This window comes from Diadema antillarum, unplaced genomic scaffold (assembly GCF_040938485.1).
Source record: "Diadema antillarum isolate AM-2024a unplaced genomic scaffold, OU_Dant_1.0 seq00001213_RagTag, whole genome shotgun sequence".
Lineage (NCBI taxonomy): Eukaryota > Metazoa > Echinodermata > Echinoidea > Diadematoida > Diadematidae > Diadema > Diadema antillarum.
Window position 1 is genome coordinate 1 of NW_027272005.1, and position 108,681 is coordinate 108,681.

The 108,681-nt window shown below is 38.9% G+C and overlaps 1 protein-coding gene across 1 annotated transcript; it reads right to left on the reverse strand.

Annotated features, from left to right (window-relative positions):
* Positions 1-13,156: 13,156 nt before the first annotated feature.
* Positions 13,157-90,864, reverse strand: LOC139744813 (poly [ADP-ribose] polymerase 2-like). The gene is made up of 15 exons (XM_071655228.1): positions 90,755-90,864; positions 67,486-67,758; positions 59,466-59,672; positions 55,934-56,134; positions 48,560-48,684; positions 47,994-48,090; positions 47,186-47,358; positions 43,636-43,710; positions 40,268-40,491; positions 38,906-39,104; positions 34,815-34,939; positions 30,514-30,613; positions 28,338-28,436; positions 16,538-16,662; positions 13,157-14,611 (listed from the first exon to the last, which is right to left on the reverse strand). The coding sequence occupies exons 1-15, from the start codon at positions 90,786-90,788 to the stop codon at positions 14,458-14,460; spliced, it is 2,211 nt and encodes a 736-aa protein (XP_071511329.1). The 5' UTR covers positions 90,789-90,864; the 3' UTR covers positions 13,157-14,457.
* Positions 90,865-108,681: the final 17,817 nt, after the last annotated feature.

The following is a 108,681-nucleotide window of genomic DNA, read 5'->3' on the forward strand; positions in this document are numbered from 1 at the left end:
ACAATTTATTGGTCTATAGGTGGCGCTGTTCATCCTGTCGGTCTCGTGGCCCTTCTTTGCTTAGTGTCGGTCTCGTGAACCTCTTTTGCGTAATGTCGGTCTCGTGAGCCTTTTGTGCGTAGTGTCGGTCTCGTGAGCCGTATATCTCCTGGGCTCATTTTACTTGATGTCGAACTCGTAGGCTTTATTTACTCAGTGTCGAACTCGTGGGCTGTATAACTGGAGGGCTGTATGACTTGTGAGCTGTATGACTCGTGGGCTGTATGACTTGTGAGCTGTATAACTTGTGGGCTGTATGACTCGTGGGTGTCGGTCTCGTGACGTGCACCCCTACTTCCATTGCACAAGAAATCAGCCGTGACGCTTTTCAGCTGAATAAAATCAATGTGTGTGTGTGTGTATGTAGGGGGTGGGGCACTTTGGGGCTACTGTCTGGGGTCCCGTACAGGATAAAATAGCTGGCATTGGTGTTTTGGATATCTCTGATGGGTACTACTTCCATTGCAAAAGAAATTAGCCGTGACCCTTTTCAGCTGAATAACACCATATGGGTGGGGTCCTTTGGGGCTACTGTCTGGGGCCCCGTACAGGATGAAATAGCTGGCATTGCTGTTTTCATGATAAGTACACCCAAAGGAACAATATCCACCAACTTTTGTCCGTGACCCCCTTCGGCTGAATAAATGCATTTTGGGGGACCCCTTTTTGTGGCCCCTAGGCTTACGGTACAGGATGTGACTTGCCAGCAATTCATTTTATTGACCCTTGGTCACATCCTAATATGATAAGACCATCAGAAAGTGTGACCCTTTTCAGCTGAATAAATCTTCTGGGCCCCCGGTCTAAACGGTCCAAAACCTCCCCACGAATCCAGTAACAGCATTATCCTGACACCATGTTTTGTTATTATCCTTCTTCTAAACCCTACTGTAACTGATAACTACATTACACAACAATCAATTGCAAGGCTTTCCAATCTTGAGTTACTTTGGGTTCAGCCATTTACTGGATTCTTGTGCACTGCACTGCTTCGCCACAGATGGAGCTATTCCATAACAGTGGACACTTGTGGACGCGCATGTAACGTTGCTTAATGATAAGGCATACATGTCATCTACCATTACTGTGCATGTTTACTCTGAAACAATGTGCGGAAAATGGAAAAATCAGATTACAAATTACAACCAACCTGCGGAAATTCTAGCTTTCGTTGTAAAGTACGTTACGCACTTTGCAAATGAAATTAACTGAGTGATGATTTCCCAATGTATACTGCAACTGCACATGCATTTTTCTTGATTTAAGAGAGTTATCTTTTGCGCATGTAGTTTTTAGATATCTCAAAGCGCCACCTTGATTTTACTCCAGCCCGACTGTCGGTGATGATGCACGATGAGATCAAAGCAGGAAAGCATATTTAGAATGTTATTGTGACGCGCTTTTGACAGAAACAGGTGTTTGAATTAATTAACGAGTGATGAATGTCCATGTGTAGTAGGTCCATGGTTCAGGTGAGCTAAAAATATGTCTTGCACATTCTACACCCCAATATCATCATGTACCCAAAGTCTCATCTGAATTGCTTAAAAACTGTAAGAGTTTGCGACGCAAGATTTGCAACTGCCCGACCAACCAACCGCCTGACTGACCACATGCTCACCCTATATACCCCCTTATACACGTTGTGTAACCTCTTTCTAGTGGCAATGTCAAGGGGCTTGTGCCGAAAGGGTGGGTTGGGTGGTGGAGCGTCACGTTAATGGGAACACCACCCTTCGTCCAAAGCCACCCCCCCCCCCCCCCCCCCCCCGTTTGGCCGAAAGGGTGCGTTAATTGGGAGCGTTGGGTCGCGTCGCGTTGACTGGAACCCCACCCTTCGTCCAAAGCCCCCCCCTCGGTTTTGCCGAAACAACCATTTCAAAGAGGCTATTGTCCGGATCGGTTTACACTCTATTACCACTTGGTCTACAGCCAGTTGGTCTAATAGACTGTTTAATATCACTGCAAAAAGTCCGGTGTTAAATAGTGAACACCGAGCTGGTGTTAAATTTTCGGTGCTCATTTATGGTGTTAAATCAACACCCCCGGGTGTCATTTCCAAATTTCAAACTGTTTTTTGAAGAGTTTCTTAGTAACTGCACTTCTTGTTGATTTTTAATTTAAACAAGACGATCAAGAATTTTACATTAAAATACTAGATTTTTGAAAAAATGTGAAAGTAAATTTACACCAAAGTAACACCAGTTGGTGTGGTCTCTTATTGAAGCTGGACGGGTGTTAAACCATTGATATTAACACCAACAAATATCAAATTAACACCATGTGGTGTCATTTTTGAATCAACACCAGTACAGTGTCAAAATAACATCAGGTACAGTGTCAAATTAACACCACGAAGTGTCAGGTGAACACTTTTCAACACCATCACAGTGCATCTTTAACACCTGTGGGTGTGGTCCTTTATTGAAGTTTGATCGGTGTTAGATTTAACACCCGTGGTGTTAAATCTAACACCGATGTTTTTACAGTGTATTTGGTCTACAGTCAATTCGTCTAATAATAGCCATTTGGTCTATTTTCGGTCTAACACCAATTTATATCATAAAATACCGATTTGGTCTATTACGAGTTGGTCTAATTCCATTTCGTCTAATCATCAAATGGTCTAAAATAAAACCAAATTTGTCCAATATAAATTTGGTGTACACATCATTAATTTTGGTCCATTGCCCATTTGGTCTAGCCTCTGTCTATCATCATTTAGTCTACACCAATTTAGTCTAATAACCATTGATTAGACTAATGGGTGTAGACAAGCCATGTCAAGGACGCTGAATACCGGAAGAAAGCTGGTCATATGCCTCCCCCTAGTCTCATTAAAGGAGACCTGCGGCTGATTTTTAGACTTTTACATTTGAACAACTACTACTTGGTTATACTGGGTAGAGTTTCAAAATTTAAAGTGATTGGGATAAGGAATATGAATGTTTTCACAATTTATCACAATGAACAAGGATGATGACATACCAGTTTCACCATAAGAATGTATGAGTGGGGGCTAAAGGAAGCAGAACAAAAGAAGAAAGCACGCAAAAATTCTACACAGGTGACCTCGTTAAGCAAGCGGTATTGCAATAGAGCGCATTGCTGCATTTCTGAATATGTGAGCCTCCCACTCATGCATTCTTACGGTGAACCCCTACTCACGCATTCCAGTGTTCCGTGTAATTTGTTTTGGGTTTTTCAGAGTAATTGGTTTCTCTGCTCAAGTACCACAATTAATTTTACAAATCCAAACATAGAGCTGTTGATTTATGTACTACATGATGTGAAATTATGAAAATTGCCTGGACTACCCCTTCATGTGACAACATACGCACTTGTATTAAAGCTCATGTGTACAGTTGTAATTGTTGAGTGTGCGCGGCAAATTATTATCTGTGACATCAGAGCTGTGCAATGGCACAAAAACTTTGAGTGAATATATACATTAGCATATTCACTTCTGGTCAATTTCCATCTGTTTGCGTTTGAATATACAAATGCCGCACAAGACAGAGTGGATCGGTGAGAATTGGATGCGCAAGTCCAACTTTCCATGAGCACAGCAAGTTGATTTTAGATGGTTTCCAAAGTTTAACAAGAGCATCCAGTTCTCATCGATCCACGAAATAGGCCTGTGCATCATTCGTTTTATAAAATGGGCTGTAAATTAATGAAATTCAACCTTTTCTCCATCATGCATACAGTATTACATCTACAAGGCTTAACCCTAAAAAGACTGAGCTATTTCGATGCCTCGTAGGACGGGGGGGGGGGGGGGGGGGGGGGGGGGGGGGGCTCATTGCCCCCCCAAGATCTTGGCCATTGACCGCATGATCCCAAGGAAATTTTAGCACGCGCCTCATCCACAAGGTAATCTACAAAACTGAAAAGGTAATAATTTCAAAGTTATTCAAATTTATTTAAAAGAAATTAATTATGCTAATTTATGCATGAAATAAAAAAAAATTGGCTGTAAATCTGTAATTAAAGGTCCAAAACTGCTAATTTTTGGTCTCGGTACTCTTTGAAGGATTCTCATTTTTGTACATAAAAAAACCGGCGGTATCAAAAATTTTTTCTTATGTATTATATTGTTTTTAACATTTCTTATGTATTTCATTTTTTTTCTTTTTGTTTGTTTTTTTCGATGGAAATCATAGGTGACACTTTTCCGATCATAAACAACATGAAATTAATTGATTTTGATCAGTTAAAGTAAAAATAATGATACATTTATGAATTTGGGTCAGAAACGGAATTTGCATTGGATTTGTCCATGAAATCACGTTTTTGAGCAATTTCGGGTCTGACATGCACCTACAAAATATTGTGTAACTTCAGAACCGCATACCCGGGCGTCGCGAATTTGGTCTCAAAAGTTGCGCAAGACTCAAAAGAAAAAAGTCTTAAAACGTCGTGGCGCGAGATTTTTGCGTTACAGATTTATCTTGAAAAATGTCGAGGGGGGGCCCAAAAAGCCCCCGCCCCCAGTCATTTCAGGGTTAAGCCATGTGTTCGGATTTTAACAGACGCATGGCTCAGTGTGGATCAGTGAAAATCAATGCGTGATAATTGACCAATCAGACTGCAGCAATTCTACAGCCCATGTTAAAATTGCGAATTTAACACAGGAGTCGATGGAAATTGGTAACATCAGCCATGCTATATCAATTTTTGCTCACACAAAAATGCAGGGCTGACATAGACTCACACGATGGTACTTCTAACTGAATGTCACATGATGGGCAATCAACTAATCGGACAGCTATAGTCTTTTTTGGAGTTGGATATGTACTTTGTTACAATATATATACATTTTTATGCAAAATCTACAGTAGTATTAAAATGCTCTGCCCTTTTTCGGAGCTAGGGTCTTTTTAACTCGATTATGAAGCTATTTGTAGCAACTCTATGCCAATTTCCAGAGTTATACTAGAATGTTGTACTTGTCTCTTTTCATTAAGATCTGTATTTTGAAATCTTTTTTCTTTGTTCACAGCTAAGCAAAATCACTGTACAGTAGATACGTCCTTTCAAAAATGAATTCCTTTCACATAATATTGTCTGTTTTGGATGGTAGAATTACATGATACATGTAGAGTCTAACTATATGCATAAGGTAGATAATTGACGAGAACACAGAATGTCGATTTTCATTTAGACAGCTTACATTTTCTCAGGGGACTTTTCAGGTGGGGGAAAGATGCAAGCTCCAGCTGCCACCAACAGAACTGAACATATCATTAATAAAAATTTTGCTCACTTACAATCAACTTGATCTTCTCAGCCTGCCTACTTGCATTTAGAGCGATTTCACACAAGGCAGTATCATGGGAGAAGTCTTGAAATGGTAGGACTGCTTTTTCCCCCTATCTTTAAGGCTTTTGTCATTCATTTGCAAATACAATGTATCCATAATATCACTTTATCATGTTCAAATCAAATGCTGTAGACACAACAAATCTGAAGATTACACTAAGTTTACAAAATTTGTTAGGTGATCCAAGTATCCTCTCGGATCACCTTCTGTATCTGTATGGATTCTTTCTCTTCTTCTTCTTCTTCTTTTTCTTCTTTCTTTATTTCTCCCCCAAAGTTGTGCAGATATAGCTCAGAAAGTGCTATGCCTATCAAGTTCAGACTTATACCATGTATGTATCGTGTCCCAAAGACGACAGATCTAGTAAAATCATAGTGATCAGTCGACCATGACGTCACTATGACGTCATTATATGAAAACACATTCTCAATCATATCTCATTAATGGAATGGAATTTTTCAATGAAATTTACATCACATATATTTCAAGTCAAGCGCATTCTACTCATATTCTCAAAATTCATCTATACCTTAAAACGTGCGCGTACGCGCGCGTTGAAATATTTGTATGCTCCAATCGAGCTCAGAATTTTTTTTGCACACGTTTCAGACCATTTGGAGCATTTTTTGAAAAATTGAAAAAATTGGACAGACGCGTACGCGCGTGCGCTTATATGCACGCACAGCTCATATGCAATAGAAATTTCCTGTTTTTTTTCACATGGATCGGATGTCTGAAATGTCAAGGAATATTTCTACCAAGTTTCAAGTCAATCCGACTCAATATGACGTCATACGGGGCCGTCAAAGTGGAAATTCCGCGCGCGCGTCAATGGCGATAGACAGTGCAACTATGCCAAAAAAACCGCCAATTTTAAATCCGATTTTACTCGTCAGGATGGACGGTGTCCCCCCATTTTCTTTACATATTCTGGAAGCTGATGAGTTGTACATGTCATTTCATGGGTTGGCGATGCTGAAAAAATGATTAAAAGATATCAAATTTCTTAATAAAGTAAAAAAAGTAAATTTTCAAAATGACGTCATCAAATTTCAAGTTCATTCGAGCGTATGTATCTCGCTAATCCTTTGCCAATTTTCACCGAGATTTCAGTATGTTGTAGCTTATTTAATGTTCTTTCAAAAGTATCATAACACTATTTTGATTGAATGACATCACCTCGTAAAAGTGGATTAAAAATCATCTTGTCAAATTTTTCCAGTTTACGTGTTATCTCTTAGGGAGTGCAGTTTTTCTGGAAATGAAAATTGACATGACTATCTTTATCGAGCACTAGCTCACTTACACTACGGTGAATTTCTCCAAGATTTTGATATGTTGTAGCTGAGACTTTGGGCTATTGTTAGTGTGCCCTCCATTTTTTCATACCATGTCGGGATCACGTTAAAAAACTTGGTTGAAATTAAAGCTTGTCTTCGATGTATTGAGATGTTTCTTTCTTACTGCAACTTTCTTTGCAATAACTCAAGAAAAACGGCCTCTATCACCCCCAAATTTTGCACATGTTTAGTTCATGTCACATACATTATTTCATAAAATAACAACTACTTGATCGGACACCATCTTGGGTATGTAAATTAGGGTCAAAGGTCATAAATGTTTCATCCTGTATCTTAGTGAATACATGTCCTATCTCTCCCATATTTTGCACACGCAAAGACCATGTTACAAGAATCATTTCACAAAATAACTACTTTTTGCTCAGATGCATCATGTCTGTGCAAAGTGGGGTCAAAGGTCATATGTACTTCTTTCTGTATCTTCGTTATGACGTGTTATCTCTATGGGAGTGCAGTTTTTCTGCAAATGAAAATTGACATGACTATTTTTTTCGAGCACTAGCTCACTTATGCTCTGGTGAATTTCTCCCAGATTTTAATATGTTGTAGCTGAGACTTCGGGCTATCGTTACTGTCCCCTTCGTTTTTTCATACGATGTCGGGATCACATTAAAAAACTTGGTTGAATTTAAAGCTTATCTTCAATGTATTGAGATGTTTCTTTTCTTTCTGCAACTTTCTTTGCAATAACTCAAGAAAAACAGCCTCTATCACCCTCAAATTTTGCACATGTTTAGTTCATGTCACGTACATTATTTCATAAAATAACAACTTCTTGATCAGACACCATCTTGGGTATGTAAATTAGGGTCAAAGGTCATAAATGTTTCATCCTGTATCTTAGTGAATACATGTCCTATTTCTTCCATATTTTGCACACGCAAAGACCATGTTACAAGAATCATTTTACAAAATAACCACTTTTTGCTCAGATGCCATCCTGGCTGTGCAAAGTGGGGTCAATGGTGAAATATACTTCATTCTGTATCTTCGTTATAGTGTATACGGAATTTGGTACCAAAGATGGCAGGTCTGACTCGCTTTTCTAAATGAGATTCCAAACATCACACGGCGAATGTCCCTAAACACAGATGAAACCTGTATGGTCATGCCTATATTATGTATTTGTTGCTGTATCTTCGTTATCTAGTGTATACAGAATTTGGTACCAAAGATGGCAGATATGACTCCCTTTTCTAAATGAGAATCCAAACATCGCACGGCCAATGTCTCTAAACACAGATGAAACCTGTATGGTCATGCCTATTGCGATCAGGACTTGAATCATTGACTAAAAAAAAAATCGGATCACCTTAATTTGTCAGTAGTGACAAATTACAATCTCTAGTTTTGATTATTGTTCTTTTTTCATCAATTCAGTTGAGTATAAAAAACACACTTACATGACAAGTGTTTGTTTTCTCATGATTAGTGTGATTAGCTTACATAAATTGGAGTGTTCTCAGTCTTTCAAGGGACAAATTAAAGCAGGTTCTTGCAAAAGTGTCACAGGTAAAAATGCCAGATGCAAAAAAAAAAAAAAAAAAAATGTCAGAGTTGGCCTACATTGTCTGAAGCAAAATTGTAGGATGTAAGAATGCCACAGACAAATACGAAATTTGGACCTGTAGTCACCTTCAATTTCCTTTGACTTTTTACCTCTGTTTTTTAAACCTGCATTATACCATTTTTTTTCCCGGCGTTAAACATACAGAATTTACACCACTACAAACCTATAAGCCCAAGATGCATCGGTTTAAGAAGAAGAAGGAAAAAAAAACTAGAAATGTCGCTACAGCGACTGGTTATACCCCCGCCAAACAACATTTCATAAGCTTTGGTCAAAACAACATTTCTTAAGCTTTGGTCAAAAAACTGAGGAAGTAGTTAAATCCGCAAGATCTTTCCTTGATCTTCTGCCATTAATATGCCGTTACCATGGCAACGTACTTTCGGGTACTGTCGAAAAATGCGTCTTGCACATCTACAACCAAAGGCACACATCTGTACCAAGTTTCATTGAAATTGGGCAAAAACTGAGGAAGTAGTTTGCAACACAAAATTTTCCATCATTTTGGCTCATAATATGTGAGCTGTTACCATAGCAACATACTTTTTGTCACTGTCAAGAATGTGTCATGCTGACCTATATCCTAAGACAAACATTCAATATGAATTCCATGAGAATTGGAAGAACACTGATGAAGCAGTTTTGCCATGAAGCATTTTGCCCTATATTTTACCAATAACATGCCGTTACCATGGCAACGCACTTTTTGCCACTGCAGAAATATGTGTCTTGCACATTAACATATTCAGATGAACATCTGTACCTAATTTCATAAAAATTGATCAAAAACTGTGGGAGGAGTTCGCGACGCAAGATTTTTACCCATTTTTGCCCATAATATGCCGTTACCATGGCAACGTACTTTTGGGTACTGTCAAAAAATACGTCTCGCACATCTACAACCCAAGGCACACATCTGTGCCAAGTTTGATGGGAATCGGTTGAAAACTGAGGAAGTAGTTCGCGACGCAAGATTTGCAACGGACCGACCGCCCGACCGCCCGACCGACCGCCCGACCGACCGTCCGCTGATTCCTATATACCCCCTTCAAACTTCGTTTGGCGGGGGTATAAAAAAAAGCCCTCATTTTTCTTCTCTTTTCATGCCTCAACTAAGAAAGGTTCTTTATGCATGGTGTTTTGGGGCTATCTGTCCTCTGTCCAACCCACATCCCATTTTCAAGAACAAATTTCATTCACCCTCGGCTCTTCACGCCTGTATAATACACATGTACGAATGAAAATACAAACACAAAAATGCACAAATAAAACAACCTCTGACCAAAACAAACTGACCACACTCAAAACTCATGAACCAATTCAGACTTTACTTACAACATAATACAATGTGCACATTTCGTATGGATGCACTAAGAGAACAATGAATGTCAAGTCATTACTCAAGCTATCATCATTGTGCTTGCTTTTATCCTTTATTCATCATGAGTTCGGCATTCTCAATAAACATGCAACATTTTGGAAAAAAATAAACAAACACGTCTGTTACAATAATGCAACCACTTGAAATAAGCTTTCATAGGCTTTCATACATTCTGAAATTTACTGGACAAAGCTACTGCTAACTGCTATTGAAGCACAGACACGAGACTTAAGAGCTCTGACAGACAAGTGTTAACTCCGGTTTCAGTGCTAAATTCACATTTTATGCACTTTACGCAATTAAAGGTCAAGTGCAGTTTATGCTAAAAAAAATATATATATACATGTATCCTCTTGAATTGAAACAGGTAAATTAGTCTTACAACAATTTGTAAGTGGTTGGCTGAGGATATCTATATCATCCATTTTACATGGATAAAAGAAAAAATACATGAAGAGAAAACTTACAAGAAATTACAAGAACTTACTATTGACATAATACACTATATACGTTTACAAACATATTGGTCCCAATTTTAATCACTTTCTCTCCAAGCACAAGTGTACCCATGTATAAATAAGAAATGAAGTTCTGCATCCTCCCTCTAGTTCACTGGGAATTGTACCTTGGCTCAGATTTTCTTAAAGTTCATATTCAACCACAAATATGCAGCAATGCTCAGAGGCTTCTCCTCACACAATGATTCGTATGAAAACTTTGGCAACAAACTCTAACACAGGAAAAAGAATACACTCTTGCTTAAAATGACCAAACACAGCAAAGTCTTCATAAACAGGTTCAGGAATATAGCCAATTAGACGTGCTGAAGTTTTGTGCAAAAAGTGTGCAACGAGAAAGTCTATCAGCATGGGTGTAATTCTATGGCACATTACTGACTTCTTGGTATAGTTCATGGTGCAGCTACTAGCAATGTTAGCCATCTGCGTAGGTACAGCTGTGCATTGTGCGAGTATGTATGTGCCTGCAACACAAACCCAAACAATTTCTTTATGGCCATCTGTGAGGCCGATCAAAGAATGGCCAAATTGTATTGAAATACAAAGTTGATATCATATTAAAGCTATTTTTTAGTTGATAGAAAGACAGATTTCATAACCAAATAATGCACAGGTTTAAAGTTCATGTTTGTGAGGATGCAGCATTTTTCACCATCGCAAATACTAAATTAATGTACTCTCGAGTGCACTGCATTTCCAGTGAGTGCACTCTCACCTGTGCATTATAATTTGTATAATAACAGTAAGAGCATCACAGTTCTTTTTCCTCACAACTTTGTTGTTTCATCATTACAGCAACGATTTCCTGAAAGACTCATATTACGGTGATACCAGGAGGAGAATATTCCACAAAAATGCTTACATTAACAGTAACGTAAGAGGCATATCGACTCTCTGAACCCTTTCAAAAGTGAAGAAAATGTGAACAAAAATATAGAGTTACTAAATTACTACTGTGTGTGATGAAAACACACTTGTCATTGGTCTCCTCATGCAAGAACATCAAGCAAGCTGCTCAAATATAATTGTGTATTGGTTATCCTTATTAAGCCCAAACTATTTGGACCCTTCCCAGGCACCCTATGTAACTTTTTTATTATTTCATGTATCATCGTAATATTTGGCACATGGGTAGAGCAACTCATACTCAACATGACCGTACATTTGAATTTTCTCAAGGTCACCCATGGAGGGCGCTATTTACCAAAATAAAAAGAAATAGGTACATGTATAGTTATCACACTTCATATTTGCAGAATATTGGAATTTTGAGTTTGCAAATTGATATGATAAATTAATGACATTACAGGCATAACTTTGTTGAAGGAATCAAACTGACACAAAATAGCAGGACAATCTTTGGAAAATACTGTTTTTACTATCTCTATTATATCTATCGTTTTATGCCTTTGTCACATTAAAACCAAAGGAAATAATAAGCAAAACATTTCAGGACCATAATTACTTCACATTATGCTTCTTCAGCAAATTTCAGCAAAGAAACGCCCATATCATACACTGTAATATTGTTAACTGAAATTGGAACGAAAAAAGCTGCACAATCTGACTGACGTAATGTCAGTTTATGGTTGCCATGGCAACCAGCAATATCAAATATCGCTAAATTATATATCAAAATGTTTGCAATAAGATTTTAGGAAAAGTCACCAAATTTGGTTGAAATTGGATTAAGGGCGAAGGAGTCGCAAATGAAAATCTGGTAGGGGGCACAATGTGCCCCCTCCCCCCCCCCCCCAATCCCTCTTGGGCTTTATAGCGTTAAGCATATTGACTAGAAGCATAAGCAAACAAAAACAAAACCCCAAAAGGCAGAGATGATCAACCTCATGCCACCTTTAGAATGATGTACACAACATTGATTTTACCATTTCAGTCAAACCCTGGTATCTCAGTGCTGTTGGAACACTCATGCCCAGTAGTGCCCTTGCAAAAGGTCGATATGTGTGAGGTGAATCATTTCTTGAATGTCCAATGTAACTTTTTTGAATCGCATCATTTGCAAGATCAATCTTATGATCAATCTATGTGAAACAGGTTTCTGGTATTAGAGAAATTGTTCAAGATTCTTTGATTTTAGGGGCTTTGGGGACCCCTGGGGGGATTGTACCCATTTGAACAAATGAAGATCCTATCACCCTAGAGATAGGTACCTGCCAAGTTTGGTGAACATTCATCAAGGGGCTTTCAAGAAGGCACTGAACATGTAAAAAGTGTACCCCTGATCAAGCCCGCTGATATGGTGCAATTAACTCCGCGATAAGAGGCCAAAGCTTTTGAATTCGTAACGGTCATCGAAGTACAGTACTCTCCGCATAATCGGGTAGGCTCGGACAGAGTGTTTCTTACCCAATTAAGCGGAGTACCTGATTAACAGAAAAACACGTCTCATTCACATTTGACAGACAAATGTGTATGTACATACATTGTACACTGCACCAAACACCTACACTGTATGCTAAACACACGTGTTTGCATGGCACATTATACATACCTTACACTCGGTCAGTCACGAGCAATAATTTACACTTTTTTATGGACAAATATGTCTTCAGAAAACTTTGTCGTTTGACTATAGACTCCTCGCTAACACACAGGCGTTTTCCGAAATGAACACGTCTCTTTGTGTGCACTAGTCACGTAGAATGTGGGGTTACTTTTCGAGAAGTGACTGGGGAAAAGCAAAATTATGGAGCTGGTGCATGGCCTGATTTTCGTTGCAAACTTCTCGTATTGTTAAGGTTGTTGCGGAGCAAGGGAGGAGCGCAAGTGTGTTCAACTCCTGTCTGTCTATGCAGTTGTGAGTGCCAGCTACATGTGTATTCATGTTTAATCATTCCCCAAATAATCGGTCTTCTTTGCAAATTAAGCAGAAAATGCGATTACCCGTGGAAAATATGACATTCATGATTTTTTAAAATGTTATATGAGTTATATAAGTCTGCTACAGCATGAATATGCATTTGATTAACATATTGCTAGTCTGTACACACCAGACTCACTACCTGCAAAGTTTCATGTTAGCGCAATTAGTAGTTAGGTGAAAATCAGAGCAAAAAGACAACCAAATTTAAGAAAAATACTGGACATGCACAGCTAAATCATCCTCCTGCACATGCGTTCTCTACTGGTCAGTGCACGCTTAGCCAATCAGCAGTGTCAGGTTCTGCGCACGGCGACAGAATTCGGTTTCAGTCCACAGGGTGGTGAGTGGGCGAGAGACAAACCTTGCAATGTGCTTTAACTGTTTCATGCGGCACGAATACCAATACATTGGACTGCGTACTGCTTACACTATAGATTTTACATGGGTCACAAATGAAAGTACACTTTTTTTTCGTCACATAACTGTGCAACAAATGATACAGAAAAGATATTTGGAACACAGTATGGACATACTACCACAAGTCATATAACGAAGTTTCATTTTTGGGCAATGAAGGAAAATGTGAGAAAATAACACTTGTTTAGAGATCAAATTTTCTTTTTTGGAAGCAAAGTTTTGACATTAATTTCACAGGTTTTATCCTCAATAAAACCCAAAATAATGAACATTGTGAGTTAGAGAATACTGTAAAACATGATATATTCGCGAATTGGAGCCGACAGCCTTTTTCGTGGCATGAAATTTTCGCGAATTGCTACTGGCATTCAATGCATGTAGTGTAGAAAAAAGCTTTCGCGTGCATTTTAATTTCGCGAATTTTGGCGCTCGCGAAATTAAAGTGCACGCGAAAATTCCTCGTTTTACAGTAGTTTCTCCTTCAACATTTCCCCAGCAGTTTTGTGTACAAAAGCTGTTTACTTTATGCAAATGAGGCTTCCAGGTCATATGCATTTAGCGAGTTAACTGCACCATATCGCCGCGCCTGTAATGCACAACAGTGAGCTAAAAACAACCAAAAACCAATAGGGCAATTCACTGTCCCTTTCTTTACTGACTACAACATTTGTCTCATTCTGAAAAGCAATGAAATGCTTCTACATCCATATTGAATTTATTATCTGTCTATAACATAATGCATTCAACAAAATGTTGGAAGAGTCCTAACATACTGCATTATCTAACAGAGAAGTTGATAATATGGTTGTTCTAAACCAAACTCCCAAAATAAGGTCTACTGATGCTCACTAGGATAGATCCTCACAATGGCAGAATGGTTGTTGAAACCCATCCCACTTCAGTGTGGCACTTCAAGTTCAAGTGTATTTGCAACATTAACTCTGGCAAGTGAATGACAAACTTACTTGAAATTAAATTTAATCTTCACTAGATACTTCATGCGAACCTGATTGGTCTTGTACACAACAAACTCATTGTAGTTGAGTGTGTATCCATTGGGGTTGACAACCCCTGTACCGACACCTTTTCCGGTGGGAACTACTGTTCCATTCTCCCTAGAGAAAGAAATATGAGATATAAGGTTTGATTTCAGAAGAATTTGATATTCAATGAGGCATAAGGTTATTGACAACACTGTCCACATCATAATACCAACACTTTGCTGACATTATCATAACTACAGCCATCACCACTCATTGTTGTCAAGATCAATATTTTCATAGATATCACTATCACAATTACCACCTATATTTACCAAAATGATTACCAAAGTCATTACCACCATCAATTTTATCATTGCATTCACAATCAAGATCATCATTATCATCAATGACATCATCAATGACACCTTAACATTACAACAGTCCACACCATTTCCATCATCACTCATTACTGCAAGTTAACAAAGTTTGGGTCATTCTACATAAAACGTTATATATTTTAGGCGAGAGTGGTCCTTTGGTTTTGCCCAAATTGATTAGAACATCACACATGCATAGAAGTCCAACAAAATATGCATTTTGGTGTTTCTTGAGAAAGTGATAATATATCTATAATTTTATATGGGTTTGAGCCAATACATTTAATTATTTACATTTAATAATAAAACATACATTTAATTAAAAAACAAGAGACTTGAAACTATGGTCATTGATGTACTTGTCCAGTGATGACATTATGTGGTCAGGACAGTTATGCAGAGAGTCACATGAACTGATGGGTAGTTCAAAGGTCAGGGTCTAAGATCTAAATCTGGCTACAGTGTCCTTCTATATCCACAAATATCTACTAACAAAGGAAGTGCTTCAGTGATGGTAATTTTTTTTTTTAATGGATAGTAATAGATCTGAAAACATTTCTCTTACACAGTAGCATGAAAGCTCAATCCTTTGTCAAGTGGTCAAGATCAATGCACTTTATAACTAGAAATGTCTTATGGCGACTGCTATGCCTCCACTTTATCAATTGGTTCTCGCAATAGGTTTACAGTACGTCTTGACAATGTGAGTTGACAATTTAACAAAATATTTTCGCAAAAAAAAAAAAATTGAAATGACATGTTTGTCACAAATGTGTTGAGTGTTTACTTTCCTTGAACTAGGATTCATTTGGATGGATGGCTAACTTGTTTGACAGAGCAAGTATTTGGGAATTTGAGCATATTCACTTGACCTCAGATGCTTGCCCTTTGACCCCATACATACAAATATATAATGCCATGTTTCATGAAGATATCTTGAGTCATTTCTGAGATGTGGAAAAAAAAGTTATATCTTAGCATTTTCACTTGACCTTTGACCTTATGACCCAAAACCTTTCCTAGAGAATCTTTATCTGGTAATGCATGTTTACACTAAGTTTCAAGAAAAAAACATTGCGGCATTGCATAGATATGGGTAAAATAGTGAAAGTTTAAGAATTTGAACATGACCTTTGCCCTCAAGCATGTGCAACCCAAAGTTGATAGGCACATTTTCGTCCACTCACACGTACATTTACATATGCCAAGTTTCATTTGGATACCTCAAATTGTTCGTAAACTATGCTGTCCAAAAGATTAATTATGGACAGAATGATGGACAAACGGACAACCCGAAAACATAATGCCTCCGGCGACACTTCATGGCGGAGGCATAAAAACTTTAATAAATGAAGGGAGATGTACATGGTAATAAAGCAATTAAGAGTGATTATTACAAAGAGAGAAGTGGAGGCATTACAGTTGCTCTAGTTCATCTGTCTGTACCATTCTTTGGAAACATTGGGTTGATAAAACCAATTCACCACTCCTTATTTCAGCTTTACTACATAGTCCTGGCATATATTTGTCATCAACATCAATTGTTCCATTATTTTGTGGCAATTACCCTACTGATGACTTTCCTGACGTAAACTTAATGAAATATCACAGAAATTTCTGAAAGGTTTCATGTTCCAAACACAAGGAAACTACTTCTACACTTCTTTGAATTTGCACTTACATTGTGAAGTTGTCCTTTGGTTCTGGAGCTATCCTCCCAAGCCCCATCACACTGTGCTTGCCACTGGGCAGTTTGTCAGCATTATAATCAGCAGCCAGCAGCTCATTGGGTTGGCCTAAAGCAACCTGGCAAACCAACAATGGTGACAACAATTAGTAGCACTTTTCACCCGTCTGTCTTCAAATTTATTACAAATGTCTGAGTTCAGTCAAACCTGCCATACAGACATCTGTCTGTGAAAGGAATTGGCTTATGGTGGCCAACACAGATCAAAATAAGCGGCTTTTGATTGTGTCATGGAAATTAGTCCATGCATCATGAGAGAGGTGGTACGCATGTTCCGTTGACTGAGTTGAAAACCTTTTCTATTTGGCATAGCACTAATGTGTAAATGTACAAGTTCATCCTCAAAAGAATTGCTCATACATGCCACTATGAATCGCTATGGACACAGAAGATCACCAACGATTGTCGTCCACTGTTACTGTTTCTTAACCCTTACTGAATTCTGAAATCTCCATAGACTTAATACACAAGCCACCAGGTTCCCATGTGGAACAGGTTAAATACAGGGGAATTCCGTTATAACGAGATTGTCGGTTCCAGGTGATTTTTCTCGTTATATCCAGATTCTCGTTGTATCCGCACACTTGTGGAGTGCACACTTTATATAAACATGCTCTGTTAAAATTAAGTTACACGCATTAAATAATATGACGACGTCGTATTGATGAACAAAAAAACAAGAAATGCGACAGGAAAATACGAGAGCATTCTCACGATAATTACAATCATTTTTTTTTTCTCGACGCTTGTTATCGAATATTTCAGATTTGACAAATCATATAATAATGTCGTAGATGGGGCCTGCCTTTCGTGTTCCCCACGCTGATCAATCTGCACATCTGAGAAGAGAGAGAGACGAAGCAAAATTTATGCAACTAAAGGTAAGGTAATCGCGCTATCAATGCTGCATTTAGCGTAACTTGCATGGATGAAAGCTGTGAGTAAAATCCACATTTATCTTTCACTCTATGACAAATTATTGATATACACCACGTGTATTATGGTGAAAGTTTACACCACAATTTATACTCTCATTTTTTTTTTTTATTTCCTCCAGGGAAACTGTGCCCTACATCCTATTTATTCGCTTGCTATTACTGTACAGTGCGATGAGCGAAACGCGTGCTACTTTTACTGCAAGAGCGCCATGTGCTTCCAGCTTGTTGCGATGCATCATGTTGAAGGCGTGCTTTGCGTGAATGTTTTACCCAACGAGATTGATGGGTGAATGCCGTTTACGAAAATAAAACCAGTATCGGGTAACTGTGGATTGCAAAATCGACTGAAATAGTACTTGTATTTCGATAAGCTAGAGTTGAGTTAATTAAGATTTTAGCATATGACCCCATCGTATTTTATTTTTGACATCTAATTCAATTTATCTTATAATCAAAGTTACGTAAATGGGTATCTAACTGAGCGGCTAATGTTTGTGAAAGCAGTGAATAATAGCAGATTCTAACTTTCGTCAGGGCTCGGTAACAGTTGCGATCAAACTCAAAAACAGTTTTCATTTTTACAACCAGTTTTTCTTATCGCAAAGGATTTTTTGAACATGTTCAAAATTTTTCCCAAAATGTACAATTCAGTGTGTTCGCCGCTCACAGTTTGATGCTCCCGTTACGTATCTTTGGAAACATTTCGGATACGTATGTACACCATTTTTTCTTGTTTAAGCCATTAAAGAACGTTAATTCGAATTGTAGCGTTTGTGATAACATTTTGGCATTAATAGCGAAAGCTTCTAAATATTCCGATGCTGTTCCATCAAGGCCCTCAAAAAGAGACTTGCGGTGCGTCACCTTGATTGCGTTCTGTTCCATCACGGCCCTCAGAAAAAACTTGCAGCGCGTCACCTTGATTGCGTTCTGTTTGGCACTGGCAGATGTTAGTCTCTGCTTGCACGCAATGATAATAGAGACAATTCATGGAGAACTAACCTTTTCTGGTTTTGAAATAAAGCGCGATTTTGCCCGTTGTTTCCATGAAGGAAACTGAGTGTCTGTGTGCAGTGTTCATGTATCAAACTATGGAATAAAATTCGTATGAAAAAGAGCTTGCACGTTTGTGTTTTCATTCACACACGCTTGCTGTACAATAGCAGAGAATCGTGCTGCATGAGATAGAACTATGATTTTGATCATTGTGTGATGTTATGATGCGTGCAGGACAGGTTATTGAAATGTAGTGGCCAGGGCGGCTCTACGAAGCAACTTGTTCGCGCTGTGCTTAGTCTCCAAAAAATCGGCAGGGGAAACAAAAGCGGTTACCTGGTACTAGAATTAGGTGATGACAACAACAGCAAAAAAAAGTTGTCAATTGATTTTGCAGAACATAGCGTTTGTTGCGACATGGATTGTCGCCCCCGGCTCGGGGCGACAATCCGTGACGGAGTTGGCGGCACAGATTGTCGCCCCCGTCACAGATTGTTGTCTGGCGACAATCCGTGACGCTTGTGCAGTTCCCAGTTTTTGACCTCAAAGCCGACAATCCATGATGGCAAAAAATTTGTTGCGACACGGATTGTCGCCCCGTCAAGGATTGTCGCCCCGGGCTCGGGGTGTTCCTCCGGTGTTAAGCTTTGGTGGGATGGGTATGACTGGTAAGTTATGCGTATGTGTGTGTGTGTCTGTGTGTGTGTATTTGTTGTGAGCTGCATGATATGTGATATGTATGATTTGCAGGTGCGTACAATAAGTGACTTGTATTGTTGTGTGTGTGTGTGTGTGTGTTTGGAGTATAATAATACAATATGGAGAACTGTGCATGTGTGGTGGTTGTATAGTGGTAGTGGTTTATTTGTCTGTGTGTATTCGTGTGTCTGTATGCGCACGTGTGTATGTGGTATATAGTGGCGTATGTGTATATCAAAGGGTACATGTATGTGATGGTGCATGTTTGTGGGCGCAGTTTTGTGCCTGCATGAGTATCTGAGGGGTTTGGTGTTCGTGGGCTACGTAGGCCCTACGTATGTGTGTTGTGTGTGAGCGTTCGTGTGTCTACGTAAGGCCCCACCCACATAATGCTCTGCGTCCGGCGTTACATCCAAATAAGTCATTTTTTTTTCTGCGGACACCCGGGGATCTCTTGCTGTCACCAGAGCATTTTTACAAAACATACGGGAAAAAATATGTGAATATGTGGGCGATACGGAGAGATACAACCAAATGCGGATACTTGCGTCCACTTGCGGATATTCTTACAAATTGGCACGTAATTTTGTTCTTTCAACTTGCATAACTTCCGAATAGTTCGGAACACTTGCGGAGAGTTGCGACTATTTACGGAGAGTTGCGGATATTTTCGGATAGTTACAAATTGTTATAGATAATTATGTACAATATGACGATCCCTGCCAAGTCAATGTTTTATGACAGCAAATTTATCACATATTGGACTGTCTTACATTGTACACTGGGGAAAACTGAAATTGAATTTACATACAAGTTGTGAAAAGTTTTCGCATTTCTTTAATATGCTTTACAGTAATGAAAGATATGAAATTTTGAACTTGAAGTTTGAATTTTATTTGTGCAGCTCAAATATGGATAAACATCATAAATGTAAAGACTACATAACATAATTATACCACAAATAGAATACTATCTAGAGTAAGAAAATATTACTTACAGTCATGGAATAGACAAACTGTGGTTACGCTGTCATTGTGCAGCGATATTCATGACTTTCTGGGTTATGTTAAGGAGATTGTTATAATAAAGCAAAGCCTATTACATTTCCAGAAAAAAAAGTCATTAAAACATTCGGACACCCCTCCCACACCCAAATACAATTAAAAAAAAAAGATGTAATATCCATGGAGCGTAAAGTGGGTAAGACTATAGGGAAATACTAAATTCGTTCTCATTTTATATTGTTTATCGCTGTCCCACACCTTCCCGGCCAGAAAAGTGAAAAAAATGTTGTCACCTCATCCCCAACCCAAAAATTGCTTTCCGAGTTTCGAAAAATATACATTCAAATAGTACAAGGAAAAAATGTTCAGCACCAATGGTCAAGCGATGTCATGCGCATATGGGTGCCACCTAAAATGACCATATGTGGGAGAAATTTAGTAACTTGACTTTGCGGTTCTGCCTCTCCACCGCTCCGAGTGTGTTGTAGCATTCCTTCAGGGAAATGCGCTGCAGCTTGGCAACACGAGTTGTGTGGCTTCCCACGCGTCTCTGCGCTCCCATGCGAGTGGAAAACAGAAAACGTCTCAGGACGTAATCGTGTACAGCATCCGTAACTCTCCGCAAATATCCGTAAGCGGACGAAAGTGTTGTGATACGTTAACTTGCGGTTGATTTCGAATACTTACAGTGGACGTAAACGAATGCAAACGGAAGGGAGGTAAAATGTTTTTCGGATGGTCTGCGTTCAAGCTATGGAGAGTTACGTTCAGTTACGGGTAGTTACGTTTGGTTACGGTTACCTTACGTAAGTCTGCGTCCGTGAAGTCCCTCTGCGAAATTTGAACATTTCAAAATTTCGCAGGTTTGCAGCCTTCAGTTTACGTTTCTTTACAGACGAGTTATGGACAGTTACGTCTACATACATCCCTGCGGATGCCTGCGTCCACGCTGCGTCCCCCTGCGTCCACTCATCCGCATCTATCCGCGGCGTACGTAACCCATCGTAAAGCACTGTGTGACTGTTGCATTAGCACGCAGGAGATAATAGGAACGAAACATTCAAGCGACACAATTCCCACAACACGCGCAGCGCTCCATCACACACACACACACACACACACACACACGCACGCACACACACACACACACACGCACAAATGGACACTAAATTATCATGTGCACGCGCACATACACACTTCCTTGAAACCTCACCATGACTTTTTACATGGCATGTTTGCATGGATGTAGCCATGTAAGTTATGTGTTAGTATTTCAATGACTATGTCCAGAACGATATTACCCAGCAAAATGTGCTTCGAGGGCGGGCGACAATCCTCGTCACGGATTGTCGCCAGACGACAATCCGTGACGGGAGCGACAATCCGTGCCGCCAATGCTCGTCACGGATTGTCGCCCTGAGCAGGAGGCGACAATCCGTGTAGGGGCGACAATCCGCGTCGCAACAGCGTTGTTTATAAGATTGACTGATTCATTACATGACATCGAGTTGCTCTTGGCACATTGCATAGTCCCATACATGATTACATGTGTTGATTCAGCTGCTTATTTGCCAAGTTGAACACGCCATGATTTGGTTGTGCTAGCATATAGGCCGCATCCTGCAGCTCACCAAGAACAGTGACTTCATTGACATCTCCAGCTGTACGTCCAGAGAAAACATGCACATCTAGAGCTACAGGGAACGATGGCAATGTCGCACTGCTACGCACCGGTCTTCCGTGTGTCTACCAGCAGCACTCACATTGCCTATGTTGTAGCTAACTATGCTGTATTGGCGAGATGAACACGTGGTTATATGGATGAGAAACTGACGCAATAAACATGTGTAGAGAACGGCAACGCACTGTGCACATGGTGAACATCATACAGTGTATGTGTATGTGTATATGCATGATTTGGAGAATAATGGTCGCATGGAGGGTGACTCACGGCCGACAGTACAAAGCAAATTTACAATCGAGTGTGAAAAGATTTGTGACAGGTCTTCACAATCCAGGCACGCGTAATCGGGGGGAAATGCTGAGTGACGTTTGAATTTCTCTTCGAGCAACATACTGGGGAAAAACAATAAGTTAACTAGAAGCACTCGCAATCGAGCACATGTATCCCCCGAACCCGTCTCCAATACTCCATCTGGATTACTTTTTAGGCCAGAATTTTATATGATATGGCAACTGTTGCAGGATACAATAAAATCCAAATAGGTGTAGGTGTACAGATTTGACTATGATTCATGTACATACCAAATTTGAAAAAAATCGGTAAAGAAACAAGGCAGGGTCGCACACACAAGCACACCCTGTAAAATTTACCTTTTCATGTATAAAGACGGAACAAGCCAGGGCGCCACCAGCAAAAACAATATGGGTATCTTAATTTCACTATAATGCACCTTTTTGCCAAATTTGAAGAAAATCTGATAAGAAATGTGGCTGATAGAGCACACATAAGAAATGAGCACTGGCATCCAAAGTCGGAACACTGAGGGTGCCGTCACCACAAACTGTTGTGTCCTTCATGTAGAATGATCACCCATACTCCTCCCTAGCAAGTCTGAATAAAATCTGCTGGGTAACAATCAAGTTATTGCGTAAACAAGCACTTTTGCAAATTTTGACATGATCAAGATGACCTTTGACCCTGTAAAAGGTGGAACAGTACGTTGTGAGGGCAGCATTATCAATAGATATAGATGTATAGATTTGACTATGATACATTTACATACTATATTTGAAAAAAATTGGTCAAGAAACAAGGCCAGCGTCACACACACAAGCAGACCCTTTAAAAGTTACCTTTTCATGTGTAAAGACGGAACAAGCAAGGACGCCATCACCAAAAACAATAGCCATCTTCGTCTTACCATAATACACCTTCATACCAAATTTGAAGATGATCGAAGAAGAACTGAAGCCAGTAGAGCGCTCACAAGCAGACCCTATTGAATTTACCTTTTTCATGTATAAAGACGGAACAAGCGAGGGCGCCATCACCAAAAACAATAGGTATCTTCGTCTAACCATAATACACCTTCATGCCAAATTTGAAGATGATCAAAAAGAAACGGCGGATGCGGCGCGACGAGGCCAAATCCATAGTATCCTCCGAACTCTGTTCGGGGGATACAATTAAGATTGGGACATTAGATTTCCCTTTGAGGTAACCAAACTTCCAGTAAGTTTTTCGAGCTACACAAGTTTTAACACATGGAAACTCCAAAGGAAAAATCGGGACTTTCATTTTGCCTCCGAGGTAAGTGATATGCGGCTAATCCGACGTCAAGGTAAGCGAGGTTGACTGTATTTGTTTTATACAACACACGAGATGGGCCTGGTCGAGGCCAAAATAGATCCAAAGTTATGCCTATCTAGGAGATGTACTAACAGTTAGGCCTAGATCTGGCTCTACATTGTAGGTCTTGCTGAAAGTGCAAATGGGTGCACGTAGGCATCAATGCTTCATGAAAGACAAGTTCAGCATGTCCTAGGATCTATTGCACGGCTGGCTAGCTTGATTTACTGTTCAATAAACGTCTACTGCACCGCCATTAAGAGTGAGCGTGGGATAGCTGATTCTTCTGAATGTCACGTGACCCGCATTCATGCAATCCGATGGCAAGGATCTATACATGTGTTGTATAAATTAGAATGTGACATTGCAAATCATATGTTATTATTTTGGAACAGACTCATCCATGGGAAAGAGGGGAAATTATCCCATTTATTATATTCTTTTAACTATTCATTGTTGGTTAACAGTACTAGCATTTAAAAGATTAAAGGACTTTATGATAGTTTGGGTTTCTCTGATATCTTGCAAAATCAAGGAAGGGACATGATGACACAGTTAAAATTTAAGTAGACTGTAATTCAGAGTTTTGTTGGATGTTAAGAAACAAGGCTGGCATGATAAAGTGGTAAATTATCACTTGGGCTTTTACCACTTGGTTTATAAATCATCAGTTGTGCTAACACCATTTGGGCTAAACCCACTTGGTCTACATAAATTTGCATGTGGTGAGAGTTACAACCAAAGATAAAATGGTCTCCATAATATTGTGTACCCTATGGGGTGTAGGTGTGCGCAAAAAGTTGTGCATGTGTGCATAACCTAGGACAATGGTATGCGCAGGCAAAGAGAGTGCAAGATAAAACACAATTACAACAGAAGTTATAACAGAGTTAAAACGGTGTTCAGAATACTGATTTGTTACAACAGACTTAAAACAGTCTCAAAATACCACGCCAGTATTTTACATGTATTTACTTCATATAAACATCAAGTATAATGCAATACTTCAGTCTATCAAACAGTATGATGCATGCCTTGGTGTGTGTATTTTCCCCACATCAGTGTATTTGCACTCTATGCAGTACGTGACACCATAAAATTTTGTTAGGGGGTGGGGGACTAGATGAAGTATTTCCAGAAATGAGGAGTTGTCAAAGGTGCCAATGTTAACAGAACATGAAATCAAAGTAAAGGCTCTCAAACTGCATGTTAAAGTTAAATAAAGCTAACATTCCATTACCCTTTGAGGACAGACTGATTTTGCTACAACATGCATTTCCCAAAGACACCTTCCCAAGTATACTCAGGACTCGTCCTCAACGGGTTAAGCTGGTAATCTGATGCTTCAACTTTGTGTATACTGGCCAGGGTTAATGGGAATTTAATCATAAACATGCACTGTTTGCAGTATGTGACACTGGAAGTTGAGTTTTGTTTGTGTGGGACTTGGTCATAGAAATAATACACCTGTCAATTGTAAGACCCACTATGTGACCCCCGGGAGAAGTGCGTCATGGGTGAGTACTTGCGCCAAAATTATGGACTCAGGGCACCGTCAAGGACACCTTTGGTGAGTCGCGCCAGAGACGTTATGGTGGGGCAATGTCAGTCTCTTTACTGGGTGGGTCCCGATGTGAGTACGGGGTGCATCCAATGTAGTCCACTGCTGGCACTACTTTCAGCACCGAACGCGCGTTGTATATATGCACGTACGCACAGGACCGGTACCGTATACCGTGGACGCGTCGATCAACGCATGTAACATGAATGTAGAATCAGTGAATGCATGTGAACGAGAACTCTTCAAAACAAGCAGTAAATACTATTGCAGTTCAAATATTTGACAAATGCAATAATACAATTCAAAGAAACATCAGTTTTTCAAAGCCAATTGAAAATGAATGTACATGTAGGCCTACCTATTCACGATTGCTATCTTTGAAAGTACATGTATTTCGTGTGGCAGTGCCGTGCGGTTGCGATTGCTGCTGGTTTGGCATTGAAAACGCACGGTGTTCAATACAACATGTGGGCATTAATAACGGTGCATGCAGTACAGTCGGGTGCAGTGGTATACGTACGATACTACTGCCAGCACCACTCGACTACAAAAAAATAGTCCCGCTACAGCGCAACGTACAATATGCATGCGCATGCACATTATTTGTAACCGTGCAGCAGCACATATTCACGCGCATGCACTGCACGATCCGTATGTACTCGAACGATGAATTTGAATTTGGAGGGGGAAAATGTTCAACAATAAATATTTACGAGGGATATTTTTCCATATCAAAACTACTGTTATAATTTTGTTATATTTTAAGGTCAAAATTTTCTGTTGATAGATTTTAATTAGTAGCAAGTGAAAATAAAGAAGACACGAGTTACAGACATCAAGAAACCTCCAAAACCCGATGTGCGTAAGATGGAAAGTCAAATTCTGTGGAGGTAAGTCCAAATTGCAACGGAGGGTGTGTACATGGTAATAAGAAGTGGACTCTCCTTTGACCATGACTGACACCTCCCGCGGGTCACCTAGTGGGTCTTACAATTGATAGGTGCATAAGAAGTTGAAAAAAGTGCTGATATAAAGAGAACATAAGATATCACATCACAGTAAATGCTCTCAGCCTGCTTCCTAACGTTGTAAGAAAACTAGCATTGTACTGTGAAGCTGGTTATCTGATGTTTCAAGGAAGTTTATAAAATGGGTTCAAGAATGTAGCCAATAGGAAGCGCTGAAATGAGTCACGTGTGTGCTTTGGTTATTCTAGTCCCATCGCACTGCGTGTTAAATCCTATTGCCGATCGTCTGTGCGCGCGGCGGCTCCTTTGAATTGCATGCAATTGCATGCATACGCGCTGTCAATCCTGTAAACAACTTCTAGTTCGGGCTGTCTTTCTTCCCTTGTGCATAACATGTGTGAGTGGCGTACGTATACTCTTATACGTACAGTACAGTAGACCAAGCGTTGTGGGACCGGACGCGTACATGGAGTCACTTTGAAGGGCAAATCCAACGATTTAGCAGGTTAATTCTCACGCCGTTTTCAGAGTATGTTGTCTAGTAGGCCTATATGAGGAGTCTATATCAAGTCTTTAAAGGTAAAGGGTGCATATTCTATGTAAAATAAGTAAGTTTTCATGCGGGAACTTAAGTGTCCGGAAACCCAACCCCCCATCATACTTATACTGTACGTGCAGGATTTCCGAGTGCGACGTGCGTAAATGTTTGGGACGAACATCTTCGGACGTCTTGACCCACAAAGGTACGTGAAAAACGCTGAAAAATACTGTTAGTTTTCGAATTTTCGACCCATTTTATAAAACAAATGATGCACAGGATTATTTCGTGGCGTTAGTGGAGGTGCAGCTCACTCTCGGGTATTTACAATGTAGTGCAACATGCACTCGGCTTCGCCTCGTGCATGTTTCACAATTGTAAATACCGTCGAGTGCGCTATACGCCTCCACTAACGCACTCTATCCTGTGCATCATTTGTATATCAGCGATACATGTACACAATAACCTTCATATGAGGATGATCTGTCAAATACTATGAGTTGACATGCACTAGTGAGTGTGAAAATCAATGTATATAATTTCTGAAAACATTTTTTTTTTCTTCTTGTAAATGTAATGCAGTTTACATGTACTCCGACTTGGAATACAATAGAGTTACGTGAAGGAAACGTGAGCATGAATGCTATAATCCTTGCCTATTTTATATATGATATTGAAAGGGTGTTCATCATCAGCAAAACTTAACCCTAACTAGGCCGGGCTATTTAGGTAGTTGAAAGAGCCGGGGGGGGGGGCCTCCCAGGCCCCCCCTCCAGATCTCGGCCGTCGACCGCGCGATCGCGGCGAAAATTGGCACACACATTGCCTATGATGTAATCTAAAATACCATGAAGTTAATTTTTAAAAAAATCATCACTTACGCTAAATTATGCTAATTTATGCATGATAATGCATAAAATCAGACTAATTGGTATAAATCACAAAATAAAGCTCAAAACAGGCACATTTTTTGTGTAAATATTCTTTTTAGTGTCCTTAGCAAATGTAATAAAAAAAATTGTGATATCAGAAAAAATTCTTAAGTATTTTATTGTTTTTTTGAATTTCTTATGTATTTCTTTGTTTCTTCGACTTTATGTTTTTCATTGTTTTTTCGATGAAATTTGTCTGCGACATCGCTCCGAACAAGAAAATATGTTATTCATTGATTTTAATCAATAAAACACCAAAATGATCATGCTTTTATGAAATTTGCCAGTAAGCACAGTTTGCATTGAAATTGTACACGAATTAACGTTTTTGAGCAATTTTTGGTCTGACATGCATGTACATATTTACGCGTAACTTCGCAACCGCGCGCCTGGGCGTCGCAAATTTGGTGTCAAAAGATGCGGGAGACTCGAAAGAAAAAAGTAATGAAATGTCGCGGCGATAGCTTTTTGCGATTGCGATACATCGCGCGGAACGTCGAGGGGGGGCCTCGGAGGCCCCCCCCCCCCCCCCCCCCCGGCCTAGTTAGGGTTAAGACGACTATTACTATATTGGAATATACCACACACATAAAGATCTCATTAGTGTAATTTGCTTTTACTTGTTGGGAACAGACTGCCAAATATCTTCTAATTGGTTCTGGTATGGGTACACTACAATTTGCACTTGTAATACAGGTGGTTCAATATGTGGGTTGGCTGTAATACAGTTTTAGTCAAATACACATGATGAACAGTTTAAAAAAAAAAATAAATGCTCTACAAACCTCACAGAGTGTGAGAAGCCCATATGGGTTGGTCCTTGTGGCAAAGCAGTAGTTTGCAGATTTGGAGGACATGTCAGCAAAGTAGATGCCCTTTCCAAACTAGTAAAGAACATAAAGACAAAGAACAAACATGAAAATTTAAATTCTAATGAATATGTGGTAGGAGTATACATGTATATGCTTGACATAAAACAAGAAAAACATAAACTGTATGTACAACAGCCAAAAATGAACGTTGATACACTGTGATACTGAGCAGCATATACGTACGATTTCCAACATGCCACTTCCTATAACCGTGCTATGTCTTTTTCTATTCTACTCTGTGGCTACTTGATGACAGACTGCACAGAAGTTTTAAAAAGATAAGCTCAGCCATAATGCATGATTCTCCTAACAGGTCTAGATAGTACATGTGGACAATGTGTGATAATTACATTTTCACAAAATTGGCAAAATATTGAAATGACAAGTTTGTCACAAATGTGTTGAATGTTCACCTTCCTTGACCTAGGTTTAATTGGATGAATAGAAGAGCATGTATTTGGGGATTTAAGGACTTTAACTTGACTTTGACCCATTCATACATTTATGCATTGAGTAATTTTCAAGGTACCGGTATGGAGAAAAAGTGCAATTTCTGTATTGAATAGTAAATTGTTACCATTTTCATCTGGCCTTTGACCCTAAAATTCATAAGATAATCACTTTCAGGTAGAACATGCATAAATATGAAGTAAGTTTCAAGATAACTTGAGCCACTTCCGAGATAGAGAGGAAAAAGTTAGTTCAGCACTTTCACTTGATCTTTGACCTTTTGACCTTTCAGGCAAAAAGAAAAAAGAAAAAGAAAAAAAAAAACTTTCCAGAGAATTTCTATTAGGTTACACATGCATACACCAAGTGTAAAAAAAAAAAAAAATCCTGCTGGCATTGCATAAACATGAGGGAAATAGTAAAATTTTGAAGTGTTGCACTTGACCTTTGACCCCATGAACCCTACATTCTCTAGATAATCACTGCCAGTCAGTACATGTATATACTATGTTCCATGAAGATACCTTGAACAATTTTCCAAGGTACGGAGAAAAAAAGAAGTTTTAATATTTTCACTTGACCTTTTGACCTTTGCCCTCATGACCCAAACTTTCACCAGAGAATCTTAATTGGGTAATACATGTATACACTAAGTTTCAAGAAAATTTCTTCCGGCATTGCGTAGATATGGTGGAAATAGTGAAATTTTATGTATTTGACCTTGACTGTTTGACCTTTGACCTTGAACATGTGCACCCAAAAGTTAATAGGCACAACTTCACCCCCTAATACACATACATGCCAAGTTTCATTAGGATACCTCAACAGATTTTGATAGTTACCTTGTCCACAAAATTCATTACGGACGGACGGGCGGACGTACGGGCGGACGGACGGACGCTACGACCGACGGACGGACGGACGCTACTACGTACAACCTCACGGTGATATACTTGTGTGTCTACCCCTTAGTTCTCCCTTTTGTTAAAATAGACACACAAGCAAAAATTTTAGCCACACAAGCCTGACGGAATAAAGGCCATCTATTGTGCACTATTGTTCTCCTAGCCACACAAGCATACTCTCGTTAGCACGGACGGACGGACGGACGGACGGACGGACAACCCGAAAACATAATGCCTCCGGCACCACTTCGTGGAGGAGGCATAAAAAAATGCTGCTGCCATGCAATAAAATAAAACTGTGAAAAATAATTCTCAATTCTCTTCAATATTGCCCATGTAAAAAAGAATGACCATCTTGAAATGATTTGATACATCATACACCATCTCAAAAGATTTTTGCTACTTGGCTGGGTGACTGCTCATCACATGACATACAGCTGTATGCTAAAAAGAACCACTGCATTTGCTAATGAGTAGTGAGCAGCTTTTGATGGTGTGTTATGACGTCACCAACCATGCACATTACTCTCAAAGGCTCTTCACTGAACTCCCAGTTTTGCAACATCAATGTCATCGTGGTTATGTTCAGCCTTTTGGCTTGGAGCACGATTGTGTTGTACGAGGCGAATAGTATAGTCTTCAAAGGTGTAGTGGAACAAGCTTTGCATTCAGTGAGAGTGCTATTAAGCATGATATATTGATTGGACACTTCAAGGGCCACTGATTTCCCTCACCATGTAACCTGTGACTGGAGCCTCTGGAGGGGCAATGCGCAAGCCTTGACCAAGAATGCCAGCCCAGTTAGTCAGACGAGATCCATGCCAAAGTAGCATCCTAGAAAATGTCAACATTGGGACAAAATGAAATGATAAAATTTCACAAATGAGAAGAGTTAACAAAAATGTTTCAGGCCGTGAATGAGAATTTCTCTCTCTTGGTGCCGTATCCAAAGACATAGGTGATCATGGCGTGCTACAAATCATATCAAGAGTTTCTAAGTGAATAAGGTGCCCCTCTTAAAACCTAGCAAATTAAATTGTGGATATCGAGGAAAAACCGTTTGTCTATGATTCAAAATAAAAAATAAAACAGAGAACCGGGGGTCTCGTGCTCACCTGAGTATTGCAGGATCACCATCCACATATTCTTGCATAATATTATTTATAAAGAACACACAACTGTAGCACACTGGGGGGGGGGGGGGGGGGGGGGGGGGGGGGGGGGGAAGGGGGGTGATTTTAGGGCTTTCAGGGGGTATGGTGTCCATTTGTATATTCTTTCACACTGGCAAAAAATACTTGCCAAGTATGTCAAAAATCTAGCTTTGCATTTTCAAAAAAAAAAAGAAGAAGGATATATCCAAATGTAAAAACTGACCCCTAGTGCAGTCCCAGCCTGGCCCTGGACAAATAAGCTTGAAAAGGATATTCACTAATGTATTTACTTGGAGCAATTCTGAAGAAGACTTTTTTTTGGGGGGGGGGGGGTGGGGGTTCTGGGGTCCGCTGGGGATCCCCACGTGGTAGGAGCATAGTGTCCAATTGTATGAACTACATATACATACATGTATATTGTCACCCTAGTGACAATGCCTTCCAAGTTTGGTGACGAATTTGACCATGAAGATGAAATAGATTTTTGGCATGTAAAGGACTGTGGAGAAGAGGGCAAGTTCTTCTGAACCTTATTAAGTAGTTGTATGTATGTATGTATGTACAATTGATTTTGTTATGATGATATGTTTATGTAGTGTATACGCAAGGGTGTTTTTATACTTGGGAGGGAGATGCTTTATCTACATCTCTCTATTCCATCACTATAGTCATACATTTAAAGCATAAACGAGTTTGCCCTCTTCCCCTCTCTCTGTGGCGAATCGCAATCAGCACTTTTGTTGTTGTGAACTACTGCCTATCTTATTATTCCTGACTGAATAGCTTTAGAATATAAAGAATGATCAGTAAGATATAGAAGCATTTGAAACAAGGGCATATTGTATTTGATTGAAAGAAAATGGAAATTTCATTTTATGTTTATACTGTATGGCAAATTGTGAGGGGATGACATCATAAATTCACTATTTTCATATTCATATTGACTGTTCAAGAACTGTTTCATGAAAATTTGTGAAAGTTCACAATGTGATAACTTCCTTTAATTTTCATTCAATTTAACTTTCATTGTCGTGCCGGTAAGATTTTACTCTTTTTTTTTAGACAAACTTTTATTTGTCCCTGTCAAATGGTAACGACCATGTTCATAAGAATGATTAATAAGAAAATTGATAGTAAACACCAACTACATAGCATAGGCAATAATTTTAACAAAACGTTAAGGCCGTGTCACACCTTTCCGGGCAAGCCTTGCGTGCGACTTGCGAAGAACAATTTTTACTACCCGGAGGTCCCCGCAGATGACCCGCACATGACAGTACCTAGCACGTATCCACCTGTAGTCGCCCGAAGGTGCACACACAAATCTTTTTTACCCGCAACCATGTTTCCGGGCAAGCTATGCGGGCTTGTTGTGTGTGGGGATTTTCCAGCATACCGGACAATTTCTGAGGGTGGACAGGGATTTGGGCGAGTTTTGCATGTGTCTTACTTCCTGGACGCGTTCGACTAAAGTTCTACTTGCGGGTATTCTGTGTGACCTGCGTGCCAGCACGTGGGGGCTGACGACTCAGTGAAGGGATTCCTCTGAAGGAATGGCAGAAGTCGCAAAGAATGTCATTATCTTGGCTGCATACGGGGACTGCAGAGTACCTGCGTTACAGCTGCGAAGTATATACCTCCATGGGAATTGCCTGCGAGGTGCTGCCGCCAAGGGCCTCCTACTGGCGTTGCTGCGTGGACATCTGCGGGCAATCCCCGTGACTCTCCCGGAAAAAGTTTTGGTCATGCTCAAAACTTGGCTGCGGGTAAATCGGACTTGCGTGCATACAGTTGTACCTCCGGGCAACTACGGGCGAGATACGTGCTAGGTACTGTCAGGTGCGGACCAACTGCTGGGAGATAAGGGTACCAAAAAATTTTCCCCGCAAGTCAATCTGCAAAGCTTCCCCAGACACGGTGTGACAAGGCCTTCAGCATGCTCAAAACTTGTTCCGGGTGAGTCACGGGGGTCTGTCCGCAAAGGTACACGCAGAACACCAGTAGGAGGCCCTTAGCGGCAGCATCTCGCAGGCAACTCCCTCGCAGCTGTAACGCAGGTACTTTGCAGTCCCTGTATGTCGCTCATAGCTGAAAATGGATCGGTTTCAAAGTTCTCACGCAGGTCACACGGAATACACGCAAGTAGCAGGTAAATAGCATGCTTCTAGCAGTAAGATGCCAGTACGGAACTCGCCAACATCCTTGTTCGCCCGCAGAAAATTCTCCCGTGTGCTGGAAAATCCCTACTCGCAACAAGCCCGCATAGCTTACTCGAAAAGTTGTGACAGGGCCTTCAAGCACCAGACACACTGAGGTTAGGAGAACATCCAAGAAGAAAAAATGCCCCACACATTCGAGTTCTAAACAGCATGTAAACAAGAAGTGCGATTGCTTCATGAACTCTCTCTGCATGGGGAAAAAACAATCATGAAATGTCAAGAAACTGAACAGCAGTAGTCTCAAATACAGGTGTTAAAAACTGTTGGAATTACTGCAAACTTCATGATTCAATAATTGTTTCTCTTGGCTGACTTAGAAAAAAATTGGACGGTCGATTTATGAGTCTTAGTCACTCACTGAAGTCTGCAAAAGCAAATTAATCTCTTACACAGGGCTAGACACTAATGGTGGCCCGGTGGCCCGGGGCCACCAAAAACGCATGTCGGGCCACCAAAATTTCAGAAATGAAGAATTTGGTAGCCTGATCTGGCCACCAAAAGAGGTCGGATGTTTGCCTTTGGGCCACCAAAAATAAAAGTTAGTGTGAAGCCCTGTCTTACATCATGGGAAAATCATATCATTTGCACATACTTTTTGTAGAAAAATATAAAGACGTATCCTACTGCAAATATTGCTATGCAACTCTGCAGCCAAATGCCTGGGCTAACTGGGTTTACAGTGTACATTGTACACGCGTTTATGCCAGGTGCATGTGATTCATTCAGGGCACATTTTACGTGCAGGGAATGTTGAGTGAGAGCCTGGCAATGAGGGATCTCCTTGGTGAGACCCAGCTAGCTACTTGGTATGATCATAGTAAAAAAAACCCGAATCATGCGATCTCATGCGCGCTTGACATAGCTGCCTGTTACCACTAGAATTCAAAGGTACTTAAAACTTGAACTGGGAAGTTACTCTGAATACTACTTGAGGATCAACAGTGACTGGGTTGGGTAATTGTTCTGCTCGTAAATAACACATGATTTCTTTTATTGAACGCAAGCATTATATTTTATTTTAAACGAACAACGTTCATACTGCAACTCAGCCTGAAGAAGCACATGGTGGACTTTATGTCGGAATACTGCAGTATTGGATATGCAAGAACACAGCAACATAGACAGAAAAATCTGTCTGTCCAGAGAAGTTTTGTAACATTTTAAAACTTTTATGGTTCTCCTCCTTCCATGAAGCCAGCATGGTCTCTGTGGAATACATCCCTGACGATAAACACAGAATGACTTTTCGGTCAAACAGCGACAGTGATTTGAGAACCTGCTTATGATTACCATTGTGTCAGATTCAGTACAGGGTATTACTAAAGGAAGAATGGACTATTTACAAGTGATATTAATGAATAAAAAACAGCAACAAATGATCAATGCTACTGATAGTCAAGTTTTGCTGGTCTTTTCAAGCTACAGGGTGTAGACATTCGTGCAGCGTCCCCTACAATTATCGTGTAAGCTGTCACGAAGATTTAACGATGGTACTGTATTTATGTATACTTTCAAAAGCATGTGGCCAGGTGTCATAAACTTGGTCTGAAAAGATGTGGGAGACTTTGAAGAAAAGTCATGAAACATCATGGCGAATGAATTTTGCAATGGCGACATATTGCAATGTCAAACAAGGTGTCAGTAGTTGTGTTTGATACTTACTTGTTTCCAACATCATTGAAGTTCTCGCTCTCTCCCTGCTTGTCAAGGTCAAATACCTCATCAACCGTCATGGTGTACTGATTGTGTGTCACAGCATGTGTATTCTGGACGTATATGTTGATCAGCTATTAAAAGGTGGAAAAGATGAAAATTTTCATGTTCAGTCTTGATAAAAACTACGAACACAACAAATGCATAAATCTGAATGATTTGAGTCATAGAGAGGTAAAGTGAGGAGTTAAGGGAAAATGTCATGCAGACCAGTACAAGTACTTATACAAAGAGGGTCAAGGAGGAAGAAGACATTAAACAGGGGGAGGCAGGCAGTACAGTGAAACCCCGTTATAACGAGGTCAGTGGGACCGGCCATATTACCTCGTTATAACCGGTACCTCGTTATAACCGTATGCATCAAAAACAAAGAAAAACATAAGCATGACATCATATACCCGTCAATCAAAATTAAGAACATCCTTTGCATTGTTATTACACAATTATGGATCGTTATTATTGAGACAATGAAGGGAAATGATTTGTGAATCGATACATGAAAAAGATGGAAAAACGTAGGGGTTGAAATGCGTTAATTCTTTATTTTTCTTCGAAAAATCTCTTCGCATAATAGTTGCATATTATGTTCTTGAGAAGTAGGCCTACTCGGCAGGATCATATTTGTGATTCTTTCTACACCTATCTCTTCCTCTTACATCGAACCATTCTGAAAGAATTTTTTTTTTCCCCGTTTGTGAAATACAGTGTAAAATGACAATGAACAAAATCCGATTGTATAGAATGCATTTGTTAAGTTTTTCTAAACACCAGTGCAAATAGAGTAACATACTTGTGTTGTTTATCGTAACTTATGAGGTTTGTTACTCTGTTGGTGCCCAGCGGGAATGCGATGATTTCATGAATCATTTCGGCTGTAATCCTATACAATGTATGATCATTGCGCCCGAAGGGATTTAAAAAAGCATTCTTTATTTTCTTTCGAAAATCTCTTCGTGTTTTGTACACCCATTCTTGAAAATATGCGACAGTGTTGAATTTGGATGGTTGTGATCCTTTTTACGCAAATCTGTACCTCATAGACCATTCTGAAAGAAAGAAAAATCTTCATTGTGAAATGCAGTGTTAAATGATAATGAACAAACCCAGATCTATTGAAACTGTTAAATAAAGAACACCAACTCAATTAAGTACATTAACATGCGCTATTCAACTAATTACACTACTGTCACCTGGCGGGATGGCGATGATTTCATAAATCATTTTGGCTTTAATCATACACACTCATATCTATATTAGCATTTGTTACATGATAAAGAACAATCCCAGATCTATTTAAACTGTTAACTGTGTTTGTTTCTTTTTCTAAACACCGACTCAATTAAGTAGATAAACATGCATTATTCAACTATTTTTACGCTACTGTCACCGGGCGGGATCGCTATGATTTCATTAATTATTTTGGCTTTAATCATACACTCATAGTTACTAGCCAGCAAAACAACTGGAAGTCAGAACTAAAAATGCAAAGGATATAATGATGAGCTGCACACACATTCCAATATTATTGTCCATTTTGGCCACGAGTGTCGCTACATGAAAAGTTTTTGAATGCGTTATATTTTTTTTTCTCTCGTTGCGGTGTGGTCTGACCTAATATCACGCACGCGTATCTCGCGAAAAAGAAAAACGAATGATTTTATTTAATATCTTAGGAGGAACATCGGAAGGTATTTCTGTGTCTTATCGCGTGGTTTAAAAGAAAACATGAACTCTGCTAAACGGGAAAGAGACATGGATAGCGTGAATTCAGTTTTCAATGTTCTGTTTGTCACGTGTTTGAAAGTGGTAAGTCAAGAAATGGAACCTCGCGAAAAAGAAAATGGAATGATTATGATTATGTTATGTAGCTTAGAAGGAACATGGAAGGAACTGTACTCGGATATTCGTCACTGATAATGGGCGGTAAAGAAGGATTATGGCGGGACTGAAACATATTTGTTTCTGAGTCTTCCCGCTTGAGATAGTACATGCAGAGATCGAGATGGGACGGGCACTTGTGCAGTCTGTTACTGTGTTCAACACAGACTATGTAAAACGGGGATGCTAGCGTGAATTCATTTTTAGATGTTTCGTTCGTCGCGTGTTTGAAAGCGCCAGGTCACGAAATGGAACCTCGTTGTATCCGATCAAATTGCTTATGTTTTTCTTTATCATGATGCACCGAAAATGTCCTCGTTATATAACCAGAATCTCGTTACAACCAAACTCGTTATAACCGATTTGTTCTGCCATAGGTTTACACGCAAAGGAAAATGGGACCGACGCGATCACCTCGTTATAAGCGGTTCCTCAATATGACCGAACTCGTTATAACGGGGCTTCACTGTATTAGTTGGATTAGAGTTGATGATAGTGTTTGCAAAGAAAAGAATTTGAACAGACACTACTACAGTTCGACCTCGATTATCCGGCCATGTCGGGACTGGCGATCATCCGGATAAGCGAATTGGCCGGATATGGGAGACACAACGTTAATGTATATACAGTGTAGCTGCCGTCCAAGCTGCCGTCACAGTGCACTGGCAGCTAGGCAGGTAGCGTACCCCACTACGGTGGTGTAATCTATGCTAGCCTGCGCAAAATTGTAGTCCCGATAGATCATGACTGCTTACTTTTACGATGATAATGTGGTGTGAATTTATGTTAGTTCTGTCGGGAATATTGTAGGTAAACTAAATCGTGTGAGTTTTGTAGAAATTTTAATTGAGTTTAAAGTCACTGTTTTTCTCAATTTTTGGATGAAAAAAAAAAGTCCTTCACTGCATGAACGCGTCCGGATAATAGAGATTTTCGGATAAAAGGAGGCCGGATAATCGAGGTCGAACTGTAGTTCTATTAAGTGTTGAAAGGTGCAGTACAGTACTAAAGTTTGCATCCCTACACAATACAAGAAAAAGGCTACAATAATCATACAGTGATATTTCATGATGATGGTACCTGGAAAATTTATGAAAATGGCGATGACAAGTGTGATTTCGATTTCAATAAATATCGAGAAATGTCACTTCGGTGATTGGTATGCCTCTGCTATTTTGCATTATTCTCCCAATAGGTCTACAGAACATCTTGGCAATGTGAGACAATGGCGTCATACGATTGGCAAATAATCACTATTGGTACACATCAATTTTCATGACTATACTTTGAGTCATTTTCAAAATATAAACAAAACAGGGAAATTCCAGGATTTTTTCTTGACCATTGACCCAACGGCGTAAATCTTTCTGTACATAACTATTGTCCAGTATACACAAGTTTGACTAAGTGTGTACATTATTTGTCATTTCTTAGGTACATCTTTATATGGAGAAAACAGTGTAATTTCACCATTAAATGCCAGCATATTTTTCACATTTTAATCTACCTAACCTTTCACCTTTGACCTTCAACCTCATGACCTAAAAAATCTCCCAAGAGAATCATTGTCAAGTAGTATGCTGTACATGTATATGTATTGAGTTTCATGGAGATACCTAAGAGCAATTTCTGAAATAAGGAAAAAAAAAGTGAAATCTGATCATTTTCACTTTACCTTTGACCAAATGGCCTAAACTTGTGTGGAAAATCTTTACCTGGTGATACATACACTAAGTTTCATGAAAATACCTTCAGACATTGTAGAGATATGAGGTTAAATGGTGAAATTTTAGTATTTGACCTTGACCTTGAGCACGTGAGCCCAAAAGTTGATAAGGCACAGCTTTGTTGACTCATAAATACATAATATTATGCCAAGTTTCATTTGGATACCTCAAACGGTGCCTAAGCTATGCTGTCCACAAAATCAATGACTGACAGACAGACAACCCGAAAACAGAATACCTCTGGCGACACTCTGTGGCGAAGGCATAGAAACAAGTATTGCTGATGACAATGATAAGACAGTGAAGATGATGACACAAGTATCATCATGTTTGACAGCTAAATTTCTTAACTTTCATAGTTCCATTATTTAAAGGTATGAACTTCCAGGTTTCAGATTCAACACAGACTGGTAAAGCAGGACTATGAAGTGTTACCTCAAAAGTCTCGCTTGACTTGTCAAGTGGCTCCATCTTGCATTTGAGAGCATGGTACTGTTGGTCAATGGGATGTTCATCAGATGTCTTGTCCGTCTCCAGCACCTTGAGGGCTATCTGGATGTCACCAAGAGCTTCAAGAAGCATCAACTTGGCCTTGAACTCCTGTTTTGTGCGGATCACAGGTGGCCGTTGCATACTGGAAGAATCCAAGGGAACATATTTGTATCAATGCAATTTTTTTCTGCTTGTCTTTAAGTAAAATCTAAATGTGATATTGTACAGAGTAGATGCATGTATGTCTACTACAATTCATTGAATACTCTGCATACTCTTCAAAATGAATAGCCGGGGGAGGGGGGGGGGGGGGGGGGGCCATGTTTGAAAAAAAAATTTGGGTCTGGTTGCAGAGATATTGCATATATTCATGACAAGCCTCACAAAAGTATGGTGGTTCCAATGATATTTGTGTGTAGGACGGGAGAAGAAATGGTAAAAGAATGTTTGTTTTTTCCCCTTCAGATAACATCCCTTTTGGCTATTACAAACTTATCTAGAAAACAAAAATGAAATTCAGAATTGAGAAAAATTGACATATTTTCATGATTAATCATGATTACAAATACTAAACTTTAATAATATTGACTAAGCTTTCTTTTAGGTAATATAACACGCTACAAACACACCAAATTCGACTAAATTTTTCCATAAATGGAGAGGGGGCTGGAAAAAGAGAATTTCTTGGGCAAAGATTAATATCTGCATAATCAATTATAAGAATTAAGAACAACAATGATGATGACAATGATAATGATGATGATAATAATAATAATAATAATAATAATAATAATAATAATAATACAGTGTTTATGTAGTGTATATAGTGCATATCACTACCATAGTGTCTCTATGCTCTTTAAAGGAGAGGATTGAAAATGGAAAAAAGGGAATAGATATCATATACATGTACGTGATTATGCATTTTTGTAAAATATACCACTGAGATGGCAAGTTTGGTTATAATTACAATTGGTTGACAAATAGCCAAGATGGGGGGGGGGGGGGGGGGGCAATTCCTCTCTCCCCCAGCTGTGCAGTTTCAAAATAGCCAGGGCTCTATAAGATTATGAGTGTGGAAGAATGTGTGTCAAGAGTAGGATCTCAAGTGGGACTTATTAGATAAAGTGACCACTGCATTTATTTGTATTTACAATTCCACAACATGCAAAGCTGCCTGCAATGTAACTAAGATGCAACATCACAGATTACTGAAGTACTCAACAGGCAAATTCCTTGAATTTGAAGTTTATTCTCATGAGACATCTGGTGAATTCTCATGTTTGATGCAAAACTGACCCTTACCCAAAGTTGTGTGGAATTCTGGTGTAGAACTCATCGCAGGCTTGGATGAGGCGGTCTCCAATGATATTACCCTCAATGCACTTCTCGATCTTCTTGAGGGCAAGGTAACCAGCTTTGATCTGATCTACTGTCAGCTTGCCAAGCGGAGCCTTCTGTGTATCATATTTCATCTCGATCACCATTTCCTCCATGGCTTTGACATTGCAAATCATGCTGACCAGTGCCTGTGAGATCATGCATAACCACATAACAGTGTACTTGCACAAAGAACTATAACGTTATTTCCTCCTGTTAGCATAGAGAAAAACATTTGACTGCAATAACACTCTTCAATTCTATAGCCTATATGTGACCCTGCATCACTAAATCAACAAAAAGTTACCGGACACAGATTTTCTGCTTAAGAGCAGATTCTGAAAGAGCAGATTTTAAGCTTTAAAATGATGTATAACTCAATTCAAATAGACTCTCCTAACTTATCTGAATATTTGAAAGAAATCATACACTCTTGAAAAGCATGTACTGAGAAAAAAAGGCTTTGTTTATTTGTTTTATTTTCCATCTAAAAAGATGGCTGGATAGTCCATAGTCAGCTGTAATAGCTGGTCTTCCATGGAGTCCAGTTGGATGTAAGGCAGCACCACTTCACTGGGTTAAACACCCTGAAGTATAGGTTTATTCAAAAGCTTAATCTGACTGAGCTGTGCTCTGTGCAAGTGAACGGGACCAAAAACAGGATGTCAAACGTCAAAGCAGCAACAACTAGAACTATCACTCAATGTGATTAATACCCCCACCTAACACTGAGGGAGTTAGCTCAACCAGCAATAACTTTGTATGCTTTTTATTGAAAAAAAAAAAGAAACCATGGCAATGTATTGTTCAACATTGAACAAATGTCCATTTTGCTTACTGATAGTCACATGTGCCATACTCAAGTCAAGTGCTCAAAACCTGATGGAGTAAGATAAGTAAATTGGCAATTTCTATGATTTTCATAAAAAAATGTTGTTACCATGGCAACACAATGTTTGACATAACAAAAAATGAAGTTTGCACAACTACATATCACAGCTGTCACATGTGCCAAATTTCAAATCAAATGCTCAAAAGCCGAGGGTGTTAGCTGAATTCATATCATTGCATAAGTTTCATTCAAAATATGCAGTGACCATGGCAACACATTTTCTAACAACGGCAAAAGATAAATTTTGCACATCTAGGTTATACCGTGATCACATGTGCCAAATTTGAAGCCAAATGCTCAAAAACTGAAAGAGTTAGCTGAACCACAACTTTCATATGATTTTAATTCAAAATCTACTGTTACCATGGCAACACATTGTTCAACAATGACGAAAGATGAAGTTTGCACATCTTCGTGCTATAACAGTCACATGTGCCAAATTTCAAGCTAAGTGCTCAAAGACTGACAGAGTTAACTGAATCCATAGTATCTTTTGTATGATTTTCATTCAAAATATACTGTTACCATGGCAACACATTGTTCAACAATGACGAAAGATGAAGTATGCATATCTTCGTGCTGTAACAGTCACAAAGGGGTTTTTGATAAATGAAAATGGGACTGTAAGACACACCTAATCACACTTATTCTACAAAAAAGTGATCTAGAAAAACTGCTAGAAACACAATTTCCTGTTCATTTTATGATCCCAAACTTTAGAATGATGTAGAAGAATTGCTCTTTCAGAAAATGTGAAAAACTTGATTGACTAGGTTGACCCGTTTTACCCATTTTAAGTCCTTACACAAAATCAGTGCATGCAACTTTTTTGTTGGTTTGTGATACATGGTCACATATCAAGAATTTGCTTTTCCTGAGAGGGTTGATTGCAACCATACAGATAAAGACATTACCTCAACAATCTTTTCTTTCCTATCCTCTCCCCAACTCTTAATCCTGCCTTAAATGTTTGTATTACCAAGTTTTTGGCTTTCCAATTGTGTGCTGTCATTTTTTTCCCCCCAGCATTAAATGATATCTAGATTGAGCTGATATTACAAGCTATAATACCAACTTCTTAATCAATGCACACATTTTGAAGCATTTGACACCAGAAGCATTTAGTAGATGCACAGAGCTCTCACCACTTCTTGCTAAATTTTGCATTTCACCTTATGCTCTTGTGAACGTTAGTAAAAAGTACACACAAGTTGAATTTTGTTGCCTTCTTTGCATATGCAGATGTTCACATGTTAGTGTCATTCATCATGGGTAACACAATGCTGCACACTGGCACTGGTCCGACGTTTTCTGACCAGTAAAAAATACTGTCAGACCAGTAACTTTTTCAGGAATGGACCAGTAAAAAAATGGAAAAACTGGGTACCTTCCGGTCCATCATACAGATCGGATCAGTAGAAAAAATGGGTTAGTTGTGCAGCCCTGGGTAACATATCCATTTATGTCAAGGAAAAAACAAAAAAAGACAATAACCATCCAGGATACTTGTTTAGATGTCATGAATTCCCTCTACACATTTCATTGGAGTCCAAAGATGGAGTCCAAAGTCTTATTGTGGAAATAGGACCAATATAATAATAATACGACCAATATAATGATAACTACTAGCTATGATTCCAAACAATGATTATTGCTAAACTCTGTGTACATGGCACACTCGTTTATAAGGCACACCCCGACTTTAGGACTTGTCAAAAAAAAAAAAAAAACCCAACAACAACAACAAATAGTGATGACGATTTGCTGGTGTCAAAGACAACTTTTCTGAGCAGACTTCCTTCTTTCGATTTCCCTCTCCCTGGCCGCGATCCCATGAATGATTGGGGGGGGGGGGGGGGGGAACACTGCAACAAACAACCAACCACTTGCTGGCAGCCAGGTGTCTCTTGCGAGTTAAAGCAAAATGTTCAAAATGAATAATATGAAAAACAACAATAGCAGATATATGACAAATGATTCTTTTATCGAATGCAAAATCGCTTTCACTGTAACCAAGCCAAAACACAGTGCATGCATTTCTCACATCAGCATCATGCACAACTGGTATGTATGGATTATCATTGTGGCAGACTGACTGATCAATTATGGCACATGGGAAGGGAAACTGGAATACATTTTACAAATGATGTTTATGAACCCACAGAAAATCAACTCACATGTGCATATAGCCCCAGTTTGACGTTATAAAATTGGGTGTACATTTGCATGTATGGCAGAGCTTTTGCTGCGTTTTTGTTGTATACTGTCCTTGTATATATTAAGGTGTATCTCCAACTTTTCATATTTCCCAACGTAAAAAATAAAAGTACGCCATAAACACAGAGTTTTTACGGTACAAGCAGGAAAAAAAAACAAACAAACAAACAAACCCAAAACCAACCTGGATCTTGGCATCAAGCTTGGAATCCACTTTTGATTTCTCCTGATTTTCTTTGATGTCATCTCCATTCTCCTTCTGTGACCAGAAAATACAGAATGAAGTCAGCACACTGTGCAAAGAATTGAAAGATTGTTAAAACGAGAACTTACCAGTTTTAAGTTTTATTTCATGAGGGAATTGGAGAAAGAATTCACAGCTTGAGAGCCCATTAAACATGTGCCCAGTCATACTTCATATCGCTATAGGATATGATTTCAAGTTTCTTTTTTTCCAACTCAAATATAATCAACAGCAAATACGAACAATGTGAATATACAGTTGTAAGGAAAGAAATATCACCTGAAGTAACTATGAAGCAGGGTATATTGTACTTTTGATGAGAATTAAAGAAGTGAAACAGATGAGTGTTACATTGCTTTTGGGATGAGAGATGAGGGGACCCACCCAAACGTGAAGCCTGTAGATAGGTGGTCCCACCACTTATAATACACATACAAAAAAAAAATGAAATGTGTGGTCATCAATGCAGTACATATTGTGTTCAACTCACTGATGGAGCCAACCTATGAAAATAAGACAAAAAATTATACAATACATACATATCACTTAATCATTTGACTAAATCCAACATATATTCCTTGGTACGTCATACTATTTAGGGGGTTGATAAACTGAATGAAGTGTCTAAATCCAGCAAAGATGAGACTATCACACAGTATAAAATAAGACAGGTACATGAACTTAGACACACCCACATTTGTACGAGTGTCAAACACACAAACAAAATAATACAAAGAAGATTGGAAATAAAATGAACTTGAAGATTGGAAAACCATATTGGAAAAAAAAAAAAAAAATTGTTTTTCTTTCACAAATGAGGCTGTCCTACTGAAAATGATTTTGTTTTCCCTAAAAGTTTGGAGATCAAAAGAAGATAACAGAAAGATTAAATGAGAACTAACAAATTTAACATGCTCAAAATTCGATCTTTATTTTTAAGAGTAAGATGAGGAGGAGAGACAACGCAGTACTGCGTATGAGAATATGCGAGATCCTGCCCATGCACAGTCTGATCTGTTTGATTACATGACCCAGGTTAACCTCAATTGATGATATTGTTCTTTTCATGTTGTCAATCTGAATTTGATGCAGTGATTGGATTCTTTGTGCAGAAATGAGTGCTGTCGCAGTCCCTGTATGTCGCTCGGAACTGAAAACAGATCAGTTTCGAAGCTCTCACACAGGTCACATGGAATACACGCAAGTAGCAAGTAAGTAGCACGCGTCCAGCAGGTAAGACGCAAGTGTGAAACTTGCCAACATCCTTGTCCGCCCACAGAAAATTATCCTGCGTGCTGGAAAATCTCTACTTGTAAAAGCCCGTGTAGCTTGTCCGGAAAGGTGTGACAGGGCCTTTTAGCTGCTGGAGGTTCAGTGCCTTGGCTGGAGAAAGTTTGCGCAAATGACCCAATATGATTTTGACATTCCAGATAGATCAGTAGCCAGGGGCTGGAGGGCGTAGATTAAAAACACCTCACATAAATCTGGATACCACTGGATGTGATCCTAAGTTGTCATTGCTACCTTCCAAAACAATGAATGAACTAAGAGCACTTCCTGCTGTATGTAGACTATTACCTGGTGTAAATGGCTTTATCTTCGTAGTACATCATGCCTAAAAATGCTCACACAGTCTGAACAGTCAGTAGGATGTAAAGAACTGAGATGATTCTGCTCACAAAAATTTGTCTGCTCCTTGATATTTATGCATTGTACTGTGACTTAGTTGAATTTCTCCAGGATGCTGCTATATTTATAGTTTCGCTTGGGAGAGATTGCAGCATAAAAGAGGGAGATGATTCGATGTGGTTCTCCCGACACCAGTTAAGTGAGAAGTTTCTTATGGTCTTTGATTAGCATTTCATGATCATTCACTTGTATTGTCTTGCAAATGCCATATAAATAAATGAATATACAAGTGAACAATTATGATGTTGATGATAATAATAATAATAACAACAACAACATCATCAACAATAACAACAACAACAAAGAAGGTTCCTCTAACAGCTTACTTTTCAAAGAGCAAGCCATGCCCGAGTTGGCCAGTTTGGTACAAATAGTAGTCCCACTGCTTGGTCTGTATGACCTTTTGCAAGCAACGTGGAACAAGACAGAATGGAGGTGTAGCATTGTAGAAGTTCAGTGACCTCCAGCATATTGTAACTGCATCTAACATCCAGATCCAGCTTCCTACGAGACATAGCTCTATACTTGTTTGTTCAATATGGATGCAAAAACATTGCTGTATGGGTTTCCAAATCTATGTATAATGCTCTGGAATTTGTCTTTACTATCCATTCTGTCTTGACAGAGAACACACAAGACATTTTTGATAAATGTCTCGTGTGTCTTGTGTAGCCTACCCTTTTACCATGGTAATGGCAACACCATTTTCTTGTTTGAAACCTTTTACAGGTTGTCACAGGTTGTTTGAGAAGAGAAAAACATGCCTGTGGTGCTGGCCCCCTCAACAGACTTTAATAGCCATATTATGTGGGATGCTTATACTTGTGTCGCCCATGACACACTGTATGATTGTGGGATGAATGAAATGGCACTGTCCATCAAGCAACCAGTGGGGAAAATGGTAAAAACCACTGAAGTTCTCTGGAGAACCAAAAGGAAAAAAAATAGCTCTAACTCAGCAGTAATCCCAAAGGTGATGAAAAAAAAGTACTATGATGCAAAAGAAAAGATGAATTTGACGGATACTAAAACTACTTGAATAGAGGGAACTTATTTCCTCTCCAAATGTGTGAAGAAGAGATATGACTATAGAATCATGAAATGAAATATGTTAGTTTCTGGCTCCTTTTCCCCCACCATTTTCTAGTGTAAACTTTTTTCTTCCCAAACTTCTTCAAAAAAATTTCCTTCACTCATTTTGCATATATGTTTGTCAATTATGGGCATTTGCGTCTCTGAAATACGCCTTTTCAGCTAACGTGCTACAGTGTATTCAAGTATTTGAGAATGTTAACACTGTATCCTCTTTTTCTTCATTGCCAGCAGGCCAATAAGCCCAAACACCCTATAACACCATGACTGAAATGATTGAGACCTAGGCTTAATAGAGAGACAGAGGAGATGTAAAATGATGAAAAAAGAGAAGCTTTCATAAAGGAATACAAATATTGTAAAAGTAAAAATTTTCAGAGTGTTGAAATTTTCGCGCATTTCGCGCATAGAAAAACTAGCACGAAAATAAAAACCTGTGAATATTTTTGCTTGCCGTATGTTACAGTAGTTGACATCTTAATTCTGCAAAATCAAAAAACACACAAAACTCTTCTTACCCGGCTGAGCGCGAAAAATTAGTCACCCAAAATATCCACTTTTACAGTACATTTAAATAAATATAGCTCATTACAGAACTTATCCTACTTAATGTAAGGATTACAACTAACAACAAAAACAAGAAAAATACTGAAAACTTTCTGAAAGGCATTTCGAAAGTATTATTTAAAGATAAACCTTAATTTCTCACCTTGGTAGTGTAGTCCATCTTGAGGAGATCATACTTTCCAGCTACCTTGACAAAGTTGTCCCTTGCTGACCATTCATTCCTTGTCTTGTCCCAAAACTTCTGCTCAAATGTGCTCAGTGCCTTCTCCAAGTCAGTGCCACAGTTAATAAGATTGTTTTGCCCCTTGTGACCCACTGTTCACATGCAGAACGCATTTAAAAAAAGATGTGATGATTATGTGCTGAAATCCTCCAAACTGGAGAACTTGTTTCATTCTCATGAGAGTAAATTTCTGTTAACTCACATAATTTTCATTAAAAAAAAAAAAAACCCAAAAAACCTTATCCTCCTTCTGTTTACATTTAAATGTGTGTATTCAATTGTTGTTTAGACATTTTCTTCCTGTATGTCGCCACTAACTAACCATAAATGATTTCCACTTATTCAACCAATTCAACTTATCCATAATATTCATCCATAGGAATGCATGAGGAAAATCAGACTTTTTCAAGCTTCTAGTTCTGCTTTCAGTTCATGAGAGAGCTTGACTCACACAGAGTTTATTATAGGTGCAAAATACATTAAACACAGTTGCATGACTCTTTCCCTCCCCTCCCCCCCCCCAAAAAAAAAAGAAAAGAAAAGAAAAGAAAATTGGTTACACCAGCATTCATTTGGAATACATGATTCAAAACACAAATGAAGACATTACACATTCTGATAACGTAAATCCTTTGGGGTTTTTTTTTTTCAAATTGCATTTAGTCAAATCACCCTCAGCCTAGTTTCTTTATGTTTTACATGTCCCAACTCCATCGTAACATCTTACCTCTCCCCCATCTGAACCAGACATGGTACCATTTTCTGGCATTTTCTTCCAGCAACTGGATCACATAGTACTTATTATTGTTGTTCTTGAGATTGGTCTAATAGGGGGAAATAGATATGGAATAATGTTAGAATATAACTTACAATGAACCTCTGCATAAACCTAGATTCTTGACTAATCTGTCATACAAATATTACCAGTCATGACAATGAAATTGCACTGATGGACAGTCACTATTTTCACATTTCTACAGATTCTGCTGTCAACATTTGAATCATATTTGAATCACATCAGCTTAAAATATCAGGGGCAGTCTTGCTTGTTTTTAAAGGGGAATTCCTTATTACAGTTAAATGTTAGTCTGATAAGAAAGAGTAAATTCACAATGTCAGTACTTCCTCAACAATGATCTGATTCTAATCAAGTTTCCCCTGTTGTGCTTATATTTTTTTTTTCTCTCTTTCTTCTAAAATTAATGGAATTCCCCTTTAATATATGTGGACCTCCATTCAGATTATAACTTCCTAAATATGTTCAGTCTGTCCAGTATTACAGAAGTTTCATACCTGATTGAGCATAGCATCAAATGCAGCACCTGCTCCATCCATATACACCTGAGCTTTGCTTGTCATCATCTCACATTCTGGATCTATTGGTGGCCTGTTCCCAGAGATCCTCACAGTTTTTACCCCTGCATGCAGTTCAGCCAGTGAATGCAAAGAGTGTCACAACATTTTGGGTTCCATTTGCAAGATTATCAAATATATCACATGGAAAGAGAATAATCTCAAACAATGAGAAATATCAGGCTTTTTAGATTTATAGCTACAGTCAACATGTCCTACATCAACCTCTCACAAATACAGGTTTTCCCACTTAATTTCAATGTTTTGTCATTCAATTTCATTTTAGAAGCATACGTTAATGCATCAAAATATTGTCATTCATATAATACGTTTGTGGTTCAAATTAACTAATGCTGCAACTGATTTTGCATCTGCACATTCTAATTCATTGAATATGCATGCAGTTTTTGGGCAATTGTTATTCAATTTTGACTCACCCTGTCGTTAGCTCATTCCGAATATTCAAATTTGTATAAAGCCAAACAAGCTCACACTCAAATTAAGTCCGCAAAGGTGTCCTTGAAAAAGTACATTACTTGTGGTGTATTTCATATTTATTGAATGTAAAGAACATCTATATATGTGGAATACACATGATGATAAAGATGAATAGATAAAATGAAGACCACGAAAACAGTGTGATGATCATAATGAAAATAAATACGTTAATTTTTTTTTTTTTTACACAATGTCGTGACCCTGATAAAAATTGGGCCTAAAGATGTATATTCAAGATCAATAAAAACAATATGATGATCACATAAAGAAGGATTTACAATGTATATTGAAGCTTACACACACTGTTGGGCAAAAGAAAGATGTTCAGATTTTTTTTAAAAATCTGATGATCATGATTATGAAATCAAACCGTATGAGGGCATTTACCCCCGAGGATCCCCCCCCTTTCCTGGCTAAATACTGGTTAGTAATAAGATTAGAGTAAAGATTAGGATTAGGGTTAGGTTTAGATTTAAGGTTAGAGTTTGGGTTAGGGTTAGGATTAGGTTCAGGTTTACGATTAGGGTTAGGGTAAGGGGAAGAGTCTTGGATAATTGCCCAGGGGGTACAGTAATTGCCTTAAACCAAAAATCAAATATGAAAAATAACACTCATATTCAATGATAAATGGACAAAATCACACTTGTTTCTATGAATGTTTATGTACAACAGTGCTCACCGCTTAACCCTATTAAGCCCAAGCTATTTTGACCCCTCGCAGGCCCAAGGGGGGGCACATTGTGCCCCCCAACTTTTTTATTATTTTATGTATCATCGTCATATTTGGCACGTGGGTAGAGTAACTCATACTCTACATGACCGTACATTTGAATTTTCACAAGGTCACCCATGGAGGGCGCTATTGACCAAAATATAAAGAAATACATAGGAAATATGCTAAAAACATGATTTTTCTGTATAATTTCTTTATACCCATTATATATATGTCTTATTATGGACCAATCGTTTTCATATTTGCCTCAAATGATAAGCAAGTGGAATTTTATTATTTGTTATGGTTGAAATTTCTCAAGGTCACTACATGGGGGCGCTATTCATATCAACATAGTGATACATTATGAGACCAGAGATGAAAATTTTGAGATTGCAAATTGATATGATAAACTAATGATATTAGAGGCATAACTTGGGTGAAGGAATCAAAACAACTCAAAATATAAGGGCAATCTTTTGAAAATATTATTGTTTTCAATTATCTCTATTATATCTATTGTTTTATGCCTTTGTCACATAAAAACAAAGGAAATAATAAGAAAAACTTTCCAGGACCATAATTACTTCAAATTTTGCTCCTTCAACAAATTTCAGCCAGAAATACCCATTTCATACACTGTAATGCTGTTAAATGAAATGGGAACAGAGAAAAGATGCAAAATCTGACTGACATGGTTGTCAGTTTATGGTTGCCATGGCAACTAGCAACATCAAATATAGCTAAATTATCTATCAAAATGTTCGCAATAAGATTTTAGGGAAAGTCACCAAATTTGGTTGAAATCGGATTAAGGGCGAAGGAGTGGCAAACGAAAATCTGGTATGCCCCCCTTGGGCTTTATAGGGTTAATGGGGAGGGGTCGGGAGACAAGTTTTTCTCCTGTTTAAGCGGTGATTCCGCCTAATTGGCTGGTATTGGCCCGTGCAAACCACATGACATGAAGCCCAGTAAGCCTATGTGGGCTACAGTTCTCAAATCCATGGATAACCACAGCAACAAGTGCACATGTGCACACATGCACACAAAATGGTGATAAAAAAGACACAACATTCTCATAATTGTGCAAATTCACTATCAGAATAAACCTTCATTCATCTGATCCACAAAATATCCCTTTCTAGAGTTCACAGTTTACAGTGTACATATATCAAGTCATGTTGCCTTATGACTCCATCTATGGAGAGAAAGGGGCAGCAACATGCACATTACATGATGACACTACAACTGTAACTACGCGTATGCGATGAACACGCTTTTCATATCGTCGGCTTCCCGCAAGAAGGGACTTGGGGCAATTTTTTTCGATTTTGAACATTTCAAATATTGAAAGAGTACATCGTAAGTGAAACTCAAAATATCAGCAAATGAAAAAGGGCATATTAAGAGCTTAAGCACAATTAAGTTCCTGCAATAAGATCGCTACACACTAACTAGCTTTCTTGTGGTCTTTGCTCTGTTTGGACTTTGCCCGGAAGAAGGTCACAAAGCTCAGAGACACTTACGGCTGCGATAAACAAAATGCAGACGAAAATTGACTTGTTGATTTGTCACAATAATTGATAGGTATTTTTTGAAAGTAAAGGGGCTAGTGTTTATTTGTTTATTTTAAAGATTTGTGGGCTTCTCGATCTGTATAAGAATAAACAGAAACTGAAAGTAAAGTGAAAATTTCGTCGTGCCAGTGTAAGTGTCTAATTGTACAGACCTGAACACTGAGTTTTGTGTTACCGGTACTAGTAATGGGTAATTCTCGTAGACTAGACTAGATCTAACTCTATTTGGGCTAACTACAATTTTTAATGTACAAAAGATGAGTGGTCAATCATTGTGATAGCTTAGTAAAGACTAGATGAATTGGGGCCTGGCTTAATTTATGATTGATTTTCATAGGACTAGGTATAAGAATATTTAGGAGGAATTTCACATCTACACTAGATCTAGACTCTACTCTAGAGTATCAAAGATCTAGGTCGAGAAAACTGTCTTCATTTCTGTTTTAGGCCATGCAGGTACACTCGGTGTAATAATATAGACCCTCCAGACCCTCCCTTAGTTGCCTAGTTCACGCTTTGAGTTCTTTATAGACTTCTACTAAAGTCTATGCTTGACGAATCAGAATTATCTCAATTATCTCAATCAATGAGGCCAGGGGGTTGGGAGATGAATATAATTTGGATTTCGGTGCAGGGAATGGCAGAGACCACGAGTGTGTACTACTAATAATAATCTAGACTGATATGATCTGTTTCCTATGTGTTCAGCAGTGTTAACATTAAAAAAAAGGATGTGCGAAAAAAAGCCCCCCCAAAAAATTGTAAAATTGTATTCATAAAAATCAAAGTGATTTTTAGATGTTGCAGTGACCTACCGATCTCTGCAGTCTTAAGCAAATTCGAAGGAACTGAAAAATGAAAGCTTCACCTGCACCAGAATCCAGATCATCTCAAGAGTCAATTGCTTGTTTCTAGGCAAAGCAATTACCAGTGTTTTTAGCACTATAAAATTGTAATTAAAATACAGCCTAAAGTATGAAACTAAAAAGACTAAGAAGTAACTTGCCGAATTCCTGGGCTGAATTATGGTCGAGAAGAAATCAAGGAATGTCACATGATACAAGATCGACCAATAACAATTTATCTTATACATTATTTACTAGTTTGCTTTATACAGAATGTTATGTCATATGACATTGAAGTTGAAGGTGCTTTAAATACAGAAACTCAAATGTTTATAGAAAGCTAAAGTCACTTTAGAATGTATTATACTCATATTCTTATTCATTTTCTTATTTCTATTTTTCATCAACAAGCTTCAGAATCTGGTCTCAGATGCCACAATGGACTCTGTAGCATGTGATCTACTCGTGCAATGGAAGAAAGACAAATCATTGAACTGGGTCAGTTCTGACGATGTTCAGAGATTAGGTAAAAAAAAAAAAAATCAAAATTCAAGAGAGGGGCTGGAGTTTAGGATGCTTGGTGCAAGGGATGCTTGGTTGAAAGGAGTGGTACGTGATGTGAAGCCAATTGCAAGCACATCACAAGATGACAGGAGGCTGGATGTTAATTCATCAGACAATAATGGCATAGACATTCCTTTGTCATCTGATGAAAGTGACATTGATGTACCTCTGTCATTACTTGGTGAGTTTTAAAATTGCTTTGTTTTGTTATGTAGATATTATTAAAAACAGTCCTTAGCCTCTTGTAATAATCTTCAATAGAAAACATGATACTTGATAGACATTAAAATTTGACTTGATTTGATCAAATGCATTATAATCTTGAATTGATGTATATAATTTCATTATTTTCGTCAATTCATTTTTTTTTCATATACATGATATTCATATATTGCTAATCCTTTAAATGGTTTTTAGTAATTTTTCCAGCTGTAGAAAATCTGAGATATGTGGTCCTATGCTATCAGTAGATCTCATATAGTGGAAAAATTAAGCCTTCAAAACAATTGCAGTTCAAAACGATTGAACAGCCCTGAAAAAAGTGCATAGGTTATGTAATAAGCCCACCTCGCCATGGTTAAGTCATTATTCATAGATATCTTCATAACAAAGGCATAGTTTTCAAAACTTTCGCATTCTTGGGGGATTATTCACCAATTGAATATAATTATACAGCTTAGATGTCACAGTTCTACAATTTTTTTAATCACTCCACTGCAACAAATGTTACCACAGATTAAAGGGACTGTACAGTACTGGTTGAGGTGGGGATTCATGTTTTGAACATTCCTAAGTGAGATAATAAGAAACCTCTTATGAAATATGAAAGAGCACGTTATTTTAAGAAGGATTCAACGTTTATTTGATGAAAATTGGTTTTCAAATGGCTGAGATATCCAAAAATGTGATAATAATAAAAGGCGACAGGCCACGCCTTTTATTAGGATCTCTTTGTTTCACCTTGTTTTTGGATATCTGGGCCATTTAAAAACAGTTTTTCATCAAATAAACTTCTGATACCCTCAGAATTGCATGCTCTTTGACATCTCATAGAGTGGTTTCTGAATATCTCGCAAAACGTTAAAAGCTAAATCCTCACCCCGACCAGAACTGTACACACCCTTTAAGATGCCTATTCTTTTATTTTATCACTTATAACATTCAGCAAATCCAGTCCATCAGAAACAACAGGTCCCCCTTTCTGAGCTCCAGCCGGCTTAGGTCCCACCTTCACATCATGAGCTCCAGCTGGCCAAGGTACCACTTTCTCATCATGAGGTCCCACCAGCCCAGGTACCACTTTCTCATCATGACTTTTTCGTCATGAGGTCCAGCCAGCCCAGGTACCACTTTCTCATCATGACTTTTTCGTCATGAGGTCCAGCCAGCCCAGGTACCACTTTCTCATCATGACTTTCTCATCATGAGGTCCAGCCAGCCCAGGTACCACTTTCTCATCATGACTTTCTCATCATGAGGTCCAGCCAGCCCAGGTACCACTTTCTCATCATGACTTTCTCGTCATGAGGTCCAGCCAGCCCAGGTACCACTTTCTCATCATGACTTTTTCGTCATGAGGTCCAGCCAGCCCAGGTACCACTTTCTCATCATGACTTTCTCATCATGAGGTCCAGCCAGCCCAGGTACCACTTTCTCATCATGAGGTCCAGCCAGCCCAGGTACCACTTTCTGATCATGACTTTCTCATCATGAGGTCCAGCCAGCCCAGGTATCACTTTCTCATGAGGTCCAGCCAGCCCAGGTACCACCTTCTCATCATGAGGTCCCACCAGCCCAGGTACCACTTTCTCATCATGAGCTCCAGCCAGCCCAGGTACCACTTTCTCATCATGAGCTCCAGAAAGAAGAAAGAAACCCAGCAAGGTGACAAAGCCTTGTCACCATGACTCCCTAGATCTGAAAGGACTCTCTTATGCCAGCTCCCAAGAAGGACACTTCTGGGCGTCCGACAAATTGGCTGTAGATCATACATCTTCGTTACTCGAAGACTTCCAGAACTATCCAAATCGGGGAGTTAAAGGTGGCAGGAAGCCGAAATGTGCAGGACGCTATTTTACACAAACTCTACACTGCCCCCCTCAGTGTCAGCCAAGCCAAGAAAACATATCTTGTGGACCTTTGCAAGCCCAATATCATACCTGCTGCTCATCATGAGTTCTACATGACACTCAAGGCAATCAACCCTCACGAGCATGTTTCAAATTCATCTAGCAGTGAGGAAGATGACATTCCAATTAAAAGACGGAATTTCTCTGAGTACTTGCTCAAAAAATGAGAGAGTAGTTTTATCCACAAGATTTTGCAATGGACCGACCGCCCGACCATCCGACCTCAGACTAGGCGCGGTCAGACTGACAAAAGTTCAAGAAGTTTTAAGATCGCGATCTTTAAGATCTAAAAGTTTTGCCAGTGTGACTGCTAACTTCCCACGAAACTTCCTGGGAAACATCTCACGAAACTTCCCACTCCAACTAGGGATATTTCTCCAACCCCTGCCAAACTTCTTGACCTATTGCCAGTGTGACTGCTGGAAACTGAAACTTCGTGATCTTTGTAACATGACCAGTCCATCACCTGTTTCTGGGCCGTGCCCAAAGAGATTCAGCCGTGCCTCAGAAGTGCATGGCTGGTGTGTTGTACATATGCTTATTGTTACATAACAACCACTAAGCATCAGACGACGCCCTCTTTTCTTCCTTGCATGCGCGCACTTATGACCCAAACTTCTTGATCTTTGGATCGAGAAGTTTGGCTGCCAGTGTGACCGCATGGAAGAATTTGCAATCTTAAACTAGTTGATCTTTTGCCAGTCTGACCGCGCCTACCGATTCCTATACAATCCTTATGCACTCTAGATGTGGGTGGGGGTATAATTAGATCGGAAGCCGTTACCTCCGATTTTGGTGAGGAAGCGCTTTCTGAAATGCTATGTTATTTCTTCATAATTACGTATATACAATTGTATAGTGGAAGACAAATGTTTTATACTAGAGGGTGAGAGTTTATCTTTCTAAAAATTGAAACAGTTTGATATTTCATTTGTACTTGCAATCCCTCTTTAAAAGTTGTAATATAAGTAGCAAAAAAGTGAGCATACCTTCATTCCACCGGCCCGACTTGGTTTTAGGTTTGGCTGTTGATGTGCTTGCTTGTGCCTCTTCCGCCTCCTTCTCCTCCTCCTCCAATTCTTCTTTTACTTCCTGTTTTGGTTTCATTCTATTTCTTGACTGTCGTGGCTCTGATTCTTCTTCTGATTTGGCCATCAAAATCTTCACAGCTGAATCAGACTCAGTGTACTCTGAGAGCAAAATCGAACAGGTAAGAAAATCAGTGTTCATATTCCATGGTGCATTTGTCATCTTTTTTGAGACAAAACATCATGGCTATTTCACATATATTCATGCTGTTCATGCTGTAAAGATTAAATGCCTTTATGCATTTTGAGGATTGTTTAAGCAACTGAGATTTTAGGCAAAGCTTCTGAGAGCTGATTCCATTTTTTTAACCTACTAAAGTACAGCATCTTCATAACTGTGAGATTAACATTTCATTATGCTGATATTGCATGCATGCAGTTAGTGCTTACAAATTAAAACCCATGAACTGTGCAACATAGCTGGGACATGGAAATATTTGACATGGTCCATTGCATGTACTTCCACAATCTCTTCAGAGCCTGTAAGTAGGCTTACAAAGAACAAATGAAGGGGATATCGTGGCATTTTGTAGTACAAATGTCCCACTTGGCAAACATGCTCCTTGGGGCAAATGTTTTTTTTTTCCATCCAAAGTATTTAATATACCATCGCTGGGGTGACAAGACCTTGTATCTGAAATATTGGTGAAAATGTCTTTTTGGAATTAATGGTCAGAAGTCATGTCCTGTACAAATCCTAGCTGTCTTACCTAAAAATGAGGTCACCATGGCATGTCAAAGGAATGTCTATCCCGAGAGATACAGTGCTTTGGCTGCCATGTTTTGTTTTTTTTGCTCTCCTGAATATTTGACATTTTGTAGATACGGGGTCTTGTCGACAATATATACTGTACGTATAATGACGAAATAAACTGGTAAATTATGCATTTTTGGCCAATAAAGAATGAGTTTATTCTACTCGAATTTTCAGCAGCCTCCGCCTTCTTCAGTATATGTTATCACATGAAAATTATTCATGACATATCACCAACATGTACATGTACTATTCACATGATAGTTTTGGCATATTGCCTTAGCACAGTGTCATTGGGTGCATAAACTCATGTACACACAAGTCCAATCCATAGGTGCTCTTAGATACTGAGGACATTCTTTCTTTCTTTATTTATTTAATAGACAACCTTTCCACCCCAAACTTCTCAGTTCTTTGTATGAATGCAGATCTACCCTTGCATCCACACTGTGCTGAACATGTTTCTTATCAGTTTAATGTAACAAGCCTCCAATTTGCAGGGTTGCCCGAGGAATATAAAAATCAGAATTTACACATTCCCTCGGGAATGACTGTTTGGTATTGACTGGGCACTCTATCATAACCTCAACTAAATGTCACTTGGAAGAAAGAAAATTCACTCTAAATTTGTTTCAATCTGCATTTTGTGTACTTATTAACATAATTTATGCAAAAAATGTCTCATTAATGTAAATACTACAATAAAAATTGAAAAACTGAAGAGTCTTGTTTGTTGCACGAATATTTGCTATTAAGTTCAAAGCGATTAATACATTTACTCATTTTTGCTCCTGATTTAGATGGACAGTGTACAATTGTATAAAATATGTAGATATACAAAAAAATGTTATTTGCATAGAGACACTTTGTCTCTCTAATCATTCTCTGTTGACCCAAGGGATATTCATCCCAGGTGAGAACTTTGTACTATAAAATGCAGTGCTTGAACTAAAAATGTCACTATGGCAACTGGTATGACTCCGCCATAATGTATGATTCTCCTATAGGTCTATAGTACGTCTTGACAATGTGTGATGACAGTTTCATCTAATTGGCAAAATATTAAAATGACATGTTATAATGTGTTGAGTGTTCACTTTCCTTGAACTAGGTTTAATCGGATAAATGGCTACATTTTCTGAGAGAATGTAATTGGGGATTTGAGGACTCTTACTTAACTTTTGACCCTTTTATCATTCTATGCATTGAGTAATTTTCATGGTATAGAGAAAAAGTGGAATTTCTGTATCAAATAGTAAATTGTTAGCATTTTGACCTGGCTTTTGACCCTATGACCTTAAAGGGATCGTACAGTTTTGGTTGAGACCTAATTTCAGGTTTCTAACATTTGTTGGTGAAATAAGGAGAAACCTCTTATGAAATATGACAGAGCTCGTAATTCTATGAGGAATTCAACGTTTATTTGATGAAAATTGGTTTTGAAATGGCTGAGATATTCAAAATAGAGCGATTCTAACAAAGTGTGGGACCCACACTTTATTACAATCGCTTTCTTTAACTTTGTTTTTGGATGTTTCAGTCATTCCAAACCCGATTTTCATCAAATAAATTTTGAATTCCTCTTAAAATGGTATGCTCTGTATTATAAGTGTTTTCTTGGTATCTCGCAAAAGGTAAAAGCCCAATTCTCATCTCCACCAATACTGTATCATCCCTTTAAAATTCCCAAGAGAATCACTGTCAGGCAGAATATTAGTTTCATGATGATGCCTTGAGCCACTTCCGAGATATGAAGGAAGAAGTGAAATTTAGCACTTTCACTTGACCTTTGACCTTTTTGGCTAAAAACTTCCTAGAGAATCTCTATTGGGTACGGTAATACATGTATACATCAAGTTTCAAGAAAAATCCTACAGGTATTGCATAACTATGATGGAAAAAGTGAAATTTAATGAGTTGAACTTGACCTTTGACCCCCTGATCTTTGACCTCATGACCCCCAAATTCCCTAGATAATCACTGCCAGTCAGTACATGCATATGTACTATGTTCCATGAAGATACCTTGAACCATATCTGAGATATGAAGAAAAAAGTGAAATTTTAAGTTTTTCATTTGACCTTTGACCTTTGAGAACTTTGACCTCATGACCCAAAACTCTCACTAGAGAATCTTTATTGGGTAATACATGTTTACACTTAGTTTCAAGAAAATACCTTCCAATGGACGGACGGACGGACGGAAGGACGGACAACCTAAAAACATAATGCCTCCGGCAACACTTCCTAGCGAAGGCATAAAAAGTAGAATTGTTTCCAAATACAAATTTTTACATACTATCATGCATAGTTATGCAAATTTCATGTTTACCTGGATAGACATAAAATCAAAATTTGTAAGATTTTTTTTTCAACATGATCCATATAACATTTCTACCAAATTAGACATTTCTATGGGATGCATATATATTTTTAGATATTTTAGACATATCATTTTATAATGAATACTATACTAGACTTATCTGCATCTATAGAAGAAGAGTGTCTCTTTAGATAAAAATTTGTCAATTGCCCCAAGAAACATCTGTGCCACGTGGGACATTTGTACTAAAAGAATGCAGCATTTACCCCTTCAGCAAGCCGAATGACTATGTATCTTGAGGCTGATAAAATAATACAGTAAAGAACCATTAGCATAACAGTAGGGCATCGCTCTCACCTGTTTTGTCTCGTCTTATCTGCCTGACCACTTGGGTATCATCATTACTCTGCTCCATCTTGTTTAGGTCCATAGTATAGTTGCGTCTGGCAATGTTGAGACTCACAGCATCATCATTATTCTGCCTCCCATTCTCCAGTGCTATGGCATGTTCTGGACAGTAAGCATTCCAATGCTTCTTTTCGTCCTGCCACTCCCACACAAAATCTGCATAGGCAAACAGTTACATTAATATTGTTGGAACCTATCACACATTACGACTCAGAAATTTTGTCTAAAACTAGAAGAACTAGGACAATTATAAGTGAAAACAAATGGTCAAACACGGCAAAAGTCAAGTGATGTCTTGCCTGTGTATTGCAATTTGTGATTATAGTATTTTTCAATGTAAGTTCATTGAGCTTTTGACCTTGCTGTATCAAAGCTGTGGAAAATTATTGACAGCACACAATATACAGTGCTTATCAGGAAAAAATTCAAGACATTTTGACCTCTGACATTGTTGGGAGGAGAAACATGAAACAGAAAGGGGGGGGGGGGGGCAGGAAGAAGTTGAAGATTGGGAAATGATGGAGAGATGAGAGAAAAGTGAAGTAGAAATGAAATTCTGAGGATGTTTCACAAGACCACAGGAGAGAAACAAAGTCAGAAAACGATGTGGACTATGGAATGTGGAATCACCATGACAAGAGGAGGAATTCATAAATCAGGAAGGTGAGAGGTGAGTCAAGGAGAGATGAGACTATATAGTGTATTTAAAGAGAAAGAACAGAAAAGGAGGAATGAAAGCTATCAACGTGAAGTGGATCCTACAAACTGTACGAAGAATTGCTGTGGGAGAGAGAGAGAGAAAAAAAAAAAGCGATTTGTTTCATCTTTCTCCTTTACCTGACTTTCACTCTGTTCTTCTCTGCCCTGTTTTCTTCCTTTAAGTTTGGGGGCTTTCTCACCTTTCAGGGAATTGTACCCCTTGGAGCACCCCAGAAGGGAATATGGTGCCCATTTACACAGAAACATATTCGATCACCCTAGTGATAATCCTTGACAAGTTTGGTGAAAATCTGACAATGCATTTTCAACAAGAAGATAAAATTTTCAGATTGGCCCCAGTTTGGTTCCCCCTCCCCCATCCCCTGACCCACCACAAACTTGAAATGACAGTCACTAATCTAACCTACTAATATCACTAATTTAACTTATCACTTAAGGTTTAAGGTTAAACAGAAGATTTGGAACTTTTAGATTCCTTAATCTTGGGGGGGGGGGGGGGGTTGTCTGTCTCCCCATACCCCCCCCCCCCCCCATTCCAGGGCACTGTGCCACAGGGGGACCCCCAGGTCAGGAATTGTGTCAACTTGTACAAATTCTATTACCCTTGTGATAATACCACCTTGGTAGTTTGGTGAAAATTTGACCATGTATTTTGAAGAAGAACATTTACAAAATAGGCCACAATTTGGACCCCCACAGGGCCTCAAGGTGGGCACTTCTGAATTTGCCATGAACGAACTTGATACTACAGTCATCAATGTATATATACTTGCTCATTGTATTAACTTAACTCTATCACTTCCAAATCTAAAGAAGAAGATTTTTAAAGATTCCTTAATTTTGGGTGATCTGGGCTCCCATGGGGACCCCCAGGGGAGATATTTTCTCCTGCAGAAACTGGGAGAGTTGGCAGCTCTGTGTACTAATACATTACAGAAACAGTCAATCGGAAGTCCTGATGACTGTAAGAATTATTTCATTGAAATATGTATAGGTATAGACACCACACAGCTGGGCAATTAGAATGCATGCTCGCGGTTGAAAATGCGGGCTAAAATATTCCCCTAAAACAAACCCAACAGCAAGAAATGCTGCTATGGCGACTGATACGCCTCCACCATAATGCATGGTTCTTCCCATAGGTCTATGACTATGGTACATCTTGACAATGTGTGATGACGGTTTCATACATATATTTTGGAAAAATATATTTAAAAAAATTGCATGCTCGTCAAAAATGCCTCTGGCACCACTTCGTGGTGGAGGCATAAAAATGTGTTGTATACGTTCACTTTCCTTGAACTAGGCCAAAATAAATAATATGTTGGTTTCCAGTAACATGACCTCGAGAACAGTGGGTCGGAAAGTAGGGGAAAAATTCTATTTTTCGAAAAAATTTTACCCTTTCTATGGAAAAATTTGGTTTCTGGTAACCAAACCCCTAGAATAGTGGGTCGGGAGGTAGGGGAAAAATTTTATTTTCCAAAAAAATTTTACCCTATATTTTATTTTGTCTGGACATATCATTTTAGATATGTCTTTTTGATCTCCCAATGTTCTTATTTATTTTTAAAAATTGTTTTGGATAATACAAAGATTGAAATAAAAGGAAGACACATATTGGCTTAAGGTCTGCGATGTCTGTATCATTTGCTGATGTGTTTTGTGAGTTGAGAGTGACTATGATGGGAGTGATATTCAGGGTTTTGCTGTGGTTGAGATGATAGTGATGATGATGATAATGATTCTGGTGACGTTGATGTACGAACCCTTATGATGATGCAATTTTTTTTGTGTGACCATGACGTTGATGGCGAGTACGACACGAGTAGCCTAGGCCAATGACGAGAGTGACACTGAAACGGGGGCTGATGCTCACTCGATCATGCACAGGAGTGGTCTAGAGACCTGCATTTTATCATTTTTTTTTCCTTTTGCTTGTTCACTCGGGTTTAATGCTACCAAAATTTGTGTCTCTGAAGAAACTCAACCAAAAGCTTGACAATAAGTTTGCATCAGGTCTATTCTGCAGTAAATATTAGATCTAAATGGCTATGCTAATTTAGTTTTCATTTAGAACTCGATGAAATCCATCTTCTTTTCTCATTTTTCAACTAATGAATTATTTAGAACTGTACTTAAATTCTGATGTACTGCATTCACCATTGTATTAAATCAATAAAAAAAGAGCCTGCTGAGCAGGTGTTTCATTCTATCCTTTTCATTTCCTCCCTATCCTTTTTGTTTCCTTCCTGTCACTTTCTTCTTTGACCCTGGATGGAAAAAAAAATCCCATCTTGCCAAGTACAGACATGCCATCATGAAATATTATGACATTAAACTAATAAAAAAATATGTAAGCGATAAGAATTCTTGTTTGTGAAAATAAATAATAAATCAAAGATGATTTCTTATGAAGCAGTTCTTTCAAATGTCCAACAGCTTCGATAATGAAGCATGTGACATCTGAAAACTATCGTGGCAACAAGCGATATTGTCACACCATTTGATGTTTGAATTTGTCTTTTTTTTATTGGATAGGGTTATAAAACTAAAAACGCCACCAATAAAATTACAATCGCTGTCAATTACAATCTAACACTAACAGGAGCAGCTAGCAGTAGGGGAGGTACGACTCTGTAAACAGCTGATTACTTACGCATCGTATCCATGGGCAACTGCTGGGTAACTGCAAGAAGGCGCATGGAATTTAGACTTGAGTCAAGAACTATTATTTATTATTTATTACTTTTTTATTCAAAATATTGTTTTTTCTTAGACTGAAAAAACAAGGAAAAGTAGAAATTACGCGGTGCGTAATATATGTCCCCGCCGGAAGTAGCATTTAGTAGCAAAATGTACAATATAGGTAAAAAATCAAGGTCAAAGGTCAAAGAAGTCAAAGGTCAAAATTCTGTGTAGAAGTTTTGAAGCCCTCACCTAGTGCCATCACATAAAGCAAACAGAATCGAAATCGGGTTAGAAATGGCGAAGGAGTAGCATTTTGTAGCCAATGTACAATATAGGTCAAAAAATCAAGGTCAGAGGTCAAAGAAGTCAGAGGTCAAAATTCTGTGTAAAAGTTTTGAAGCCCTCACCTAGTGCCATCACATAAAGCAAACGAAAGTGAAATTGGGTTAGAATTGGCGAAGGAGTAGCATTTTGTTGCAAAATGTACAATACAGGTCAAAAAACAAGGTCAAAGGTCAAAGAAGTCAAAGGTCAAAATTCTGTGTAAAAGTTTTGAAGCCCTCACCTAGTGCCATCACATAAAGCAAACGGAATCGAAATCGGGTTAGAAATGGCGAAAGAGTAGCATTTTGTAGCAAAATGTACAATATAGGTCAAAAATCAAGGTCAAAGGTCAAAGAAGTCAGAGGTCAAAATTCTGTGTACAAGTTTTGAAGCACTCACCTAGTGCCATCACATAAAGCAAACGGAATCGAAATCGGGTTAGAAATGGCAAAGGAGTAGCATTTTGTAGCAAAATGTACAATATACGCTGTAGGTCAAAAATCAAGGTCAAAGGTCAAAGAAGTCAAAGGTCAAAATTCTGTGTAAAAGTTTTGAAGCCCTCACCTAGTGCCATCACATAAAGTAAACGGAATCGAAATCGGGTTAGAAATGGCGAAGGAGTAGTATTTTGTAGCCAATGTACAATATAGGTCAAAAATCAAGGTCAAAGGTCAAAGAAGTCAAAGGTCAAAATTCTGTGTACAAGTTTTGAAGCCCTCACCTAGCGTCATCACACAAAGCAAACGGAATCGAAATTGGGTTAGAAATGGCGTAGGAGTAGCATTTTGAAGCAAAATGTACAATATAGGTCAAAGGTCAAGGTCAAAGGTCACAACTGAAATTTTGTGTAGAAGTTTCAAAGCTCCCATGTAGTGCTATCATATAAAGCAAACAGAATCAAAATTGGCTCATAAATGACAGAGAAGTAGCAAATTGAACATTTTGATCACACACGGACGCACGGACGGACGGACAGATCTAGATGGACGGACACACACATGTACGGAGCCCGGACGGACACACACACGTACGTTTCATAGTCCCCTGCTCGAACTCGTTCGGCGGGGAACAAAATAGCCAAAATATTTCATATTACGCTTCTAAAATATATAATGAATATATGAAGTATCTTTACCATGATTTTATGAAGAATTAGAATTATTATACAAATATAAAATGACGGGCTGAACAGTGAAGGCTAATTTCGCCCAAAGAATTTGCAGCACACCGTACCTGGTGCATTCCTAGCGTTCTTGCCGCACTCTCACATCCACGTAGTGCAAGCATGTATGCAGTCACATTTTCTATACATACATCATACGTTGTATGAGTAGTTAGTTCATCAATCTCAATCCTGATCTCGTGCGAGGAAAACCTTCAAAGTGTAGAAAATCCTCTCAAAACTAAGCCAAAAATGATTTTGGAACATACATTACAGTGTCAAGACCTTTTCAGTGGACTTTGATTTCGCTATTCGTCTGTTTTTAGCTCTTGAATGTACGACTTCTTACGTCCGATTCGTTTGTACCAAGCCATGTGTTGCGTGTTTTTTCAGCCCCATGCTTCCCCACACGTACACACAAGCAATCGCGGTCGAAATTTGAGCGATAGCAATAACACGTGCGGAGCAGACATGCGGATTTCAGCACAGGGTAAATGAGTAGTTGAACGTATCACGATTGTAAAACAAATCTTTTTCTACGTCTCTGCAAATTTGAATTAGGCAATCTAAGCATATAGATAGATTATGATACATTATAAAATAGATTAGCCACAGGGAATAATTTTCCTGGTATTGCATCACAATATGCTATAGCATTTTTACACCACTGCTACACAAACTATATTTTGTGTAGCAGTTTTCTTCCATAGAAGTGTACAGGTTATCATTTGAAGCATTGTTCACCAGCCGAAACTGCTAATCAAATTTGAGTTGGAAAATTATTCCCTGAGCCATAGCAAGAATTTGCTCAATAAGAGTTATCTGATAACATTGCAAAATAAACCCCCATCAATGAATGGAATGTCCCAGAGCTATCGGGGGGGGGGGGGGGGGGGGGGGGGGGGCTCAAGGAAGTTATGGACACGTCAATTTGCAAGTGGGTAAGATGTGATTACAATTGGGTTAAAATGAAGAGGATTTATGAATGAAATACACGTAAACATAATATTTTTTCATAAGTCATTCACAGTTTATTATTTTCTTTCATAAAATTCACATAAAATAGTGCTGTACTGAGTCAAGTAAGTGCACATTCGCACCAGTGTACACGCATCAACCCTCCTGCCTAGTGGGAATGACACAGTTTTTCAATGACGTATGAATGCCCTTCGTGTGTAGATCGCGCCGTAGGGAAGATAGCGCCCAAGTTCACGGCCAACTTACTGGGCAGGCACGAAATTACAGATTACACAGAGGCCCATACGTGGATGGGTTAAGTAGACCTAGCTCTGCAGCATACGTTACAGGAACATATGCAAGTCGCACAATATTGCAATACATACACAGTCATCTAAATGCATTTTATACTGTACACACATGCATTGCATTGTGTAAAAAATGTATCGGGTACGCTTTACGGTACTTCGCAGTAAATTGCACGCACTACAATGTTGTACGGTGCGCGCTGGTGCAATTTCTTCTGTCATTCTTCGTATGAATCATAACATTTCTGTTGAAAATCTTGGAGATAGATTTCTTACACGGACGGACTACTGAAAATTTTATTTTTTCTCTATGAGGATTTCTTACACGGACGGACTACTGAAAATTTTATTTCTTCTCTATGAGGATAAAATTTACCGGGTCGGCACCTTTTGGTCGGGTCGGTCAGGTTACCGGAAACCAAAATATTTTTTTCCTTGGCCTTGGGTTTCATTGGATAAATGCCGATATTGTCTAAGGGAGCAGGTATTGGATTTGAGGATTTTACTACACTTTTGACCCTTTTTTCAATTCAAATCAATTCAATTCAATTTTATAAGTTTATGCATTGAGTAATTTCCAAGATATGAAGAAAAAGTGTAGTTTTCATTATCAAATACTAAAATGTTTAACCTGGCCTTTGACCCTATGACCCTAAAATTTCCAAGAGAATCACTGTCACGTAGAACATACATGATGATACCGTGAGCCACTTCTGAGATATGGAGGAAAAAGAGAAATTTAGCATTTTCACTTGACCTTTGACGTTTTGACCTTTGGGCAAAAAACTTTCCCATAGAATCTCTATTGGGTAATACATGTATACACTAAGTTTCAAGAAAAATCCCGCAGACATTGCATAGCTAGGAGGGAAATAGTGAAATTTTGGGGAGCTGACCCTGAACTTTGAACCCCTAACCTTTAACCCCATGACCTCAAAATTCCCTAGATGATCACTGCCTGTCAGTACATGCGTATGTTCTAAGTTCCATGAGGATACCTTGAACCATTTACGCCATATGGAGAAAACAATTAAATTTTAACATTTTCACTTGACCTGTGACCTCATGGCCAGGAACTCTCTCTAAAGAATATTTTACTGGGTTAGTACATACATGTATGTACATTATGTTTCACGAAAATACCTCCAGGCATTGCATGGATATGGAGGAAATAGTGAAATTTTGAGCATTTCACCTTGACCTTTGACCTAGGACATGTGCACCAAAAAGTTAATAGGCACAACTTCGCCAACTCATACGTACATGCCAAGTTTTATTAGGATACCTCAATTTACTTACGCTGTCCACAAAATTGATTACGGACGGACGGACGGACCGATGAAGGACAGACAAAACGAAGGATAGATGACCCCAAAACATAACACCTCCATGACACTTCATGGCGGAGGCATAAAAAATGCTATGGACTTAAAAGAAATACACAAGCCAAACACAAAAGAAAACAACCACTTGTTGCTGGAGTACATTTTGGATACAGGACAAAGCATTATATTATTAAACTTTTGCAAGAAGTTATGATGGGTATCAACAGTTAACCTTTTTGAAATGTTATCTTAAGTTGAGAAGTTTTGGTTGTACTATGCCAATGCCTGTTTGTTATTTCATCTACATGATTTTTGTAATATCCCTAGAATTTGAAAAAAAAAATCAAATACATTCACCAAGTTTATTGAGGAGTTCATACTGTGAATAGCCACATCTAACAAGTTCTAATGACATTTCCTAGCCAGACAATATTGAGAAGCTTGCTTCATTCACCATTTTTTCCCCGTTTCTTTATACTCACATTCACTTTTTTGCTTGACACAGCATCTTATTCTTCTCTCCCAGCCTGTTGTGCAATTCCGCTGGACCATCTTTTTGACATCAACTTCCAAAGTCTTTCCTCCAGCCTCGAACTTCACATTCTCACCACTGTCTAGGCTGTCGTTGATTGCATCAGAGAGGGATTTGGCACAGGCTATCCACTTTCGCTTATCACCTTCCCACTGCCAAAAGAGGGGAACTCTCCTTGATGGTTTGTACTTCTTGGTTTGGGAGGTGCTTGGTCCTCCATCCTCTGCAATGTGGAGATAAAAGAATTTTCCATGTCATGTGTTTGCAAGCATTATCCTCTCAAACAACTTCAAATGTGTAGATATATGTACATGTCTTTCTTGGTGCAAGTACTGGTAAAAGGTATTGTCCTTCCAAGACACTGTTAGTGGAATTTGTGTTCTTTTTCGATTGTTTTCCCAAGCTGCCTTTGACACCGTTCATGCCTGTGCCCCTCCCCGTGTTAGCAGCTTTCTTAGGTACTGGGAGGGGTGCAGTTACAGTGTACTGTAGTTGCAGGCGAGGGAGCTCCCCGTTTTCGCTGCTGCAAGCATATCATCCGACTCAAAAGTCAGCTTTGATGGCGATGATATTGTCGAACTATTGTTCGTCATATTTTCGCATGGAATATTTCGTTATGAAATCAGTCATTTGGTCAATGAAATTATTATTTTGTAATGAAATGACAACATTTTATAACTAAAGGAACATTTCATCCACGAAATGATAATTTTGTTAACAAAACGGTCATTTTGTCTAGGAAATGACTGATTTCGTAACTAAATATTCCGTGCGACACTTGGCGCTCCATGGTTTTTGTCCATGGTTTAAACCATGGTTTCATTTGTACCACCTTCGTGAATTCGGGCCATAGAATCTCGCCATGGACATTCCAAATATAAAATAATAACATAGTTAGGAGACAATGTCAGGGCTGCCAACCTTGAGTGAGAGTTTGGCGTGAGACACTGCGAGGGAGCCGAGCGACCTGCTGGCTAGCGTTTGACGGCCTGCTGTGCGGCCGTATGTACATACTACGTACACAGTCAGTGTATGTAAAGCAATGTAAAGCACACGTCATAGCCATACATGTACTGTAATTTGCCAAAAGTACAAGCTACGCTCACGTGGTATAGGTAGAAACCAATCGTAATCCAATAGCTCGTCTTTGCACGCAAACCGAAAACGATTATTATTGGTTAAGCTTTACACCCGCGCGGGAAAATCTCGAAATTTTGGGCTTGGGCATATCGATATTCGGAATATCAGAGAATTTAGAGATATATCTATTTTTGTAGTCATGTACATTCCATTTTGGGGGTTTAGCGCGAGAATTCATTTATCAGAGTGAGACAGTCAAAATTGGTTGAATTGCATGAGTCTCACGCTCAATGCATGAGAGTTGGCAGCCCTGCAATGTCTGTTCCATGATTAAGAACCCCATTATCGCTAGGATCCTGAGCAAGAGAGCTAGATCTAATTGTGCAGTGGTACAGGGCCAAGACGAACCCCAGGGCGCTTCTTGTTCACTACAGTTATACTGTGGGAGCACCCTGAGTCAACAAAGCGCTGTCTCTGTACAATGAAAGAGAAACTTTCGCCCCTCAATAAATTATGTATTTCACCAGCAAAAGGATTACTTTTATACTATAGGCCCTACATATGTTTCCCATCTAATTCTTACCTGTCTTTTACATGCTAATTTCCGGGCTGATCCCATGCATGGTCTTGAAAAACCATTTTTCTACGAGTCCATCTCCATTCTCCCCGTTCCTCCCTTCATTTTTCTAAACAACCTTTGCAAGGCACATTGCGCATAGGCGATATGAATAATGCAAGAAAGGTGCAATGTTTTTTGCCTTGAGATAAGGCCCTTTCGCTCTCACGCTTCAACAGCGAGAAGGCCTTGTGAAAAGGCTGCATTGCACTCCGGTCAGCGCATGCACACAGGTTTCAAATCCGTTGAATGGAGCAGTTGTCATTCTCACAGATTCCTCTTGACCGGATCAGTGAAAGTCATGATGCAAGTTGGTCTGAATGGAAATGCCTCAACAGACTGCGAACCAGAACTGGCCGATGTAGAGTGACTCTCAAAAAGTGGGGATACCTGAGCACAGAAGATGTGACCTGCATATGTGGCACTGAGCCACAAACCATGGAGCACCTGCTGAGATGTCCTCTACTGGAACAAGAATGCAAGGCTGGGGACCTTGCAGAATATAATGATATTGCCAAAAGCTGAGTCCAGCTCTGGCAAAAACACATCATCTAGTGTGTGGATATGATAAGAAGAAGAAGTTAAAGTCATCGATTTTACAGAAAGGGACTAGGCCTATTAAATTGGAGGAACCAAACGTTCCCACTGAGGTACTAAGTGTTGTCAACATTGGACTAGACTCTACATCTGATCTGTATGTATTCAAATTGAAGCAATTCTTAGTACTTAAGTTGGAATTTAGGGGCGATACTACCTACCCCGTATGTGACTCTGCAATGTAATGTGCAGCCCGAACGCTTCGTGTTTGGACTGGTCGCAGTTTAACGTCAGACAGAAAGATCTGTCTGTCCGAAGGAATCTTTAGACACAGTCTCCGTGGAACATATCCCCTGACGACCAAATACAGACTGGTTATTCGGTCAAGTCGCAATTAGGCCAAGACTTTATACTCTACAATGTGGAGGCAGTCGGGTACCACAACATTTTATATACAGATTACAGGTAGTCTAGAACCTCTATGTACAACAGACCCAGAAAGGAGTAAATTAGTAGGCCTACAGTGTAGTACTAGTAGTCTACTACTAACGTTAATACTAGACGTCTAACCGTTAGTAAATTACTAAGGTTAGACCTAGTTTTACTTTTAGTACGTGGTCCACGTCGTGGACATGGTGGAAGGGACCGGCTCCAAAATCTAGTAATATATAATTTAAAGAGGCAAATCATTCTAGGTCTAGACCTAAGTTTATACCTTTTTTGAGTCATTCTATACCCTTTTTGAGTCGTGTAAACTGCGATCAGCCACGAAACGCGAAGCGTTGCCGTTGGCGCTCCCACAGTATAGCTAACTGCGAGTAGCCAGAATGCTACAATGTAGTTTATACAGGCCGCTCCCATATGCATAGTACAACACTGTACAATCCAGAGGGACAACCATTTGAATACAACTCATCCCGCCGTCAAGCAAAGCGAGGCCGAGTTATCCCCGAGTCCGACTCCGAGTCTAGCCTGACCCCGTTCGGGTAAGTTCTGAGACTGAACGTTTTTGGTTAAAGGGGCATAGTCCCGGTAGTGTTTGGGTGGTAGAAGGCTTCACGGTGCACCACATATTCTTTCTGGAGTAAGTGAGCGGCCCTGGAAAGGGCCTACCCAATCCCGACGTTTCGGCAAGCATGTTCTCGCCATTCTCAAGGGAATGTTTGAGAACGGTGAGAACATGCTTGCCAAAACGTCGGGATTGGGTAGGCCCTTTTCAGGGCCACTCACTTACTCCAGACAGAATATGTGGTGCACCATGAAGCCTTCTACCACCCAACGTTCTACCACCACGGAAGCCTTCAAAGATTTCCCCGGCAGTGTTTCCTTGTCTTTTTTTGACAAGGTTGGATATGAACGCCTTTTACGTAAACTGGACTACTACCGTATCAGGGGGAAAAATCTGAAATGGATTCAAAGTTTTCTCAATGGAAGAAGTCAGAGGGTCGTTTTGAATGGTACTAAATCTTCTCCAGTAGCGGTAGGAAACTAGGATCTGGAGTGCCTCAGGGGTCGGTTCTTGGGAATTGCCTCTTTCTGCTTTACATCAGGGCAATTCCGCGGTAACGGAATTACAAATCAGAGAATTTTGGCTCATATTCTTTCACCCTGTGTACAGGATTGATTACTTTGCCTTCTCTTGATACATTTAAAAGATGCAGAGGTACTCACACTGTCACCCCAAATACAAATTTGTTAAATGTTCTGACTTGGTTGGTTACAAAGGAGGTCTATGTGCGATGGTAACGGAATTACCAGAGAATTTAGTCACAACTTCAACTCTGACTTTGGGAGTTGTTTCTCTGAAATCTATAACACATACACTGTAGGTTGTTGTCTGATTTCGTCTTTGATTGTGTCGACTTCAATTCAGTTGTATTGTTTTTCAAATATTTCATCACATTTTCCAAGCAGCACGCTTTTTCCCCGTAAAGTCAGTGGTAACGGAATTACATAAATGGTAACGGAATTACGCCTTCTGAACTACACTGGAAAAAATACACATTCTTGGTACTCATGTATTCTGAAATGTCTTGATAAAGATTGTTTATGCCTTTAGCTATAATATAACCACTAAATAAGTACTCTCTAGCCTTTGACCTTGAACTGCTACAAGTGTATAGGTGCCAAATGAGTTTTTATTGTCAAAAAACAAAATGTTTATGCTAACAACTGTGATTTGAAGTCGTAACTATGTCAATCAAGATCTCGTAACTTGTAAGTACCACATCCATCAAAATTTGTCTACTTTCAAGTTAAGAATTTCACACTCTGCAGGTAAATGACATCTAAGACACATGGTAACGGAATTACGCTAGAATAGCCCTACACAAGTACAATTCTATAAATCCAGTCAACAATACTCAAATTTTCTTGTATTTCTTTTGTTGATATCATGCAAGACAGATTTCTCTGTTTTCTTCTTCCTAAATATGCCAATAATTGACAATATGTGTGAATTACTTACAAGTATTGTACATGAATATTTTGTGCACATGCATAAGAAAATAATAAAAAACTGTCCGGATTGACACTGAATTTAAATCTAAATCATAAAGTGCCAATTTACAGTGCAAGAGCACAGTGTGCAGCCCCATCATTGAACACAATGTTTAATATTAAGGATGGACACTAAAGATGCTTGAAACTTTTAATTTGTTAAGTGAAAAGATGCAGTTGTGGTTCAATGACAAATATAACAAATTACAATTCAATCATAAATAGAAAAGAAAATTTTCTTATATGATTATGGTATTGCACCAGTGCTTAATCATTATTATCTATATGTTGAAGCATATATTAATCACTAAAAACTTGTGGCATTTTACTATTATAGCTGAAGTTGCCCCCTGGTATATAATGTAGTGCATAATTTGATAATTCCCTTACAGTGTAAGTCCTACTTAAGCCCACCAAAATAAAAGTGTCTAAACTAAAAGGAAGTAGAAAACAGCAAAATAACTTTAACAAACTACAACTTTTTGAACCATTAGTCGACCAAATTCTGTTAATTCATAGAAAGGTAAGAGGGCCTCTTTTATCCATCTGCAGCTCACTGTGTTAGAGTTAGATTAATCAACCTGTGAATAATGTTAGTATTTACTTCTGACCACACAAAATTTCCAAATGACGTCTTCAGAAACACAATTATGACTTGGCCTATAATTTTCCTACAAGTTTCCTGTCTCTGTCTTTCTTCTTTGACTTTGTCTATTTTCTCATCCTGAGTGTTGCCATATATTTACTCACAAGAAGTGTGCATCTTCTCTTTTGCAGTAAGTTGTATTTTGACTGCCTGAAAGCAAATGTATAAAATACACTGTAATAGTCCGGGAGCCAGCGGGGGTCAGCCTAGCTGAAAAGGTTACCAATTTTTATGTATATAGCAATTTAGTACATATGCCCCTGAGTATGGAAATGCACGTCTGGCTGGTCATCGGTGGTGGGTGTGGCCAGGAGGGCCACAAAAAGGACCCCCCAAAATTAGGCTAGCCTAGCTGGAAAAGTAACCCCATGAAAACAACTGGAACTTGTTCGTTACACTTACAGGATAAATGAATGACCATTGCCAGACGTTTTAAGTGGTGGGGGGTAGCCGCCAGACGCTCTTAAAGGCCCAACTCCAGCTAGGCTAGCCTAGCTGAAAAAGTAACCTCATGAAAACCACTGGAACTTGTTCGTTACACTTACAGGATAAATGAATGACCATTGCCAGACGTTTTAAGTGGTGGGGGGTAGCCGCCAGACGCCCTTAAAGACCCAATTTTTTCCAGCTAGGCTAGCCTAGCTGAAAAGGTAACCTAATGTAACCAACTGGAACTTGTTCGTTACACTTACAGGATAAATGAATGACCATTGCCAGACGTTTTAAGTGGTGGGGGGGTAGCCGCCAGACGCCCTTAAAGGACAAGTTCACCTTCATTAACATAAGGATTGAGAGAATGTAGCAATATTAGTAGAACACATCATTGAAAGTTTGACGAAAATCGGACAATCCGTTCAAAAGTTATGAATTTTTGAAGTTTTTGTGCAGTAACCGCTGGATGAGAAGACTACTGCAGTGTGTGAATAACTTAGATGTCACATGCGTACAACAATGTAAGGAAAATATAAAGAGAATTTCACAAAATTTCATCTTTTGAAAAAAGTACACATTCCCCCGACTCGTTACCGACAAATGTTATGGGTAATATTATTCCCCCTGCCTTTAGAAAGAGGCAAGTCAAGTGCTCTTTTATTATGCGAAAAAAAGTGGAAATATGTTGAATTTTCTTTACATTTTCTTTATACTGTTGTACGCATATGACTCACAAGCTGTAGTAGTCTCCTCATCCAGCAGTTCCAACACAAAAATTTTAAAAATTCATAACTTTTGCATCGATTGTCCAATTTTCCTCAAACTTTCACTGATGTGTTCTACTAATATTGCTGCATTCTCTCAATCCTTATGTTTATGAAGGTGAACTTGTCCTTTAAAGACCAAACTTCTTCCAGCCTAGCTGAACACTGTGAGTAACCTTGTGAAACCCACTGGAACTTGTTCTTTACACTAAACAGGATATATGCATGACCGTTGCCAGACGTTTTAAATGGTGGTGGGGAGGGGGGGGGGGGGGCAGCCGCCAGACGCCCTCAAAGACCCAATTTTACCAGCTAGACTAGCCTATATATAGCTGGAAAAATGACCTCCTGAAACCCACACGGTTGTTCTTGTGATACACTCAAAGGATAATTGAATGATTGTTGCCAGACAATAGCCGCCAGACGCCCCAAAGACCAAACTCTTACCAGCGAGGCTAGCCTAGCTGAAAATTAGGAAAGTAACCCCATGAAACCCACTGGAACTTGTTCTTACACTTACAGAATAAATGCATGACCGCTGCCAGACGCTTTAAGTGGTGGGGCGTGTAGCCCCCAGACGCTCTCAAAGACCCAATTTTACCAGCTATAAGGTTCACATTATTTCAGAAATGATAGCAGTGTAATTCCATAACAATACCGCTTGCTTGCGAGTTCACCTGTCTATAATCTATGCATTGCCTTATTCTTATGTTCTGCTTCCTTGAGCCCCATAAACCCAACTCATGCATTCTTATAGTCCACTGCACTGCCTGGACTGTTTTGTGTGATCATTTACCGCGCGCACACACCGCTACAGCACGCGTATGCCCCACCGTATATGCTCGTGTATTAATTTGCCGCGCACGCACGCATCTCGACCTCCAAAACAGTCCAGTCTGGTTTGCCAAGTCTCCCCGAAATATTTCGGAAAAAATTGGCCCCACCCCCATCCCCTCATTCATTTCGAGCATCCTGATTGGTCGATGAGATCGCGTCCAGCAGGCAATTTGTGGGATCGAAAAAAGTCGATCGATCTCTAATCATGTAGTCTTATTGCAAACAGGTATATTGCATGTAGCAATATAACATACATATTTTACGCCTATATTTGTATTAATCTCTCCATATATTGATGGAATTTCAAAATTATTTTTCTTTTAATTGAAAATTGCTCAAATGATATATCTTAGAGATCATAAGAGGAGAATGAAATTAGAACGTACATAAACCGTGCGTAAGATTAAGACTAACTTCTACTCGTTTCCATAACTGTTATAAATTAAATTATAAATATCACAATAACCAGCATTTTAAATCTATTTTTCGACAGAAAAAAAATAATTAAAAAATCACAAATTAAAAAAATTAATAAATACGTGTAGAAAAGATATTCGCCCATTTAAAGCATCGTGACTTATCGTACATGTCAATTTCGAGGTGGCTTTTACTTCTCGATCGGGGATCCCCCGGATCGCGTGTACAGCATACAGCTTGTGCAACAAATGTGCTTTTCGTATTGATTCCGAGTCTTGCGTTTTCCGACCAAAATCTGTGCAGCATTTCAAGTATTTCCTCCAAACCTTGTTTACATGATCAATGGATGTCAACATCAGCGTCTCCGAGTCGCTTTTCTGACAGTGATAATGAGAAGAGCATTCAATGCACTGTGCTACTGAGAAGCTTGGATTCGTTGACGGTTTCGGGGAGCAGCAGCAGAACCAGGTTTCTCCGTGCGTGGTCATAGACTCATGATTTTGTTTATCTCCATGCCGACTGGTTTCGGCAATAGTGTGGTGTTCCAACTTCCAAGCTGCACCGTTGTGCATTGATATTCTTCGCAAACTAGATCTACATGATGGACCAGACTCTCCGAAAGCTGTGGCTCTTGTCATGCCTTTGAAGTCTTTAATTTCGGACCAGATGAGCAGGGCTATGGATCGTGCTTGGCCTGCGTGACAAAGTCGAAGACTCAAGCGGCCTAGTGGTAAGCTAATCATTTAACGTTAGATCTATCCAGTTTCTACAAATGATTCGTCAAGGCAACTTTCATTACGTGTCTCTTGTCTTGAATTACAAACTGTAACTGTAGGCCCCTAGTTGAACAAAAAAAAAAAAAATGATTGTAAAACTAAATGTAGTTAAATGTCTGGCCTCTGGGCCGGGTAGGGTAAACACATGTCAGGCTTCTACTACAGTACTACTCTTGTGAGTGTTCCTACTAGGTGTACTGAGTCAAAATCCTGTGTAATTGTAATAAATTGTTAACACCGTAACTGCACTGGTTTAATTTTTTTGTGCAGTACAGTAACTAAGTACTGTAACTTTCTCGCATACAAATGCAATTACACATAGGCCTACTGCCTTAGCTTTAATCTGTGAGACACAGCCTGTGTCTCATCAGCTTTGCTCCTCTACACAGACAGAGGAGCAATCGAGACACACGCTGTGGCCCACAGACTAATTCTTCATGTGCATGTACATTGAGAAAAAACTCAAATAGGAACATGCTTCAGTATGCAAATGTACTCATACTGAAAGGGGACAACTTTGCACAACAGGGAATGACACTAGAACCAGACAGGGTTTGCCATTTGAACACTTTAATTCGGTCTTCGGTACCGAATCGTCAACATAGGTCCTCTGAGGACAGCCGCCATCTTTCGTTCTTCTTTCTGCCCTCTCTCGGCGTATCTGTTACAATCGTTTACACATTATGTTCCCTTACAATACTTGTTCATCTACAGATTAAAATTATGCAGTATTATGGCTATGCGATATGCATTGAAGAGACTACAGGCATTATTAAAATTACATGTGCAATGTAGAAAATGTTTTTTTATTTTAATCTTACTGTTTTTTTTTTTCTTATTTTTCAAATAGGGGGATTGCATCTGGAGACACCAAAGCATTTCGAGCAGTGTATGGAAAATTTGGTGAATTACGATCGGAACTCAAGTCGTCAGTCCCGCTGTTGCCCTGACAGCCACTGCAACCAGAGATGTGCGTAGCGGTATCATCGAAAACTTTGGTCTTCGCAATTATGTGTGGGTAAATCAGTTGCCGGACAAGCAAAATATAAAACATGTTGTCAAGTCTGCTGCAAGAGATTTAGATACAATGTTCAAGTGGCTGGCAGATGACTTGAAGATCCATGGTGCATGTTGTGAAAGGATGATAAGAAAAATGTGCAGTAATGTGTACGCGACCTTTATGGCACTGCTTCCAGAAGGTTGCCACAGGTATAAGTTTATATGTACCACCAGAACATGGAAACTGAGGAAAAAAGGAAATTGTTGACAGCATGTTAGCAACAGATGGTGAAATCAGAGTTCTGATAGCTACCATTGCATCTGGCCTGGGTGTTGACGTAAGCAACGTACACAGTACGGTTTTGTGTGGATGCCCAAGTGATCTAGACGATTATATCCACTTTTTAAAAGCACTAAGTTTTCAGGCCTTATCAGATATACTGGTAACATGAAGAATCATGTACAGCTGTACAGCTGTACATCGTAGCTGAGATTTTTTTTAATGAAAAATGTCACGTATACACGTGTACATGTAGCTTAGCTTGTACCTTTGGGATTTGAAAATTGTTTTTTAGAGAATTCATATGATTGTTTTAAAACAAGAATCCACTGTGGGTGTTTTTCCTCCTTAAGGTTTGTAATGGTGAGTGGTTGGTACATTGGTTTCTGGTGTACCTGAATTTTTGCAGTTCCTTGCTACATGTACAATAATTTTCTTTTTATCACTGCAATTACTGTACCTTGCTCTTATTCATAGAAGCAAATACAATGTACATTTGTACACACCTACTTTTCATGCTGTACTTTGTTTTTTAGGTGTGAATATTTTCATTGATTTTCATTGGACATGTTGATGGGTACATATCATAATTACAAACTTGTGATAAAATTATGGAAAAGTTGAAATATTTTAGTTCAAGGTTGTGTTTTTGTGATGTAGTGGATTACATGTACATGTACATACAGACCATGCCAAGTGGGGATGGGCTGTGTGTTTTGGGTGTTTGGGTGGGTGTTTGAAAATTGAACTGAAAATGCTGTTTGTCTGCACATGTAATTGTTCATCTATGCATACATGTACATACAAGTGTACAAATGTGTAGAGTGTGTTTTTGAGTTGTACAACTACCAAGAACTTGTTTACATATAATACTTTCTTTACATACAAAATCATTCATGACAAGTACAGTATGTTCTTTGGCCCATTTTGATAAAACTAAAACTAGTTCTGTTAATGCACATGAACATTTTTACCTATAGTTTGAACTGTGTAGCAATGAATTTATTTTCTTTTTTGAACTTCGAAGCATTTTTTTAAACCAAGAATTGTTGTAAAGCGCAACAAATGAAAAAACAAAGATTTCTTTGTCAGAACTTGTAACCAGTTTGTGTTAATCCTGTATTTTTGATGTGTAATGAGAGTCTACTACACATGGTAATCAGACTGAAATGTGACATATCAAATTATTTCTCTGACATCAAAATTCAGAGTCAAACAGTTTACAATGTATTTTGTTTGAAATAATGCACTGTTGTTGAACAATGATCATGAACTATCATGAATATACAGTAAATGTATTGTATATTACAGCACATGTACATGTACATGTACAAATGAAAGTGTATAATGAAGGAATTTCAAGAGCATGGAGAAACAACTGAAATATGCCTAATATTTTATAAACTATAGAACATTTAATTTCAGTTCCTTATGAGTACTTGGTGGCACAGAATATCCAACTTTAAAGACACTTATACACCTGAGGAATTATTTTGAATGTCCTTCCCAGAGTGACAACTTTTTGAACTCATTATTGACAGTTGGGAGTGGGATGCTAGCTTTGAAACTTCCTTGGTAGTTGGTACAACATTAACAGTTTTACCATCATGGCCAAATTTGTATAATGAAGGCTTAAGAAGTAATGTGATTAAAAAAATGTACAAGTTATACATATGCTCAAATTACACTACTCGTAGTCCATTTGTTTTCACTTTGCTGTCTGCTCTTACTGTACATGAAATGATGAAGACTACACAGTGTATTTAACAGTACATATATTTGCACATATGTGTAATGTACATGTACACTGTACATTGTACATTTCAAAGTACAATAGTGATAAATTGATGTATTTCCTGACCACACCTCAACACTGAAAAAAAAATCTAAACTTATTTACAAATAATCAGGTGCCATAAACGTTGAAAAAAATAAAGTCTACTACACTGTACAGCTGCATGTACAAAGTACATATACAATGTTTTAATTTGGATGTGATTTGTAATAGGGGGTTTAATCAAATTGCTAACATGTGAGTGTGTGTGTGTATGTGTGCATGTGTTTGTGTATGTTTGTGTGTGTGTGTGTGTGTGTGTGTGTGCACATGCGTGTATGTGTTCGTGTGTGTTGTGTGCATGGCCCACACATTTCCCAAGCATAATTTCACACTGATATCCCCCTAAAATGTTTGTGAATTAGAAAAAAACAATTTGATTTGTCAGACTGTCTTTTGATATGCATAGGCCTACTTATTCGATAATATACATGGAGCTACTATTTTGAGCAAATACTGGTATGGTTTGCCAAAAAAAAAGGAAGATATATGTAACCTTTATATGCATATGCAGAAGGGCAGTTCAACCAAAACTGTTCACTTGTAATGCCAGAGACAAATGGACCAATATCTCTAGCAAAAATGCTCTTAAGCGTCTTCATCTTGGTTTACTAAGTTTAGCTTTACTATCATGAAGACTAACAAACAAAAAACTGAGTGACGGGGTATTCTTACAACAGGGATATTGGTCTGATTGTCTCTGTTACAGAAATTATCAAAGTGAATAGTGTCGGTCTAACTGCCCAGTAGGCCCTACATGAAGTGGTAATAAAATTATACAAGTTGTACAAACTTAGCGCAATTCTTTAAATTCAGACTGCTCTCTAAAAAAGGCACCTTCTGGTTCCTTACATGTACTTCACAACTTTGCACTACAAATTGTGTAATGTGGTTGTACCCTATCCCCTTCACCTCCACCACCCCTGAATATGCTTGATATCTTGTATACCATAGCTAAGTAGCGGTTCATAGAACCTACATCTCACAGCCCTGAGCTTATTACAAAATTACATTGTTATTTAGTGGGCCACAAGTGCCTATGTCAATTAAAGAATTTCTTTAATTTCTGAATATTTCATCATACAATATTATTAAGGAAGAATAATTGATGACAAAATTATTTCTTTTAATGAATATGATCGGCACAATCCACCCCCCTCAAAAAAAAAAAAAAAAAATATTGATCCACTTTACCAACAATAACATCGCCAAACAAATCTTCCAACTTTTCTTGAGGTCCACATCTCACGACCTTCACAGAGTTCTTTGCAGTTTTATGTAGTGTTTGGACGTTAGAAGTGGCACATCACAAATCATACATCGGCGAGCTGGCGATTTGTAGCTCGCCATTTTCAATCTCAAGAATAATATTCAAGTCATCATCGAATCTCTGGGCACAACAAAGTCCAAAACACCACGTGAAAGTAGGTCGGACATGACTGCAACCATAACTTTCAGCCAGTCAAAAACGTTGCACGAATCAGCTGTGCAACAATGCATGGTACGGATCACTGAAGAATTGAGTACGTATCGCATTGCATTGTGATCAAAGAGTTGGCTCTTTGATTGTGATAATGTGTGTTGTGCAAAAATGCAGGCATCTCTGTGCACATAATTAGTAATTGTTGCAGATCGCACTGTATTCACGGTGCAATGCACACAGCTGGCTGCAGATCGATCGATCCCACATAACTTTTCTGTGATCGATCCCTTAGTTTTCATGCATACGCAATGAGCTTGCGAGAGATAGGGCATTACGTAAGCATACCTAATATGAACTTTTGACCCTACGCACTGTCAAACCATTCTGGACGTTTTTTTCGGACAGGTTTGTTGGCATCGAGCGGTTACAGGGGATAGCGAGATAAGCTGTGGAGCGGCGCGTGGATGCGTAATGATAGAAAACGTCCAGAATCTGGACTAGCATTCTTATGGTGACTCTCCCATGTCATCATCCTTGTTCATTGCAATTTGTTCTATTTTTTGAAAATATTCTTATTCTTCATCCCAATTATCACAAATTCTGAAACTCTGTCCTCAGTATAACTAATTCATAGTTGTACAAATGTAAAAATCTGAGAATCACCCGGAGGTCTCCTTTAATGGGGGAGTTTCTTGAGCGCACAGGGAAACATGCTTTGAAATATCAATAGGGCAAGTGTTGAGACGAAATACTGTAGAAATATGAGAATATACTGTGCTGTGGTTTTGGTAGAAGAAATAGGGTATCTGTATTTGTCCTCAGTGACAACCAAAAAAACTTATTTGGAAAGAATAATAGACATCAAAAAAGAATTGCCCAATCAAACATGTCGGGATTTTTCTCAAACATCAGTGTTCTCATTTTCTTTGCAGTGTAAAACAAAAATGAAAAACAAAAAACAAAAAAACAGGGCCGGGTACAGTATCCGGATGGAAATTGGTGGGATGGGCGTAAACCCGCGGGTATTATAACATACTGACGTTAAAAAAAAAACAAACAAACAAAAAAACAAGACCAAAAACTACTTCTTTCTGTGCCCTGGGGAGAAATATTCATCAATTGCATTCGGAAATGTTGAAAATCACAACTTTTGATGACATTGTGTCCTACAGTATCTCTTCTTATATGAAGGCTTTTTTTATAATTAAGTTTCTTTCCTCTATGACCATGATAAAACAAACCCCTGATGATTAAAACAAAAGACAATCAAAACTTGGCAAATGAACTCTTTGGACAGTAGCAAAAGGGAATACATTAACAGTTTTTGCAAACTCTTTATACAATTGTCTAATACTCCATCAAGCTCATAAAAAATACAATTCTACTGCAACAAGAAATCCATTCAGTAAGACTCGTCCTCGGTGTACATAGCTTAAAATGCCAACTTTTTAAAAATAATGCCCCAGCTCTTAAATTTACTTTAAAAAAGGGGAAGTAAAGCTCAACACCTTTGGCCAATGACTTTTTAGGTACCGTTGGTACAGGATTGGAAAACGAAACAATTTTCTGTGTATAGAACAACGAAACAGAAACTGGTACATGCATTATTCTCTGTCACTTTGTTATGCATAATGATGGTTTGCTCATTGCAGTTCCGGAATCTCAGCTCAAGGGACTCGAATTGATCCCAAATCAGTCGGCGTGCGTGTATCACCCAAAACAATATCTGAACACAATTATAACTGCAGTCCTCCATAGTCTGTATTGGTTGCCGATAAGGGCTGGTATCAAGTTTGATTTTCATATTATTTTCAGTACCTTGTATTTAAATGTTTTCATCGAAATGCCCGTATACGATATGCGTATCTCAGTTAACTCTTTAAACCATAGTTGTAATCTACGTGCCAAGAATCTCATGTTTTCAATAAGCGTGAACTCCAAGACATGTCGAGATAAGGACTTTAAGACAAAAAAGGTTTGGCATCGTCATTATAAAACGAATTCCCCTTTTACAAGACACGTTTTAGATTTTAGATAGAAATATGGATTCGTTTGAATGCATACAAACAGCTTCTTAAATCCTCTTACTTTTTGTTTTTAAGATATGGTGTATGCTTTAGAAGTGTAAGAAGCATGCTCTTGTTTTAGAGGCTTTGAGTACTGGTAAGAAGCATATGTTATTCTTATAGATTATGTGAATAAGTACGCATTCAAGAACGTTTTGAATAAAATGTATCCAGACAACTGCATATCATATTTTCACCTCTTCCTTCATGCAGATGTATACTCTTGCCGAGAAGGTTAACTGTTTGATAGATATAGTGCTCACCTTATTGAAAAGGTTTGGTTTCAGTATATTATTGAAACACAACTAAGTTAACTTTTACATTAACATTTTCACAACTCACAAATTCCACACGCACACACATTTCATGATTCACAAGATCCAAGTTACACTAATCCTATTTACCTGTTTACTTTGCAGAGTGCAACAACAACATAAGTTATATACTGAGCAAATAGGCTTACATCAGTTCGCACTATTCAAGGTTTAGAGTAGTTAAGGAACTAAATCGTACCCGATTATGTAATGCTAAGTTGCACCTTGAGATGATGGGCAATATTGCCCCTATAAAGGAGCAGGCAGTGACATTGACTGTCACTTGCTCCTTTAAAGGAGCAATTTTGCAGCAGTCATGGAGCAAATACGCACCACATAGGTGCAACATCATACCAATAAGGCACAAGATTGCACCCTCAAGAGAGGGTACATTCTTGCATCCTTCGGGCATAAAGTTGCACCTAAAGGTACGAGGTTGCGCCTTTTTCAAGGGGGCAAAGTTGCTCCCGAGGGTGTAACTTTCACCCTTTCTTGCGGGTACAAAGTAGCACCCAAAGTTCCAAGATTGCACCCTCAAAACAAGGCACAATCTTGGAACTTTGGGTGTTTCTTTGCACCCTCACGAAAGGATGCAAAGTTGCACCAAGATGTAAATTTCGTTACGAGAAGGCAATAATGATTTCATGTAAAACATGTAAAGGAAAGTTGATAGTTTGGTTATTTTATCATTACTCATCTTCGTCTTCTCAACAAGAAGATGATACACATGAGCTCATTTGCTTAAGAAGTTGAAGGATGTTTAATTGCTGGTAGCCACGTAGGGGCTTTTGTCATAACATTTTGCATCTTAATCCCTCGAAACTAAGTACATGCAGTATTAGTTTATAGATAACATAATATTTTTGTTGTTGCTGTGAGCTTATTCATATGAATTTTAGACATGTTTCTCATATGTTTCTGTCATATGCTTTACTGAAGAACAGCAAATGTTGAGTTTATTGGCAAGAGAGGTTGATCATTACTTTATATTTAAGTTCATTGAAGTGCCGGAGCATAAACTTGTCTTGAAATATTAGCATCCAAAACCCTCCAAACCAAAAACGTGCAATACTAGACACGACAGGAATTCCTTGTTGTTGTGAGTTATGTTTCTTAAAAACACAGCTTTTTTCTACTTTTGCAATGTACTATGTTCAAAAACACTCTTGAACAATTTTCAGATTTCGTTTCTTTCTTAAGAGAAGAAAACGGTGAGGTCATGTAAAATATGTTCCTATAAGTTTTATTTCGTTAATAATTTTTCTTTACCCATTTCCTCAACCGTAAGGTGATACGGTACTTAAAAAGTCATAGGCCAAAGGTGTTGAGCTTTACTTCCCCTTTTTAAAGTAAATTTAAGAGCTGGGGCATTATTTTCAAAAAGTTGGCATTTTAAGCTATTAACACCGAGGACGAGTCTTACTGAATGGATTTCTTGTTGCAGTAGAATTGTGTTTTTATGAGCTTGATGGAGTATTAGACAATTGTATAAAGAGTTTGCAAAAACTGTTAATGTATTCCCTTTTGCTACTGTCCAAAGAGTTCATTTGCCAAGTTTTAATTGATTGTCTTTTGTTTTAATCATCAGGGGTTTGTTTTATCATGGTCATAGAGGTAAGAAACTTAATTATAAAAAAAAAGCCTTCATATAAGAAGAGATACTGTAGGACACAATGTCATCAAAAGTTGTGATTTTCAACATTTCCGAAATGCAATTGATGAATATTTCTCCCCAGGGCACAGAAAGAAAGTAGTTTTTGGTCTTGTTTTTTTTTTTTTTTTTTTTTTTTTTTTTTTACGTCAGTATGTTATAATACCCGCGGGTTTACGCCCATCCCACCAATTTCCATCCGGATACTGTACCCGGCCCTGTTTTTTTTGTTTTTTGTTTTTCATTTTTGTTTTACACTGCAAAGAAAATGAGAACACTGATGTTTGAGAAAAATCCCGACATGTTTGATTGGGCAATTCTTTTTTGATGTCTATTATTCTTTCCAAATAAGTTTTTTTGGTTATCACTGAGGACAAATACAGATACCCTATTTCTTCTACCAAAACCACAGCACAGTATATTCTCATATTTCTACAGTATTTCGTCTCAACACTTGCCCTATTGATATTTCAAAGCATGTTTCCCTGTGCGCTCAAGAAACTCCCCCATTAAAGGAGACCTCCGGGTGATTCTCAGATTTTTACATTTGTACAACTATGAATTAGTTATACTGAGGACAGAGTTTCAGAATTTGTGATAATTGGGATGAAGAATAAGAATATTTTCAAAAAATAGAACACATTGCAATGAACAAGGATGATGACATGGGAGAGTCACCATAAGAATGCATGAGTTGGGGCTCAAGGAAGCAGAACAAAAGAATAAGGCAATGCATAGATTATAGACTGGTGAACTCGCAAGCAAGCGGTATTGTTATGGAATTACACTGCTATCATTTCTGATATATGTGAACCTTATAGCTGGTAAAATTGGGTCTTTGAGAGTGTCTGGGGGCTACGCCCAACCACTTAAAGCGTCTGGCAACGGTCATGCATTTATTCTGTAAGTGTAAGAACAAGTTCCAGTGGGTTTCATGGGGTTACTTTCTTAATTTTCAGCTAGGCTAGCCTCGCTGGTAAGAGTTTGGTCTTTGGGGCGTCTGGCGGCTATTGTCTGGCAACAATCATTCAATTATCCTTTGAGTGTATCACAAGAACAACCGTGTGGGTTTCAGGAGGTCATTTTTCCAGCTATATATAGGCTAGTCTAGCTGGTAAAATTGGGTCTTTGAGGGCGTCTGGCGGCTGCCCCCCCCCCCCCCCCCCCTCCCCACCACCATTTAAAACGTCTGGCAACGGTCATGCATATATCCTGTTTAGTGTAAAGAACAAGTTCCAGTGGGTTTCACAAGGTTACTTGTTCAGCTAGGCAAGCCTAGCTGGAAAAATTTGGGTCTTTAAGGGCGTCTGGCGGCTACCTCCCACCACTTAAAACGTCTGGCAATGGTCATTCATTTATCCTGTAAGTGTAACGAACAAGTTCCAGTGGGTTTCATGAGGTTACTTTTTCAGCTAGGCTAGCCTAGCTGGAAAAATTTGGGTCTTTAAGGGCGTCTGGCGGCTACCCCCCACCACTTAAAACGTCTGGCAATGGTCATTCATTTATCCTGTAAGTGTAACGAACAAGTTCCAGTGGTTTTCATGACGTTACTTTTTCAGCTAGGCTAGCCTAGCTGGAGTTGGGCCTTTAAGAGCGTCTGGCGGCTACCCCCCACCACTTAAAACGTCTGGCAATGGTCATTCATTTATCCTGTAAGTGTAACGAACAAGTTCCAGTTGTTTTCATGGGGTTACTTTTCCAGCTAGGCTAGCCTAATTTTGGGGGGTCCTTTTTGTGGCCCTCCTGGCCACACCCACCACCGATGACCAGCCAGACGTGCATTTCCATACTCAGGGGCATATGTACTAAATTGTTATACACATAAAAATTGGTAACCTTTTCAGCTAGGCTGACCCCCGCTGGCTCCCGGACTATAATGGCACTTGCATGAAAGGAAACTGGATTGTACAGCAAATGGTAACATGAAGAGTAAAGGTAGAAGCAGAAGCCCATTGACTTTAATATTTAAAATCTTCATAGGATGGGAAAGTATAGGCCTAAATGTTACATTTTAGAGCTGTATCACAATTACTGACTGGGTAAATGTTCATCACAAATGGTGTTTTTGTCTTTATTCCTTTTAAAAGAAAGGATTACAGAACAAATTTCAAAGGGTAGCAGATGCTCTGTATCAAATGGGCATGAAAATCAAAATACATGTCTCTGTGGAGGAAAGATCTAAGAAACAAATGAAAGAAGGTCATAGTCATACACTTACAATTAAAGATAAAGGACTTAAGGATGAAAACAGGACGTGTTCAATAAAAGGTCAGACTATCGACTTGGTGATAATAAAGCCTTTAGCATATACAGATGGAAGATCAAAGGTGTCACATTCAGTGGGCATCCCGTGTCAAGTAATGACTTCTATCACACTGTGTATGATCCTTCTCTTAAATTCTTGATCTTTCCTCACAAAAATTATCCTGTTCATTTCTCTCTGTCAGTAGCAGTGCTCTCTTTTCCTTTTCAAGACATTTTATGTCCTTCCTCTTCTTTCTAACCTTTGTTCAATTTATGCTGCATCACACCCATTCACTAGTCCCTCATCACTATACATGTACTTAGATTTTGTATGAAACCATGAGACTTTTTAGCAAGAAAATATACAAATTGATATCTCAGAATTCAGTATGATCTTTAACATTTGAGAATGAGTATCTGTAGCAAACCTTATAAAGTTATCAGTTAGCACAGTCTCCATGTACACATGTAGTTCTTGTACATGAGAGAAGGTGAAGGAAGGGAGGAGACTTTCAGCACAAGAAGTCTTGTCAAGCGTGTACCCTGATGTCAGGACTCACTGTCAGAGGCATCCAGCTACACTGTATGCTGAGTCATGTCAGTGTATCATACCATACATATATTTCAACTTTCACTCCTTTAGACTGCCAATCACTAACACTGTTAAGCTCAATAATAATGCCCTGAAGCTATTTCATGAACAGTTCACATACATATTCGCACGAAAGTAGGATATGTCATTTTCTTCCATATTAGATGTGCGTGTAATTCCGTTACCATGTAATTCCGTTACCACAATTACAGAAGAACTGAAGGAGATATTTCACAAAATGTTTTGTGACTTTTCAGGGAGTCACATGTAGAGAAAAAATTTACAAGGGGAGAAAAAATCAGTGATTAGTTTGTTCAGGAGAAAACTTTTTTCAATTTCATGGTAACGGAATTACGTCAATTTGTCAGTAGATTTTGAAAATTTCTCCAAAAAATATGATAATGAGAGTGACTGAATGCTTTATTAAATGTGATTGTTGAAGCATAGGAAGAATGATGTGGAAGTATGGATATTTAAAGCAGAGAGATATTTAAGTTGTTTCATTTCAAATTTTCATTTAATATTGTAAAATTTTAGATAAATACAATAAATAGTCTTCCAACTTTAAAAGTGTGTACAACAAAAACGAGGAAAGTTATTGGTAAAGGGTTTTTTGTTTCTGTAAATACAACAATCCGTCTGTACGGGAAACTGAAATTTCTGAGCATTTACTTAACTTTGAATTTTGCTGTTTTTGCCCTTCCCATACGGAATTGCCCATCAATGACTTGCCTGATGGTCTCGCGTCAAAGGTTCGCCTTTTTGCCGATGATACAATTTCCTACATGACCATCGACAATCAACATCATACGCAAAATCTTCAAGAGGACCTAAACAAAATTGGTGACTGGGCGAAAAAATGGATGATGGATTTGAACATAGATAAGTGTAAGGTTTTGATATTATCCAGGAAAAGAAGAAAGGTGCAACATGTGTATCATCTAAATAACGCCCCTCTTGAAATGAATCTGTTGAATCCGTGAAGTACTTGGGTGTAACCATCACTTCTGATTTGAAGTGGACCCAACACAGTGTCAATAAAGCCAATAACGTGCTTGCATTTCTAAAACGCAATCTTCGCATAAAATCTTCTGATGTTAAAGCCACAGCTTACAAAACGTTGGTTTGACCAATTGTTGAGTATGCTTCCACAGTTTGGGAGCCCATCTACCAAGAACCTAATCCACCAAGTTGAAATGGTCCACAGAGCTGCGCGATTCACTTTAAATCGCTACCATAACACCTCGAGTGTCACCAAAATGCTACAAGAACTTGATTGGACCACTCTGGAACAGCGCAGAGAAAATTAAATGACAGGCTAATTATGATGTACAAAAATACACAATAATCTTACTCCTCTTTCAGCACAGGACTATAATTATCAAACAGGCTACTCAGTTGACGAGAGCCTCGCAACCACACTCCTATCAGGTACCATATTCGAGAACTGAATCGCATCGCCATTCCCTCTTCCCAAGAACTGTAAGGAACTGGAATTCCTGTCGTCAGAAATTGTTTTATCGCCATCTGTGGGGATCATTTCGAAACCGTCTAACGGTTGATCACACTATGTCACTAATTCACAGTGGCTAGTTATTTCCGTCAAATTTTCTATGTGCTTGTAAATATCTGTAAATAAATTGTATTATAATGTAAATAGCACCAGTCTGCAAGAATCTTCAGTCTATTGAAGGAGGCAGACTTAATCAGAAGAAGAAGAAGAAATGCAAGGAGCGCTCCAGGGGTTCTAACTTACTACTAGTACTAGACATAGTATGGTTGGGGCACCACTAGCCCCGGAGACCGCTACGCCGCGCTGCACGTTGGGGCTGGTCGCAGTTAGGGCACGTACACCACCTATCGGCAGGGCACCTTCCCATCGGCACTCTGCGTATCATGGCTGTTTGCGTATAGAACGAAAGGTACGCGCTGGATTAAGTGTCACTATAGCTATGAAGGACAATAAAAACGAAGAAACTAAAATCAAACTCAAACAAACCAAGCTAAAAATTACACATCCGCTCAGTAACGACGCATGGCTGTGAAATTAAACGTGTATTACTGTATACGCAATGATTTTCGCGTACATAAATTTTCGCGAATTGCCGCTGTCACACATTTTCGCGAGTGGTTAAATTCGCGATTGGGGACCAGAGAAAATATGAAGTGGCAAAGAAAGTGTGAATTTTCAACTTACTAGCAAAATATAGAACTGATACTAGTTATACACTGCATGAAAAAAACTTACCAAACTCTGCGAACTAGTAAGTTAGAATTCAACATTTTTGAAGTGGTTAAGTCCATCGCGCTAGATTTCTGACGAGTGGTCCCCTTGCGATAATGGATCGGCTATCTACAGTATTCGTAAGTAGGACGTGGACGTGCTACATGTACGTAAACAAGCTCAGCCAGTATGGTCTGTTCGGTAAGTTCATGACATGGTATAAGTACTGAAATGTTCGTATCATCAAGGCAAGGGATTCATTTTGGAAGGTAATATTTTCGCGTGTTGTTAATTTCGCGAATAGCTCCCCAACTCGCGAAATTCGCGAAAATAAAACCCCCCGCGAAATATATAGCGTATACAGTACCTATGGCCTGTGAAATTCACGTGTATTACCTATGGAGGGGAGGGGGTGCCGATCGCAAGGTACCCTTTTTTAGTAGACAGAAAGATCCGTCTGTCCGGAGGACTCTTTTATATTTTGCCATTGTCTCACTAGTGACGCTGTCCTCCGTAGACACGGAGGGGATCCGTGAAGTCTCCGCGGAACATTCCCCCGACGGACAGATACAGACCGATCTTTTCGGTCAACCTTTTTAGCTGCGCGAAGAAAACGGAACGCCACGCAACTAAAATTGCGCTATTTTAGAAACAATGATTCATAATCAACCGAGACGGTCACGACATTCAAAAACTGCAGTATTTATGGCATATTTGAGGTAAGAATTAGGCGGATTTGTGTTATATTTTTAGAATAAACAAGCTACAGGTCCTTAGGGTGACGATAGGTGGTACCACCCAACCCTTCTTAACTTAGTGTTAACTAAAGTTGGCCAGCGCCGTAAAAACAGCGCAAAATGCAGTTTCATGGGACTGAAGTCTAGATTCAGACGATGTCCACATCGTGAAATTGTTGAAACGACTGATAATTTTTCGCCAGTACAATTACAACTGTAAGGTCGGTGTTTTAAATTTATGATTTTTTTACCTGCTACATTTCCTCTCTTCCGTCTGGACGACATTTCAGTCTTTAGGAGGCTAGCGTTAGATCTAACCGTTTGACAAGATACGGTTTTGTTCGCTACGTGCTGGAGCTTGTTACACAGTGTCCGACTAGACTTCTAAACCCTCTTTGGTCGGGTCCGTCTGCGTCGGGCTACGTCTACGGCCCGGTTTTCCGGTTGCACACCAATCCAATCACATCTCGTTTTTCCACGGAAACGAGATTGCGACATGATCGACGCCGTCATGACCCCGTGTTGCTCTTGTTTGGACTTGGGCGACTTGTCCAGTACCAGTACGTCGCTGCGAAAAACAAATTGATCTCTAAGACCCCGGTCGTAGTTGACAGCCCATCCGTGAATAGTTTTAAGTCAAACTGGTTCTGGAGTCAAGAGTCCACTCAAGACAAGAACAAATACAACCCCGACGGGATATTTTTTTGTCCATGTTATACTGCACAGCGCCCCGCACCAAAAGGGGATGCGCCCACTTCTCGATCCGCGATTGCGTCAACCACAAATGTCAAAACTTTTTGCTTGCCTACAGGGGCGGATCCAGGAATTCCGCTAAGGGGAGTCACCTTTACTAAATCAAAGGCTGGCGAGACCAACTCCCCCCCCCCCCATTTTCTTATTCTTATTTCTGTTGCGTTAACAAAATATAGAGAGGGGCACCAGAGGGGGACGCGCCCCCTCTCGATCCGCGATTGCGTCAACCGCAAACGTCAAAATTGGATTAACCACAAATGTCATAAGACGTCGACCACAAATAATGTCAAAATTTCCAAACGTAGTACTGCAAATGTCATAACGCGTCACATGGGCGCATCCAGTAGTTTCGTAAAGAGGAGGCGCCTTTACAAAAAGCTGCCGCAACCCTTCCCCCCATTTTTTCTTTTTTTTTCTGCTGTTTTAACCAAAAAACAAAAAAAAAAAAAAAAACAAGATAGGGGGCACTAGAGGGGGATGCACCCCCCCCCCGATCTGAGATTGCGTCAATCAGAAGTTAATGTCAAAACCCATTGTTTGCATTCCAGGAGCGGATAAAGGATTTCAGGAGAGGGGAGCCGCCTCTACAAAATAATTATTATGGCTGTCGCACCCCCCTTTTTGTGTTTTATTTTCATTGTATTGGGATGCGCCCCCTTTTCGATCCGCGATTGCGTCAACCACACTTGATGTCAAAACTCATTGCTTGCCTTATAGGGATGGATCCAGGAATACCGCAAAGGGGAGTCGCCTTTACGAAATCAAGGCTGGCGAGATCCCCCCCCCCCCCAATATTCTTATTTTTATTTCTGTTGCGTTAACAAAATATAGAGAGGGGGCACCAGAGGGGGATGCGCCCCCTCCCGTTCTGAGATTGCGTCAATCACAAGTTAATGTCAAAAGCCATCGTTTGCATTCCAGGGGCGGATCCAGGAATTCAGTAAAGGGGAGCCGCCTTTACAGAGGGGGATGCGCCTCCTCTCGATCCGCGATTGCGTCAACCGCAAATGAAAAAATTGGATTAACCACAAATGTCATAAGACGTCGACCACTATTGTAATGTCAAATTCCAAACGTACTGCAATAATGTCATAACACGTCACAGGGGTGGATCCAGGAGTTTCGTAATGGGGAGGCGCCTTTACAAAATTAAAGCTGCTGCAACCCTACCCCATTTTTTCTTTTTTATTTCTGCTGCTTTAACACAAAATAGATAGGGGCACTAGAGGAGGTGTGCGCCCCCTCTCTCTCCCCCTCGATCAGAGATTGCGTCAACCACAAGTTCGTGTCAAAACCCATAGTTTGCATTTCAGGGGCGGATCCAGGAATTCAGTAAAGGGGAGGAGCCTTTACAAAATAATTATTAGGGCTGCCGCACCCCCTCCCATTTGTTTGTTTTTATTTTAATTGTTTTTGATTAAAAAGAGAGGGGGCACCAAAGGGGGATGTGCCCCCTTCTCGATCCACGATTGCGTCAATCACAAATGTCAAAACTCATTGTTTGCCTTACAGGGGCGGATCCAGGAATTCCGTAAAGGGGAGGCGCATTTACAAAATCAAAGGCTGGCGAGACCCCCCCCCCCCCCCATGTTCTAATTTTTATATCTGTTACGTTAAAAGAAATAAAGAGAGGGGGCACCAGAGGGGAATGCGCCCCTCTCGATACGCGATTGCGTCAACCGCAAATATCAAAATTGTATTAACCACAAAATGAATGTCATAAGACACCGACCACAAATGTCAAAATTTCCAAACGTACTGCAAACGTCATAACGCGTCACAGGGGCGGATCCAGGAGTGTCGTAAAGGGGGGGGGGGGCGCCTTTACAAAATTAGAACTCTCGCACCCCACCCCCAATTTTTTTCTTCAATTTTTCTATTGTTTTAAGTAAAGAAAAAAGAGAGGGGGAGGGTGTGGGAGGGGGGTGTCCCCCCTCCCACGGTGAGAACTTTTTGCATTTTGATGTTGCAAATGGTGCAATTTGATGCATGTTTTTGCGCGTTTCATCGACGTGAAACAGTCCCACTTGTTTAAGGTAGCAGTTTATTTTGATGTAGATTATCATTGAACAATTTGCCTATAAAATGGTATAATTTGAATACACTTCTTGTATTGATTCTTTTCACTGAATATCATGAACGCCACTGAACCTGAGCGAGCGGAGCGAGCGAGGGGAGAGGGGAGGGTGTGGGGGGGGGGGTGTCCCCCCCCCCCCCCCTCCCACGGTAAGAACTTTTTGCATTTTGATGTTGCAAATGGTGCAATTTGATGCATGTTTTTGCGCGTTTTGTCGACGTGAAACAGTCCCACTTGTTTAAAGGTAGGGAATCCCATTTGCATGCCTTAAATGAAGAATTGTATAAATACAGTGGTATGTGGAAGAGAGTATCATTTTAGAAACTCCCATAAAGTATTGAAAGTGGAAGGTAACATTTAGTACATTTTTATTGACCGTTAGATTTTGAACTGAATTTTTTTCGGGGCTCACCGTAAATTCCAGTACATTACTAGGCTAGCTTTGCAGACCCACGCACTGCATGTGTGTCCATCATGTAGATTTTGTGAAGAAAGTTCATCAAAACTTACAAACATTTCTATATACATTCTTACCACACACTCTATATGTTATTACATCAGCTCTTATACTTTTAGATTTGTGTTTACAGATAAAAAATACAGAAGACTGCAACAAAAAGGCTTAAAGGACTTAGTGTGGCTGACACACAGAACTACTGAGTAGTTGAGTTTTGTGCATTATTCAAATTGTAGATAACTGTTGACTTCCAAATTTCTCAGCAGTGGCCTAAACAAGTCCCCTGAGGTTCATATTGAATGTTTTGCTGCATTTTGGGAGGTCTGTAAAAGGTATCCCCTACCTTTAAGGTAGCAGTATATTTTAGTGTAGATTATTATTGAACAATCTGCCTATAAAATGGTATAATTTAAATACACTTCTTGTATCAATTCTTTTCACTGAATATCATGAACGCGACTGAACCCGAGCGAGCGGAGCGAGCGAGGGGGGAGGGGAGGGTGTGGGAGGGGGGTGTCCCCCTCCTCCCACGGTGAGAACTTTTCGCATTTTGATGTTGCAAATGGTGCAGTTTGATGCATGTTTTTGCGTGTTTTAACGAGTTGAAACAGTCCCACTTGTTTGAGGTAGCAGTATATTTTGATGTAGATTATCATTGAACAATTTGCCTATAGAATGGTATCATTTAAATACACTTCTTGTATTGATTCTTTTCACTGAATATCATGAACGCCACTGAACCCGGCGAGCGGAACGAGCGAGGGGAGAGGGGAGGATGTGGGAGGGGGGGGTGTCCCCCCTCCCACGGTAAGAACTTTTTGCATTTTGATGTTGCAAATGGTGCAATTTGATGCAAGTTTTTGCGCGTTTTATCGACGTGAAACAGTAACACTTGTTTAAGGTAGCAGTATATTTTGATGTAGATTATCATTGAACAATTGGCCTATAAAATGGTATCATTTAAATAATCTTCTTGTATTAATTCTATTCACTGAATATCATGAACGCGACTGAACCCGAGCGAGCGGAGCGAGCGAAGTGGGAGGGGAGGGTGTGGGGGGGTGTCCCCCCTCTCACGGTAAGAACTTTTTGCATTTTGATGTTGCAAATGGTGCAATTTGATGCATGTTTTTGCGTGTTTTAACGATTTGAAACAGTTCCACTTGTTTAAGGTTACAGTATATTTTAGTGTAGATTATCATTGAACAATTTGCCTATAAAATGGTATCATTTAAATAATCTTCTTGTATTAATTCTATTCACTGAATATCATGAACGCGACTGAACCCGAGCGAGCGGAGCGAGCGAAGTGGGAGGGGAGGGTGTGGGAGGGGGGGGTGTCCCCCCTCTCACGGTAAGAACTTTTTGCATTTTGATGTTGCAAATGGTGCAATTTGATGCATGTTTTTGCGTGTTTTAACGATTTGAAACAGTTCCACTTGTTTAAGGTTACAGTATATTTTAGTGTAGATTATTGAACAATTTGCTTATAAAATGGTATCATTTAAATAATCTTCTTGTATTTATTCTTACACTGAATATCATGAACGCTGTCTGTTCAGCAATCAAACAGAAAAAGCATGCACACGAGGGTGTAGATAAGGGGCATATCCCCTCCCACGCGAAGGTGATTTTGCGTTTTCAGACCTGAAATTCAGCGATCTGGTTCAAATTTTTGGTGCAATACTTTTTCATCAATTCAATTCAATCATAGTTTATTTCCAATCATCGAAAAAAAAAACATAGTACAAAGTATACATGTGATGAAATAATATTGTTCAAACGTTTGCAAAAGGTTCATGTAATATATATACAAGACAAATTATAGAACAACATATAACATGTACAATATTTAGGAAAAACACTGTATAAATACTTCGTGGGCGAGCGGAAAATGAATTCGATTATGGAAAATAGTGATCCACTAAAAAGCAAAGCTTGTCGGACGTGGATCGCTAGATAAATAATGAGTAAATGATATACTATTCTATAACAATATACATGTAATTATTTTGAGATACACCGGTTGGGAAAAAAATATAGAATACCAATGCTAGTGCCCGGACACTGCTCACTGAACCACGTGTACCGGGAAAATATGACAAGGACAACACGTTCGTACACACATTCGATTACCCACACGTATATACACTGTAAGACGCGAGACAGTACCGAGAGGAGAGAAGACGGTAACAATACAAGTCTACGAAGAACAAAAGACGGTAACAATACAAGTCTACGAAGAACAAAAGACGGTAACAATACAAGTCTACGAAGAACAAAAGACAGGAAAGGAAGAGGAGAGAAGAAAGAAGAGAAGTCTGCACACAGAACACGCCAAGTGCTGCGACATCAGGACAGGTGAAAGCTCAAGCATGAATTAAAACAATTTAAATTATCTAAGATCATAAGTAGAAAGTAAATGTTTTCTGAGTTTGTATTTAAATGTAACAAATTTGGGGGAATCTTTTAAACTATTATAAATTATTCCAAAGTCTGGGTCCGGTATAAAGAAATGTATTTTGGGCATGCGCGGTTCTCATTAATGGAAGATGAAATTCGTCGGATCGTCGCATGGGATAGTTATGAACATGACTGTTTCGATGAAATGAATCGTGGAATATTTTAGGTAAAGAGTTACTGTTGTAATTAAACATGAACTGGCCAAGTTGAAACACATACAAATCATTTACTTTTAATATTTTATGGTCAGAAAACAAAGCATCTGTATGTTCTCGGGTATGTAAATTAAAAACAATTCTAAGCGCTTTCTTTTGCAATAAAAGAAGTTTATCAAGCAACATCTGATATGTATTACCCCAAGCAAGAATCCCGTAGTTTAAATAAGGTAGTATAAAACTAGAATAAAGAGTTAATAATGCAGATGAAGGAAGATAATATTTTAATCTATTCATTACGCCAATATTACGTGATATAATTTTACATATGTTATCAATATGATTCCTCCATGAAAGCTTGTTATCGACGCAAACACCAAGAAATTTAAAAGAAGAAACTTCTTCTAAAGGAGTAGTATCAAATGTTATTTTGCCTGGGAGGCTATCTAAAGAATTACTTAAAAACATAACTTTTGTTTTTTGAATATTTAATGACAATTTATTTGCGTATATCCATTGTATAACCTTTTTCAGTTCTTCATTGACTGTTCTTATTAAAATGTTTGGATCAGAGTTATGAGGGCAAGTAGTGCGTGTGTTGTGCTGTGATTTTCCCTGAATCCAAATTGAAAGTTTGAGAATATGTCGCAGGTTTTAAGAAAACGTGCTGTCCTAATATAAACTATTCTTTCAAAAATCTTAGAAATAGAAGATAATAAAGATATGGGTCTATAGTTATTGACATCATCCTTCTCCCCTTTCTTGTAAATAGGAATTACTTTCGCAATTTTCATGCTATTTGGCACATGGCCACTTGTAAGCGATGAGTTGATTGTGAACTAAGGGATCCACTATTTGAGGATCCACTATTTTTATCAAATAGTTGTCAATTCCGTCATGGCCAGGACTTTTTCCTTCTTTCAAATTAGCAACAATCTTTATTATTTCTTATCTATATGTTGGGTCAAAAAATATAGTTTTGGAGTTAGGTGTATCTAAAAAATCATTAAAAGATTTACTAGAAAGAGGAATATTTTGAGAATGATTTTTTCCAATTGAAGAGAAAAAGTCATTGAAAATTTCCGCCATGCCAGCGGGAGTGTTGTTGGAGGCATTGCCCCACCGAATTTCAGAAATATTAAATGAATTGTTAGATGTATTCATAGCATTCTTTAATGTTTTCCATGTGTTTTTAATATCATTTTTGTATTTGCTTATCTGATTAACATAAAACATTTTCTTCTGCGTACGTAATAATTTGGTGAGTGTGTTTTTGTATGAAACATATTTTTTCTTATTTTTTTCAGTGGGATTGCATCTATATTTATAAAACAAATCATTTTTCCTATTTATAGATCGTAATATAGACTGGGTTATCCACGGGAGTCTTGGAATTTGCTTATATCTATTTTTTATGTTACGCAGGGGAATATGATTGTCGATTTCGGAGGTAAGAATAGATATGAAATATATATATATAAGACAAGTTGACATCGGTAGTGTTGTATACAGAAGACCAGTCGATTTCTTTTAAACTGTTTTGGAGACTTGTAAGATTATCTGCAGTAATCTTACGACGCTTATAATAATTATTTTGTTTAATCAGTTTAATTGGAACCTGAGCAAATATAGGAAAATGGTCAGTGATGTCTGAGAGGACGATGCCAGACTCAGGAAGTGGAAAAACATTACAAAAAATGTTGTCTATGAGGGTAGCCGATTGGCTAGCGACACGGGTAGGCTTGGAGATTAATGGTAAAAACGAAGCAGACATTAATGTTTCTATAAATTCTTTTAAACTGTTTTGGGAGTTACATTTCATGAGATCGATATTAAAATCGCTTATCAAAAATGTATCTTTATTAAGTATCATACTCTCTAAAAAAAATCGAGTGAAAATTTTCACTCTGAAAAGAGTGAATACAAAAAAGAGTGAATTTCGAGTGAAATTGGAGTGAATTTTCAGTGAAAATGCTCATTTTCACTCATTTTGGAGTGACGTCAGGGATCACTCCAAAATCTTCGAGTGATCCCTGACGTCACTCCAAAATGAGTGAAAATGAGCATTTTCACTCAAAATTCACTCCAATTTCACTCGAAATTCACTCTTTTTTGTATTCACTCTTTTTAGAGTGAAAATTTTCACTCGATTTTTTTTAGAGAGTAGGATTTTGTAGTAAATCCTGCAAAACTGTCAAAAAATCATTCAAATTCGAACGAGGGGGCCTGTAAATTACGCCAATCATAATGTTTTTTCCATGTGGATTTATCAATTCAATAAAAAGGGATTCAAGTACATCGCTCATAACACTAATCTCCTCATGTATAATATATTTAAATTTTTTCGAGATGTACAAACCAACTCCACCACCAACTCTCTCGCTTCTATTTCTAAATACAAATTCGAATCCGGGTAAAGAAAATAAATGACTGATGTTAGAGTTCAACCATGTTTCTGTTAACCCTATGATGGAGCAAGATTTATGATCTGGGTTTTCTAAAAGTAAGCGCAACTTATCAAATTTTTTGTTGATACTGCGTATGTTAAAGTGAGCTAACAAAAATGCTTCACCAACTGTATTCGTGATCCGATTTTTATACTGATTTTCGGTCAAATAAACACACGATGGACTCTGGACTGGATCATTTGAGTCAAAGTTATATTCAAATTCTTGTGCTGAGGTATTGTATTTATCGGATATGTAATCTTCATATACACTGGAAATAATATTTACATGATCAGATTCAGAGTGCCTTACTGTGTTATAGAATTCATCACTATTCAAAGAATTAAAAGCAAAATTTATTGTGTTAGCCATGGGTTGAAATATAAAACATTCGGGAATTAATAGCTGGCTTCCCGCCTGGTCCTAGCTCAGCAGCTACGTGGGGGTATGCAGACCTGTAAGAAAGGAAACCGAAATGCGTACAGAGAAACATGAAACACACAAAAAACAGGGAAACGAACATGAACACAGATGACACGGAATCAACATCGTTGCGGATGGTACACAAGGCCATGGCCTCGTGTACAATGCCTAACATGAACTTATTTAACAAGCAAGGACGTGTGCTACACGTACTAGGCAGTGGAGAGTGGAAGTGGACAGAGCTCCCACTGACAAGAAAAAAAAAATGTAAACAATCAGCTATTTACCGATATACATTTGCTTGGCAGAAAAAGAAATCATCCATATTTATCACTGAATTATTCTTCAAACATATCAAACATTTACATGTATATGCATATATAATTATCTCGCAATCAATAATCACTAAACACCTCCGGTCTCCTACGTCACAGAAATCCCAAGGGGGGGGGGGGGGGCGGCAGTAGCCCATAGTCATTTCATACGTTTCGGAAAGTATAACAATCTCTGCTTTGTAATTTCCCTCATGGAAAACAAGAGCAAAGAGACAAACTAAAATACAGCTAAGTGATACGCAACTTGGTATATTAAAATTAACCTAGGGATAAATACCAGTCGAACACCTCATAAGAGGTGAGCACCCTCTGAAAGGGTGAAACTTTGCAGCCCCATGTGCAAAAGATTGAACTGAGCAGCTTTGAATAGTAAGGCAACGACCAGCCAACCATAAATTTAATTGATTGATTGATTGATTAAAAGGTCTTTATTCAAATAAAATCTGAGTCGGCGACTAAAAGTCGAATTACACAGATATACAGAGATTATACAGCAAAACAGATGAAATAATAACATAATCATAATACATTAAAAAATACATTACATTCAAACATTCTGTATACACAACTAATACATTTTTAACGCTACAGATTGTTATATAAATACAAAAAGAAAAAAATGAATGGACATTTTATAAACAGTAGCGGTACACTCCTAATTTTTTTTTCACAGAAAAAAAAAGAAAAGGAAGAAACACTCAGGGCTACTCAACTCATTGTCGAAAGAAGAAGAAAAAAAAAATGTAAGCTCTTCTACAGATACAAAAGGGAGTACAGGAGTTTGCAGTGTGGTTGGAAAGACGCGTCAACAACCTACACTATACATTCCACAAATACTTGCAGTAACATTATTTTGTTGGTGAGGTGATCATCCCCCTCCCCCGTAATGTACACACATTCACTACCCACTCATACCTAAAGCATTTCTCACTGGCATACTCTCTCTCTCTCTCTCTCTCTCTCTCACACACACACACACACACACATGCACACATACAGTACTGTACATTGATGTGTAGATCGCATATCTGTACAACACTCACAAACGCGCATGAGCATAAACACAGTGCACATGCTCGATGTACAATACAACGTATGTACACACTCACATTCACGCGCATACATTTACATACATATACACTATACGTACACACAGGGAAAACACACACACACACATATTGCAGCTACAAACACACACACACATAAACATACACACACATACATTACTCACACACACACACAAGCACCGTCATGTCCACAAGACCACACCCAACACACGCCCATACAATGTACCTGTGCTAAGTGCACGTTTAAAGACAGGCCCACCTACATGTATTGTACATTGTGTAAATGTCTAACAACTAACTTTGAGTGCAGTATGGAAAAAGTGGGGTTTCCTAACATGCATAAAATACATAAAAATTTCCTAATCAAATGTATCATTTGTCTTCCCTACCCACCACGCTGCAAACTCCCATACATATAACTATATAAATAAATTTACCAACACATTAGACAGTAGCGAGAATAAAAAACTCTACTAAGAGTCATTGCAGTAATAATCATTCAGTATATCAATAAAATACGGTATTGCACTTTTCTTAAACCGATCAGTTTTACAATGCAGTTGAGAATATTTTGTAGTATTTCTTAAATTGATTTTAACATCTCTTTGATCCGGTAACCACAATGAATGATTGGGGTGCTTTTCTAACTGCAGAGCAAAATCTAAACACAATTTCCTTCTCCTTTCTTTTAAAGATAATAAATTGCACACTTGTAAGGCCATATCATATGTAACATAATTACAACCTAATATGATTTTCAATACACGTTTTTGAATCTTTTCTATTACCTCTGTGTGTTTTTTTGTAAGACTCGAATGAAAAAGTGGGGCACAATATTCTAGAATTGGTCTGATATATCCTGTATACACTGTAATAAGATCAACTATTGATAAATTAAAGTGTTTCAATTTGCGTAACATGAACAATCTCCTATTGCATCTTTTCACCATTTCAGAAACATGTGCATCCCATTTGAGATTCTGCTGAAAATACACCCCTAAAATCTTAACAGTGCTTGTTTCTTTCAAAAAAATTTCGTTGATACACAAACTTTGCTGAATTGATTGCTTCATAAAAGAAATTGTCATAAAAACACATTTCTGAGGGTTAAGTTTCATGTTATTCAACAATGACCAACTTGCCAGTGCATTAATTTGTCTTTGTATCTGAGATGGTTGATTTCTATTCCTAGCCTCTACAATAGTCAAATCATCAACATATTTATAAAATGAAAAAGGACAATCTTTACAACCATCATTTATCATAATCAAAAACAAAACCGGTCCAAGTTTTGTTCCCTGCGGAACCCCTGCATTGCATTCTCTAATATCAGAGATACTGCCATTGTATTTAACAACCTGTTGTCTGCAATATAAAAAATCCACAACTAATGAAATAACAAATGGGCGCACATTCATAAATACCAACTTATGAATCAGAATGTTATGATCAATTCGGTCAAATGCTTTCGAAAAAGCTGTTAAAACCATAGTTGATACATTGCTTTGCTTTTCAGCATTTTTATACAAGTTATGAAGCATTGCAATCAAATAATGACAAGTTGAAAGACCAGGGCGGTTACCAAACTGATTGATATCGATTTGGTCCCTAATGTCTTCTAACAGCCATTTAACTATGAAAGACTCAGCAATCTTAGCAAAATAAGAGGTCAGAGCTATTGGTCTCAACTCAGATACTACTGGGGGAAAACATTTGGGAATTGGAATAATTTCAGCATATTTCCACATTTTTGGGAAAGTACCCTGCTTAAAGGCAATGTTGATAATATGGCATAAAGGAAAACATATCTCATAAGCAAATTCTCGGATTATTCTCACTGGCAAATCATAAGACACAGTTGATTTTCGTAAACTCAACTTACGTAACTTATTGAAAACATCATGTGGTTGTATGACTGGGCATTCATAAGGTGAAGGCAGATATGCAGGTAACTGTGATCTGTCCAGTTTATAAAAATCGGTTGTTACAGATAAAAACAATTCATTAATATAATTTGCTACATACTCAGAATTGTGACGTTCTTTTTCACTAATATCAGGTACATCAATCTGCATTTGACATTGAACTCCATGAGTCATCAATTTAATATGTTTATACCAATCAGCAGGATTGTTAATTTTCAACCTTTGTATTCTTTCATTATAAAATTTATCCTTGGCTACTTTTACTGCTCTTTGCACTTTGTTTCTAAAATATTTCCATAATTTAACATTCTTATCAATAAACGCTTTTTGTCTTTTTTTCATCAATATTTTAATTTCACAGTTCATCCATGGTTTATCATTCTCATAAATACTTATTTATACTTATTAATGAATAACAATGATGTGTTTTACGTAAGACTTCGTTGCCAAAAGATATACCGTATGAAATATGTTGGGCACGTTAACTCTCACTTTTCGAATAGATTTGTAAATGGCGAGAGTCATTGATTTGAGCTTTTCTATCGAATCCAGGATGTTACGTATACATAATGCCCCAAACGAAAACTGGCCTGTTACACGTGATATGCAAAGATGATACAATGTTTCGTGTCGACGACCGTGTGTTCGGAGTAGCAAAAGAACAATATAATATAACAGCTAAACCAGGGAGCTGGCCAAACAACCTGTTAGCTATCAAACAACAATGCTTTGTTACGTATTACGATGACACGTGTCCCCATTTTAGCACACAATAGTAATGTTACAATAAACGAAATTCACGTTTGAATCGCAAACGTTTCGCTCTTGGAGCCGGGGTAGCAAAACTCAAAAGATTGTTACGTAAAAGACTCTTCGTGGTGTTCAAGCCAGTTTTTACACGTTTCAGAACGAATAAACAGCATTGAAATTAACGAGGGAAGTGGAGCAATAACCCGTCAACTCTAAATCATTGAGTCTATTTTTACGTAAATTACAGTGAGCGTCTTTGTAATGTTTGTGGAAGAATAGCCAACAGCTTTTACAGCTTAGAGGCTATTATTTGTGAGTGGCGGGAAATGAAAATAAAAGGATCAGATGAAAAAACAAAACAAAACAAAACAACGACTTCAAGGAACGTGACCGTCGGAAGAAGCAATACAGTCTATGGAGGACGGTTGGGGCGAAGACCATTAACTTCTATAATAGCTATGCTATATATATCGTGATTCATTGGCAAGTTTTAGAATAACCCACATAGAATTACTTAATAAAATGGCTGAAATAATATGATTTTGAGTGGCTAATAAAAAATAATTGTTTCTTTTATAAAACAAACATTCAATTGTTTAACAGGAGTAACATTGGAAAAAACTGTTCTACTGTAAAATTTCCTTATCATAATTCATTTCGCTACGTATATATTAAAAAAAATTTAGAATTCATTCACAAAATCAAAGACTTTATGAGTAATAGTAGCTATATGGCAACGATCAACCTGACTGTGAGCGACGATGGTGTCTTACGTAAGACTTTATTGCCAAAAGATACTATGAGGTATTGCTGTACACATTGACTCTCACTTTCCAAATAAATTTATAAATAACGAGAGGCGAGGCCAAGATATTGTGCGTACATAATGCCCCAAAAGAAAACAGACCTGTAGCACGTGACATGACAAGATGATAAAATGTTAAGTATCAACGACCATGTGTTAAGCAGAGTAACAAAAGAACAAAATAGTGTAACAGCAGAAGCCAGGGAGCAGGCAAAAGAACCTGTTAGCTATCAAACAACAATAATGCGTGACATAATATTACGATGACGCGTGTCCCCATTTCAACACACAGTAGTAATGTTCCAAAGAACAAAATTCACCTTTGAATTACAAACTTTTCACTCTTGGAGCCGGGGTGGCAAAACTCAAAAGATTGTGACGTAAGGGATTCTTCATAGTGCTCACGCCAGTTGTTACTTCAGGTTTCAGAACAAATAAACAGCATTGAAATTAACGAGGGGAGTAGAGCAATGACCCGCGAGCTCTAAATCATTGAGTCTATTTTTACGTAAATTACGATGAGCGTCTTTATAATGTGTGTGGATGTGTAGCCAACAGTTCAAACGGCTTGGAGGCTATCGTTTGTGGGTGGCGGGAAAAGAAAAGAAAAGAAAAGAAAGCAATTGGATGTACAAACAACAACAAAAAAAGAACTTCAGGGAATGTGACCGTCGGAAGATGCTATACAGTGTATGGAGGACGGTTGGGGCGAAAACCATTGACTTCTATTATAGCTAACGTAATTCACTGCCAAATTTTAAAGTAGCCCTAAAACCCGCTTTTAATAACAATTGTTTAACAACAGTAACATAAAAAAACTGTTCTATTGTTACATAGGATTTCCTTATCACGAGTCATGTCACTGTGTATGCAAACACAAGCACATTGGACCTACATCTTCAAAAATTAATATACCAAAATTTATGACTTGCAAGGCATTCAGTGTTCATGTGCAAAGTCGAGGACTTCATACTGTAAATAATGTTAACAGTCTAAATATATGATGCAGCTGGGGCAACGACCAGCCGACTGTGAATGACGATGGAGTGTTACGTAAGGCTTCGTCGCCAAAAGATACCGTATGAAACATTTAATACACGTTGACTCTCACTTTTCACTTTTCAAATTGACTTGTGAATGGCTGATAACCTTTCTCACTAAGGCCTGGATGGTACATACATTACGCCTCAAACGAAAATGGCCTATAACACCTGACATGATGAAGGTGACAAATTGTTTCGTATCATCATGTGTTTCAGTGTTAAAATCACGGAATTTTGCTCTTATTCCGAATGTGCACCATCTGTGTGTATGTATAAAGTCTCGTGAGGTAGAGCTTAGGGGAAGGGGGATTCCCCCGTTTTTAGAATTGAAATAAAGCGATCTGGGTATAGCCACAGTCTACTTCTATGTATGGCGGAAGGGGGGGGGGGAGGGGCGGGCGAGCAGGGAGAAGGCGTGGGCGAGTGTTATCTCCACCCTTCCCTTCCGATGGAGCTTTTGCCTTTTTAAGGTTGAAATTGAGATATCTCGTATACGCATATTTGATGGAATCAAAATTTGGGAAATCACACACACACACAAAAAAAAAACTGATGGGGGAGGGGTACTGAGGGAAATTCCCCTTACAAAATTATGAACATTTTAACAATAACAAATACACCACATTTCTCTATGATTCATTCAATGCAATATACTCAATATTCAAACTGCAATACGAACCAACAGCGTCCTTGGAAGATGTTTCCTCGGATTCCAACGTAAAAGACAAACAAGACTGACGTATACACTGACAAATGACAAAAAAGGAGGACAGCTTCCCTCGACTGGCGCAGCTAGGACAGCGCCATTGTCGCAGTGAGGGTGCGCCAGCCTTTGATTTTGTAAAGGCGCCTCCCCTTTACGGAATTCCTGGATCCAACCCTGTGACGCGTTATGACATTTGCAGTTAGTTTGAAAATTTGGCATCTGTGATCGACTTAATTGTCATGACATATGTAGTTAATCCCCAATTTTGACATTTGTGGTTGACGCAATCGCGGATTGAGAGGGGGCGCACCCCCTTTAGTGCCCCTCTCTTTATTTCGTCAACACAACAGAAATAAAAAGAAGTAAATTAGGGGTGGGGATCGCGGCAGCCATTGATTTTGCAAAGGCGCCCCTCCCCTTATACGGAATTCCTGGATCCGCCCCTGTAATGCAAGCGATGAGTTTTTCCATTTGTGGTTGACGCAATGATGGATCGAGAGGGGGCGCATCCCCCTCTGGTGCATCCTCACTATGTTAGGTTAAACCGACAGAAACAAAAATAAGAAAATGGGGAGGGGGGACGGTCGCGCCCGCCTTTGATTTTGTAAAGGCGCCTCCCCCCCCCCCTTACGGAATTCCTGGATCCACCCCTGTAACGCGTTATGACATTTGTGGTCGACGTGTTATGACATTTGTGGTTAATCCCCGATTTTGACTTGTGGATTACACAATCGCGGATTGAGAGGGGACGCACCCCCTTTAGTGCCCCTCTCTTTATTTCGTCAACACAACAGAAATAAAAAGAAGAAAATGGGGAGGGGGAGGGTCGCGCCAGTCTTTGACTTTGTAAAGACGCCTCCCCTTTACAAAATTCCTGGATCCGCCTCTATAATGCAAGCAATGAGATTTTCCATCTGTGGTCATGTGGTTGACGCAATTAATGGATCCAGAGGGGGCGCATCTGGTGCACCCTCACTATATTAGGTTAAACAAACAGAAACAGAAATAAGAAAAGGGGGGTCGCGCCAGCCTTTGATTTTGTAAAGCCCCCCCCCCCCCCCCTTTACGGAATTCCTGGATCCGCCCCTGTGACGCGTTATGACATTTGTGGTCGACGTGTTATAACATTTGTGGTTAATCCAATATTGATATTTGTGGTTCAATTCAATTTAATTCAATCCAATTCAATTCAATCATAGTTTATTCCCAATCAACGAAAATCAAAACGTAGTACAAATTATAGGCCTACATGTCATGAAATAATATTGTTCAAACATTTGCAAAAGATTCATGTAGTATCCGAGATAAATCTCTGGTTGACGCAATCGCGGATTTAGGGGGGGGGGGGGGCGAGGGTCGCGCCAGCCTTTGATTTTGTAAAGGCGCCTCCCCTTTATGGAATTCCTGGATCCACCCTTGTGACGCGTCATGACATTTGCAGTAAATTTGGAAATTTTGACATTTGTCGTCGACGTGTTATGACATCAGTGGTTGATCCGATTTTGACATTTGTCGTCGACGTGTTATGACATTAGTGGTTGTTTTGACATTAATGTCGTCGACGTGTTATGACATTAGTGGTTGTTTTGACATTTGTCGTCGACGTGTTATGACATTAGTGGTTGTTTTGACGTTTGTCGTCGACGTGTTATGACATTAGTGGTTGTTTTGACATTAGTGGCGATTTTGACATTAGTGGGCTCTGCAGCATGCGTCTGGGCCAGGTACCGCAGGTACAATGAAAACAGATCGGTTTCGAAGCTCTCACGCGTGTCACACTGAATACACGCAAGTACTAGTATAACAGGATGTTAGTACGCGTCTAGCAGTAAGACGTAAGTATACGGAACTCGCTAGCCCGACCAGACGCCGTTTTTACAGCGACTGGGCTGCGTATAGTTAGGAACTCGCCAACATCCTTGTCCGCCCGCAGAAAATTCTCCTGCGTGCCGGAAAATCCCAACTCGCAACAAACCCTCGTAGCTTAGGCCCTACCCGGAAAGGTCTGACAGCTCAGGGCCTTCAGTGTTGTAGTTTCCATGAGCGTCACCAGGGGGGTGCGTTGGGTGTAGTGTGACGGGGCCTTGAAGGCCCCGTCACACTACAGCGTATAAATCAGCGAATGCCTAGCGGATGGGCAAAATTTGGCAAAGTCCAGATACGCTCAAATCCGCTCGAATTCGCAAGCAAAATGTGGTTTTCGAACGTTTACCTAACGAATGATGAGCATATGCTAACCGTGTTACGAGCGGATAAAGTAACGAATAAAAGCGAATGCGTACAGTCCAGCCAACGGATGCTTTGCGGACAAAGCGAATGGGCAGCGAATGCCCAACATGTGCAGAGCGATACTGCGGCGTTCACGTGACGGATCTCGGCTGACGCACACTTTACCAAATCATTTTGAGCAGTGACAATGTCAGGTAATCTTGTGACTGTGAGAATGGCCCCCGAAAGAAGGATGCAGAAGTCACCACCAAGTACTAGTACTCTTGGGGGGTGTTTCATCAATTTAGTCAGCGCTGACAAGTTGTCAGTCTCTGACAATTTCAGCAAAATCATCGGTTTTGATTTGCTGAGATCCTCTGATCACTGACTGTTACTATGGTGATTGTCAGAGACTGACAACTTGTCAGCGCTGACAACTTTAATGAAACGGTGCCCTGATGTCACTACCCTCGACAGTCCTCAAGATTCCCCTATTAAAGTGCACTTCCTTCTGATGAACACGTTGACGCATGATGTTGGTAGTCCAACATCCTCCATTGCGTC

What these genes read in the sequence shown, in the direction of transcription:
- LOC139744813 (XM_071655228.1), bottom strand. Translation starts at nt 90,788, where the DNA reads ATGTCGTCCAGACGGAAGAGAGGAAATGTAGCAG. An exon ending in TGTCAAGCAAAAAAGTGAAT is followed by an intron (nt 59,673 to 67,485) that starts GTGAGTATAAAG and finishes TTGCCTATGCAG; the next exon opens with ATTTTGTGTGGGAGTGGCAG. An exon ending in GATAAGACGAGACAAAACAG is followed by an intron (nt 56,135 to 59,465) that starts GTGAGAGCGATG and finishes TTTTGCTCTCAG; the next exon opens with AGTACACTGAGTCTGATTCA.